This window comes from Mus musculus, chromosome 3, assembly GCF_000001635.26.
Source record: "Mus musculus strain C57BL/6J chromosome 3, GRCm38.p6 C57BL/6J".
NCBI lineage: Eukaryota > Metazoa > Chordata > Mammalia > Rodentia > Muridae > Mus > Mus musculus.
Window position 1 is genome coordinate 107,002,919 of NC_000069.6, and position 144,179 is coordinate 107,147,097.

Sequence of the window (144,179 nt, forward strand, 5' to 3'; positions counted from 1 at the left end):
TCCAGAGACACGAGCAGAATAGAAACTGCTAATGTTAACACGATTCCCCCTTCCCCATCCAGGAATGACTAACACAGGGTGAGATTATTTGTGCTCCAATAGCTTTCTTCAATTAATTAATCAGCAGGTACACATTCAAAAAACAAGCTTTGGAAGATGCTGCAGGCTACTGTCATTCTCAGGAACACCAGAGCAGTAGCTCAAGGGTTCCAAGAAGAGCTGTGAACACCAACAGACCCCAGTGTTGACCTCCATTCACAAGTTCCTGACTTTGGGAAATTCTATTTCACTTTAAAGACAGTAATTTGGTTTGGAATTAGCAGAACAGAGGAGAAAATCTTGCCTGTTTTACTCCTAGTAGTAACAGAAGGGGAACCTACAACAGTCCTAAAGTATGACAAGCAGAACAGGCAGTGGCCACAGAGGCCATTTTGAGTGTCAGAGCAACAGTGGGCCTCATACCAAAGATAGGCTCTGCTAGGTGCATGTGCCGATTGTCAGCCTGAGCCAATCTCTTTGGACCACAGTCGTTTGTTTGTTTGTTTGTTTGTTTGTTTGTTTGTTTGTTTGTTTCGGGACAGGGTTTCTCTGTGTAGCCCTGGCTGTCCTGGAACTCACTCTGTAGACCAGGCTGGCCTCAAACTCAGAAATCCGCCTGCCTCTGCCTCCCAAGTGCTGGGATTAAAGGCGTGCACCACCACTGCCCAGCTTGGACCACAGTCTTTAGTTATCTTTTTTATGAGATAAAATGGCTATGCTAGAGGACCCCAAGACTCGCAGTGCTCCTGAGTGGCCTCTAATCATTTGTGTGTGTTCCCTTCTTTGTGTTTCTCACATCTGCCTCCCACCATCACTTTCTGCCAACACAAAGCATTATCACTGGGGAAACATTTCTTTGAGTTTACTGTCAGATGGAATACTGGGGACAGGGTTATGACCAAGAAATTGGGGATTTGGCTCTCTGACTTGGATTAAGAATTATGATGCAGGCTGGAAGAAAATGGAGCATTGGCTCAGAGAGTCAAACAAAAGAACTAGAGACATCTAGACTTGATGGGATGAAAAAAGAATGGAGAAAAATTTCCCTATCAAGCTTATAAAACTGGAATTTCTAACCAAACTCCTTATTCCTTGACCAAAAAATTTAGAAGAAAATGGGCTAAAAGAAAAAGCAGCATCCATAAGAAGGTAACAACACAAAAGGATGAAAAGTTATCCCTTGTTATAAAAATCAGGTTCTAGAAGACATGCTATAGACTAAGGAAAGGAAAGAGTCTAGTGAGATCCTTGGATAATGTGAGGTTCTTTGTGACTTTGCACAACACATTCAGGGTTGAAGTTCTCCCAACACACATTTATTCTCTCTCTCTCTCTCTCTCTCTCTCTCTCTCTCTCTCTCTCTCTCTCTCTCTCTCTCTCTGTTCCCTCTCCTTCCTCCTTCCCCCTCCCTCCTTCCCTCCCTCTCTCCTTCCCTCTTTCCCTTTCCTGCTGTGGACCAAGTATGTCATGACCCAACTGCATATGCAGTAAGGGAAGAAACAATATGCCCTCATGGACCTTACCCTCCAGCATACCTTTCCCAAATTATCTACTGTAAGTGTCCTGCAAAGAAGAAAATTATAAGGAGAGATGTTTGATGGTAAAAGAAAAACAATATTGCAAGTAGTAGACTTGTCTAGCATGCACAAGGTCTTTTGTCTGGATCCCCAACACACACACACACACACACACACACACACACACTTTTTACTATTAAATCCATATTATAGAAATTTAACAATTGGTTTTGAATAAAGAAGAAAGGAACTCATTAATTAATTTCTAATGAACATCACAAGCCTGTTTTCTCTCTGTTGCTATGGCAAAACCAAAAAGTTTATTTCATCTTACACTTCCCAGTAGCAGTCCACCATTGCTGGGAGTCAGGGCCACAACTCAAGGCAGAAACCTGGAGGCAGGAACAAGGACAGTGTAGAAGTGCTGTTTCTGGCTTTCTTAGCCACTCTCTTAACACAGCCCAGGCCTACCTGCCTGGGGATGGCACTACCCACGATGGTCTGGGCCCTTCCACATAAACTAGCAATTAAGAAAATGTCTCACATTTGAAGACTGGAGAGATGACTCACTGGTTAAGAGCACTTTCAGTTCTTGCAGGGGACCCTAGTTTGGTTCCTAGTACTCACATAACAGTTTACAACCATTTGTAACTCCAGTTCCAGGGAATCCAGTCCCCTCTTCTGGCCTCCACAGGCACTAGGCAACCACTTAGTGCACTTACATACATATAGACAAAATAGGTACAAAATAAGTAAACCACTTTTTGGAAAGAAAATGTCTCATATGCGTGGTTACAAGCCAATCTGATGGGGGCAATTCTCCAACTGAGGTTCCCTCTTCCGAAGGGACAAGAACTAACCAGCAACAGTGACTACATAAATTAGTGAAGGAACGATAAACTCATTCATTTATAGGGGGGTCTGCAGTGTACAATGAAAGCACAAGTGCTCCATTTTCTCATTCTCCGAAAGTATGTTTTAGCATTTCTTCCCTAGGACATCTCTGCAGATTCATTTCTCTGTGGATAAAATAAACAAGTACATCTTGAATGTTTGCACCTTCTTCCAAGAGCCTCCTGAGAAAGGGGGTGGGGCGTCCTGGGAAGGGCTGATATAGAGACCATTTGCTCTGCATTGCCACCAGCCAGCCTGAAACACTCAGAAGCAAATGTCCCCAATCATCTCCCATCATGCAGAAGGCTTATTTTCTCACAGCTGTGTGAGACAAAAACAAGTCATTGATTTCTTTCCTGAGTAAGCCAAATTCCACTTGCAAAGCCTGTCTCAAAATGAGTCCGGTTAAATTCCCATGGTTTTGTTCAGTAGTCTTTGACACATGCAAAAAGACCACACACTTGGTTTTGTTTTGCTTTCTCTCTCAATCATCAAGAGAGAAAGCTGTCCATATGCGTGCAGATGACTACAATACAGCATTGTGACAGTGTGTTGCTGAGTCAGGATCTTTAAGTCAGGAGATACCAATGGCAAACCTCTCCTGAAAACATTAACGCAGGTTCTGCTGTGCCTGCTTCCCACATTTGGGACACTAAACAATAATGGATATCAAAGCACCCCTAAGAAGACAGACAGAGTAAAGAAAACATATTTCCGGAATTGTATTTCATACAGTCAGCTGGGGTTAAGGGAATGAGACAACCCCCTACCCACGCAAATTTTCTACCTGTCTTCTTTTCTTTCATTTCTTATTGGTTATTTTATTTATTTACATTTCAAATGTTATCCTCCTTCCCAGTTTTCGCTCCACAAACCTCCTATTCCCCGACCCCTACCCCTACCCCTGCCTCTATGATGGTGCTTCCCCCCCCCCCACTCCTGCCTCAGTACCCTAGCATTCCCCTACCATGGATCATAGAGTCTCCACAGGACCAAGGGGCTCCCCTGAATGGGTCTAGCTGTGGTCAGTGCAACGGCCATCCTGCATCATCTTAAGTAAATTGTCTCTATCCCACCCTTTTAGATCAAAATGTGGTTAAAGGGGTCCATCCTTCAGAAGGCAGATGGCAGGTTAGGAGCACCACTCTCTCAACCTCAGGGGATTATGTAAAAATATGAATTGGAGATATTTATTATAACACAATATTCTTATAATAATCCTCAGTTTCTCCCCTTCCTCTGTGGCTTTGATGGCCTCCTCTTTAGGATGGCAGAGCTTCAAGGTAAGGCAGATGACAAACAAATCGTGACATGAAAATTACACTTCTACTGTATTAAGTCACCAATGCACTGGGCAGTCAGTGTCTATAACCTCAGCCCTTCCCTAGCTGTAGTTTTGTGTTCCATGAGATTCACACTACTTTTATTAGGTATGTTGTTATCATTGTTATTTCGTGAATTGTGGTTGTTAATCTTTGTCTGGGCTTAATTTATCAATTAAACTTCATCGTAAGTGTGTAGGTAGGTTTAGAAAGCATGTCATATATAGGACTCATAGCTCTCACAGTTTCAGGCCTCTATGGAATATCTTGGACCACATCCAGCATAGGTGAAGAGAGACAACTGTAGTTACCTTGCCAGACACTGAATCTCTGTAGCTTATTTATCTTGAGTGATTGAAACTCTGGGCATCTTGACCACACCCCTGGCCCCTGGCAAGTACCTTTCAGCCATCTGCCTGTCTCTGATTTCAGCTACCTTAGATTTCACAGTAAAGGTGACTGTAATTTGGCCTCTCTGTTCCAGTTACCATGCAGGCTCTCCCATATTATTGAAACTAGCAGTTTCCTTCCTGTTTCAAAAGCTAAGTAAGACTTATACATATTTAATACATGGCTATATGAACTATATTATATGTGTGTATACACAAATATACCCTCTAGTCACCCATATTTAGGCTGTGTAACATATATTGGCTGGTATGAATATAGCTGAAATGGACATAAGAAAACAGCTATCACTTTGATGTACTGAGTTCATTTCTTTTGTATTTTCATGCAGTAATGGAATTTGTGAAGCATAAGGCAGCTCTATTTTTAACTCCTTTAGAAAATATGATACTGTTTCCTATAATGGAAACAATCATTTCCCATTATATTTCATTCACACCAAGAGTGTACAAAGGGTCTCTTTTATCCACATTCTCACTAATACTTGCAATCTTTCATGGTTTTGTTAATAGCTATTCTAGTAGTTGATTAAGTTTGTTTTCTTATGTGTTTGTCCATTGGTTGTTTGTTATGAGGCATTGGAGAAGCTAGGTCCTTGCAAATTAGCATCAACAAACACTTTTCCACTGGATTATAATCCCCAGAACTCTTTGACATTTTATTTTGAGGTAGGGCCCAGACAAACTTTAAACTCACTCTGTAACTCAAGTTGGCTTTGAACTTTCTATAATATAATTCTATACACCATCCCCATCTGTCTTACTTTGGTTTTGCTTTGCTTCCCTTTTAAGACAGAATCTCACTGTGTAGCACAGGCTAGTTGTAACCTTCTATTGCAGCCCAAGCTTTTTTCACACTTGTGGGAGGGGAGGCCCATGGCCTTGTGGAGGTTTGATGCCCCAGCACAGGGGAATGCTGGATGGGTGGGGCAGGAGAGGGTAGATGGGTGGGGGAGCACCCTCATAGAGGCAAAGGGGAGGGAGGAGAGGTTGTGGGATGGGGAGCTTGTGGAGGGGTAGCCAGGAAGTGGGATATTATTTGAGAATTAAACAAATGGAATGATTAACTTTTTAAAAATGAAAAAAAAATAGATCCTAACACTAGCCATTATGGTTTCCATATGCATTTCCTTCATGGGGAGAGATACTGAGCATACTTTATATGCCTGCTGGTTACTTGTATGCCTTTATGTTTTAGAAATGTCTAATTCTTACACCAGTGCCAGGTTATGTGTGCAGTAAATAATGTAATCAGCACAAGGCACATGCTTTAAATCCTAGTGTATTTACTCAGTGTTTGTGCTGCTTGTCCACTAGAGCACAGATGCAAGGCTAGCCTGGCCAGTCGAGCAAGAATTTATATTTTTCTTCTAATAGATTTACAGTTTGTGTATTACTTTCTTGTCTTGAGCACATGTTGCATTTTGTTCATGGCATGAGATAAAGACTCACTTTTATTTTTCCACATATAAATGTCTGGTTTTCCTAATACCATTTCATAAAGGCACTGCCCCAATACAAGTTTGTATTCTTGGTACTTTTCAGGTACCACTCAATGATAGAAGAGTGTTTTTCTTTGGGGGCTTTCTATTCTGTTCTACTGGTCTATGCCTGATTTTAGGACAGTGTTGTACTATCTTGATTACTGTAGCTTTGTGATATATTTTGAAATGATGAAGTATATTTCCAGCCTTTGTTTTTCCTCACTGTCAAAGAATGCTTTGACTATTGTGGCTTTTTGTGGACTCATATATATTTTAGAATTACTTTTTCTGATTCTGTAATGAATTAAGTGGTAAATATAATTCTTTCAATAGGAGAGCACTGTTTTCCTCATAAAAACACCTCCTTCCATTGTGTTATTTTCATATCTTCTTTTTCTAACTTCAGTAGTTTATATGAACCTTTATCGTCTATTGGTCAAGCCTTTGCTGTTTAAAGCAATGTCACTACATCTTGTTTCTACAGGACAGTGACTCGAATCTTGAAAATATAAGACTACATATTTTTATATCAGCTACTGGATTTGTTTATGCATTATATAGTTCCAAAGAAGATTCAAGATAACAAAATAATGAAATATACCATTCCAAAGATAGCTGCAAAAACTGCATCTGTATCAAATACACCTAGGAGTTTGCTAGCAGCCAAGCCTAAGAAGAAAATAGGATGGTTGTATACAACTCTACATATCCTGAAAATGAAGCATCAGAGAGAGAGAGAGAGAGAGAGAGAGAGAGAGAGAGAGAGAGACATAGACACACAGAGAGAGAGGGGGGAGAGAGAGAGAGAGAGACGTGTTCCTGTACTCTTTGCCTCTTCATTTTATTTTTCTAATAGCTTTTGGCTTATCACTGACTTCCCTAGGCTGCCTTAAGCAGGAACAACACAAGCCTTAGCATATGGCTTGCCAAGAACGAATTTTTTCAAGAGTTGGACTAAAAAGCTAATTCTTGAATTTTTGTGCAGCAAGAATGTGCAGTGTTTTACATAAATTATCTGTAGTTCTCACAGTGTCCCTGAGAAATGATATAAATATTTCTACTTCATAAATGAATAAACTAAGAAAACTAACTTTCCTAACATTACATATTTATTCCAAAGCCAGGCCTATCTGCATCTAAATCTTGCATTTTCTCCATTAGTCAATAGCCAAACTCAACCCCCAAAATTATATAATTTCTAACTGTGTCTTGCTGAAAACTGCAGGCATATTGAGTCAGACAGAGAATCTCTCTGAATGTTTTGCATCTGACATTTTCTTAAAAACCAACACTGGGAACTGTTTTCATCTTAGGAGTCGCAGGCACACATGTGAGCCGGGGGTGGGTTTGTTTTGTACACTGTAGCAATTATTCATTTGGGAGGGGGGATGAACTCCATACAAAGTGGATATGGATCCACTAGGTCTTGTCAAATGCAGGTGCAGTACATCAAGTTTGAGTTGGCAAAGTAGAGAGATTTACATCTCCAAAGAAATGTGTGGAAATGCATTAAAAACTAAAAAACATGACAGGAGTTGGGAAGTCTCTCTCCCTCTTGATTAGAGGGTTCTCTCAAATCAAGCCTTTTTACTCTCATCTCCAGGGCTGCTCACTGAGGCCAGACCCTTGTTGCCTCTCCCCTTTAATGGATGATAACTTCCTCACCATCATCTGCGCTGCCTCGAGCTTCGGACCTTGCACCCTAATCTAGCAAGCACAGAAGTGGATGCTCACAGTCAGCTATCAGACGGATCACAGGGCCCCCAATGGAGGAGCTAGAGAAAGTACCCAAGGAGCTAAAGGGGTCAGCAGGGTTGCACCTATAGGTGGAACAACAATATGAACTAACCAGTACCCCCCGGAGCTTGTGTCTCTAGCTGCATATGTAACAGAAGATGGCCTAGTCGGCCATCAGTGGAAAGAGAGGCCCATTGGTTGTGCAAACTTTGTATGCCTCAGTACAGGGGAACGCCAGGGCCAAGAAGTGGGAGAGGATGGGTGGGGGAGTGGGTAGGGGAGGATGTGGGGGACTTTTGGGATAGCATTGGAAATGTAAATGAAATGAATACCTAATTTTTAAAAATCTCTTCCATTCTTACAGCCTCACCCAGTGCTGTCCTTAAAAATGATTCTATCAGGTGCTTCTCTGCCATTCGGTATTCCTCAGGTGAGAATTCTTTGTTCAGTTCTGAGCCCCATTTTTTAAGGGGGTTATTTGATTTTCTGAAGTCCACCTTCTTGAGTTCTTTATATATGTTGGATATTAGTCCCCTATCTGATTTAGGATAGGTAAAAATCCTTTCCCAATCTGTTGGTGGTCTTTTTGTCTTATTGACGGTGTCTTTTGCCTTGCAGAAACTTTGGAGTTTCATTAGGTCCCATTTGTCAATTCTCGATCTTACAGCACAAGCCATTGCTGTTCTGTTCAGGAATTTTTCCCCTGTGCCCATATCTTCAAGGCTTTTCCCCACTTTCTCCTCTATAAGTTTCAGTGTCTCTGGTTTTAAGTGAAGTTCCTTGATTTACTTAGATTTGACCTTAGTACAAGGAGATAAAGGAGTATGGATCGATTCGCATTCTTCTACATGATAGCAACCAGTTGTGCCAGCACCAATTGTTGAAAATGCTGTCTTTCTTCCACTGGATGGTTTTAGCTCCCTTGTCGAAGATCAAGTGACCATAGGTGTGTGGGTTCATTTCTGGGTCTTCAATTCTATTCCATTGGTCTACTTGTCTGTCTCTATACCAGTACCATGCAGTTTTTATCACAATTGCTCTGTAGTAAAGCTTTAGGTCAGGCATGGTGATTCCACCAGAGGTTCTTTTATCCTTGAGAAGAGTTTTTGCTATCCTAGGTTTTTTGTTATTCCAGATGAATTTGCAAATTGCTCCTTCTAATTCGTTGAAGAATTGAGTTGGAATTTTGATGGGGATTGCATTGAACCTGTAGATTGCTTTTGGTAAGATAGCCATTTTTACAATGTTGATCCTGCCAATCCATGAGCATGGGAGATCCTTCCATCTTCTGAGATCTTCTTTAATTTCTTTCTTCAGAGACTTGAAGTTTTTAAACATCCCTAATCATCAGGGAAATGCAAATCAAAACAACCCTGAGATTCCACCTCACACCAGTCAGAATGGCTAAGATCAAAAATTCAGGTGACAGCAGATGCTGGCGTGGATGTGGAGAAAGAGGAACACTCCTCCATTGTTGGTGGGATTGCAGGCTTGTACAACCACTCTGGAAATCAGTCTGGCGGTTCCTCAGAAAATTGGACATAGTACTACCGGAGGATCCAGCAATACCTCTCCTGGGCATATATCCAGAAGATGCCCCAACTGGTAAGAAGGACACATGCTCCACTATGTTCATAGCAGCCTTATTTATAATAGCCAGAAGCTGGAAAGAACCCAGATGCCCCTCAACAGAGGAATGGATACAGAAAATGTGGTACATCTACACAATGGAGTACTACTCAGCTATTAAAAAGAATGAATTTATGAAATTCCTAGCCAAATGGATGGACCTGGAGGGCATCATCCTGAGTGAGGTAACACATTCACAAAGGAACTCACACAATATGTACTCACTGATAAGTGGATATTAGCCCAAAACCTAGGATACCCAAGATATAAGATACAATTTCCTAAACACATGAAACTCAAGAAAAATGAAGACTGAAGTGTGGACACTATGCCCCTCCTTAGAATTGGGAACAAAACACCCTTGGAAGGAGTTACAGAGACAAAGTTTGGAGCTGAGATGAAAGGATGGACCATGTAGAGACTGCCATATCCAGGGATCCACCCCATAATCAGCATCCAAACGCTGACACCATTGCATACACTAGCAAGATTTTATCGAAAGGACCCAGATGTAGCTGTCTCTTGTGAGACTATGCTGGGGCCTAGCAAACACAGAAGTGGATGCTCACAGTCAGCTAATGGATGGATCACAGGGCTCCCAATGGAGGAGCTAGAGAAAGTACCCAAGGCGCTAAAGGGATCTGCAACCCTATAGGTGGAACAACATTATGAACTAACCAGTACCCTGGAGCTCTTGACTCTAGCTGCATAAGTATCAAAAGATGGCCTAGTCGGCCATCACTGGAAAGAGAGGCCCATTGGACACGCAAACTTTATATGCCCCAGTACTGGGGAACGCCAGGGCCAAAAAGGGGGAGTGGGTGGGTAGGGGAGTGGAGGTGGGTGGGTATGGGGGACTTTTGGTATAGCATTGGAAATGTAAATGAGCTAAATACCTAATAAAAAATTTTTAAAAAAGACAGATAAAAAAATGATTCTATCAGTCACTTTCCTTGTCAATTTCCATTGCTCCAAAGATCAACTTAAAATCTTGTAACAGGACACACCAGGCATTTTACTATCTGGCACTAACCTGTCACTCCCTTCCAATCTCTCTTCTCTTTCTGTCTCCATACTATTTCTTGCTCCAGCCACTCTGACCACAACATTCCACACTGTGGCCTTTCATATAGCCTGACCATAGTTGTTCATTCTTCCTGGAAATGCCCTCTTTTCCTTCCTTATCTCACTCTTTAAGATTCCATCTAAAAGTTGCCTCTCTAGCAAGGTATGTCTGGCTTTCTCTATCAAAATTGTTCTCTCTTCAGGGATATCACTGTCTTATAGGTACTAAATCATCCATGGTTTGCTCTCATTGCAACATCCCAAATGACTTCTATAAAACTGTAATCTATTGTCCAAATGTATATTTTTCAAAGTCTGACAAAGAAAGTCCTTATCAAATATTTCTTGGATAAATGTCTTCATTACTGTTACTGACTGACCCATCCGGAGTGGACAGCTACAAACTTCAAAACTAAAATGAAGATGCTCTCCTATGACAAGGCATGATAGCAATCACCAATAACCCCAGCACCGGGAAAGCTGAAACAGAAGGATCAGCACAAGTCTGAGACTAGCCTGAAGTCCACAGTGAGTTTCAAAGGCAGCCTGAGTTACACAGAGAGCTTCTATCTCAAAATAATAAAGGAGGCAAAAAAGAAAAAAACAAAACAGCATACCTAATAAAAAATAAAGATTCCCTAGCTAAGAAATGAGCAGCATCTCTGAGTCAATTAGTCCAAATAATGTAGTAATGAATGGTAGTCATTATTACTAGAAAAACCAAAACCATATCTGAAGATGACCCAAAATATATAGTGGCCCATATATAACAAATCATTGTTGATTAAAGCTTTTATAATAATGTTTTGTTTTTTCTTATGATAAAATTGGCATATAAATTATGATTTCAAACAGACATATAGATAAGTAAAAAGAGTAAATTTAAATCACTCATGCTCCAACCATCCAGGAAAAATTATTCTTGCTGATATTTGATATAAGTTCTTTCCACACACAAGAAAGTGTACTATTTGTTAGTATAACTATGTTTTTATGTGTTTTGTGTGTATTGTTTTAGCCTAAACCATGACTATCATCACTTTGTTGTGTCCATATGAAATAACAAACCAATATATTTCTATTTGGGGATATCAAACTTCCTACTAGTGTATATATATATATATATATATATATATATATATATATATACTAACAACTACTTTGTGCCAAAGGTCCTCCTAAAGGACTGTACTAATTTCTCACTAAGCAGCCATGTTTAAAAGTATCTATTTCTCTGTGAGTCCTACTAACTCTAGACATTTAGATTGTGATTTTTAAATAGAGAAAAATCTAATCTATTGTATTTTATAGCTTTAAAATGATCTAGTTCCAAGGTGCCAGCGAGAGTTACATCATTAGCAATGAATGTAACCAAAGATAAAGCTCTGCTCTTTCATCTGAGCCTATGAACTCTAGTTACTCTCTTTGTCCTGTACATGACTTCTCCTGATGAGGACAGGTGCATCGTACTCATGATATTTAATGGTCCTGACTCTCAGAATCATATCCTCTCCTTCCCGGGTTACAGTTTTCCTAGCTATATTTGATTTCCTTTATGATTTTAATCCTGTATCTCCCCAGAGGTCCCTGGAGCAAAGGCCGAGATTCCAGCTTGGTGTTACTAGAAGGCAATAAGCCCTATGGGAGGTGGGGCAGCTGAGACATCTTCAGGTGAATGAGGCATGCTCCCAAATAGCGTTGTGATCTTCCTATCCCTTTTACTTCTCAAGGGTGAGAGAACAACTGCCCCAGGCCCCAAAATAAACCTCTTTATGGATTAATTTGTTCTAGTATTTTGTTTCAGAAATGGAAAACTGACTTGCATAGGCATTTGAAGAAAGCAAACTTCCAGCTAATGAGGGCCAGATGTTCAATGTACCTCTTACTATTAATTGTCACTCAGATCCATAATCAGTCATTTGGGATAAGTGCTCTAATGAGTTTACCTTCAGGAAACTTACTGCCCCTGGCAAAGATTTCCAAGAGTAAAATTAGAGGTAAGATCCTAGATGATTTCCAAAGTTACTGTCCAACCATTACCTGCCCTAGTGTTCATTTTTCCAGTAAGGTTATTTTAGTGAACTTCTCAAACCCACCTCTAGAAATTTTGTTCTGGAAGCCTGAGACTTTACACTCAAAAACTTAAGAATTTGTACTTTTTGAGATTTTACAAGTGATTCCAGAATAAGGTTAAACCTGAGAACCAGGCCCTTCCCTCCCTCCCAACCTGGGAGGGAAAGTGGACTGGAGGGGGTAGTGGGAGGGGGGGGGGACCTGATCTGGTATTGGGTGAGGGAAAAGAACTGAAGGCCAGCAGAAAGAATGGAAACAGGCAACGTCAGGAAATAGGAGGTTGGGGGACACCCCCCCCCCCAGAATGCACCAGAGACCTGAGAGGTGAGAGACTCCCAGCAATCAAAGGGAGGGACCTTAGATGAAACCGAACAGTAAGGAGAAGGAACTTATAGAGCCCACCTCCAGCAGGAAGACAGGACATCAAGTGAGGGATGGGGTTGCCATCCCACAGTCACATCTCTGACCCATAATTGTTCCTGTCTGAAAGAGTTACAGGGATGGAAATGGAGAGGAGCCTGAGAAAAACAGTGGCAGGCCCAAAGTGGGATTCAGCTCAAGGGGAGGTCCCAAGGCCTCACACTATTACTGAGGCTATGGAGCACTCACAAAAAGGAACCTATCAGGACTGCCCTCTGAAAGACCCAACAAGCAGCTGAAAAAGTCAGATGCAAAAATTTGCACCCAACCAATGGAGCAGCTGACCCCTCTTGTTGAATTAGGGAAGGTTTCAAGAAGCTGAGGAGAAGGGCGATCCTGTAGAAGTACCAGCAGTCTCAATCTGGACCCCTGTGATCTCTCAATCACTAGACCACCAAACAGACAGCATACACCACCTAATATGTGGCCCCCAACACACATACAGTAGAGGACTTCCGGGTCTGTGTTCATTCAGAGATGATACATCTAACCCTCAAGAGACTGGAGGCCCAGGGAGTTTAGAGGTCAGGTGTGGTGGGGGGTGGGGACATCCATATGGAGATGAGGTGAGGTGGGGAGGAGGTGTGGGATGTGGAGCAGGTAGAGGGTGAATGAGGGGCAGGGAATGGAATATGGAGTGTAAAAAATAAATTAAAAATAAAATTAAATTTAAAAATTTTTTTAAAAAAATTTAAAAAGTAAAAAAAAAAAAAAAAAAAAAAACCAACCTGAGAACCAGACCATAATCTTCATTCTCCAAGGCTGTCCTAAAGGATTCACAAGCTTGCTTCAAACAATGTCATTTGTTTATCTGTTTTCTTCCTTAAACAGCAACTGGTAAACCTAAAGCTGACAGAGCTAATGTAGCAGGTCTGTACTATGTTGCAGGCACTTCTGCAGATTATCTCATTCTAGCTTCACATTCTCATGACTCCTAAGTCTCAGTTCCCCACCTGAAAAAAATAAATGAGCTAATAATATCAAGCACTTACAGAACAATTGCTGTTGTGACTGTAGTATTACTTTAGTTGGAACTTTGCGCTTCGTTACAACTCTAGCCCAGCTGTTTTCGGGCACCAATTTAAACAAAATGTGCAGGTCAATGCCCTAGTGAACTTTCCAATGAGCCATATATTGATGTTTACTTTTCAAAACAGTTGCATGATCTAGGGAAACACTGTGTTTGTCTTAAGATCTATTATTGGAAAAAAAGAAAATCCAGAAACTTTTCCTTCTCTGCTTTGTTCTGTAAGCACCCTAAGGATTCTCGCTACTCTCAACTGTATATCTATACTGCTTCTGTAGTACTATATACTAGGTACTATGACATCAATTTGGAGAGTGAGACATGGTTTAAGAATCTCCAGACTTAATCAGAACCAGCTGAACTCTACTGAAAGTGGGAGTCTTGGTCAAAACCTACTACCCAGGCACAGCTCCAATCCCAAGCTAAAATACTTGTAGTTTCAGAAATATATGCAGAGAGAAATTGAGAATAAATCCCTGGATTGTGACTTAATCAGAAAAGTGGTCTCTGGACTCTTGAAAAGAAAGGAATTTCAAAATGAAGATGTTAGACAGCAATTCTCAGAGCAAAGCCCCATGCATTGCTTGAGCCCCACAGAGCAGACTTATCAAAGTAACAGAATGATAAGACGGTGTGCAGATGTGATCTCAGTCAGTAGCCATCACTGGGGTTATAGTGAGTCTCACTTTTTTTTTGCCCATATGAGCACAAGGTCTTTGGTATGTCATGCAATTAGGACTACTTCACCCAACCCAAAGGCAGTGTTTGGGAGCCCTATCCTCTGAGTATAACAATTACCAGCTTAATCAGCAGCTGAGATTCCTTGCAGAGGATCCTGAACAAGACCCAGTCTTTTGATATTCCCAGTGGAAAGAGATGATGAGAACAGTTGTCTAATCCTAACCTGGGATCCTAGCCACTCTCCTGCACCCATCACTTTTGCCACCCCTAACCCCCAGCTGTATGTAATTCTGTCCCAGCTGCCTCATAGTCTAAGTAGAGGCTAGAATATATGGATGGTGGAAGGTCAGTTGAAGATAGCTATAGGGAAATAATTAATCATGCTAAGGTGAAGAGTTTTTTTCTTCAGTAATGTCGCTTTTGGGTGCTCCCCACACCTCTGCAAGTGTGTGAATTCCGATAAATTCATTGGTTCACCAAGCTAGGCATGGGTGAAATAATTACTTGGGGATGTTGTTCATGCCATATCTGGGATGAATAGACAAAGCCTCCTATTGGGCATATGGGAAATCCTAGAAGACTATTCCATCGCACACTCACACACTAAGAAACCGAGCATACAGAGCAGTGCATAGGGCGAATCAACCTACTGTCCTGTGTGATCAATCTTTCATCTCCTGTAACATATCAGAGCAGAGCAGATCTACCACATGGCATCTTTCATACTTTTGATTCTGTTCTCAGTCCTAACAATCTCAGCAAAGGAGCCTATCATGGGAAGGGATGTATGTGTTTGTGTGTGTGTGTGTGTGTGTGTGTGTGTGTGCGTGTACATATATCATATGTACATATACATATATGTGAGATATACGTATACATGAAAGGCAAAGGATGATCAGAGTGAAGCCTCCAGAGGAAGAAAATGATCTGAGCTGCAGAGACATCTAATTTCACAAGGGAAGGGGTAAAAATGAAGGGTCTGCTCTCAGTAAGCAGAAATGGGTGTACCACTGGGCTCTGTCGGAGGCCAATAAACATACTTATAAAACCAAGATCGTTTTGAGTTTGTTTTCCTGTTTGAAAAACAAAGAAAAATATACTTGGACTTTTCTCTCTTTCTCTTTTTGAACATGGCATTAGCTGGCTTCCTCCACAATAAGCCCCCAAATAGAATGAATGCGTGAGAGGTGGGAGCAGGGAGGACAGCCCAATACAAAATTAGAACCAAGTCCTGGGAGGCAGCAGAATCCTGGATTCTTCACAAAATCTGTTCTCCAAATCTGGCTCCCAAAGCACTGCTCTTTTGTTAAACTGGCAGCAGTTGCCACTAGGAACCTCGACTGTGGCTCATGCTTGTCAATCTAGGTCTCCAGCAATGAATTGATCTTTAAAAAGTATTTTTTGCTCTTTCTACCCAGCACTGGACATTCCCCAGTCCTCTCTAGTCTCTCCTATGATTCTCCTTTCCCTATTATCGTGTGTGTGTGTGTGTGTGTGTGTGTGTGTGTGTGTGTGTGTGTGTAAACAGACCATGAGCTAACCAAGGGAGAAACAAGTCCAGGCAAATGTTGCCTTTATTTCACAACTGATAAGAATAGATCAGCTGAGTTCAGCCATTTGGTTCACTGTGATGGGACTCTCATTGTTCAAAACAATCTGTAAGTATCAAATCATGTTCCTTGCTCTTCTTTTGGTGGGACACTTGTCAGCAGCCAGCATCCTGTAGGGAGGTGTGCTCAGGTGGGATGAAGTGCTTGCCCCTGTCCCTGCCCTTTCCATGAACCTTCAAACCAGAGAGAATTCACTGTGATGAGTGTGTCTGGCTCAGCAGATCCAGGATACTCAGCAGATAAGGATGCTGCCAGGGAAGTAGCCCCGGCCGGTATAAAGAGGGGTGAGGAAAGTGCTGGGTAGGCACTTATTCATTGACTTCAATTGAATTAAACGGACTCAGAGCCAAACACTGATACATAACTGCTTCTGTCCTGCGACCAGTTCATCCATTCAAGTGAGAAGAAAGGCTGAACACCAACATTTGACTTCCAACAAAACTAGACAACATGTTTAGAGCATGTCAAATTAAACGTGTGTCAGGTGCTGCGATAGATCCATAATGTCTGATTTAATCCAGTTTGAACTGTTTATTGTCACCCCCTTATCATAAATCAGAAGATTATAGGTTCAGAGAAATTTAAGAATGCAAAGGCCTAGAATTCAAACGTGTGTCTTTGCACGAAAGAGTCCAGAGTTCTTCTTATGTCATCAAATCTCCTCTAGAATTTTTCTGCACATGCTTTGCACAGACTTTATAGCACAACAACTTGGAATTAAAGTCAACGTAAGGAGTAAACAAAACAGAAGCAGGGACATGAGCATTTACTAAAAGAGGCATATTTTTAATCCATTGTGTTAGGTAAATCTATGGATATGAAAACAAATACTTTTTGTTTTAAGCAAGTCATATTACTTAGTGAAATTTAGAAGTGTATTGTGGTAATTAACAATTTTATAGAACTTTTAATAGTTTTAGTTAGTATATTTTGTGATGAAAAGTAATTTAAAATGAAAGTTAGTATGTTAAAAACTTATAAGACAGAGATGAGTTTTAAATTACCTGGTAAATTTGATTTTTAAAAACACAATATATAAGTAGAATGATACTTACTGCCTGGTGCCCTAGAATTTGCATATTTGAGGATGAATTAATAATGTTCTAATAAAAAGATGGCCTGAGAGTTATAGAAATTAACAACAGGAAATTGCTGAGTACCTTCAAACTGAAGTTAAAAATGCATTTTCATACTAAGCTCTCCAGAGCTGAAATGCCACTTAGATGCAGAGAAGCAACTGTGGGATTCTGGCAGAGGGAAGGAAGCCAACATAAAGAGCATCAACGTGATGCTTTGGGATCCATGCTAACAGGTCATTAGGAAAGGTTTTTTACCAAACAAAATACTATAAATATATCTGGACAACAAGTCACAAACATGAGAATGATTTCAGAATCAGAACAATGTAATCCTTACTGATATTACTAGTAATCATCTTTATCAAAGGGTATATGTCAGGTGTATATCATATATACATGATAAATATTGTTATTCATGTGTGCTATGTGTACATATAGCCATTTGTGCATATATAGACAGTTATAAACTAGGATTATATGAAGTGTTTTAGTAGTTGATGTATTATTATATCTCAACTTATACATATTAAATAACTAAGAATTTCACTAAACCAGCCTTCCTCAAAAGTTCAGTTCATAGACTATAACTGTAACCTATAACAAAAAATAAATATTCATGAAAGCCATCATTATAACTTGAGTGTAAAAGTACGTACAATTGCCAATTTGTGTTACTTTTTGCTAGTTGCTCAGTTTTCTGTAGATGTAAGCATTGCATCTTAACTAATCCATACTTTGTTTAATCATTTATTTATAGGCCCTGGGGAAGATTGCTCAGTGGTTAAAACCCTTGTCATGCAAGCAGCAAGTCTGAGGACCAAAGTTAGGATCTCCAGAATGCCCATACGTGCCCAAAGGATGTCGAGGCCCACTTGTAATGCCAGTGTTCTGAGGAACGAGACAGGGTACTCTCAGAACAAAATGGCTAGCTAGTCTAACCATAAGAGTGACCAATAGCTTCAAGGTAAAGACCCTTCTTCAATATATAAGGTGGAAAGCAATCCAAGAAGACTCCTAGAATCCACTTCAAACCTCCATTTGCATGTACACATAAATACATTCACACTTATGCATACATATGCAAACATGCATACATTTAGACATGTCATACACAGCACACACGTGCATAGTAATGTTTTCTTATTTCATCTGTAGTGTTAATTTGCCTTTTGAAATGTATTACCCACACACTCCATATTATTTAAGTATATTATATTTAGCACTTTGTAGATAGATAATAGACATAAAAATTGGCCCTCATCTAGCTAGCCAAAATTATTTTTGATGTCCTTTCTTCAAAACAGAACTCTCTAATAGTCTGTTTTTGGAACAGGAGGCAACATTTGAAAAAACATATTAGATAAACATGGCAATTTTCAGTAGTTAAACATATTTATTGTGAATGTTGCTATTCTTAGCAATCATTATCTTAATACTTTCAAGCTATCCAGATCTATGCTTGTAAGAAATGGCAGTGTTTATTGAGGATTTTTAAATCTCTTATGCATCTTTAAAACAGCATGCAGAACTTTGATGATAGTGAGCTTTAAACCCTGTGTTAGCAATCAGGATTATTATAATATTAATTGGAGTTCCATGTCTGAAGTTTATTGCCATTCTAGAGACAGAGAAAAGAAATGATCTAAGTTAGGCCACAAGAATAAAAGAAATCACCTCTTGGTAATATTACTTCATTGGCCAAATAAAGATAGGCTGGATAAAAGAACATTTTTATCTCTTGCCAGAGGGCAGCCTCCTTGGCCCACTAACATCCTAATCTAAATCATGCTCTTAACTGTGTGAGAGTCTGCATCAAGGGTTGGGCAATAGGCACACAATAGTTAATGCCATAGCTAAGAGCAAAGCATCCCCACTACAGGTTTCTGTGCCATCAGGCTGCCAGAGTGTGAATGAGGTGAAGCAGCCCCCAGGAGTTGCAAAGTCATGCAACACCCGCCTTCGTATTTCTCCTATTTCTCCTTGTTCACTCAAAAGAGTGTTATATGATATTTCCATATCTTGTGTCATGGGCCCACAAACCTCTAAATCTGGCATTTCCTAAGCTGCACATCAGGGACAGTATTGCAAATCAATTAGATACATTTCATCTTTCAAATTAAATTAGCCGGTTTCCAACATGTCTTCTGTCCTTGAAGAATGATACATTCATCTTCTTGGTTACTTGACAGAAATTAGACTGACTGGGACTGAAGATGCTTCTCTGGTTCTAAATAATTGATGCTTAGCAGAAGGGACCTTGCCTGTCTCTGCTGTACATTACACAAGACTTTTGTGGATTTTGCTACCTTAAATAAATATGAAAGTTTCCATTGGTGTATCTAAATTAGCAAATGCCTCCTCAAGCTTTCGGAGGAGAACAGTGGGGAGGTGATAAAATACACCCAGGTTTGTCTTTATGGTACCTTTGTATTGGAACATATGCTAACAGTTCTGTTCAAATATAAAAGAAGCATAATTTTGCATGTTACATGCTGTCTTAGAAATATCAGAGATCTGGGATGTAATAGAGAATGAGTATGTAAAAATAGGAGAAAACATATAAATGGTTGCAGAATATAACCAGATTCTACTGGGACATAAAATAAAAAATAAAAATAAAAGATATGTTCAATTTTACCAGTGAGGTAGCTGCCTTGGTTAATCAAGAAAGTGAATAATTCATTAACTGTGCAATTACTATATAAGGAGAAATTCTTACTATGCAGAAAACTCCAAACAAGTCACCGAGGAAAGCAATCGTGAGAAACACGGCCATGTCCACATACTCTAACTGGAGAGATTACAAATACAAACTAACTCAGGGTTTTTCAAATGTAATGCTTTATTGAATGAGGAGATCATCCACTCACCAAGTGAACAGAAGAAAACAAAAAGCAGGCAAACTAAATGTACTACAGATATTCCATGGCCATGCAAGCAACTTCCTATTGCCATGTTTATTATCCTAGCAAAATAGTATCAGAAGACCCCACTTTATATGGCATGTAGTATATATTTCTATTTACTACCTTAGATTACAAGGATTCAGTAAACTGAGAGAAAGGAGTATCCCAATAATCTAGCCATCCTTGATATTTCCTTTGGCTCAAGCACACATCATTATAAAGAGAGAGCAAGCTGTTTGCTTATTAGTTTCTCAATATCCAATCTTGATAATGTTACTAGACTATCCACAAAACACTGAAGTGCTCAGATGCACTTATAGTACTCTCAGTTTACATATTTTTAATGCAAGGATCTAGAATATACTTTTTAGTTGGCACCTTTGACTCTATTCTTCAGACTAAGGTAGGCCCAGAATGCTTCAGTAGTCAGGGTAATTGAGTTTCAGCCCATTTATTTAGAAATCAACTTCAAAATGGAATGTCAGAAGTACTTACAGATATATTATCTTCCCAGACTATGCAGCCAGTATTATGAGGTCATAAACAGGCACCTACACCCATTAATAACCTGCATTATTTCAGCACATTCGGCTCATTTAGCTCTTACACATTGACATTTAAGGGTCAAATCTCTCTTAGATTTGCCAGTTTTGTTCTACTAGGGTCAAGCAGGCAATGTTCCTATACTGGTTCATAAACCTGAGTACCGCTAGAGTTCAACCAGGGAGCCCTTTCCTCAGCGTGATAGCATAATAAGAAAAGTAGACACATCCACAGTGTGAGAACATCTACTTAAATCCACACTGGGATTAGCATAGCAGTAGAAATCAAGATAGGTCGGCCTCACCAAAGCATTGCAATGTGGTTTGGAGAAGAAAAAGATTTCGACAGCAACTGCTGATGCAGGTAGCAAAGAGTAGCCTGGTTTTCTTTTATGGATTTGCAGGGGTTGTATGTGAATTTGTTTGTTTGTGGGGTTTTGTTTACCTGCTTTTTAAAGAGAGAGAAAGCAAAGGCATGAAGTTGGGTAGGTAGAGATGTGGTAAGGGTATGGGAGAAGTTAGGAGAGATCAGAAAACATTATATAAAAACATTGTATAAAACCAATTTTTTTCAATTAAAAATATTTCATGGCCACAGCTCTCTGTCATCTATAAAAGACACTATCTTATCTCAGACATCCTAGTCTTCTGGCTTTTACACCATCGCCCTAGAAAAATGTTCTCTCTGACTTGGATACTTGTATGTTTGTCAGTTGGTGATGGCACCCCCACAGAATGTTCTCTGTGCTTTGACCACCTGTGACTTTTCTATAACACTCTCCACCTGCTGCATAAAGAAGCTTTCTTGGATGACTTATTTGTGGACATAAGGATGTGTATTTGAAATGCAATTGGAAATCATACTGGTTTAAGAAAGTGGCAGTAGTGGTTCTCTCCTGTAGCCTATAACCTCAGTAGCTATAGGAACTTAGCTAGATTTCCAGTACTGTTCAGGAATTCCCTCCTATTGAGCAGACTCTAAGTCCAATAAGATGGCTGTTGGTTACTCCCAGGACATAAGCAACCCTTTTTCACCCTTGTGTATATGTTCCATGCTGGTCATTGTTATGATTGATAACCATTACAGCTAGGTAAAACTATCAATGGCTTTTTCCCCCTCTGTGGTTTTTCACAGCACATTAGGATATTAATAGAGCTAGTTCTCAGGGAAGAAAGCTTCTTGCTAAGTGTCTGCTTAATACCTCCAAGTCCTGTGTCCAAAGTGTGTAGTGTCTTCAGCAATATGGTCTTACCTTCAAGTCCTGAGGGGCAACAAGAGCGATGGTAATACCCTATACTCTTTTGGGGAATCTCTTGCACCCTTGTGACCAGTGAGTTGATGAAGATTTCCCATGCCTGGAACTAGGATTTTGTTAGATAATCTATAGCTCATAACGCTTACATATTAAGTAAATATTGTCTTCCCCTATAACTTTTTCAATCAATCAGTGTATCCTATCTCTCTCCCTCTGTATTGTCCTCCTCCCCAGATAAACCCTGCCTCTGTTTTTTCCATTTCCACTTCATAACACATTTCCCATTTCCCCTTTATAACACTATCCTCCTCTCTAGAGCTTCCTCTGCTCCCTGCCCTGTGGTCTGTTTTCACTTTGTTGATTTCTACAGTTATTCCTGGTTATATATTCACATCTAAAGACTCAGAACTAGGATCCACAGGTGAAAGAAAATCTGAAGTATTTGTCTTTCTAGTCTGGATTACCTCACTCAACATATATTGTAGTTACATCATTTTACCTGCAAATTTTATGGTTTTATTTTTTTCTATAATGTGTATGTTATTGTGCCACAATCCTTTTTTTGTTTATTTTTTATTTTTATTTATTAGATATTTTCTTTATTTACATTTCAAATGTTATCTCGAAAGTTCCTTGTACCCTCCCCCCACCCAGTTCCCCTACCCACCCACCGGCCAGCTCCCCTATCCACCCACTACCACTTCTTGGCCCTGGCAGTCCCCTGTACTGGGGCATATAAAGTTTGCAAGACCAAGGGGCCTCTCTTCTCTATGATGGCCAACTAGTCCATCTTCTGCTATGTATGCAGCTAGAGACACGAGCTCTCAGGGTACTAGTTAGTTCATATTGGTGTTCCACCTATAGGGTTGCAGACCCTTTGGGTACTTTCTCTAGCTCCTCCATTGGGGGCCCTGTGTTCCATCTTATAGATGACTGTGAGCACCCACTTCTGTATTTGCCAGGCACTGGCATAGCCTCATACAAGACAGCTATAACAGGGTCCTTTCAGCGAAATCTTGCTGGCATATGTAATAGTGTCTGCGTTTGGTGGCTGATTATGGGATGGGTCCCCGGGTGGGGTAGTCTCTGGATGGTCCATCCTTTCGTCTTAGCTCCAAACTTTGTCTCTGTAACTCCTTCTATAGGTATTTTGTTCCTTATTCTAAGGAGGAATGAAGTAGCCACACATTGGTCTTCCTTCTTCTTGGTTGTCTTGTGTTTTGCAAATTACATCTTGGGTATTCTAAGTTTCTGGGCTAATATCCACTTATCAGTGAGTGCATATCAAGTGAGTTATTTTGTGATTAGGTTACCTCACTCAGGATGATATCCTCCAGATCCATCCATTTGCCCAAGAATTTCATAAATTCATTGTTTTTAATAGCTGAGTAGTACTCCATTGTGTAAATGTACCACATTTTCTGTATCCATTCCTCTGTTGAGGGGCATCTGGGTTCTTTCCAGCTTCTGGCTATTATAAATAACGCTGTTATGAACATAGTGGAGCATGTGTCCTTCTTACCAGTTGGGGCATCTTCTGGATATATGCCCAGGAGAGGTATTGCTGGATCTTCCAGTAGTACTATGTCCAATTTTCTGAGGAACCGCCAGACTGACTTCCAGGGTGATTGTACAAGCTTGCAATCCCACCAGCAATGCAGGAGTGTTCCTCTTTCTCCACATCCTAGCCAGCATCTGCTGTCACCTGAATTTTTGATCTTAGCCATTCTGACTGGTGTGAGGTGGAATCTCAGGGTTGTTTTGATTTGCATTTCCCTGATGATTAAGGATGTTGAACATTTTTTCAGGTGCTTCTCAGCCATTCGGTATTCCTCAGGTGAGAATTCTTTGTTTAGCTCTGTACCCCATTTTTAATGGGGTTATTTGAATTTCTGGAGTCCAGCTTCTTGTATACAATATATTTGTATATATTGTGCCACATTTTCACTATCCACTCATCAGCTGAGTACATTTAAGTCATTTCCATATCCTAGCTATTGAGAATAGAGCAGCAATGATCATGACTGTACAAATATCAAGTCCTATGCAGGGATTGCTGTCAAGGATTGGTTTAGCTAGATTGTATGGAAGATCTTTCTCCACAGTAATTTCCATGGTGCCTGTATGAGTTTGCAATCCCACCAACATTACGTGAGGGTTCCCTTTTTTATAACCCCCACAAGCATTGGCTATCAATTGTTTTCATTATCTTAACCATCTCAAGCTGCTTTTAATTTGCATTTCTCTATTTGCTAAGGATACTGACACTTTTAAAGATATCTCTTAACCATTTTTACTTCTTTTTTTGAGAACTCTCTGTTTAGATCTCTAGCCTTTTTTAAAACTGGGTCATTACTTTTTTGACTTTGTTTTTTATATATTCTGGATATTAATCCTCTATCAGATAGATACATATTGGCAAAAAAAAATACCCTCACCTAATCTATGGGCTTCCTCTTCATTGGTTGATTGTTTTACTATATATAAGCTTTTTAATTTTATGAAGACCTATTTGTTAATTGTTGGCCTTAATTCCTGAGTGAGGGAAGTCCTGTGCAGTCCTTTCCTGTACTTATATCTTGAAGAGTATGATTCTGTTTTCATACAGAAGTTCCAGGATTTCAAGCTTTGCACTGAGGCCTGGAATCCATTTGGAGTTGATTTTTGTACAAGCTGTAAATATGAATCTAATTCATCCTACTGCACGTAGGCATCCTGTTTCTCCAGCTCCCATTATTGACCACATTTTTGTCTTCGTTCTCTTCCCAGTCATACCTTAACTATACATTAGCATAGCACAATTAAGATTTTGTTTTGATTGGCTTTGGGGCTTTGTTTTGTTATGTTTTGAAGTACTGGGAATTGAATCAAGGCCCTCACATATGCAATCAAGTGCTCTACCATTAAATTATATCCCAGGCCTTTATTCAAAGTCTCTCTCTGTTTTTTTAGACAGCATCTCCTTAAGTTGCCTAGGCTGGTCTTGAATTTGTGATCTTACCCACCTTCTCAGAGTGCTGGAATTACAAGAGTTTACCACCACATCTTGCTGGGACTTATGACACACTTCATGTACTCTGCCTGCTGATAAAATTCCTTATAGCATTGATCTTGTTAAGTATGGGCCATAATGGTTGAGGAAGGAAAAGCTGGCATGCTCATTCCTGCAGAAGGAGCCTGTAGAACCTCCAGAGGAATAGCATTTCATCCTTTAGAGCTTCTCACAATGCTTAGATACAAGAGGATTTGATAGCAGACCTCAGAGGAAGGGATGCCCAGGAAAGTGTATTACTGTATTAGTGCATTGCTGAGAAACCAGAAATGAAAATGACCTTACATGTGGCCAGGGAAGGTAGGCAGGCATAGTGGGCACAGGTATTATAGCAGAAAAGGGAAATAAAGCTGGGGATCATGGAGGAACACATGAATCTTAAAAAGCAAATTGTGGAGTAAGTCAAGTAACTTATCCAATAATTAGAAACTTCGTGTAATGCCCTGACCCTGCCACTAACTAAATTTAGAACCTTGGATATGAGTTACTTAATATACTGAGACCAAAGTCATTCTGCCTGTAAACTGAATATGTCGGGTAAATATAAACAACAAAAATTTACTGCAACAAACATTTTTGAGTGCCTACTAACTGCCAAGTACCAACTTTTGAAGAGGGAATGATGATTATACAGCATGCTTTTTGGTTCATTTTATAAACTATGTTTTATAGACAATGGGGTTAAATAAAAGCAAGAGAGACCTACTGACACTTTGAGAGCCAGAAAGGACAATGGTTCTGTATTTTTCTACCAGAAATGCGAGTGTCCCAGTGTCTATCACCTTTCTATTGTGTTTATGTTGTACAGAGAATATAAACAAGCGAAGTTACAGAAGATCTGTTCGATGTAAGGTGAACAATTGAGTTTTCATATGTATAATCTCATTTAACGCTCATAGCATGTGGCTTAGATATTTGCTTCATATCTTGGGTGGGAAATTGGAACTGAGAGAGGTAAAAGTGATTTCTCAAGGTTACTTTAATCCCGGGTAACTTGAATCCAAGGCTAGACCTCTTCCTGCCACACTACTACATCAGCTTGAAAATGGCATAGTGATAATTTATACAGCTGGTATGTATGTGTCAGTTAATTCATTATATGGCTTGTTTAAATAACTATGCGAGCAATACATCTTGCTATAAACTGGTTCAGTACTTCCAGCTCTGCCTGCCAACCTCCATGATTCAATCATGAGGCATTCTAGAAATCTGTGGGGCTAATAAGGCTACAGAAGGAAGATGAGAATGACGGAATGTGGTGCAAGGGGGATACACTCAGCTAGAGAACAGGTTCCCAAGGAAGGGCCAGCTTCCCATGTCAGAGATTCTCAAGAGGAAGAAGGAAATTTGGATGTTATCTGGGAAGACTTCCTTTTACTCTACTGGGTGATGGGAGGCCATGGGAATGAGCGTGGCAATAGCAATACTGCTAAGTGGATGGTAGAAGCTGTATAGCTCCAGGAGGGCCATCTAGCATAAATAAAGAAGTCATACATTGAAGGGTTCAACTCCTGGGAAGCCTACTAAATGATAAAAAAAGTGAAGAATGAGAGAAAGAAAGAAAGAAAGAAAGAAAGAAAGAAAGAAAGAAAGAAAGAAAGAAAGAAGAGAAAGAAAGGAGGGAGGGAGGGAGGGAGGGAGGGAGGGAGGGAGGGAGGGAAGGAAGGAAGGAAGGAAGGAAGGAAGGAAGAAAGAAAGAAAGAAAGAAAGAAAGAAAGAAAGAAAGAAAGAAAGAAAGAAAGAAAGAAAGAAAGAAAGAAAGAAATCAAGTAAGGCAGATAGAGTTCAAAATAAGGCTTCAATCTCCATAGAGAAAATAAACTAGTAACAAAACCTAGATAGTAGCTCAGCAATGATGTGGTGCAAAGCACAGTAAGAGTTCAAACCCTCCTGAAGTTTTATAGGTGGTGGGGAGTCCACCTCCGACTCTCCAGGTCTAGAGCAACAAGAAAGATTCAAGACCCACAACCAGGGATGGCAGGAAGGAAAGGGTTTTCTAACAATGTCCTACAAGTTTGCTTAGAATGAGCTTTAGAATTGAATGCCCCTAATCTGGAAATGAAGATGTTCAGTGCATAGGCTGCATCTGAGTCTGGTGGGGAAGGAAACTTCATATCATGCTTCTACTTTATGTCAACCATTTTATAAGCAAACAATATTAATTGCATTGTTATCTTGGGTATGGTGAAGTCCCCAAAGGACTGTATTCATTATTTGTCATTATAATAGTTGATATTAATTCATTATAGACTTTTATACACTTTCATTAATGTTATGTCATTGAAAATGCAATAAAATTGTAATGCTATCTTACTGGTCTATTCTTGAATTGCTTTGTCAACACCATTGCAAAACCAATGAAAAGGTAGTAACGGTGTAAGATTAAGTGTAGTTTAATAAATAGGTTTCAGCTTTACAGACTAACAATACAAAAAAAAAAAACCTCAATCAAATTTGCCCTTGACTTTATAATGTTTCAACAGGTTCTCAGAAATGTTTGTAAAAGCTTTTCAATTTCCTGTTAACTTATATTCAATAGTTCACATTAATGTCAGCTCAATCACATGACTAAAATAATTCCTTTCAGCTCTTGAAATAAAGAGCAAATTGCAGCTCATCCAGGGCCTTACAACAGAGTAGTTCACAGGAGACACATGAGGACACAAATTACAGGAATTCTTTAGAAATCTTTAAAACATCCTTTGTCAAATCCATTTGGAGAAAAACCCTGGTGACAGCATTATAGTACTGTTTTTAGTGTTCCCCTTGCCAGAAAAATGTATGCTCAGTGATGCTCTTGAAACCATTCTATTGTCTCTACTCAGTGTTGAGCGTTGAGAAGATTCACATCTGCAAATGAATAATTGCTACATACCAGGAGCCTTCACGGCCTATCTCATCATTAACTGCATCTCATCTATGATTAGAGGTGACTGTGCCTGCTTTTCAATAAATTAGCCAGAATCAGAAAATGCCATGCAGGTGTCCCTGCGCCTGCTTATTTTCTCTCGTGTGCAGAGGCTCATGAAGAATGCAGTGTGCCTACTTAAAATGCTTGGTCTGATACTGTGACCTGGCTTGGCATATTTGCTGACAGGATTTTCATCTTCCCTGAACAGAAATGTTTTTCTAAAAAATCACTCTGCCGTGTGAGAATATAGACTGCTGGGTCATTCTGCGGGACAGACACTCAAGAGCCCTCTTAGCCTCAGTCAGGACACAGATCTGAATCTATTTTTGTAATAACACACAGAGTCTCTTCTTTGAAAAAAAAATCATACAAATTCAGGTGGATCCATTTATCATCTTTTCATTGAAGTTAAGTCCAGTAACTCCTTCATTATAGTCTATCATGTTTGAATTGGTGCTTCATAGTCATTTTTCTGCTGCTGTGCTATTTCAACAGCATTTCTCCTGTAGCAACATAACATGGAGAGTGGAAATATAAATATGAACACACAGACATCTATGGCTTGAGGATGTGGACTTCTCAGTGTGAATGCTGTTTCTATATCTTCCTACCCATGTCTTATCACTATAATACTTGGTGTTATACATGTGCCTCTCTCACCCTGGGCTCAGATTCTCTACCTGTGAAATGGCATAGTAGGAATACTGCCTGCCTTGTAGGACTGTGGCAGGCTGTTATATCTATCTGGTGCCTGCCCATTGTAACAGCTCTCTTCCTGAGTACTTTCTGAAGGGTCATAATGGCTGACAGACAGAGAGTGTAAAGATCTCAAAAGAAGTAGCATGTAAGCATGGATTAGAATATTTCATTCACCAGTAGGATAAAAGCAGGAGTATCCAGCAAACTAGAGCATACGCAGCTAGCATGAGCAGAGGTCTGTGTGTAAGTGATACCTGCTCAGGTCAGCACAGGGTGCAGGGCTGCTGCTAGCATAGGTCAAGAGCAGACGGCATCACAGCAATGCCCAAAACAATGTGATCCACTCTAGGTTTACAAAAAATAACTCTGATACATCCTAGAGAATGAAATACATGAAGGAAACTGAAAATGGGAAGTCTTCTATGAAACCATTCACATAGCCTAAACAGGGCCGTGGTAGTGAAGGGGGGGAGGTGAGGACAGAGTTGACAGGGACTTGGAGGCAACATGAAAGGCTCTTGCTGACAAACTGGACACAGGAGCATTTGAAGGAAGTGGGGATGACTCCGTATCCAGAACTGAGAAAGAAAAACAGGAAGGGAAGCAAGTTGGGGAGGAACGATAATGAGTTGGGTGCTATAAATACTAAGTCTGGGTTTATCTGCAGGAAGAAAATCAAGTCGGGGGGTTGAAGCACATTTCTGGCATTCAGGATAGGCTCATTCAGGGTGGTAGGGAAATGGAAAAGTAGAGAAATGGGAAGAAAGTAGAATTAAAAAAAGAAGAAGAAAACAAAGAACCCTTGCATATCTGCATGGTCTAGCTATTTCCAGAACTGGATGGATGCCAATCCAAAACAACTCTTCTATACTAACAGGCTTGCCCCTGTACGAGCATGCCTATATACTCACCCCTCACCTTTTCTTTCTTCTATTAAGTATACATTAAGCATTCAATACATGCCGAGAACTGTTCAGGATTTGAAAGACACAAACAGTGAAAACTCCTGCCTTTAGAGTTTCTGTCTTTGTGCAAGAGACACTTGTCAATAGGCAAACAACCAAATAATCACAAAACATATCTGCTCAGGATTGAACTTGTCAACAGCCTATCATGGGTAGGCTCTGAAGGTCTTACCATTCTCCAAGGTCATAGCTAGATCCTTAGCTAAGATAATGGTAGCTAGGGGTAGGAGGCTCATGAGGTCTCACTTCTCTCTCCCTGATAATGGTCACTGGGAAAGAAAACTTATTTTCAGTACTTCCACCACTGATGGAGAATCCATAATCTTGTACATAATCTCCCTTTTAAAAAATCACAGAGAGAGAGAGAGAGAAAGAGAGAAGGAGAGAGAGAGAGAGAGAGAGAGAGAGAGAGAGAGAGAGAGAGAGAGAGGGAGAGAGAGAGAGACCCATGAACCTAGAATGGAGACTAGATGGAGGAAGAAGAGAATCTTTTGGGGGTGGGAAGATAGGTTAAGGGGAGTGAGTATGACTTTTAAAATACAATATGAAGTATATAAAATTATAATTAAATCTATTGTTATATATAACTAATACATGTAAATAAAAACACAAAATATAATTTCAGTAAGTTAATCCAAGGAGGAGAGGGAAGCAGATTAACAGAGCACAGATGGAAGAGAGAGGAAAGAGTATTTATTTAAAATCAGGCAGTAGCGGTGAGGGAAGGCATTACTTACTTTTTACATGAAGAAATACTGTTATGGAGCAAGTCATGTGAAAATCTAGAGAAAGAGCATTTGAGGGACAGGGAAGAGAAAGTATGAAGACTGATATAGAAATTAACTTGATATGATTCAGAATCACCATGACCCTGCCTGGCTTCAATGGGCTGAATGGCTACAGGTTATATCCTATGCTATTTCTTTACTTTCCTGTATTGTTAATTAAAAGCATTGAATTCTTGTATTGTTAACTAAAGGCACAGACTTATAGCCTTTCTTCTGAATTCTGTGTAAGTTGAATTCTTAATAACGGACAGGTCTATATATTTAAAGTTAGGAAAGCACAATGCCTAGTATGTGGGTAATTGTTCTTTCTCCATTCTTGTATCTATAAATGTGAGTTAGGATAGTTCCTAATCCTTTCACATCCTCAGATACCCCAGAGCTATTCCCAGATGTTGCTTCCCATCTGGTGAACAAATGCGAAGCTATTTCTATTCCTGCTACGGCAGGTCAGAAGCCAAACCTATACGTAGAGCAAATAGAAAGGCCAAATGCTAAGACTCACTTGCTGCTTGCAAACCTGATGGTTTTACTTCGACTTGAATACTAGGGACTGAAATGCAAAGCAATCCTGCACAGGCTCTGAGAAGCTGTTTGCTTTGCCACAGTTCTACACTTAAACATTATAATAATAATATTATTATTATCTCACAGGGGTGTCATGAGGATTAATGAGACATTATCAAATCACTTTGAGCTACTCCCCTGGGGGTACTAAATAAATGGTATGTGTCCCCCTGAAGTGCCACTTTTGACATTGATTTGTTGCAACTGGTTCTGCTGTCCAACAGGGCTGGAACGCTCCCACCAGCCCGTTTCCTATAGGCGAACAAGTAGCCATCAAAAGGCACTGGTTTTCAGTTCAAATAAATATGAATTGAAAGAGAACAGTCAGCAATCAGAGGCAAATAGGCTGCTCTTTGAAATCCAGTATTTATCAAGTGCTCACGGTGATCAGCATGAGTGTTTCCCAGTGTAATATAATACTGCAAACACTAGATTTGGGACCGATCCAAGATTTTAGGACCAGCCCTGTCACTAACCAGCTATGTGAGCTAAACTGCTAAACTTCTCTAGATCTCAATTCTAAGATAAGGGCTGTCCTAATAAGGCCATCAAGGTCTTCCAGACAAAGCAAATGGATGAAAGCAGTGAGAATAGGCATTCTGAAAGAGAGATACTTTACAGCAGGGAGAAACGTGTGACCATCCATCACGGGACCATCCTCTGCTCTCATCTCCTTTGCCTTTGATTAATATTAATTTCAGTATTAATTCCTGCAAAAGTAAGAATAAATCATCTCCCCAGTCAGACATAGAAGTGCAAGAAACAGTCTTTAAAAATAGGGTCTTTGCCTCTCAGTGAGCTCTCCTTGTGACACTCCGTCTTTCCCAATCTTAGATTTACAAAAATAAATATGTAAATATTCATCAACTGTTCCCCTAATCACTGGTTAAAATAAGAAGCTGACCATTGCACAACAGATTGCTCTGAAACTGTGTATTTAAGAGGGATTTAAATGGTTTCCCAGTTTCTTCATCTGACAATAGACTCCACTCTCTGCAGTGCCCAGCACTCAGATGGTTGTAAAGCGAAACATGAAGGAATGATAAAACAAAAACAAACAAACAAACAAACAAACAAACGAAAACCTGGTGCTTGTTACACCCCCAAATGCTGCTCTAGAAACTTGTAGGGTGATTGGACTGCTGGCTCAGCTCTCCCTCGCTCCCCAGCCCAGGAATCACAATAGGGTCCTGAACTCAAAAGAAGAAATATCTCCCCAGAGCAGACAGAAATAAATACAAAGCATCACTTGTTGCAGAATTCAGTACAACAAACAAATGCTGAGATCCCAGGATTTCCAAGTTGCTAACAACAGAAGTTGGGCAAGCCCTCTTTATCATAGTTTAGTAGTTGGGAGAGGGGGTAAGAAAAACATGACGACAGATCACTCTTACATCAAACTGAATTTTCAGCTAACTTCATGGAATGAGTGAATGTCTAGACAATAGTTCCTCTTTTGCAAACGATTGCAATGATTCAAGGGGGTAACAGAATTTTGTAACTCTGGTACTTATACTTGGGGTAGCTAAATGTCTGGGAACAGAAATTATGTTTAAAGCAACCAGCACAATTTAGAGAAACAGTTTAAGGGAGATAATATTTTCTGTAGGCCCATATCAAGCAAGAGAGGCACAATCTGCAAAATGAAGGCTTTCCCACATTAACAGCTAAAATACACTTTCTCGAGTTCCCTACTGCAAGGGCAGGTATCATTGTGTTAATTAAACGCTAGGTATTGGGCCTGTTCGTCACACAGTAAGGTGTGGTGAATTTTCTTTACCATTCCCTCTTATTTTTTTCCACTGCCCTCACTAATCCCAACCAGAAACTTGCCCCTGATTCTGCCCGCACTGAGCTAACCATTATAAAAATGAGGTCTCCAGATGCCTTTAAGGACCCTCTTTTTAGACTGCTGGGAAGACTTGAGACCCCATGTTACCCATTAACCCATTGCTTCCTGTCCAAAAATATCGTTTACTGCACCAACACCCAGGTTTTAGCATTATTCTACCCCTCTAAATCCGGATGCTGGCCCCAGACTATCCTATCCTGCACTAGCCCAGACAACCTAGCCTGCAGCCCCTCCTCCCAAGACATTCAGGGTCTGGATGCCTGGATGCCTCCTTTGCTTGGGACTTTTTGTTACCTACTCTAGTGGAACTTGCCCTTCTTGGCAAAGTGTCAAGGGCCAGGAGGCCTCCCTTCGAGGGATGAGGTGTGGTCCTTGCGTGGGTATAACAGCCCTGAGATTAGGTCTCGACCACGCGCGGGAAGGGAACGCGCGCTGACCAGGAGCGAGCAAGCAGAGCCCAGGAACGAGGTCAGGCGGCCGGGTTCCTCCAAGGCCAGCGTGGCTGGGTAGGGGTTCCGCGGAGTCTGGGGAGTGGGGTGCAAGTTGGCGGCGATCCAGTGACAAAGAAGGTCGAGGAACAAGGGTGGCAAGCGGGAAGCGGAGCGCGCGCGCGCGGTGGGCGGGAAACCCGGGGGCGGTGGCAGAGAGGCGGGCGCGCGCCCCGCGGGGAGGGGTGCGGAGGAGGGAGGAGGAGGCGTCTGGACCGTGCAGCCCCGCGGGCCGCGCCAGCCCAGACAGAGCCTCGCGGCAGCCGCAGCAACAGGCGGCGGGGCCGGGCTCGTAGGGCAGAGGCGGCGGTGGGGCGGGGAGCTCCAGGAGGAGCGACTCGGGCCGGCAGCCGCCAGCAGGGAAGGAAAGCACCGCCGCCTCCCGCGCTCGACCGCCGCAGCCCTCCACCCATCACCGCGCCCACCCTGCACCGGACCCCGCAGGAGGCGGCGCGCGCATCCTGCAGAGCCCCGGCCACGCCGAGCTGCCGCCAGACATGACCGTGGTGCCCGGGGACCACCTGCTGGAGCCAGAGGCGGCGGGAGGCGGTGGCGGGGACCCGCCTCAGGGAGGCTGTGGCAGTGGCGGCGGCGGTGGCGGCTGCGACCGCTACGAGCCACTGCCACCCGCGCTGCCCGCCGCGGGCGAGCAAGATTGCTGCGGCGAGCGTGTGGTCATCAACATCTCTGGGCTGCGCTTCGAGACGCAGCTCAAGACCCTCTGCCAGTTCCCCGAGACACTGCTGGGCGACCCCAAGCGGCGCATGCGGTACTTTGACCCACTCCGCAATGAGTACTTCTTCGACCGCAACCGACCCAGCTTCGACGCCATCCTCTACTACTACCAGTCCGGGGGCCGCATTCGCCGGCCGGTCAACGTGCCCATCGACATCTTCTCCGAGGAGATCCGCTTTTACCAGCTGGGTGAGGAGGCCATGGAAAAGTTCCGTGAGGATGAGGGCTTCCTGCGGGAGGAGGAGCGACCCCTGCCCCGCCGTGACTTCCAGCGCCAGGTGTGGCTGCTCTTCGAATATCCGGAGAGCTCCGGGCCGGCCCGGGGCATTGCCATTGTGTCAGTGCTGGTCATTCTCATCTCCATTGTCATCTTCTGCTTGGAGACGCTTCCCGAGTTTCGCGATGAGAAAGACTATCCCGCCTCCCCGTCGCAGGACGTGTTTGAGGCTGCCAACAACAGCACGTCGGGGGCCCCTTCTGGAGCCTCCAGCTTCTCGGACCCCTTCTTCGTGGTGGAGACCTTGTGCATCATCTGGTTCTCCTTTGAGCTTCTGGTGCGGTTCTTTGCTTGCCCCAGTAAAGCCACCTTCTCCAGAAATATCATGAACTTGATAGACATTGTGGCCATCATTCCTTATTTTATCACTCTGGGCACTGAGCTGGCTGAACGACAAGGTAATGGGCAGCAGGCCATGTCGCTGGCCATCCTGAGAGTCATCCGCCTAGTAAGGGTTTTCCGCATCTTCAAGCTCTCCCGCCATTCTAAGGGGCTGCAGATCCTAGGACAGACGCTGAAGGCTTCCATGCGGGAGCTGGGGCTGCTCATATTCTTCCTCTTCATTGGGGTCATCCTTTTCTCCAGTGCAGTCTACTTTGCTGAGGCAGACGACCCTTCTTCGGGTTTTAACAGTATCCCGGATGCCTTCTGGTGGGCAGTAGTAACCATGACAACTGTTGGTTATGGTGATATGCACCCAGTGACCATAGGAGGCAAGATTGTGGGCTCTCTTTGTGCCATCGCAGGTGTCTTGACCATTGCATTGCCAGTTCCTGTGATTGTTTCCAACTTCAACTACTTCTACCACCGGGAGACAGAAGGGGAAGAGCAAGCCCAGTACATGCACGTGGGCAGTTGCCAGCACCTCTCCTCTTCAGCCGAGGAGCTCCGAAAAGCCCGGAGTAACTCCACTCTGAGTAAGTCGGAGTATATGGTGATCGAAGAGGGGGGTATGAACCACAGCGCCTTCCCGCAGACCCCCTTCAAAACGGGCAACTCCACAGCCACTTGCACCACGAACAATAACCCCAACTCCTGTGTCAACATCAAGAAGATATTCACTGATGTCTAATATATGATACGGTTGCCAATTCTGTGCCCAGTATTGTGTGGAACATGCCCCCTTGGTCTGTGTATGCCCTTGATTTATACATTTCCAGACCACTCATCAAGGAAAGTACAAGAAGTGAGGAAGCACACTTCATTCTCCCTATTGCTTCATACTGAAACAGGTGCCTGTTTTTGCAAGTGGGCTGCATTCTCTCAGCTCTTTTTTTCTCTCTCTCCCTGTCTCTTAATTTTGTGACCAACAAACTTACATTAAGCGTGGTTTTTTTGTGTGAGCCCTACAGCCACATCCTGAGAGGAAGTGAAACTATAGAGTCAGAGTAACTGTTTAACCTCAAAATCAAAAGATAGTTGTTTCTTTACTAAGTAAAGGAGGCGGAACCTAAATGAAGCTCCTGACTGGTGGACTTTTCAATATTATTTCCGGACTAGTTATTGTAACTACCTAACCTCTGGATATGTGGGTGGAAAGTCTAACTAGAGCGTTGACGCGTAAGCCCACTATAAATTTATTTTGTTTTTGACTGATCTTTCAGTTTGAATCTCTCCCCTAAGGACTTAAGGTTCACAATAATTTTGAACCAAAAGGGAAATGCCCCGAATGTCCTGATCTGGCTATTAACTCTTCAAAGTTTGCAAAGCATTTTGAAAACATTAGACACAGATTCCAATGAAGTTGTGAGTTCATGCCCCAGCCAATATCTACGAAAGTCTAGAAACTCATTTTCAGTGCTGCCGGGAGAAACAACAGAAATTCCTGATGCATCCGAGAGATAAGCTTCTGCAGTATCACAGGAAGATTAAAGTGTCAGACACCCCTTCCAGCGGAAGTTACTAATTCGGACCTGACTGATGCAGTTCCCATAGCAACCCGTGTTTCCTGGGAAACCCGAAAAAGGTTGTCATGGCATCTTTTGCTCTCTAGCCCCACCCCCACCCCAGGCCCTGCCGTTTCTACAGTAACCTTTCCAGATGGTTCCTACTTACATGATTTCATAAGAAAAAAACACTATTTGAATAAACCACACAAATTAAGTGTAAGACTATATAGAGGTTAAATGAATCACAAAATGCTTTTTTACATTTTATATAAATCATTGCTGTTATCCCATAATGACTGGATCAAAAAGGAAATTATCATCTTTGGAACGTTACACGTAAGGCATGATCTGAATTAAATGTCAGTTGTTTGGTAGCAATTTTTAAAGATGGTTCTGTACAGTTTTCATTAAGAAATGGCAAGCCAACAGATAAAATGAGAACAACAATATAAACATGGTCTGTACATAAGCCAGTGAGAGTCAGTGTACCCAAAGTATTACTACAAGATACCTTCAGAGTTCCTCAATTTAAAAGAAAAAAAAGAAAAAGAAAAACATCCAGATCCCACAACAGGACTGTCACCATCACAGCACTGGAAAAGCAGAATCAACCTCAAACATATGGAGGATGCACAATTTAATGAGTGGATTACAAAAAGGAGGTTCAGGAAATGATCAGACTTGAAAGAACACCTGCAAGTTACAGCCACATGCTGAGAGCTGCCAGCAGACAGACAGAATCAGGTGAGCCCTGTCCTATGTGATCCCTACAAGTAGTCTATTGTGCAGGGAACCAGGGACATTTCTGTTCATAACTAGGTTTATATTTGCAAAGCAGACAGTTTTATATTACATGCCAGTTGCCTTTAGAAAGATTAAGAAATTCTTCCCATTTTCCCCATGTTTCTGGTTATCTTTTGGTTTCCATGTTTATGGCAAAGGGATGCAGAAAATTCCCCTCTGAGCAGCTTTCTCCCAAGCTGAACTGAAAAGTACTCCATTGCTTTAACCAACCCTCTTGGCTTCTGAACAATTTGTTTCCCCCTTTAAACTGAATAAAAGGCAAATGCTACAACTGCTAGGTTAGTAGCCCAGTTTAATTTACATAATTACTTATTATCTGTGGTATCATTCTTGAAACAAATGCTTAAAATTGAAATATGATTAGCATTTTATTTCAACAGTCTTTTTGCCTTATGTGTGTTATGTGAATTGTACACAACTGCTTTTGGGATTTAATGACACATAAGTAGTCTGTCCCTCTAGAGTACATGACATAAAATCATTTCAGGTAAACTTTCATAACCCTACCTAATATATAGTGGGAAGTATTAATGGAAACTATAACAAGAAAGATAAAGGGAATACACAAAAAATAGAGGCATTAATTTATGTTTACCTGGCTTCTGTTTGTTCTTTGTGTCGAAATAGGATTTTTACCTACTTTCCTTTGCTTGTATGACCTTTGAACATTAATCTACATTTTGATGTAACAGTTGATATTCTTGGTAGAAAGACGTTTCTTTCATGGCCCATTTTGATGTTAAACACATAGCAATCTCGTAAAAGACCTTAACATAAAGGTAACAATTTTATTCCCACTTTGAAATGTAGACACCTTGATTAATTCAATAAATAAGTAAAGTTAGACCATTTTTTTATGCTTCTTAAATAAGAGGAGTTTGAAGGAGACCTTTTGTTTTCTTAACCAGAGAAATAGCCCAGGTTCTGAGTCAGAGCTTTCAGGTGATGTAACTGTTTCCAGTCGCCATATTGGAAACTCCTTAAAGGTTATAGGTTCTGTGTTTTGATTTAGGCGTGGTGGATGTTTTAGGTACAGAAAGCGGTACCTTGTGTCAGGTGAATGCTGCCATCTTACATTAGTATTTGCAGGCTTTTACTGAAGTGGCTGAAAGAGGCTGTTCTGCTGTCATACAGCAAGATTTGGCTCTGGTATCTGCTGAATGACCTTGAGAACATTACATAACTTCTCTGTTCCTTAGGGTTTTTTTTTTTTTTGTAGTATAAAATAATAAGTAGTACTCCATGCACTTGTTGTATTAAATAAGTTCATGATATACATCAAATTAAGAGATTACACTATTTTGTAATTAATTATACAAGAAATCAGTAATGTTTTCCTATTTCCTTTCTGTGATAACACAATTACCATTTATTAAGGAGCAACAATGTCCTGAACCCTTGTCAGTTCTGTAAGGTAGGTACCATTAACTTTATTTTAAGGAGGATGAAAGCTAGATGACAGAAGTTAAAATGACTCCCTATGACTTCAAGCTAGCGAAATACCCAGCCACAACTAAAAGTTAGGTCATTATGAATCTAAAACCATGCTACTTTTATTGGGTATCTTGAAAGATAAAATTAATCCCTTATGCTTTTACATTTAACTTCAGTCCATATTACTAACCAAAGTGTAGAAACCTATTCTCTTCAGCACACTGAAAATTAACCCTTTCTTAATAATAAGCTGTGTATAACCAGGAAACTCAAAGCTAAGTTATTTACCAGAGATTGACTTCCCTGATAACCAAAGATTCTTTTCTCACATAATTGATGTGTCTGGATTTAACCTTAGAAAGCATAATCAGTCATATTAGGGATGCCTACCAGGATAAGGGGATTTCTCTGTTTTTATATTAATTTCCCGGTTGTATGTGTTTTAATTGGCCATGTGATAAAAAGCATTATGTAAATTGTTAGGCTTTTCATTTCCTGTACTCTGCTTAGGTTACTAAGGAACCATGCCAGAAATCAATGTAAACATTTTAATTTCTGCACAAAAGTAAGAATTGCTTGCAACAGGATAGAAAGCAGAAAATTCTCAGGTCATTGGAACTTGTGGCACTAGTGGCTCACCTAGTCACTCCATTTGTCATTAGGAGACAGATCAAAAACCATTAGGACATAATTTTGTCATGTGTACTGGCAGTAGCCCCTTCACCAAGATCCTAAATCTTTTATAACATGACAGTGGATAGTGACTTGGGCTTAGAATAAAGTGCTAATGAATCTACATTTGCCAGTAACCATTAGCTTTGCCAGCGACAGGCTGTTGAACATAGCTGAACATCTTGAGTGTTGAAATGAGATTCTTGTGAGTTCTGTGGCTGGATGAACACAGCTCATCAGCACCCTTGAGAGGTTGTCTGTGCCCCACAGCCAGTGATCCAGAGAAAACCATGGAAGTCAATGCTTGCTATTCCTTTTTCTATGTGGTGTTTTAAACTCATATCATGCCAAATTCAAATATGGCAACAAAACCATAGACACCTACATGGAAAAGAAAGTGTTATTTCTTAGCCTCTAAACAGAATTGATGAATACGCACTGAAAAAGAAATTTAAGGTTGTGGTTTATACAAAACTTATTTACATGTTTGTCATATAACACAGCATATAACTACAGCACATATGACATACATGGCATATGTACAGCACATATATGCAAAGAGCTTACTCCTTTAAGAGCCATAGCTATATTTTCTAAACATTTAAATTTTCAACATTCTCTGCAGCAGTTTCAAGCCCTTTCCACCTCTCAGCTGTGAATAGAAGTGATAACCCCTCCAACTAAGAAATGCAGAGAGGCATATCCCCTCCCCCCCCCCACCTGTCTGAAGACTTATGGAAACACTGAGATAGAGGTGAGAAGTTCTAGACCTGGAAGAAGCTATTTAGGGATAGCGTCTCATGGTGGGACTTTTTTTTTTTCCCCTTTCTGTTTGGTAATGCTCCCTTTCAACTAAGGAAGATAGAATTACTGGTTTGTAGGATTTCCTATGTTTTGCTGAGGCAGGTAAGTGTGTGTGTGTGTGTGTGTGTGTGTGTGTGTGTGTGTGTGTTCAGTTCAGTTACATTTGTTTTTATACACCTTCTGTGAGTGTATTTATCTTTGAAGAAAGATAAATCAGAGAGAGTTTTTTTTCTTAAAACAAAAAAAAAAAAGGAAGGGAAAGCTATATACAAAGTCTAAACCCTTTTTAACAGATTTTTCACATCTTGGCCAGGGTTATGTGGCATTTGATAATAGTATTCATCATATCCTCATTCTCAAATTGCAAATACAGTCTCATGATTTCAACTTGTTAGAAGGTTTACAGCTGTTTGTCTTGGTTTTTAATGATACTGTGGTCTAATTTTGTCTTCCAAACTGCTAAGAAAATACATTTACAAAGGAGTGCTTTCATGTTCACCCTCCCTCTTCTTCCTTCTTCTTCTCTTTACCTCTCCATGCATCTCCATCAGATGCATTCTCCTTGCACTTCAGAACTTGTATCATCAGCCATCATTTGCATTTCAAGGGAGACCTGGAAAAGAGGTTCCAGCATTTCCTTGAGTTCCATATTGTTATCATAATGTAAGAGGATAGGAACTGTGCACTGAAAAACACTGAGGGTTCTGCTCATTAGTAATATAGCATTCCAGTAAGCCACAAATGGTGTTTCATCATATCCAGAGAATGTTCGGACACGGCAGACAGTGGGGTCTCGCCTTCATTTATGGAAGATTCACAGAAGTAGAACAAGAATTTCTTTTTCCAAAAAGCCTCTAAGCTGAAACTGTCACAATACAAAGACTCTTGGAATTTCTGTTGAGATCCCCACAAACCTTTTACTAAGAAAGTTCTCGTCAAACCCATCATTGTCCCTCCCCTGGATTTTTATTGACAGTCCTGATTAGCAACCCAGCTTTCTTTTCCTTGACTCTGTTCTTAGCATGGAACCCTCAGTAAACCTTCTTTCTTTTCTTTTCTTTTTTGGTTTTTTGGTTTGTTTGTTTGTTTGTTTTGTTTTGTTTTTTGGTTGGTTGGTTGGTTTTTTTGAGACAGGGTTTCTCTGTGTGGTCCTGACTGTCCTGTAAGTCACTGTAGGCCAGGCTGGCCTTGAATTCAGGATCTGCCTGCCTCCCAAAGGCTAGGATTAAAGGCTTGTGCCACCACTACCCTGCCATTTTATTTATTCTTCTCTCATACAATAAATCCTGACTATAGCCTACCCTCCCTCCACTCCTTCCAAACACCCTCACATCTCATCTCTCCCCAGATCCACTGTTCTTCCATTTCCCTTAAGAAAAAAAGCAGATCTCCCACAGAAACACTGCATGGCAAGATGCACTAAGACTAGGCACCTTCCCTCATATCAAGACTGGACGAGTTAACCCACTAGGAGGAAAAGTGTCTCAAGAGCAGGCAAAAGAGTCAGAGAGAACTCCATTCCCATAGTTATAAGTCCCACAAAACCCCAAGCTAAACGACCACAATATATATGCAGAGGACCAGCACCAACCCATGCAGGGTCCATAACTATTGCTTTGATCTCTGTGAGCACCTGTGAGCCCTGCTTAGTTGATTCCGTGGGCCCTGTTTTCCTGGTTCCTCAACCCCTCTGGCTCCTACATCTACCCTTTTTTCTGAGGTTCCTGCTTTTGTTTTTTGGCTTTGTTGGTTTGGTTTGGTTTTTCACTTTGGTTGGTTGGTTGGTTGGATGGATGGATGGGAAGGCTTCCAGTTAGTATAACATACTTCAGATTCTTATAAGGAACAACACTATGAACTAACCAGTACCCCCAGAGCTCCCTGGGACTAAACCACTAGTCAAAGAAAACACATGGTGGGACTCATGTCTCTAGCTGCATATGTAGCAGGGGATGGCCTAGTCGGTCATCAATGGGGGGACAGGCCCTTGGTCTTGTGAAGATTCTATGCCCCAGTATAGGGGAATGCCAGGGCCAGGAAGCAGAAGTGAGTGAGTTAGGGAGCAGGGGGATGGGAGAGGGGATAGGGGATTTTCGGGGAGGAAACTAGGAAAGGGGATAACATTTGAAATGTAAATGAAGACAATATCTAATAAAAATAATATTTTAAAAAATCCATAAAAAAGAAATAAAGAAATTCTACCCAATTGTAAAGATGGATTCCCTTAATATAAATAACTTAAGTATGGATATCATCAAGGGTGCTTAGAACTTAGAATGCTTCCCAGAGACCATGGTTCCTACATAGTAGCTAATAGAGTACTTGTTATAAATATTACTCCTCATACATGTTTGCATAGACGTAATGGCCCAAGTAGTACAGAAAATCCCAAAGAACAAATGATTCCCCAGAGGACTTCATCTTTTTATTAAGCAAAGATAGTGCCATGATTTCAGATGCATTCTCTTTTGCAGGAAGTGGAATTCTCCTTATTTGAATAGAAATACTTCTCTATACCCCCTTTGAATTTTCTCTGTTCTCTTGGTTTCCCAAGCAAACCAGACCAGTGCATGACCTGGATGTCTCCTCTGCATATCCAGGTAGTGCCATTTTCTCACTAAGTGTGTCAGCAAATTAAAATCAACATATGTGTTTGGATTTACGTATGTAGACCAGCAGAATGTGAAAACTCCTTTTAGCAGCTTGACAAATAAGCCTACATGAGGTAAAATACTCTATTCTGACAATATTGTCAGTCTTCTTAAAGAAATAACAGAAAACAAAAAAAAATAGAAATGAATACTTTTTATTTTTTCATGCTTTTAATTTTTTTAATTGTGTATGTATTTTTAGGTAGGTGGGTGTGTCCCACAATACCAGTGTGAAGGTCACAAGACAGTTAACTTTCAGGAGTTGGTTCTCTTTTTCTGCCATATGAGTTGTAGGAATCAAACTCCTGTCATTGAGCTTGGTGGCAAGTGTCTTCACCCACTGATCTATCTTGCTAGTAGCCATCTGTCAGATTTCTAAATGGCCACGTTGACTGGGTAGATAAATCTAAAGACAAACTATTTCTCCCAGAAAAACTGTATTTTAATTGCTTTATTTCTAGATTATATAGATCTTTTAGCTGCAAGTATTTTTACTGATTTGAACAGAACAGTTTACTGTGCTATGTAAAATTTAGATATTTTACTTACAGGCTTAGATCTGTGAATTTTAGATATGTATTAGTAGTGGACTTAAATATTCCTGATATTTCTCAAAGTCAAGTTAGATTTCACAGGCTCATTTTCCAATGATTTTCCAGGGCTTTTTGACGATGTTCATATCATTCATATTGCTAACTTTAAGAACTGTTTGCTTAAACCTTTGGTTCCTTGTCAAGAGTTCATAACTTCCAAGACCTCAATCAGGTAACTGTAAAAAATAAAGCACTAAAATGTCCTAGTCTTTGGACTTAGTATTATTTAGCTGGTAGAACTTTAGAACTTACTGGAAATGTAGCCAATTTTAAGTCCTTTAATAGATGTTAAAATACAGACACATTGTGAGAACAGAGAAAAATCTACATTTTTTTTAGAATGACGTTGGCCCTCTCATCAGACACACATTGTTCCATAAACTGAGTATATTTCTTTCATTTAGTGAGAGTTATGAGTTGCTTCTTTGCAGATGAATAATTATTAAACTTTGACCATCTTTGTTGCCCTTTTGAGTAGGTGTTTTTAGTTATAGGCCATCATTTTCTACAATATCTCCTGTACCTTTTTATATAAATGATTTTGATATTTAATGATTGTATTTTTCTTTTCAACCCACTTCTTATCCACTAACATAAGCATCCTTATTACTATCCAGATATCACCTGTTGTTGTTGTTGTTCCTATAGAATTACAACTTTTCCACTTTTATAACCTATTAGGTTGTTGTATGGTGTGCGTGTGTGTGTGTGTGTGTGTGTGTGCATATTGGTAGATATGTGCTTGTGTGGGTGCATGTGTGCAGGTGCATGTACACATGTGTGCATATACATATAAAGACCAGAGGTTAATCTTCAGTGTTATTTCTCAGGAGTTATCCACCTTGTTGTGTTAGATAGGATCTCTCAGTGGCCCAAGGCTTACCAAGCGACTAGACTGGCTAGACAATCAACTGCAGGGTCTCCACTTGTCTCTACCTCCCCAGGATGAGTTTACAAGCACACATCATCACATCCAGGCCTTAAGTGGATCCTGGTGATCAACCATAGGTCCTCATGCTTGCACAGCAAATGCTTTACCAACTGAGCCATTCACTCAGCCTCCATGCCATATTATTCTTATTCAGTAATCTCAAAGACCTTGACAGGAAGTTATAAAAGTTAGGTCCTGGTTCTTCCTCCCAGCCCCATGCTCCCAGAAATAAGACTCAGACTCAAAATAGATTTACAAATACCTTGGCCATATAGATAGACTCTACTCTGACTAGATCATAACTTATATAACCCAATACTTTAACCTACATTTTGCCACGTGACTGATTAGCTGTCCATGCATCAGGTACCATGCATCCATCTCATCGCATCTCTCAGGAGACTCTCCCCTGACTGGCTCTATCCCAGAATTCTTTCTGCTTCCCGGATGTGCCACCTATTTCCTGCCTAAGCCATAGGCCATAGGCTTTTTAATTGATAAGTGATGCATCCATACAATACACAAGGTATTCTCTCTGCAAGAAGTTATGGATGCAAGAAGTTATGGATATGTAAGTTCTAAAACACAAAGCCCAGTCACTTTTACTAAAGGTTATAACAGTACCAGAGCAAGTAGAGCTGACTAGAACCATCTGAAGCAAGACAAACAGGCTTCAGGAGCACCAAGAAAAAAGTAGGTACTTAGATTCTAAAATAGAGGCCAGATCATTCCTGTTATTAGTATTTTCTTCCTAATGACAATAATTAGATCATTGGAGATTTCATATTTTCAAAATAAAAACTAAGCATATTTTGAATATACTCCTACTTTTTATTCAAGAAAAATACTGTAAAGAAAGTATGTCTTTGGTCAGTATGACCAAGTGTAATCCATACCAAGAAGAAAAAATGTTTCTGCAGATTACCCAGCTTGCAGTAGGCTTCATTTTGCAGCTTCATGAGTGAACAATTCTCCCTCCAGAAACATGATGAAATTCCAGTTCTTCATCTTTGGATATTTGCTCAAGGTTTAGGGACATCTGCTAAGGCCAGCAGTGGATTTGAGAAACCATCTTCTCTATGAATCTGATAGATAATGTTCACACATTCAACCTAGGTTTAGCAGTCTTTGTTTGTGTCCTTGTGAGTTTCCTTTGTATTTCAGACTAAGCAAATGTTTTGATGACATAACCAATTTTAATGTATCCTTTGTGTATTCACTCAACATACATGTAGTGAATACCCAAAAGTGTGTCAAACACTGCTTAAAAAGCAGTAGGAACTGACCCTTGTAACATATAAAATCTTTACTGTGTACCACACTCCATTCTAGATTCTGGGTAAAACCAAAAACCATACTGTTGCTAAATACTATATTTTTACAAGTTAATCTCTGCATTTCTAAGAATTTTTCTAGTGGGGGAGAGAAGGAAGTCTCCAAACTTGTAGCTTTTATTTCCTGTTCTTCACAACCCCTGATGATGTAGTTTTTGTCTTAATTCTTTAAAGTGATACATAACTGTGCATAGTCATACTTTAAGGATAAGTAGATTTGTAATGAAAAGCTAGGCCCTAACACTCATTCCACAGCTTTCTCCCCACCCCCTCCCCTTTCTCTCCCATCTTTTCTCTGTGTCTCCTTCTCGCTCTCCCATCTCCTCACCCCACTCCTTCCGTGTAGCAAGCACCTCACTAAGGACAGAATTTCTGTTCGGTTCAGAGAGTTCTCATTTTAGCTTACCATGGTAGGAGATAGAATCAGCAAGGAAGCCTTCGGGAACCACTGAGAAGATAATACATTTTTCTGACAATCACTTGAAACTTGTCACATGACCCTGAGGACGAGGGTATTTTTCCCAAAGCACTCTATCTTACTGGCTTAAACTAAATCCTGGGTTGTTATTAATGGAAAAATTATAACTGACATAATCTGAAGCTTTACAATTTGCAGTTTGAAGTCATTCAAAATATAGTCTACAGTATTTTTAAATGGAATTTCTTTAACTTGACAGGTAACAGTAAGAGAACTCGAAGTTTGAATATTAATGAATGGAACTTTTCTCTTTCCATAAATTCTGTAATTTCAAATGCTAAATAGACTGTAAATTATTGAGTCTTCTCTATCCAACAGGTCCCTTAAGAGCCCCACATAAGGAACTGCAGCGTGACCCTGACCAGATGGATGCTCAGTTCCAGGCTGCATGGATGAGAGTGCAGTGGCAGTTACATACTTCTGTCTCAGTTCATATTCGGGGATACATCTCAACCGATGCTTCATATGATGGAAAGAACTCAAAGCTGGAGGGTACTCTTCATATTACGAGTGGTACAAATGAAATTGAGCAGGAGATAAAGAGGAACATTAAAATTAAAAAAATAGTAAATGTTAAGGTATCATGTCAACCTATCGACATTCTGGTAGAGTCAAATTGTCCAAAAGCAATCATCAGTGTCACAGATAAAGATAGCCTAGTGTGTGTTTCTAGCAAGCCAACTACTGTTGTAGTATTTTTTCACTGAGGTACTGGGCTGTATTTAATTGTGGGATATGTTTCTATAGTCTATGTTCTGAATTATATTTAACTTTATCTGTGAGGGTGTGAATATACCAAAGGCTTCCGTTGGTAGATTAGCCCATTCACACAAATAAGTGAAGTCAACACTGTGCCCAGATGAATGGTATTAAAAACAGACTTGCCTAAAAGAAATGTGCCTTGCTTGATGAAACATTCCTTTATTTTTTAAGTCAAAATAATAGATTTACAATTAGATTTTAGGTAGGTTTTAGTTGACCTTAATTTTACAAGAATATATTAGTAATTATTCTATGTTTAAGTTGTCTGTGTTACCTAAATTTTAATATTTAGTTATATCTAGACAGTTCCTATATATTAAATTCTATTTTATTTTCACAAGATGTTTGGTATGGTGAGACAAAGTACATTCTTAAAGATATATATAATATCTCATTTGATGTCTATAACTTTTTCTTCAAAATTATATGTGTAAAAGATTCTTTGACTCATTTTCTATTTTTATATTCTTTTAGAAATTGAACTCTTTTTCAATGTAAAAAAAAGGCAAATTTTTAGTTGGAAAAGAGACTTGGGAAGTCTTGAAGATGGCTTCCCATTTGGGAACATTTAACTTTAGTGCCATTATTGTATTTACTGTGACATCTCAGCAGAATGGTAGCTATTTGTATATTATTTCATAAGCCTTATGGAAAGTCAAACTGTGAACATTTAATATGTACACTACTTTACTAGTTTCCATAGTTTATTATCAAAATATTCCTGAATACGTGAATGAAAAGTAATGACTACTTTTGGAAGCTTAACTACTGTAAAAATATAGCAGTCTCAAGGCCAGGATTATAAGTTTTATAATGACCTACAAAAAATACGCTGATGAATTTCATTATCTATGAGACTCTTAACTAAACACCAATTCATCCAGCAACTCCAAAATAGACATAAATACAATCCAGGTAACTTTCTTTGAGGCAATGTCTAAAATGGATTTTTAATAATTTCCTGGTAATTTCTTCATGCTCAAAATTTGGAGGTCACATCACTATAGTTTTAGTGAAGATAAATGGATAACAACTATCTTTGATTTGAGTGACATGAGCCTCCAATCGAGAGGGATTAAATGATTAATCCCTTAAAATGGGGATATAGCCACCACCTTGTTTTTGTTAGTGTACTCATGAAGTAGAGATACTAGCATGGGGAACAGTCAGCCTTTTGCAATCATCTGACTCCTCATAATGATGGTCCCAGCCTGGTTGGCAGGAAAGCAATCCTGGTAGATAGAAAAAAAAAACAGGGGTTCTTAAACTTTCAGATTTTTTTTTTGTAAGGATCAGTAGGTGTTGCAAAGTTATGCAAGAACTACCTTTATACAATGACACAACTCTAAGCAATGTAATATATGTAATAGTAGATCTGTTTTATGATTATAGGCTACAGTTTCAAATAAAGACAAAACCTGGACTTTTACCCACCCACACCAAAGAAAAGCACAGAACAGTATCAGATGCATAACATACCAAAACATTCACACCACGAGTAGTAAAAAATAGCATAGGCTTAGGTTACAGGATCCTGGCATTCTAACCCACTGCCTACCTCTGGGACCCCAGATAAGTCACTAACATTGCCAGGCTTTAGTTCTTGAATTGCAGAGTGTGTGCACCAGGTTCAGCAAACTTAAAAGCCCTTTCCAGTTACCAAATCCTATTATATACATTTCTTTAAAAATGCTTTGAAGAATACTTACATAGGAAGATTTTTGATACATTTCTAAAGAATAAATTGAAATAAGATTTGAGCCTTGAAAGTGTATGAATATGTTCCATTCTTCAAATTGTAAGAAGAGGGAAATAGGATTCCTTCTCCTCTAAGATCTTTCACTCAGCTATAATAGGATCATGAAAAATAAATAAATAAATAAATAAATGAAGCTGAGGATCCCTCTGCAGAAGGGAAGCAGATTAATTAAATAGCTAACGAGGTGGGCCAGATATTGGTGACATTAATAGGATGTTAAGGTGATTAGCAAAGTGTGCATCAAATGCTGACACGGTTCCAGAACTTTATAGCACATTGTGAGAGTAAAAGTAGGAAAGGGTGGGAAAAGACTGGAGAACGGAAGTGTTTGCCTTATGGTCTCTGTATTTTTACACTTGGGAGCTTAGGCAGGGATCTGCAGTGCAGCGCTGGATCTGCCAATCACTCATCTGTCCCGGGAAAGTCCCTTTAACTTCGCAGAACTCCCGTTTCTTAATTCTTAAAGGGAACAGTTTAATTTAGAATTGGATAGTCTGCATCTTTCTTTTCATCTTTTAGTATTCTGTGGCATTTCAGATTCTTAAAATACAGCCATCCAGACATATATACGTTGATCCCATCAGTCACAAGGATATCACAGAGGTCTCAAGTAACTGAATCGATTACAAACTCAAGCATTTATTTTTCTAACACTGCTATTTGGACTCAACAAGACCTGAAATACTTTGACCTCATTTTCATTGATATGGATGAATTATTAAAATTTGCCATTTTATCTTTTAATATTGAGTTCATCCAACAAACAAATGTCTTCTCAAGTTAGTCTGCATACTTTTTATAATTTAATAATAATATTGTACTTACCAATGAACTATAACTGACTGTTAGGGTACAATTCTGTCACATTTCAAAGTTAATGCCCTTTTGGTCACAGAAGCTATAACTATAATACAAAAGAATATTCGTAAAATTTTATGAATTTTTAAATACAAAGGAGGCCTGATAGAGCCGTACTGTAATTAGTCTTGCTCAGGAGTGAGAAAACCATTCAGGGATAACCCAAACACTTCTGTTTGGCATTAGTGAAACAAATGGAGAAAGAAGGGTTGTATCTTTTGCACAATAAGGATAACAGGTGACAATAACCATGAAAATGGAAGTATTTTTTGGTGGCTGGTTTTAATATAGGAAGACATAGGTTAGAAGAATGCCAGAATTCAGACAATAGAAAAATTATTAAAGTGGTAGCGGTCCATTGATTAACACAGAAATATTTTGTCATACTGAGATTATTTGTCCAGAAAGTTAGTCTCATATCCCTTCCATTCAGAAAAGGGGCCAAGTTTCAAAATGCCTCTGTCATAATAGGAGATGTATATTTTGACTAGTGGAGCAATTAGCTAAAGCATTTAATCTGATATTTAGTTTTGTGGATCTGAATTTTCATCTTAGGTGTAACTTAGTGTCTTGCATATGTGATAGTATCTGTGATCATGAGAACTTGTTTCATCAATTCTTTTGAAGTTGAAAACTGTGCTAAGTGGTGATTCCAGCATACTGTGCTAATACTGTATCTGACAACCATTTGTGAACTGAACACAGTAAACCATCCATAGTGTTTCTCTTATGGTAAATTTTTTCTGTGGTGTGATCATTTTGTGCTGGGGGGTGGGGGTGGGGAAGGTTAAGTATTTAGTTTACTTAAAATGTCAAAGTGTTTTTTAAATGCCATACAATTGTGTGGCAATAAACCAAATAGAAAATGCTCTTTTTTCAACTGTGAGAGAACTGTGTAGACTACTTTGGGGACTACCCCATAAATGCTGTCATTCGTGTTTTTTAAAAGCATATATATTATATATACATATATATACCATACAATATATACCACATACAAAGGAAAGCAAACAGTGCATGTAGTGTTTCTTGGAGTCTACGTGTGTTTTATTTACATAGACTACTTATACATTGCAAAGATCATTAACATATTCTATATAAATTTCTAAAACACTCTTCACATGAATAACTAATATCATCTAAAGTTAAAAGATTGAATAATCAAGGTTTTGAGGAATCAAATAACTTATCTTAACTAATGTGCCCATAGTGGCTCTAAATGTCATTCTTTTTACACTTTTCATCCTGGCATGTACCCTATCGCTGCCAATGTACTTCAAACTGAGACTTTTAAAAATGTGTTGAAATTTTCAGGTTTTACTGGAAAGGAGTCATTGGGGTTATGTTAGACCTTTTTAGATAACTTCCGGACTGTATCTACCTACATGGAGTACCCAAAGGTACATATTAAGTCCCCACACCCGAACTGTACGCCCTCATATTCATTTAATGCCATCATGCCAAACTAAAAAATGTTTCTTCAACTATCTCTTTTACTTGCTTTGCAAAAAGCCCATTGTAACAACTAATTTCTGAGCAGTCTTTTTAAAGCAGCTAGAAAATTTGCAGCCATTCTGATTCAGAGGGGGAAAGCTAGGCTCCCACAGCAATCATTTATTTTAGCCTCTTGTTTTTATGAGTAGGGGAAAGGCAGAAAGGGGGGCTAGCGAGGAAGTGTATTTAAAAAGAAACCTACATTTCCAGCAACTATATGGAAATACTGAATGATTAAGTCATAGCACTATTTTTAACATTAGCCACAGTTCAAATACTGGTAAGCTTTTCAACGTTTAATGATGTACTTAAGGATTTTCCCAGGTTAAATTACAATTCAATGACTTTCTCAGTTTGAATATGAAGAACATTCATGTTTTAATCCATGTCAGATACTACATTGTTTTTTGTTCTCAAACATCAGGTAGACACTAAACTGCTTTCCCTTGTAACTCAGCAAGAGTCTGTGATGTGTTCTGTCTTTCTCTGTGCAATGCAGTGTTACTGTGAATATTTAAAAGGAACATGTGCATATTATACTGGTATTTAATATTTCGTGACTTTGACTTTGGTTTTCCTCATCAAATAGGTAAATTATGCAAGTATTATCTTGTATAAAATGAAATAATATTTATTCCTAATAACAATAGGATTCTAACCATGATGTAAAAACAAATGTGCATTTTATATTTTTATAATAATTTTCTTTTGCCATTGATTTAGATCTACTTACCACATCACAATATAAAGTTACATTCTTATACCATGTTCTCTGCTTAATTTGAGGCCTTTTGTTGAGTTAATACCTATGAGTTTGGATTGTGTGATGTTTTCTTACAGTCAGCACACGTCCATTTGTCATTGGACTTGAAGTGTTTGCAGCAAATGTTATAAACATAATCCAATAAAACACCTGTAAACATCCTGTTGCAGTAATAATTCCAAAAGATGGTTTCCTTTCTTCAGACATCTCATCCCTGTTCCTTGCTCCTTTTCCCTTCTCTCCCTCCATTTTTCCCCCTAACCCGCCCCGCCCCCACACAAAAGAAGAAGCATCAAAAGCTAAGCTCTTGTCAACAGTGCCAGCCTTTTCATCATCTATCATTTGCCCTCCCTGACAGCAAAGGCTTCAAACATTCCCCAGATATTTTTCCATTACCTCCGGATTACACTTCTAAGAGCCCCATAAAGTCTCAAAGAGTAAATGTTTAATAATGATGCTGTGCCATCATTCCTTATCACAATCATAGAGTGAATTATTTAGTAAATTAGAGTAAATAATTTAAATTATTCACTTAAAATAGCAATCACATTCATCTGTGTACCACCTTGTTCAAAACATTATGGGGTTATAATGCTCAATATGTAGATGACCCTATTTTTTAATTGTTCTAAACTTTATTTTTTAACTTTTTATTGATTATTGTGAATTTCACATCACACACCCCATCCCACTCATCTCCCAGTCTCTCCATATCTGCCCTCCGCCCTTGCAACCTCCCCTTCAAAGAAAAAATTAAAAATTAAAATAAAATACGAAAACATCTCGCCATGGAATCTGCAGTGTGTCACATAGTGTACACACTTGCCCAGACACCTTTATTTGCAACTGTTCACTGCAGTGAGTCATTTGTCTGGTTTCAGGCCTCTGGCTTCTGCTACCCCATCAACACTGGATCCTCACCCAGACTCTTCTCAGATAGCCTGTTGTTGCCCTGAGCCATCAAGATCCTATAGCTTTTGTTCTGCAGGGTGGGCCTCTTCACATGCTCTAGTAACTTATAGGTGGGGTACATGTTGGGGTGGGTTCAGCTCAAAACCCTAAATCTGGGCCCCGGGTGGTAGCTGAGTTGTTCGGCCTGCCAGCTCTTTCATGCCCAAGCCACAAGGACCAGTGATGGATTATAGATAGGCAGATATTCCAAAGTTTGTAGATTAGGGGAGTAATTATATCCAGAACAGTGAAGTATTAAGGGTATTTCATTTCTACTATGTAATATCTTTATGAGTCCACTCTAACATCCAGCAAGCACCTAACCATTGCAATCATTCTGTGCCCAGCAATGTTGACCTTCACTCACTTTCTAACAGCAGCTCTCCCCACGTGTTCGTGCTTCTGGATTGCCAGCAAAGGCTACATCATCAAAACAGGCTGTCTCTGGTTTCCATCTGGAATTTTACTTTATCTAAAACACATGAAAACAAGTGAGGATTTAAATAAACATCCTTACATATATGATGATTACTTGCAAAGAAGAAAACAAAATATTTCTAAGCATTCGCTTTCTATAAGAAATAACATTGCTTTAAGCTGTCTGGCCACACAGTTCTACTGACCAACTCCATGAGCCATCATTTGTTTCTTTTTATAGACATTTTCAAGTTATTTCCAAGGGATTACAAACAGTCTCTGAACTAAGGTAATCCATAGACAGATATTTTGAACATCAACATTGAAAAGTTTCAACAGATGAGGAGAGAGAGAAAGAGAGAGAGGTGGAGGGGGAGAGAGAGAGATTTTAATGTCAACATTAAAACGTTTTAATACTATAGTGACTGGGTTTGGTGGCTGCATATGGATGAATCCCCAGGTGGGGCAGTCTCTGGATGGCCTTTCCTTCAGTCTCTGCTCCACTTTTTGCCCCTGTATTTTCTTTAGATATAAGCAATTCTGGGTTAAAATTTTGAGAAGGGTGGGTGGCTCCATCACTCAATTAGGGACCATGCCTAATCTCTGCGTATGGTCTGTACAGGTTCTCTCTCCCATTAGTTGGCTATTTCAGCTGTCATTACTGTTGGGTCCTGGGAGCCTCTTGCTTACCTGATGTCTGGGACTTTCTGTTGGCTACCCCCAGTTCCCCATTGCTACATACCTCTGTTCAATTTCCTGACCCTCTGTACATCTCCCCTGCCATCTCCAACACCTGATCCTGCCCTCCTTTTTTCTTCTCCCCTCCTCTCTTCCTTCCAAGTCCCCATATGTAGCCACCAAACCAAGTCACTATTGCTGATGCCAAGAAGTGCTTGCTGGTTTGATATGGATGTCTCCTGAGAGACTCTGCCAGAGCCTTACAGATATAGATGCATGTAGTCAACCACTGAACTGAGCACAGGGACCACAATGAAGGAGTTAGCAGAAGGACTGAAGGAGCTGAAGGGGTTTGCAACTCCATAAGAAGAACAACAAAATCAACCAACCAGACTCCTCCCCTAGAGCTCCTAGGGACTAAACCACCAACCAAAGAATACACATGGAGGGCCCCATGACTCCAGCTGCATATGTAGCAGAGGATGGCCTTATTTGGCATCAGTGAAAGGGGAGGCTTTTGGTCCTGTGAAGGCTTAATGCCCCAACATAGGAGAATGCTAGGGAAGTAAGGCGCGCGGGGGGGGGGGGGGGGGGCAGTGAGCACCCTGATAAAAACAGGGCATTGGGTAGAGGGGCTTCAGAGGGGAAACTGGGAAGGGGGATAACATTTAAAATGTAAATAAATAAAATAACCAATAAAAATTTAAAATAAAGTTTTAATGCTGCACACCTTCTGTGATTTAGAGCCACTCGAATGTCATCTCATTTTCTGGGCTTAGTTTTATCAGTCTTGTGCCTTTTTCCCCTTTAAGTCGACTATTTCAAGCTTTCACTCATCACAGTCAAAGAGGGCTACTTTATTTCATTTTAAAATTGTCTCTTTTTGTTCACTCTAAATAATATCTGCCTTGAATCACGGAAGAAAACTGTTATGGAAACCAATGAGAAGGACTAAGACCTGATGCAATAATCTCTGCAGCAAGGTCAGCTAAGCTGGGGTGTTTGGGGGTGTTGTCTTCATTTATTTTAAATGAAGCAAACAAAAGAGAAAAGTAAATAACCCAGAAATCTGATTTCAAAACCCATAAGTGACAAGAAAATAAACATATGTGCCAGAGTCTATTCCTGGACCCATTTGGCATACCAAATGCTTTTACATGAAGATGAGGAACACATGGGTTCACAGGCATTACCATCAACCTTCAGTGTCAGGTACTATTTAATGTAACCCTGTTATGCTAATCATGGGAAGAGGTGGTTATTTACACATAATCTGAGTGGTGATTTGAAAGAAACTGGCCCCAATAGGCTCATAGGGAATTGAACTATTGGGAGATGTGGCCATGTCAGAGGAAGTGTGTCACTAGGAAATGGGCTTTGAGGTCCCAGAAACTCAAAACCAGGCCTAGTGGTTCACTAAAACTCTCAGCTTCTTCCCCAGCACTATGTCCATATGCTTCCTGCCATGACAATAGTGGATTAAATCTCTGCAACTGTAGGCCAGTCCTCTTGAATGTGTTATAAGAGTTGCTATGGTCCTGGTGTCACTTCACAGCAATAGAAACCCTAACTAAGACAACCCGAATCTATAATCAGAAACTAACTGGAATATTAGAGATCCTGGCTGGAATCTAGAAACTGGACTACATTGTGTTAATTACACTTTTAAGGATTTAGTTTTCAATATCTCTAAGGGGAAGCTTAGGAACTATGTAGAAGAAAACGACTGTTATCTTTTTATTTGTGGCAGTGGAGATGAGAATAATTAGGGGAGAAAAATAGCACTCATAAATGTGAAAGAAAATTTTTGAGACAGGATTAATGCCTTATAATTTGTAGAGGCAGTTTATAAGACTTTAAGAATGTTATGTGTCCTACTTTCAAGAAAGTAATGAATTTGTGATTTTAATATGCTTGTCCCTCTAGGCATATTAGGCCAGCAAGAACACTACGAACTGTCAGACTAAACCATCAGCATGTGTTATAGCCACGAAAGAACCTATCAATCCCCCAGAAACACACTGTATGAGTTAGTTAGTTACATACATATATACATCTAGGCCAGATTAGAGAACCTGACTGGGCACACACTTCAAAGAGACTCCACATACTCGAAATGACTAAATATATACATTAATAGGAACTTACATCTATACTGTGATTTCCAGTAAGTAGAATTTAAGCACGCACACACACACACACACACACACACACACGTGAAATAGATAGAGATAGTGATATGCTGTAATTATTTCAATCACCATTGCCACAAATCAATGTCATCCTGCTGTGTCTGGCTTCTGTCTCCATCTCTTCACTGAACATTTGCTCCTGACTACTTTCCGCGTCAGACCTCAGCTCTCAACCCCCCAAATCTCTGTAGAACTGATACTACTGACTGACACCTCTCCTTCTAAGTTTTTGACACTCTTTTCATCTCTTTCCATCTCTTCTTGGTCACTTTTATTGGTTTATTGTCCTCCCGTCACCTCTTAAATGCTGCTGCCTCCCAAGGATTTGATCTTTTCAGAATCTAGATTCTGTCTCTGTACTTTACCCACCCACCTTAGTTTTAACCCCTCTCTGTAACTACTGTCTCTGTCCCCAGATCACAGAAGCTGCTACTCTGGACACACTCGAGGTGATAACTGTTTTTGCAGCCAATCATGAGGCCTGCTCACATTCCTTTTATAGAGAACCTGCCGCTCTTTTATCGAGAAGGAACACCCTTAAAATCCATGTTAGCCCAGTTTCTGTCCATGGTGCATGATTTGAGCAAATCAAATCCTTTCTTCTTGGAACTCAGAATAGAGACTTAGAGATAGAAACAAAGACTTGCAAAGTCACCGGGAGTTGTGTTGTACCACTATGCCAAGAGAAAAATGAAGCAAACATCAAAAGCAGTGGCATTGCTGCAGAGAAAGATGGAAAGAACTATAGTTTTCTAGCACAAACCTTCCAGTTTGGAGACACTAAACTCTGCTCACTACCATTGCGGTCTCTGAGATTCATCTAAACCTAATAAACTGTGACTATACTGACCATGGGGTTTTCTGCCCCTCGCTGATATCTTTTGTCTATCAATCTCCTTTGTAGAACTCCATCTGGAATGGTCTCTAGACTTTGAAAACTTCTCAAACCTGGCATGTTCATGTTGAGTGTACCACACTCAAACAATCCATCCTTATTATGTCCTTGGGCAATCAGACTACTGTACTGCTTCATGATGCAACTGCTTAGAACCCTGGGATCAGTTAACCTCAGACCTTTCCCTCACTCTTCACAGGAATTCATCCTGTGCCTTTTGCAACCACCTTCACATCTGGATTACTCCTGCATCTGTGATTTCTTGCCCAAGTTGTAGAAATCAGCTAAAATGTTCATACCATAGACAATGTGAACTCTCTCATTCCTAGCTAAAATATTTCAAAGACTCTCCTTTATCATTTTGGAACAAAGGCCAACCTTTTTCACATCCAGGACCCATTATGATCCTTCATAAAACCTTCTGTCTTTAGTTTCTTCACAGTTCCTGATCCTACAGCCCAGAGTTAATCACATCTTTCCTCTTCCCCTTCCACACTATTAGACTCGGCAAGGTGACAGCAAAATACACTGACACCTTCTCTAGGAAGAGCTGTTAAGTGTCTCTCTGATGTGCCCGCAACAGCCTGTTGTTGAACTTAACACAGAAAATTGTCACCTGTTCTTTTGACTCCTTTACAAAAGTGAGGAACTTGCAAGCTGACTCAGCTAGTCATCTTTGGATTCACAGTGCCTGATATACAAGGGAAGTTCAATAAACATTTGTTGAATGAAGACTGCACTGAGAAGATATACTTCTACCCTCAATACTTTGTAGAATCTGAAGAGACAAGTCCTCTAATCCTGGGATGGTGGCAAGCTTTGTAGCAGGCAAGTCCAGGCACTGTGAGAAATGAGATAAAGAAAATAAGAGAAGGGATAAGGCATAATGGTGAGTAGAAATGATTAAGGGAAGCAAAAGAGTAAGGAAGGGATTTTAGCTTTTTGCAGCCAGGGCCAAAACACTTGTCTTGTGTAGGTGGAAAATGTGCTATGTGTTGATGCTTCCAACACTAGATTAATAAGGCAAATATAGTCTGAAGAAACCAGGTAATTGTCTTAGCAGTAGGAAACTTTTTTGTTTGGTTTTATTAATTTGGAAATTTATTTTATATTTATGTATTAAACACTTGACTGAAATCATAATAAATGTCTATATTGGATACAAATTGACAATACATATTAGTAATAAATATAAAAAATATTAAGTATTCTAATATAATGCATAATATTCATGCATTTAATTTTGATTATCATGGAGCTTGGTAATACATGAAATCTGTTCACAATCCACCATGCCTGGCATGGTGCTACAGTCTAAAGTAATCTTTAGCTCCACATGGTGACACATGCTCTTAATACCAGCACTTGGGCAGTAGAGGCTGAAGAATCAGAGTTCAAGATCATCCTCAACTACAAAGAGAGTTCGAGACCAGCCTGAACTACAAAATCATGTCTCAAAAACAAATGAACAGAAAAGGAAAGGGGAGAGGAGAGGAGAGGAGAGGAGAGGAGAGGAGAGGAGAGGAGAGGAGAGGAGAGGAGAGGAGAGGAGAGGAGAGGAGAAGAGAAGAGAAGAGAAGAGAAGAGAAGAGAAGAGAAGAGAAGAGAAGAGAAGAGAAGAGAAGAGAAGAGAAGAGAAGAGAGAAGAGTCAATAGATTATAATTGTTAAGCAGTAAAAAAAGCTTCTTGAAAATATTTCAAACTATTGCCGTATTTTGAATTCTAACTCTAAATGTTTCTCTCTTGGAAATTTTCTCTCTTAATTTTAAAACATGAACATGGTTGAGGAAATTAATCTGTATTTTCAAGTCAGCCACTCTTACCTCGTGTAGTTGCTGGAGAAGAGGAACTTTATTATTCCAAGAACCTTTGGGTCCTCATTTTAAGCTTTCTGGCTTAGAATCAGGCTATCAGATTTCATCTCAAGTGTAATTTTATCCTCAATATTTAAACATTTCCAGTAGTTTCTAGACTTCATACTTTAATCTCCAATCCTTTGAAGTATTCTGCTCAGATAAGGGCTCTTGTGTTTAAACTATAAAGGATTCAGCCATTGATTTCTCTATAAATTCCAGTCAAAATGACTTTCAGTTAAAAATATACACACATTCTCTCATTCCTGTGAAATCTACTAGAAATTAGCCTACTTGAGGCTCCAAACACCAAACACAAAATGGAAAATTCTGGCAAGGATGTGAAGAAAAATGATACACAGTCAGTGAGAATATAAAATAAGATAGCCGTAATAGAGACCAGTACTGAGGCTCCTCCAAAAACTAAAACTAGATCTACCACATGACCCAGTTACTCCACCTCTAGGTGTCTATCCAAAGGAAATGAAATTAGCATATCAAAGAGATGCCACCTCCTGGTGTTTGTTGCTGTACTAGTCACAATAGCTAAGTTATGCAATCAGCCCAGTGCCCATCAGCAATTAAATAGACAAAATGTGCTAGCTGTGTGTACAGTAGAATGGGCAGCATTAGGGGGGCCTTAGCTGACATAAACCAGACATAAAGGGAAAGTACAGTGCATTCTTTCTCCTATGTGAAAGCTCTACAACACAGTCAACCCAGATGTGGACTAATGATAAATACAGGTTGGGAAGACTGAGGACAGAGTAGATAGAAGAAAACCGGATCAGGGCTTACTGTTACAAGTACTGAAAGTCTCTCACTTAACTCCACTGATGCATGCAATTAATACATACTACCAAAATAAAAGGTGACAGAATAAGACTTTAGTTGCTGGTAATTCTAGGTAAACTCCTCCACAAAACAGAAAATAAGGATGTTTCTATCTGCATGAATGAAGAATATAGATTCTTGGAAAGAAAAACTAACTCTGGGACTCGCAAATGGGTCTCGATACCCTATTCATCTCAAAGCTCTCAGGTCAATGAAACGGGAGTCAGAGAGGCAAGGAGTGGGATGTAATTAGTGTGACTGGTGCTGGGGACTTGTTCAATGACAAATTGTGAGGTGGCTACTTTAAAGGGCTCCCAGAAGCTCTGGAGAGGCAAAGCTCTTCTGTCCTAAGGATAGGTTGCGGTATTCTCAGATAAGTCTCTTCTTGTCTCTTCCTAGTAAGCGTCTGTCAGCTGAGAAGTCTTTCATCCGGAATCCAGTTATGTGGTTTCAGTTCAAACCTTTTTGGTGTCTCTAAGCTCCCTAGCACTACAGCAAACTTTGCATCTGGAAATGTGTCTTCATGCACAACCTATCACACTCTCCTATCCCCAGTCTGAATTGTCACTGGTTGAATGAACTGGCATTCTTCAAAAGCATTACTATCAGAGCAATTAATTACTCCTTAGCTGGCATCAACAGATCTCAAGTTTTGAGTCTTTTGAGACTGAACAGGTTTAAGAATCTGGAGGCAATGACAACTTTTACACACTAAGATAGAAAGCTTCCCTGTGCTAAAGGGAACAGATTACATGGCTAGTTATCTGAACTGAAATAATCATTCTAATAAAATGATCACACACAGATGTCTTACCTCACTTTTTGAGTCACAGTTAACCTAAAATCCAGAGAGGAAGTCTACTTTACGTTTTTTCTAGTTTAACATATTTCTTCACAATTTGCCCATCCCTCTAAGAGAAGCTTGCAACTACCAGGACTTTGAAGTCACATGACTCACAACTATGAGTCACAGGCTGATTCATCCTACCAATAGCTAACCCTCCCATCTTACAATCAGGCCTTTAATTCCACTGGTAATTCAGAAGCAAGCTTGCAGCTGTTGTGTATCACCATTATTGTTAGTTGTTAAAAGCATGTCAAGAGTATGGTCTGCTTCTGTTTTTCTTTTTAACAAAGCTTCTACTGAAATAAGAGCTTGTCAGAGATTTATAGTGGGAAAGCAATACTTTTAAGTGGAAGTTGAAATTCCCAGCTAATATTTTAATAATCGAGCCTTCATTTGGCTCAACATCACTTGTATTTTGATCCAAACATCATGTTTGTTAAATATTCTGACTAAATGAAACACGCCACCCCCAAAAGTCTTAGTAACAATCAGGAAAATAAAAGAGTAGTAAGTGTGTTAGATTCTGAGGGTTAAGGACAAAACAAAGTGAGTAGTGAGGAAAAGCCCTTTCATGATTCAGACACCTCTGAGCTTTGTGCCCCTCCCCCAGATGATTTTTTTATATGCGCTTGTGTGACTTCTGTCAAAACTTCAGGAAAAGAACGGGCTTCTATCTTTTATGCTCTCCTTCTCTCCTAGGTGTCTGAATGTGTCCGTGTTGGGTGATTCCAGCTTCATTTCAGACTGGGAAAGTGAATCCCCTCTCCTAACCCATGCCAGAGTTCCAAGAAGTCTTTGGAAAGAACTGGCCTCAAAAACCCCACAACTGGCCAAAAAGCAGAGAAGAGACTGGCCAATGCTGAGCCCTAAATGAAAGATCTCCCTCTTCTCCTGAGGCTCAGGGGTCACTGTGGAAGGAGTGGAAGGATGGTAAGAGCCAAGACAGTGATAACTACAAGAAAACTGTCTTCTAGACACAGCAGGGCAGTTGTATATATGAACTCACAGTGGCTGTGGCAGCATGCACAAGACATATGCAAGCACAAGCCAGGCCAAATCTCAGGATGGAGAGGGGGTAAGCACTTAATCCCATCTTTAGCCAATGAACTATTGTCAACTGATGACTCCGGGAGAGGAATAATCAGGTTTCCCTAAGAGTGTAGACTCTGAACTTCTGTGCTAATGTCCACTTATCAGTGAGCATGTGCCATGTGTGTTCTTTTCTGATTGCGTTACCTCACTCAGGATAATATTTTCTAGTTCCATCGATTTGCCTAAGAATTTCATGAATTCATTGTTTTTAATAATGTGTAACTATACCATATTTTCTGTATCCATTCCTCTATTGAGGAACATCTGGGTTCTTTCCAGCTTCTGGCTATTATAAATATGGCTGCTATGAACATAGTGGAGCATGTGTCCTTATTACATGTTGGAGCATCTTCTGGGTATATGCCCAGGAGAGGTATTGCTGGATCTTCTGGTACAACTATGTCCAATTTTCTGAGGAACAGCCAAACTGATTTCCAGAGTGGTTGTACCAGCTTGTAATCCCACCAGCAATGGAGGAGTGCTCCTCTTTCTCCACATCCTCGCCAGCATCTGCTGTCACCTGATGAAGCTCAAGAAGAAGGAGAAATGACTCAGCGGTTAAGAGCACTGGCTGCTCTTCCAGAGGTCTTGAGTTCAATTCCCAGCAACCACATGACAGCTTACAACCATCTATAAGGGGATCTGATCCCCTCTTCTGGCTTGAAGATGTCTGTGCAGCAGATCACTTATACATTAAATTTTAAAAAGAAAGAGGGGGAGAAGGAGAAGACAATGACAGTGGGGAGATACCTCAGTGGTTAAGCGACCTGGCTCTTCTTCCAGAAGAGTTGTTTCCAAACCTATATGGCAATACATAACCATCTGTACTGCAGTCCCAGGGTATATGATGACCTCTTCTGGTTTCTATGAACAGCACCAGGCAAGATGGGATACAAAGAATTATAGTCTTTCTGAATTTGCATGAACTACTAAATTAATAGTTCTTATTTATCAGATCCCTATAACCAATAACAGCACCATTGTAAGACCTTACTAGAGCCCCAAAACAACACTAAAACACAGATCCTGCCACCATCACCCCCACTTTAGAGATCTGGAGAAGGTAAATAACCCTCTTCAAGTCAGGAGACAGTAACTGAGCAGGATTGTAGAGGTCATGAAGTCATGTCACCACCAAGTGCTTAAAATACAGCATGTCTGCTTCTCAGAATAATCCAGCAAGGGCCCTGGTGAGATGGATAGGTACATACTGCACAAGCTTGAGAACATAGGTCCTACAGCCAGCCTCCATGTCAAAGCCAGGAAGATAGGCATCAACCTATAGTCCCAGTACTGAGGAATTAGAGACAGGAGGTCCCTGAGACAGCCAGGCCAACCAAATTGGCAAGTTCCAGGCATGGTGAGAGACAATATCTCAAAAAGTATATATAGAATGATTGAGGAAGACATAAATCTCTAGCTTCCACACATATGCAAACATGCAAATGTGTGCACATACACAGACAAAACACAATCCTACAAGGGAGATATTACTGATAGATAAGAGCACTCTTGTAGCCTATAAACAATCATGCCTGTGTTCTGCCCCTGGTTTGTGCTGTCTTCTGTCCATCCTCAATGTTGCAAATCTTCCAGCTATTCCTAGTGATCTGGATATGTCATCTCAACTAAATGCAGTTAGAATTTAGGAGCTTGGTTTCCTCTGTCAGTGTAATAAAGTTAATAACAGCACACTTCACACCTCGCCTTCAACCACATGCAACATGGTTATTCTAGTATAATCAGCCTGCTGTATTTTACAAGATTTGGCTTTCAGCTCTGTCAGTGTACGTATCTTTATACATATAGATTACATTCTGGACATGTGCTTAAAAGTCTGAACAAACATATGTCTACCAAAGTGACTGTCGGGGGCCAGGGTGGGGGGGCTTCCCTATTCCCTAGCTAGAAGTCATGTTTGAGCCATTAGTATTCTGGTCAGAGAAGAAACCTCCTCTTGCAGAGCTGTGATGGAAGGGACTGCAGCTTTGTGCACTATAAATAGTCATTTTTATTAAAACGTTGAGAAATGGAAAAGAGGTAGGGGTAAAGGAGTTGCCATGACAACTCATCCATTACCTCAGCTTTCGAAGACTGGGGAAGACTAAAGAATAGTAAATAGAAAGAAAATAGAAGAAGCCGAAATGGCACATGATCACAAATGGAATGAAACAGCATTGAAAGAATCATTTCTTTCTTTCTTCCTTCCTTTCTTCCTTTTCTTTTTTCTTTTTTCTTTTCTTTTTTTTTTTTTTAGAATAGTCTCAAATTGAGTAATGAGCTGGAGAAACAAAGGATAGGTTTCATGAAGGGATGCCCCTCCTACAGAGCAAGGAGCCCACTAGAGTACATCTTGCTCATTATCTTCATAGCTCAGCCACAACACTGTCCTTAACAAATGGTGTGCGATAAGTGACAATTCCTTCTAAGGGGCCAGCCATGCTCCTAGCATCCTCCTGAAAACTGCTATCCCTCCACTCGGTGTACACGTTCAGATATGAATTACAGAATCAGTATTCTCCATTCCCACTCCTCACTCCAGGACTGGCTCCAGAATGATCAAGAGAGAAGTCTCGACCAGAACGCCAATTTTAAGTATCCAAATGTACTATTCTAAAGACACGTAGTATAAAGGAATAATCTTTATTCATCACTTCACAGATTATCATATTCTTACACATTACCTCATTCACAGTGCAGAGCCATCTCAGCAATCTGGAATTTCTTCACTTTGCCATGAATCTGATGAGCCAGCTTAGACAGAACAACCTAATTGCTATCTCCTGTATGCAAAAAAAAAAAAAAAAAAAAAAAATCCTCATCTTTCCTGAGGAATGGATTCAGTGCTGATAGTTCGCACAATTTTCAGCTGGTCTCAGTCACATATTGTGACAGTTCAAACTGCTCTCTGCTCATTAATTAGCACTTCAGGGAGTCAGGGATGGGGATGGGCAACAGAATCAGTAAATTCACATAAGCAATTCTACATTGTTTCTCTTAGCAGGGAGGTCATAAGCAAAGTTAATCCTAGATCATTTTAAGGATTCTGTAGTACACTTTAAATATGCTAGATTGTGGCAGAGACTATAGCAGATGCTTAGTGTGATTTCCCCCCATTCTCTGAAAGGGATAATGAAGGAAGTTCCAGGGGGAAGGGGCGAGTACCAAAAACAGGTTTCAGATAATCTACACATCACCTTGCTAGAGTAGAGCCATGGTGCATACATCTGGGGTACCACTAGACAAACCTCATGTACTAGGTAGTGGTCAAGAAAGACAAAAACCTTCCTTTGAGCAGGGTTCCTTGAGCTAGAAAACAATGAGGACAAGAGGAAGGAGTCTGCGTGGGATGCATATGTGATTGTGATTGTAAGCTTCCAGAATGCGCTTCCTAAAAGGTTCATTTACTTGGGATAAATCAACTTAGAGTGAATTAAAAAAAAAAAAAAAAAAGTACATCAGCCTGAACAAAGCACATGTTACAATTTAGTTCTCATGTGTGAAAACAGGAAAAAAAAGGAGAAGTTCGGGAAATGATGAAGTACATGTGTGGGTGGGGAGGGGAGCGACGATGATAAAACTAGAGAAAAGGCAGCATTTTTGACTGGTAGAAATGGGGGGGTGGGTTAACCCATTTAACTGCATGATTAGCTTAAACACACGAATTGGAAAGTCCAATTTGTGACTTCATAATTTGCATTTGTGGATTCTGGTGCCCTTTTTAATAAGAGGGTGAAACCTTCATCAGACTTTGGTATTTAGGAATGAGATCTTTGGGGTGTAATTATAATTAAATAAGGTCATGAAGGAGGCCAGAGTACTAGCCTCTTGGGTCTCTGGTTTTATAAAAAGAAGGGCTCTAGCTAGGACATTCTGTCTTGTCCTGTGGTGCCCTATGATGTCTGTGTGCCTCCTTGGGATTGTATAGAGAGCTTCACCAGCAAGAGTGTTCGCAGCCTTGCCTGACAACAACAACAGGAAGGAAGGCCCTTGATCCAGGGATATTTGATGCCCCAGAGTAGGGGGATGCCAGAGTGGTGAGGCAGGAGATTGGGGGAGGGAGTACTTTCATACAGGCAAAAGGGAGGAGGGAGGCAGATGTGTGATGAGGTGGTGGTGGAGGGGTAACCAGGAACTGGGATATCATGGGATGGGGGAATAGGTGGAGGAGATAACCTGGAAGTGGGATATCATTTGAGATGTAAATGAATGAAATGATTAATAATAATAATAAAAGAAAAAATTTTAAAATGTTCTCACCAGAAGCAACTGCTCAATCTTAAACTTCCAAGATTTCAGAACTATGAGTGAAATAAGCCTTTTTTCTTTATAAGTCATCAAAACTTTCATAGTCTATTATAGCAACAAATGAAAGTAATCAATTTATGAAGGACACACATGCATCTACACACATACACACATGAAATAAAATATAAAATGCAGCACATGCCAGGAAAGCTGTTACTATGTTACATGTTATCAGGTGGAACTCTCAACAGAAAGGAGTCAGTCACAGAAAGCTGCATGGTTATTGATGCTCTAGCCAAGCAACTGGAAAACAGTGTGCTGGTTTCACTTCATGACCTTTGTCTATATAACATGTATTGGGTAGACAAGATTTAATCCATTAAATACTGTCTACACTGTTTCTCTTTAGAATAAGGCCAAAAGACAGTGTTGGATCCCCTGGGACTGAAGTTACAGACGGTTGAGAGCTGCCATGTGGTACTGGGAATCAAACCAAGCCCTCTATTTAACTCAAAACCAGTAAATTCTATAGTATGGCATTTTAATGTTTTCCTGGTGGTTTTTATATGTATCCTCTTATCCTCTCCATTTCTACTGCTGACATCTATTTTTTTTTAATTTCCTAGCATCTGGTGATCATCCAACCTCTTTATCTTGTTCAAAACTTAATTTAAGCAAAGAAGATATACAACCCAAGAAATCTCAGTAGTTCATCTCTCTCATTAATTGCTCAAACCTCTCATGGTTCCGCACAGTCCTTTGAACCACCTCTTCCCTCCACTGCCAAACTCTTACTCTATCCTTCCTAAAATGCCATGCAGAGGTCGTGGTTGCTTCCAGAAGCCTTTCCTTCACATTTACCTTCTTGGACTTATTTAGGTTTTGGCTTCCATGGTATTGAAATCCCTTTTCATTGGTAATTATTCCCTTTCATTTTCCTCTGCCTCCTCCTCATCTGGCCTTCCCTTTAATGGCTGTCACTAAGTTTTACCCTTGGCTTCACTCCTGTGATCTCTCCCCATGCCATCATATGTATTCTCAGGCTTTGATTCTCTTTGGGACTAAGTCACACATCTCCATCCTTAGTCTATCTCTTATCTCCCCCTCCATTTTTAATGTTATCCCTTTCACTGTCTCTAGGATGAATTGCTGACACTAACATGCAAACTGTCCAAGCAATGAATTTCTTTCTCTTGGTGCAGCAGCCCCACTCTCTGATGTCCTTTCTTTCTATCAGAAGCCACCATAGCTTTGTCACCCGCGGAAAACAAAATTATACTGTCATCCTTGATTCATCCATTTTCTTCACCCGTCATGTTCTATTACTTTTAAAACATAAAATTATCCTACCTTCAAAATCTCTTATTACTGCCATGTCCGGAAAATAAAATGTCTGCTTTTGTACGCCACTCACCCCATTGGTAGCTCAAACCTATCTACACACAAGTCTATTCCAACCATATTAAACTCCTCTTCAGCCTCAGGTGCATGACAAACTTCCCTGCCTTCCCACTCTGATGCACATACTATTCTGATACTTTCTTGACCAACACAAAAGAGAGCTTTCCTCACAGCCCTGTGCACAATGAAATAGTTTGATCTGAAATATCCATCAGAGATACATATGTTAAAGATGCAGTTGCCATACTATGGCACTACTGAGAAGTGGTGAAGTCCTTTAGGATCTAGTGTGAGGAAGTAAGGTCATCGTGGGGTTCTCTCTCTCTCTCTCTCTCTCTCTCTCTCTCTCTCTCTCTCTCTCTCTCTCCCTCCCTCCCTCCCTCCCCCCTCCCTCCCTCCTTCGCTCCCTCCCTCCCTTCCTCTTTCCTTTATTGTGTGTCTCCTTTGACATCTCTTTCTTCTTTTCTCCCCCTACCAACACTCTCCTCCCAGCTGCCAGGGGGGAAGTAAGCAGTTTTCTTTGCCAAGCTCTCCCACCAGAATATTCTGCTTTGCCAACAGTCTATAGAGCATAATCAACTAGACATGGACCTGAGCATGCAGAGCTGTGAGTCAAAATAAACTCTTCCTGTTGTTAAGTTGCTTGTCTTAGGTATGCTGTCATAGTGATGAAAACTGATTAACACATCTTCCCAAATTTTGTGGCATTCATCATGTGCTATTATTTGTTTTGTGTGTTTATTTAACCTCCAGAATTAGGCTGAGGATTCCATGCTGTGAGTAGCAATTTTCTCACAGCACATAATATTCCTTAAACATAAAAAAGTCTTCATCACACAGCTGAAGAATAGGAGTGAGATGACCCTTCCTGTAGGAAATTCAATGTTTTCAGAATTCCTCTTCTCCTGAGACTGGAAAAGTGTAAGATGGCCCATTAATTATTTTATTTCATTATGTTCACATTGTATATTCTTTCCCCAGGCAGCCTAAACATTGACTGTTAATCTCTGTGCTGAAAGTCAGCCTTAGCATCATTCACAGCTACTAGTTACTGGATTTTGAGATTTGGACCACCAGAGCCAAAACTCCCAGTCTATGCAACTTCCTGTGACCTCTAGACTTGATGAGCCTTTCCTATCTCATCCAAACAAATATTGGTCATGGCCATTAAGCCACATCCTAGTAGTCCTGCCTACTGTCAGGCTCTGTAGTAAGCATAAATACTTTAAATTCTTCAAACCTCTCCACAACCTCTGAAGTGAGTGCTATGCACCTGTGTTACAGATAAGGAAATTGAGGCATGGAGAGGTTCTGTGGCATTACTGAACTCAAACAGCTAGAGGGAGAGAGCTGAATTTACATTCATCTTCAGTGCCCCCACACCACCACTATGCTACAAGGAGATGCAAGTTCAAAAGGAAGAAATTTTACTTATAGGATTTGATGGTCCAAATCTCAAAATCAAGAGCTTGGGTTGGTTTTTATATGTTTGGCCAGACATGTACAGATGAATGCTTTCTTATTGTTGTGCAATGGTTCATAGAGAGGAACATTCTGCATTTACATTCTGCTGTTTAGCTTGTATTTTAAAGGTTTGCCTTTACTTCCTAATGCAAACTCCCTGAGAGAGGACAGGACTCTCCACTTCAGTCTCACACTGACACATAGTCCAGATTCACGCCACAGCTACACATTTTTGACTGAATTATATTTTCATGTTTAAGTCAGTACTCAAGTTATTCCTTTCTTTTAAAGTATCTGTTGTCTGCTTCTGCTCCTCCCAGCCTCCTGACACGCATTTATATCCTCACAGAGCAGCACCTCAGCAGAACTCAAGCAAGTCAGCTCTGAATGTCAAAATGGAATTTTAAATAGTTATCAATTTGGGATAACCAAGAGAACAGCAAATAAATATCTCAATGAGGTCATGTCATGAAATACATGCAACCCTCTGTGACATGATGTTTAATTTGAAGTCGGTGGTCTGTAGAGTTCTTCAGCTACTTAGAACCAAGCCAAGAGCCATCAGACATGGCTGCAGATGTTGATACATTAGCTACAGAGGTAAGATATGAAAGCCATGGGGATGCCCAGAGAGCCGAGCCTGTAAAACTTCTACAAGAAAGGCAATCAGTTCGAGCACACACACAACCCCTGAGCCCTGCCATCCCATAACTATGCTACCTGTAAGGACTTTAGCAAGTGGTTTCCTAGAAAGGTAAACTCTAGACCAGTACTAGCTTCCAGCTCTTCCACTTGCTTCAGGCCCACTACATGGGAGGCACACGGCCTAGGGGTGAGGCAGGGACTACTTACTGACAGATGTTTTCTGTTTGTCATGATATTTAGGTGTCAGGAAAATAGTTACAGAAAGAAAAAGAAAGGATGGGAGTGGATTGTACAAGAATGAAGATGCAGAAAGGGAATGAGCACAACTGCCCCAGCATATGTAACTCACCTCACTTTACCCAGCAGTCCTGAGTACACACATCATTATAGCACCATCCTCGGCTCCCAAGCATCTCCTCAGCTGTCTGCCTCTCTGTGCCCTCCAGACCTGATGATGATCCTGCCCACTCTCGCCCTGACTTGAGCTCTGCACGTCTGATGAAGAAGAGCTTACACTCACAACATAGAGATCTCTGCTTCCTCTCCTCAAATAGCTCGTTGAAAGTAAAGATGGGTCTGTTCTTGGCTTAGCATCCCAAGCACATAAAACATATGAGCCAGAAAGTATATGAAGGCTTAGAACTCAGAACCTATATCAGTTATTCCAAATGACTCCAGTAGAAAACTTCCCTGGTCGCAGCAGAGACCAGCCACCAAAGTCTTTCTTATCAATCTGTGTAAAACCCATAAGAGGGCATCCATGCTACCCAGGCTGTTCCCAGGAGCAGACACAAGGCCCTGGCATCCTGAGAGCAAGGTAGTAATGAAGATTTAACATCCCTCTGGCTGTTCAGTCTAGAAAGAAGGCTGCTGAGCATGTGCTGCAAAGGAAGTGTTGTGGGTAAATAGAAGCAAGTAAATGGAGCAGAGAAACCAGAAACGAAGGAAGGATGCTTGCACACCAACCCACCCCCGTCAGTTAAGTGTTTGGAAGTCCACTACCTCTCTGTGAGCATTCCCAAGTGGAAGCAAACTACTCTAAATAATAAAATTTTTCCCAATAAATCGTCATCCAGGTTAAATATAATTTGATCAAACATCAAAGAACAGTCCTGAGCCACAAACATTGGCTTGCTCATTTAAAAGTATCCAAGGCCTGACTTGCTTTGGGCTGGGACCTCTGGCTGCTGTGCTGAGCTCAGTTACAAGGCGGCCATCACGGTATCCCACAGCTGTGCTGATGGCAGTGGAAGTTAAAAGTAAAGTCAAGAGACATCCAGAGATGTCACACAACATGAAGGGCCATAGACACACAGAGTTCTGACTGCAGCCATACCACGCAGCACAGAAGGAGGAAGACATCCAGAAACCTGCCCAGCACCATGCCATGCTGCACTGGTGGGGAAAGATGCCCAGATTCCTGCCTGCTGCCTCTTCACTCAGGTGGACCATAGACATAGAGGTCTACCTGACGTTACACCATGCAGTGTGAGAAGATGTCCACAGACTACCCTGCTGCTATGCCACATGGGTGGGCTATAGATACCTAGAGATTGTTACCATGCCCAGCTCTGCTGACAGAGGAAGTCACCCAGAGGTCTACCAGCCACATGGCCTGGTTGCAGCAGAAACAACTATAATGTGCAAGTGTGTGGTTGACAGATGAAGAGAAAAAGAAGCCGAAGGGTTTGAGCCCTATTAAGGGAGATTGAACTGGAGACATGAGGGAGGAGAGGAATAGTCTGTTGTGAATAGCGAGTTCCACTGCCTGGGAACATGGTGAAGTCAAGGTCCTGTGCTGTCTCTGAGGGCCATGTCTGGGTCTGTGACTATGCAGCAGCAGTGGTCAGGGGGGTCAGTGTCGATGTCCGTGGTTCATATTATTACTAAAGACCAGAAGGATGTCCCTAGTCTGGGCAGCCGCCTGGGAGCACATGGATGTCCAGGACCTGCGAAGATCTTCCCCCACCTCTCACTGGTTACAGATCTCTGGAGAGCTGAACCCGCCTCTGACAAGCAGCAGCACTTGTAAAAATGGGCCCTGCACTTCACCCTGGCAGCACTGTAGGGCTGACCCAGGCAGCAGGGATGTGAATGAGCCAACCCTGAGGGCTTGAATGTGGAAGAGGTGAACTCACTACTCATCTGACATGAGGTTGAAGGTGATGCCCTCCCCACCTATCCCCATCGCAATCTGCAGCAGTCAGGAGAGCTAACCTCAGGGTCATGAGAGCAGAGAGCTGTCCTGCCTCTCACTGGTGGGAGTGTGGGCCCTACACCTTGGCTAGGCAACACAGTAGATCTGGTTTTGGTGAAGGGGATATGGGTGAGCACCCTCAAGTGCATAAGAGCAGAAGGGCTGACTCTGCCTCCTGCAGATGGCAGCATTGTGTGGCCAGAGAGCTCACCCTGGAGGAAGAGGCTGACCGGCTCAGCTACTACCCAGTCCAAGATCCAGAGCTCTGATCCCCACTCCAAAATCTACATCATCTGTGAAATGTTGGAATGTGTGAAAGAGCCAGTCCTACTGACTCAAAGCTGCAGGGTCTCTCCATGACACAATGCAACAACAGGATAACAGTGAAGAGTCCCAGTGAGGATACAGTATTGATGATGTCACAGAAGCCAGAGACCTCGAACCAGACCCATGCAAGTGACAATGTGTGGATGGAGGGATATACTGTGAGACACAGTAACACACTATAGCTTCTACAGTGAGATGTTTTCTATGCTTTGCTTTGTTTTATATTTTTTGTTCATTTGTGTGTGGTTTTTTTTTTTTTTAATTTGGGAGGGAAGCTTCAAGGGCAAAGGACAGACACAGGGGGGATGGGGAGGTGAGCAGGACTGGGATGCCTGGCGTGATATTCACAAAGAATCAATGAAAAGGTTGGGGGTTTTGTTTGTTTGTTTTAGTATCCAAGGAGAATTTTACATGGCCCGTGTATTTAAGAAATTCTTGGTGGTTGTTTCTCCTTTTCAGTCCTGCTTTTCAGCCAAATTTCTCAGCCAGATTTTTGTCTTCAGTCCTGACATTGATGATAGCGCTATCAAATCTTTTCGAGACCAAGTTCCACCCTGTTGGACAGCTCCCCAGCGGCCAAGAGCCAGTGAGCTCTCCCCAGGTGTGTCTGGCAGAGCTACACCTTTCTATAAGATGTCTTCCTATACAAGAATCACATTATTATCCTATACCTGGGTAAGGAAACTGGCTTCCTTATTGAATAGTTTCAAAGGGGAACTCCAGAATTCATAGTTTTGACTAGAACAGGGGAGCAGATACCTGGGAGCAGCCTTCTGGGCCTCCCTAAAATTGAACAAGTAGAGGCAGTGCCTATGATGAACAGGGCTAGAAGAGGCTGCTACCACCCAGCTCTCATTCGCTAGAACATAGCAAGATGAAGCTAGCTTGTCAGATTTTTATATTCTTCAAGAAAGCCTATAAAATGAATTTGTAATACAGATTTTTCCAATTCATATTAGCAATAAATGCAAATTTTCAAGATGACTCTGGAAGCCTACATTGAAAGACTCCTCTAAGCACATCTGTGAGCAAGGTTGCCAATAGTAACCCATTTTGGCTCACCTCTAGAGCCTAGGATCCTAACTAGTAGACTAGCTAACATGTTGCATGTTAAAACAATCAAAGAGGATCATTGCTGATTGTACTGGCTGGTTTTGTGTGTCAACTTGACACAAGCTGGAGTTATCACAGAGAAAGGAGTCTCCCTCGAGGAAATGTCCCCATGAGATCCATCTGTAAGGCATTTTCTCAATTAGTGTTCAAGGTGGGAGGGCCCATTATGGGTGATGCCATCCCTGGGCTAGTACTCCTGGCTTCTATAAGAAAGCAAGCTGAGCAAGCTAGGTGAAGCAAGCCAGTAAGCAACATCCCTCCATGGCCTCTGCATCAGCTCCTGCTTCCTGACCTGCTTGAGTTCCAATCCTGTCTTCCTTTGGTGATCAACAGCAATGTGGAAAGTGTAAGCTGAATAAACCCTTTCCTCCCCAACTTGCTTCTTGGTCATGATGTTTGTGTGGGAATAGAAACCCTGACTAAGACACTGATGAATCACAATTTTTCCCTCTGAGATTTCCATCTACTGGTTTCAGTTCTACCACTTACGGCTACAAGGATCACACAACACCATCTTCCTGTTCTTATCCTGTAGACTTTGCTACTCTGGCCCCTTTATTGCATGCATGCATGCTCCAACACATTCCAGCCTGATCACAGGATTACCAAGGTCCACTGCTTGGGCCTTACCTTTCACACTTGGTCTGTGCAGATTAAGAGGGACTCCCAGGCTATGAGGACTCATCCAACAGCAGAACCAATGTCACTGAGCTTCCTTAGCAGCAAGGATTTACCTCAGTTTAGGTGAAGGCATTTAGAGTCCCCTAGCCCACCCAGACAGAGGTGTCTCACTCTCATCAGTGTCACTTAATGAGGAATAATATGGCAGCTACCATACCTTCCCACCATGGTCTTGAAAAGCTTTCCTATTCACTAGAATCCCTGCAGGGACTGCCCCGAGGTCATTCTTTAACATCTGTGACTTGCAGACCTCACCTGGCTAAATACTGCCTCAGAGAAGATAACCCGTGGTCAAAGAATCCAAAGTTCTGAGTTATGAAGCAAGTTCCATTCTCTTTCTGGTGCCTCTTTTCTAATATTTAGAGGATATCTTCCATGGGTCCAGTGTAAAGATCCATTTCCTGAGTGTAAAATTTTCAGTGTTCACAAAATAGTATGTGCAGACAATAAACGTGGCTGTAGCTGCCTGTGAGGACCAAAAACAAAGTGAAAACACCATGTGAGGACCATGAGTGTGGTGATAGTCACCAATGGGCCAGCTCCAGAGGGTCTGAGGAGTAACTCTGAGGACTCAGCCCAAAAGCTTTACCCTCCACAGTTATGAGCTCTACTCTTTGCTGAAAGGTTCTAGCTCTTTCTTTCAGCTTCCTTTGTGAAATGGGGAAACTGAAAATATGCCATGCATCTATAGAAACTGAGAAAGCCTAAGTGGCCTATCTTCTCTTTGCAGTTACTTCTGGGCCCTTCTCCGTAGCTACTGCGGCTGAGGCTGCACCCAGTAGCTGGGTTTTCCCCCTGAGTGGTGAATCACAGATGTAGTTTCTCTAGCACAGGTTCTCAGAACGGTCCCAGCTGGGAGGCCTGCTGGTGGCCAAGTGATCCATCCCAGCTGCCATGCCTGAGACAGGGCTCCCAGATGGTGCTAGGTGACAAAAAACAGGTCCTGGCCTGGCTACAGGACTTGCCTGTCCACTCAAACTCAGGATGTGATTCATCACCAAAGGTCCTGGGAAAAGCTGAGCCCATCAAAACCATTTTAGTCCAGCCAAATTTGGTAGAGAGCATTGCCACTACCACCAAAGAACACCCACCAATCACGGCATACAGTACAGAGGTATCCAGAGATGCTGTGTACCCACCAAGTATTTAGGCATCAAAACTGACAGAGCAATTCAGAAGATAAGCTACCCACTAGAGACACCCTACATTCAACATACAAAGATAAGTAAAACCTGATAGACAAGCCAAACTTGCAGGGTCAGGGTAGGCCAGAACACAGACACAAACACTGTGCTAGAAAGCATATTCCTCATCTCATACAAAAGCATAACATCTGTGCACACCCAAGGATAGAGCCTCATATCAGCACCATAGCAGATTCAGGCAACATCTGCAATGTTCCCCTTAACTCCGCACATAGCACTCTTCTAGCAAATTATGGAGGCATAATTTGCAATGGTTAAAATCCAACACTCTGCTTCGACCCCAGTGGAAGATGAGGCTCGTAGAACATGGTAGGGATTCCCCAAGAGCATATGGTGAACATGTTGGGGTTTTTAAAATCAACATAATAAAAAAATAATTTTATAAAGTGCAGTGGTTTGAATATGCTTGACCCATAGGAAGTGGCACTATTAGGAGGTGTGGCTTGTTGGAATAGGTGTGGCCTTGTTTGGGGAAGTGTGTCACTGTGTATGCTGGCTTTGATGGCTCCTAGTGTTCAAGCTCTGCCCAGTGCAGAAGAGAGTCTCCTCCTGGCTGTCATTGGATCAAGATGTAGAACTCCTGACTCTTCCAGTATCATGTCTGTCTGCACACTGTCATGCTACCCACTATGGTCATTATGGGCTAAACCTCTCTGAAATTTTAAGCCAGTCACAATTAAGTTTGCCTTTATATGAGTTTCCTTTATAGCAATGAAACCGTAACTAAAAGAAAAGTTAGCTTTTATGAGCTATAACATCTATGCATGTTATATTGGGCTGTTGTTAAGAGTTGGAAGAGAAAGACTGCGCATATTAGATTCATTCCATTTTGGCACAGTCACTTCCTTAGTCAAACCACTCTAACTCAGTTGGCCAAAGGCCGACCTAGATCAAGCAGCTTCCCAAATCATCTCCTGCTCAATCTTTAGCATCCAGAATATAGCAAAGCCTCCTCTCAGAGCTGCTCACTCATTCCTCAATCTCAGCATAGCAAAACATCAGGGTGGTTAGAGAATGGAAACTCCAGGCTGGAAAGCCTTCTATGATCCACAGTTCTGTCAGGCTGAGTCTAAGCCACTTGACACGTGGGGCTCAGCATTTCCTCTGCAGCTCTGACAACTGTGCTCATCAGCAGGAAGGGCTGGAATGCCATCAGAAGGGACTTTGGGTGGTTGACACTGAGACACAGAAAAGGAGGATGGACTGGAGTAGGAGGGCAGAGGCCTTTAGGAACACTCCAGGGCCTCATGCCTGCAATTAACCAAGTCAAGATGAGGACGTGTTACTCCCTGACAATTATACAACCAGTAACCCACCTTCACCCCTGCCTGTAAGCTTTCCTGCTTCTCATGCCCCACATACTTGATAGCTGGTACCTTGCTGATGCCCTCCCCACATAGAACACTCTCAGTTCCCAGACTACCAGCCTCTGCCTGTTTCCGTTCCTGTAAATAGATAGTTTAGAGCCTTTGGCCATTGCTTGAGATGTTTTCTTGCTAAATGTCTAACTCATATAACCCTTTACTACGGTTACTCCAGCCAAGCACCACCTGAAGGACCACATCTCTCCTTCTGAGGTTTATCCTCTTGCCCATCCTTTCTTTGCCTTTGACATCTTGTTCTCTTCCTGGCCCTGATATGTTCTCATGTCTTTCTCTTCCCTTTTATTAGCTCCTAGGCCTCAATTAATTTCCTGCCACAGAGGCATTGTCTGCACTGACCTCCAGATCTCCTTGCAGATCCAGCCTAGGCCTGTCCTGAGCTGTAGACAGGAATATCAGAATCCCTCTGAATTTTCCAATCATCTAGCCCACCAACTCCTAGGCTCCATCAGTCTGCTTGGATTATAGAGCCTATAGACTGTATAGCTAATACCCTGGTCTCTGCCTGGACCACTGCAATAAGTTCCCCACCTCTGGTGTTAACCTTTTGCCCATCCAAATGTTACAATCTAGGAGTGTTAATCAGGTTTATTTTCTCTGCCAGTTAAAGAATTAAAGTGCATGGAAAAATCTTGAGTGCAACAACTAGCAGCAGGAAAAATCTCAAACACAGCAGATATTATTAACCAGGAAGAAAGACTTCCTAGGGATGGGGAAACACACTCAGCAAGGCACAGAGAGGAAACCCCTTTGCAAAGCAGAAAGGGAGCTCTGGAGCCTGAAATCTGACCCCTCATAGTGACCTGGGGGGTTCAGGATCTTTGAAGAGTCTTCCCCTAATCTATGATTGGTCAGTTTGAACGAAGAGAAGCTGATGAGTGAGCCAACAACTTCAGGTGAATGTTTCCTGGACCCAGTCTTGAAGTTGTCAGACTAGTAAGCCTTCAGGCGTGCCTTTCTGTCAGGAGGATAAGGAGAATAGCAGGCCTCTGTCCCATGCCCAACGAGTAAGGAAGAAGCCAGAAGTTTCCTATCTTTGTTATCTATCTTTGGTCTGCTCTCCCTGTCTGTCTGCCTATCAGGAAATTGTATAACTCCTAGTCCCTAACAACCATAGTCACATGCCCCCAACTGCTGAGGTATCTTTCTTAAGAAAAATCAATCATGATTCTCACCCGTTTAAACTCTTTAAAATGTCCCTACCACCAAAGGAAAGTCCAAACAACCTTAGGAAAACCTTCCTTGCTGATCCGGAAGAGCTAGCTCCCCATACTCTCTCTTCATCCTTCCTCAATTTTTCTCCAACTGTAATAAATTCCCTCACTGATGTCCCTCCATGTTTTCATAGTGATGGTTTTTCTTCCCAACTGTGCATGGCTCACTATCTCCTCCTAGTCCTTCAGTACTCCTAGGCCCACTGCAAAAACCTGTGGACACAGTCCCTCTTCTGCATGTCTTTACTACAGTCTACACTTCTGAGCCATATTGACTATATACTGGCCTGTCTCATCCATTAAGTCCTGAAGACTGGCACTTGGTCTTATCTGTGTTTGAGACTCAGTATCCACAGGCCAGTAGTGCTCAATACACATGTGAATAAATGGAGGAAGGAAGAAAGGAAGGAAGGAAGGAAGGAAGGAAGGAAGGAAGGAAGGAAGGAAGGAAGGAGAGGGGAGGAGAGGAAGGAGAGGGGAGGAGAGGGGAGGAGAGGGGAGGAGAGGGGAGGAGAGGGGAGGAGAGGGGAGGAGAGGGGAGGAGAGGGGAGGAGAGGGGAGGAGAGGGGAGGAGAGGGGAGGAGAGGGGAGGAGAGGAGAGGAGAGGAGAGGAGAGGAGAGGAGAGGAGAGGAGAGGAGAGGAGAGGAGAGGAGAGGAGAGGAGAGGAGAGGAGAGGAGAGGAGAGGAGGTAAAGAGGGAGGAAGAAGAGGAGGGAGGAAGAAGAGGAGGGAGGGTGGGAGGGAGGGAGGGAGGGAGGGAGGGAGGGAGGGAGGGAGGGAGGGAGGGAGGAACTGTGTTTTCCCAGTAAGTCTCAAAAGTTGCTGCATTCCCAAAAAATAAAAAAATAAAGAATTCTCTTGGGTGTTTGGCTTTGTTGGTGCCCTTCTTCATTTCCTGTTCCCCAGGGAGCCTCAGAGGCAGGGAATGTCACATTGTCCCCATTTACACACTTGCTTCTTTCTCCCTTAAGCCCATCAGTAAGAATATAATAAGTGTAGGGTACAGCCATGGAGTTAAAAAGGACAAAAAAATACATATTCTATTTCTCCCCTCCCATGCTTGTGTGACTGGAAACCCCTGAAGATAAAGTATTATGCAGATGCCCTGAACTGAAACTTAGCTGTAAGCACTTATCAAGAAATCTAGCTTTGGGGGCGGAGGGGGAGTTAGACCTCATCCGGAGTCAAACTGTAAACCTTTCTGCTAGGGTTTTTCTTTGTGGTGGTGAGGAAAAGGGGAGAGTGAGTGTGAGCATGGATGTGTATGTGTAAACTTGACATGAGCCAAGTCAGGAGCGAAAGCAAATCCCTCCATTGTTGAGATGAATAAGAATAAGGAAGGATTCAAGTTTAGGTAGGGAGGGCAGCTTCAAGGTTAGACAAGGAATTCTGAGCTGCCACCAAAGCAATGTGGGGCGTCTTTTAAGTGAATAGTCGAGTAAGGAAGAGTAAGGAAGAGCACCCCAGATGCTCTGACAAAGATGCTGAATGAGGGCCCTTTAGTGCTGGAGTGACCCCAGGGTAGGGGTTAACTAGTGGTTGGAAATAGAAATGAAGGTGCCTATCTCAAAGCATTATGTTATCTTCAAACAGAAAAACAAGGCTTGAGTCCATGTGCTAAGAGCCTTTCTTCCCCTTTTGTTTTTTTTTCAGAAACCCTGAAAAAAAAAACCTTGGCTGGTTTTTTGGCCAGTCGGTCAGTGGTGTTTTTGTTGCCATCTGGTGGTTGATTGGAATATGAGCCTTAATGGTTCAGTCTGGCTACCTGGTGCGTGGTCAGATAGTGGTGTGAGTGGATGTTGGAGCTCCTATGATTTGGGAGAAGGGTTTCAAGGAAGTTGATGGCATCTCCAACCCTACTCTTTTCTAAAAGTTACAACATATTGCACATTCGTCTGCCCTCTTTCCCCCCAGCACATAGCAGAAAAATAGAGCAGAACAGATATTTGTGTGTGTTGTTTTCCTCCATCATAGCGCTGGGTTTTACCGTGTTACCTGTCTGTCATGCGCTAGATGCTTACATGTTTCACTGAGTCTTGTCCTCATTGCGATCTTGAAATAAAGATGATGTTTTTAACAGAAGAAACTAAGAACCATTAGAAATCATCAAGTCACTTTTTAAATATTTATCAACTATCTATAATATGTTGGGCTGCATTCCCAAGGAGAGTTTGCTCTACCAGAAACAAAACTTGGATGAAGAAAGAGAGATTCAGGTGATAGTGTGAAAATTGGTCTTATTGTAATAAGTGTCTTAGCAGGAAAAAGTGAAGTATACAGTACTTAAAGAAGTTAACTAACTGTCCCATCTGTAGGAGTATAAAAGCAACATGACTCATTGACCCCTAAACTATGTGAATAGAAATATATACTACTTTTTTTCCTTCAACTTTGACTTTTTCTACTTTTAATCCTATTTTTGTGGTATCTGGTTTTTTTCTTTCTTCCTAAGTCCTTTATGATTATTGTATCTTTCTGTGATTATCATCATCCACTGAGCTAATGCATGAACTAATGAGTGACCTCATGGTATATATAGTAGTTTCCTCTTGGCAGGATCTATAGACATTAAAGGGAAAGTTGTAAGACTTTGGATGTAAAGGAAAAGTAAAACAACAGGATATTTTTGGTACTGGATGTTTTACAAGGAGATGAAATAATGGAATGTTCTGAGGTTGGGGGGGGGCGGCACATTCCATCCTACAGAGAAGCCTGTTAAAACAGGAAGTAAATAGCTCAAAATAGCTTTAGGAAGTCCCTGAAACTGAGCAGATTCACTAGACTCTTCTCTCCCCAAGAGTGTAAAAGCAGTAAAGACCACTGTGAGCTATTCTGAAACAAGCCTGGAAAAAGTAAGGGCCAACCAAGCTGCTTGAAAGATTCAGAGACCAGCTAACCTGCCTAGAAGAAACAAAAGACCAGCTGCCTGGAAGTGTCACCTGGAAAGGACACTCTCCAAGCTCGTACACTGTCTGCAGGCTGTATAGTGTGCTCTAGATTCCCAGCTTTTGTGAGCTGTCTCCTATGCTGGGGTGGGCTTTGATGATGCAACTGTCTTTGCATTATTTCTGCACAGGAAGGTAACCCTACACTCCCGTAACTGACCCTGATAAAACGTATTGGCCCAGCAAGTTAGACTTTGGTGGTATCTATACTTTGGTCTGTCATGGGCTCCCTATCTGGGGTGAATAGATTGTGTGTGTTGCTTCTCCCAGGAAAATCTGTCACACAAATGCATAGACATTTAAATCACAATCATGTCATTCATCTACTGTGGATCAGACATTCACTGTCCTTGTGGTCCAAACCTTTGTGGTGGCAACAAATAACTGCAATACTAATTAAACCCACAGAAGAGAGAGAAAGGTGTTATGCTGAAGAACAGATGCTCAGGAGCATCAACAGACACTGAAGCACCTGAACACATCCCAGCCCTCACACCAGATGCTTCATTTTTACAGATACTTCATAGTTAAATCTCCACTTGCATCATGGTGGAGGCTTAGGTGTCTCTGATAATCTTTTGATTTAAGGAGCCTTATGCTACTTCAATAATAAAAATGTATTTCCCAAAACAATAGTTTCCAAAATTGAGTGTTCGTTGGGGAATCTTGTGTCCAGAAGACCTTGAGACCATTAGAAGCCTCTAGAAATCTCTGGTTGAGGATCACTTATGATCTTGAGGTCACCAGGGATTGCTTGGGATTATGGGGAACTTTGAAACATCACCAATGTCAGGCTCTCCCGCCTAGCTATTTTGGCTTAATTGATATAAAAGTTGTCCTGGGCACCAAGAATTTTTAAATTCCCTTAAGAAAATAAATTGCAGACATATCTGGAAGCTATCTTTGAAGGTCCTCACAGGCATACAGGGAGATGGACCAACTCTAATTCAAGTTTTAAAAGCATACATCAAGTCCTATTGTAAAGGGCTCTCTCTGACTTCAAAGGGGTCCCTCGTGTCCCCCAGGAAAATCAACTCTGTTGAGGTTTGAAGCAGTCCATGGCATGATGGACTTTTATGTCAGATTGTTCAGTAAACAACCACTTAGCACTGACTTTGCTCCTACTTTAAACACCTCTTGAGGGTGTGCCTGGAAGGAAGAGATCTACCATATGCAGGTGAATCCTTGTGGCTAGGATGTAGAATGAAGCATCCTCATGGATAGAATGGAGAAGACCGGGGCATGGTGAAAATTCCACAACAGGACATCCAATAAAACCTCTTCTAAGTCATTGCCTTTTGTCCAGTTCTCTACAGAAAGAGCTTGGCCAACAAATGTTTAAGGACCATATGTTCTGTCAGGCTCCCATCAAGCAGCAGTGAGATGAAGAATTTGGGTTTCTGCTCTCACAAAGTTCATAGTCTGGGGAAAGAAGAGGCAGCCTCTCTCATTTCTCCCATAGAAAACATGTCCTGAATAGAAACTAGTGAACATGAATGTGGAGTAGAAACTTCAAAAGTGTGTGGAATCTCTGAGGTGAACATAGAAGAGGATGGAGAACATTTCCTTCTCCACCCTCTTGACTGTAGACTCCTTCCTGTTGGTCCTTCTTTTTTAAAAGTTCAAATTGGAAGTTAACCCCAAATCCAAAGACGGCCAAAGTAGATCAGCATGGAGGACCGGCTTATGGCTCTTTCATGACTCATGAATAGTACCTTGTTCCTACCAAACTGCCTAAGATACTTGGGAACTATCGGGGTCTTTTAACCTTGTCTCAATCATCTATTCCATAGATGGGTGGATAGGTAGATAGATAGATAGATAGATAGATAGATAGATAGATAGATAGATAGATAGATAGATAGATAGATAGATAGAGATAGACTCAGTATTGCCTCCGAGTGTTTCCTCTAAATATGAATGTTTTCCTAATCACATTACATGACTTTCAATACTCTTTGCCCACATCTCCCTCTTGTCATTTCACTTCCTGTCCACGTCATATGAGCTTCTGCCCCTCTCACTTCCTCAATACAAGCCTGTCATGCTTGGGTTTTATAACTAAATTGGCCTTCAGACATCTCTTGTTTTATTTTAGATTTCTTCTCTGGGTGGATTTTGTTGTTGTTGGTTTGGTTTGGTTGGTTGGATTTTGTTGTCATTTTGTTTGTTTGCTTTTATGTTCCTTTCATACCCGTTTGCTCCAGGACTTAGTTAAACAACATATATTTGTTGAGCATATTGAGAACCAAATTCAATAAAGGGTAAAGAGAGCCCCAGGAGCTGCTCCTTTCTCAGGAAAACTTGTGATCTAGTTGTGAAAATAAAGACAATTGAGATAGATGAGGATGATAAGACCTCATTTGACATGGTGTTAGTGACCCAAGAGCCTTAGGTAGTTGGGCCTTTGCATTTCAAAGGAGGAATGCTTCAGTACAGGCAGTAGGTAGGATTGAGAGACACCAGAACTTTCTGCCCAGATAATCATTGAGCACTTTTCACTTCCTGTGCCTCCTAGATTATGAGCAGCCTTATGTGGGAGGCATTTTTATTGTTACCACACTATTGATGATTAGGTTAAGGGTTCTTAGATGATGAGACTCCTCAGGGCCACAGAGCCAGGAAGGAGCTGAGGTGAAATTCTAGGTCATACATCTGTGACTCTAAATATCAAGATCCCATGCTGCACCATCGGAGTCACCTCTTCTAGCCTCAGCTCCTTGTGTGTGTGACTTTTCTTTCATATAGTGGGTGGGACCATTAGATTCAATGCAAGATGCATTTTATGAAGTAGTAGCACACAGGTAGACTGTAATATTACTATCATCATTATCACCACACTCCTTACTATAAACCTCACAAGAGAAGCAGAAAGAGGGTCTTGAAATTATTGAGTAAGTAGCAAAAAGTGAATGTTCCACTCAGAGAGATAGAAAGGTCAAAGACCAGCATGGTCTTTGGTCGTCAGAAAAGGCCTGGCCCATGTGATGCCTAAACTCCCAACTAACTACCTTTGGGAGTTTGTACTTGATCCCATAAACAATGGGAAGGACATTTCTCTGGGTGGGAGCAGGCATGCACATGCATGTGTATGCATATGTGCTTCTGAACAGATGTTTATGATGGACTGTTTAATTTTGTTTTGAATAGTAATATTTTACACAGATTAAAATAAAAATAACAGTCTTAGAATGTGTTGAGATTTTTCATCACATCCTGCTCTCTCAACTCCAACTCCATAGTCCCTGTAGGAAACCACTGAGATTTAGTCTTATGTATTATTCTAGTATATTTCTTTATGCAGATATAATCAAATATATTTTTTCATTCTTCTGATTTTTATGCCACAAAAGTAACATACTAAATATATTGTCTTTGTGTTCCTTTTATTTGCTTTATCATATATCTAGAACACTTTCCTATATAAAACAGAAATACTCTTAATTTTTAAATATTATTTTTATATTATTATGTGCCTCTTTATTATACATGTGTGCACATGTCGTGGCACAGACATGGAGGTCAGAGGACAACTTTTTGAGAGTTGGTTTTTGTTAACCACCTGATTGAGGCAAGAGACTCTTCTTGTTGAGGCTGCTGTGCTGAATAGCTGAGGCTGGTTGACCTTTGAGCATCCAGACCAGAGCATCTTTGAGTCTCCTGCCACTGCCTTCTATCTTGTCGGAGGGAAGGCTGAGATTACAGAGGCCCAGCACTATACCTGGCTCCTTTATGCCGGGTCTATGACTTGAACTCAGGTCATCTGGCTTGCACGGCTAATACCTTCACCCACTGAGCCATCTGTCCAGCATTTAATGCATTTGTATAAATACAATTCAACTTAACATAGTTTATGAGCTGCTCAGAGATGGACACTGGAGCTATGTTCAGGTTTTTTTTTTCCTATTACAGATCTTAGGCATATTGTCACTTAGATATACTCAACTGAATTCACAGGATAAATTTCTAAAAACAAAACAAAACAGGATTGTCTTAGGATTTCATTGCTGTGAAGAGACACCATAGCCAAGGTAACTCTTATAAAGGACAACATTTTAATTGAGGATGGCTTACACTTTAAGAAGTCCAGTCCATTATCATCAAGGTAGGAAGCACAGCAGCATGCAGACAGACATGGTGCTGGAATTGCCAGAGTTCTACATCTTGATCCAAAGGAAGCCAGGTGGAAACTGTTCTCCACAGTCTCCTCCACTGAAGGAGGGTCTCTTCTGCCCTGGGCAAAGCTTAAGCACTAGGAGTCCTCTGAGTCTGCCTACAGGTGACATGCTTGCTCCAACAAGGCCACACATCCTAAAAGTGCCACTTCCCATGGGCCAAGCATATTCAAACCACCACAAGGCTTATTAGTTAAAAGGTAAATACATGTGTGTTGTGTGTGTGTCTGTCTGTGTGTGTGTGTGTGTGTGTGTGTGTGTGTGTGTGTGTGTGTGTCTGTGTGGTTTTGAAAACTATTGCCAAATTGCCACTCAAGGAAGATAAACCAATTAACCAGTTAAATCCCATTTAACAGTCTAAGAGCTATTGCTTGTTTTCTGTATGGTTTGACTTTTCGCATAATTTGTCTCCACTGAGCCTGAGGTTATGTGTCCCTTCCTTGTACAGCACTGCTGCTACTGCTGAGTCTGTTCAATGTCTTCAGGTTGGTTTTTGGTTTTTTTAACTTTTTTTAAAACGTACCTTGGAGAAAGTGTCCTTATTTCGGCAGAATAGCCAGACAATGACTCAGAAGCTGGGCCTGGCACTGTATTGACTAATTTCCTCATTACTATGCTGTGAAAGAGTATCTCCCAAAAGCAAGTTGGAAAAGGAAGTAGTTCACTGGACTCATCATTTGAAAGGATACAGTCTGCTAAGATGGGGAAGTCATTGAGATGAGTGTGAAGCAGCTGGCTCCATCACCCCCAAGATCAGGAACCAAAAGAGATGACTCCTGGTGCTCATCTCTGGAAGGTGGGATGGTGCAGGGCACATTCTGGGTGTGTACTCCTTCTTGGTTAAACCTCTCTGGAAGCACTCTTACTGTCACGCCCAAAGGCGTAACCCATAAGTAACTTCTCTTCCAGTCAAGGTGATGATGACTTTCAGCCTTTGAAACCTTGAGTCAGATTTCCACTAACAGTGGATCAGGATTGGGACAGAATGTCCAAAGTACATGAGGGTTTCAAGTCTTCAGCTTTCGCTTTCCACCAGGCCCTCAAGGGATGTAGGAACACAGCCTCCTGATCAGCCACGTATGTGTGGAAGGAATATTTACTCCTTCTGAGGCTCTCTTTATTTCCAGATTCCTGTCAGTCTGCTGAATAATCCATTGGTTCAGCTCCCCACCAACAGCCTCACAACAACAGGCTGGCAGGGCTGAGGTCCATCTATTTTGTATCAAGTTTGCTCCGTGGACTGAAAACTGTACTGGAGTGAGATGTTTGTCCTCGTCTCCAAACCAAGGCAATGTCCTCTGAGGGAACCCATAGCCCTACTGACTCACCTGAGCTTGGAGGGGAGGAAAAAGTCCTGAGCAAGGGAATACCACAAACTCCCACATTCTTACCAGACGTGCAAAAGTTTTTCATGAACAGTCTCAATGGACTATTTGTATCTGATCAATTTCAAGAGGCCTTACATGACCGATTGGTTGTTTTGTTGTATTTTGTTTTTTATTTGGTTGGTGTTTGTTTCTACAATGTGATCTAACCTCACAGTTTTTAGAGGGCTCTTCAAACCACTGTTCTCTGAGCTTGCTAGGAGTCCTAGCCACTGTTGCTTTCGATGGAGTTGTAATCAGGCTGCCCACACGATCTTTACGCCACAGCCCCCCACATTTTATGGAGGCAATGCTGGAGGACTGAAGTTAAATTTAACCCTAAGACCCATGCCTTAGGAAAACATTTAAAATATTAGTTAATAAGCCATTGTTTGTACAGCCAAGGAGCAGACCTAACAAGATTGAGCAAGTCAGACACCCAAGCCAGTATCTGAACCCGAGTCCCTCAAGACTGAACGCCCAAAGGGACAGTAATGAATGCTTTCATGATTTTTTAGAATGTTAAAAGCCTGAGAGGAAAAGTTACACCTTTACTTTTGATAAGGCTTCCCAGACAAAATAGAATGTTGAGTGGCTTTACCGTGGGCTGAATTCTCACACATTAGTGAGGCATATACAGCCTTTCACACTGGCCAGAAGCTATGTTGGCTGTTTTAGATGTTCACATGGCTAGCAGTACATGGCCACACTCTTCATTGCATAACAAAAAAAACAGTTTGGCAGGCAAAAAGATTTGTCACATAGAATACCCTGGGTACTCGGTAGGAGGCTATTTTAAAATGAGCTTCGAGACTGAGAATGAAAAGGCATGAGCTGTATGTGGGACTGAGGATCTCCAAGACTGACTCTTTCCACTTGGTTCAGTACCTTGAGTTAACCCTGCTCATTTGCCACCCCAATCATTCCAAGACCTGCAGCTCAGATCCACATCTCACAATTGATGCTCTGCCCCAATGTCCCATCCCATCCTCACCTCTTACCATCCTTTCTGTCCAATGAAGGACTTTCCATGGCTGGCTGCCCCTGAGAAAGGGTGAAAAAGTCAGGCCTCAGTGGGACAAAGTACAGGTAGAGACTGGGGGAGGGGGCGTTCATGCAGGGGAGGGGCAGGAGGTAATGAGGTCTGAGCTTTTTGCATCTGTAATAATTAGACAAACTCAGGACCTCTGAGCTGATCCTTAATACATTGCTCAGTGCTGAGAGCCTGCAAGGCTGGTCTGCATGCACAGGGACCACAGGGAAGGGAAAGATGAGGAGGGTCTAGGAGAGACATGGATGTGTGAGGTCAGGAGCAGAGGAGCCAGACGTGTCAAGTTTGCTTGGAGGCTAAGGCTGATAGGTGCTCCCATCCCTGGTTACACCTCAAGTTAGTGCCTGGTCTCCTCCCCCCACCCCCCTCCGTCTTGCTCTCTTCCTCCCTCTCTGAAGCTCACATAGCTGACAGCAGTTCACATAGCTGACAGCAGTTTTTGCTATGTACAAGGGACAGCAACTCCTTGGTTAGGTCCAAGTAATCTTAGGAAGGCTGAGGATGTTGTTCCGGGAAAGCCCAGAGCTTCACTAAAACTTCAGTTTCTAGATTCTGTATTTTTAGAATAGAGAAGGGGGAGAGTGTCATAAGAGATGTGACCTCAGGTGACTGGAGGTGCTGGGGTTTGGGGCTCGATAGATAGGTGGGAAAACTCTTTTTAAACTCTCAAAATCTCACCTTCTCCTTTAAATAAAACTAAATCCCCCCAAGATATTGCTTGAGGAGTGTGTGTGTGTGTGTGTGTGTGTGTGTGTGTGTGTGTGTGTGTGTGTGTGTGTGTGCAGGGGGGAGGGGCAGTGCAGCTGGCTCAGAAACTCAGGCCTGCAGCTAGCAGTTGCCTCTCTCCAGGTGCGTGGGTGTTAGGAAGGCTTCAGGGACCGCAGGTTGCCACAGCCTCATCTGCAGCAGTCTTCAGCGCTATGGAGTGTGGCTTCCTCTGGTGCCTGGTGGTCGCACATCCTGGCGCCTTGGTATGCCTGAGGTGCTGTGCATTTCTCGGAGGAAGGGGTGCATGCTTTTGCAGATGAACTGTTAAGGGCAGTAGGAGCAAGATTTCATACCCGAAGGTAGAAGCACTGGCCGGGTTCCTACTGCATGAAGATTAACACATGCTTCCTCCGTGCCAACCACAGGGCTAATGGGTAATATGGAAGCAATGTGATGTGCAAGCGAAGAACCCTTAAAAAGGTGGAGTCTTAAAACTGAGGTCAAGGCCCTCTGGGCGCTGGGGACAGCCAGTGCTGCCATCTCTGTGCTTTCTGAGTTTGAGGACCAACACGGAGGCAGCTGGCCCGAGCAGAATGAGCACAGGGAGGGTGGTTGCAAATGAGGTCAGAAAGGTATACAGGGACAGATGGTAGAGAGCCTTTTAGGCCACAGAGGACGTTGGCTGTTTCTGAGGGTGAGAACAACCACTGAGTTTTGAACAAAGTCATAACAACACCTGACTTGTTTTTTCATCTCCTTTGCTTCTGCAAGGGGTCGGGGTGGGGGTGGGGGAGGGAGGTGGCGCACATAAAAGATTACAGTGTGTGATCATGGACTTGATTCTTTGAAGGGGATTAGACATCCAGCTCAGGTGGATTAGTCAAAGGCTACATCCTGGGGTTTGGGCCTGAGCAATTAAGAAATGATGCTACCAAGAGAGATGGGGGAGGTTGGAGGTGTAAAAAGCAAATGAGAATTTGCCAAGCCTGGACTGTCTGTGAGTACTGATGCTAAGTCGCCCAAAGAGGGTTCTCCACCCGCTTGGCCTAGCCTGTGGGCTTGCTGGTTGCTTGCTTGTTTGCTTGCTTTGGTTTTGGTTTACTCTAGACAAATATCTTTCTTTGTAGCCTTAGCTAACCTGGAACTCGCTGTGTAAATCAGACTATCCTCAAACTTGTGGTGATCTTCCTGCCTCTGTCTCCTCACTGCTGGGATTACAGGAATGGGTCATCAAGCCTGGGCCCTGTATTGATTTATTGTATTATTCTCTTATAAATCTCCCTGCCTTTTCTCATCTGAGGGTGTGGCCTTCCTTGCCTCCCCACCCCCACCCCCACGTCAACAAAGCAGCAGATCCAGATTAAAAGAACAGACAGAGTCAGTAAGTTTTTCAGGCCACACCAAGCTAAAAGGCAAAGGCGAAGAAAGTTGGGCTTCTAGACTCCTCAAATTAGAAGAAAGTCTTTTTCCACACTATAATGGCCAGCCTCCATGTAGCACGGGAAGGATCCAGCAACAACAGTATGTGGTCCAGTGAGCCCTGCCTGTAAGCAGTCAAGACCCTACCTTGCAGTGCAGGTATCCTCACAGGTGAGCAAGCCCCTTTAGGAGGGTCAGCATCCTATCTTTTCTTCCCATCCGCATCTTCCAGCTCCAGTGTCTTTCCATATCCCAGACCTATCCACAAGCACGCACCTGGAACTCACTTCTGGATAGCGGCTCTCATCTTCAGAGCACAGTCACCTCTGCCACACAGAAAGGACAGGAAGGCGGGTGCTTTGAATGAAAATCGTACAAAACCTTTGTCAGATTTATTTAAAGTACTGGTTTTAACTCTGCAGATGCTGCTGATAAATTATTTATTCTTTCTGAGGTAAAAGCCCTGACCCCAGTGCAGGACAAGCACTGACCCCGAGCAGGGACACAGTGGTGGTCCAACCTTCCATATTCTTTACTGGGATGGCAGGAAGGACAGCCCTTTTCTCCCTTCCCTCCCCCCATGATGTGAGCATTCTGAAGAATTCTAGTGGCACCTTCAAACCTCCTTACTCTGTCTACACCATCATCCAGGGGGTCTTATTCTCCCCTTGATTTCAAATGTCCATAGATCTGAAGCCTCCATCCCGAGGGTCTCAGCTTCCCTCTGAGCATCGAGACAGATGCTCAGACGGGCAATTTATGGGAGCTATTACTATGACCTCACAAACTCCTGCCTACCACAGCTTCCCTCTGTGGGGACTCTGCCTTTCCCAGTAGCTTCTAATTGGCATTCTCTACCTTTGTGTCTCTGCTCTCTTCCCTTCTAATCTTCCTTTACTTGAACAAGTGGCTTGAGTCCACACACTTATCTCTCATCGGGAAGCAACTTCCTTCCAACTAATTTTCAGATCCACTCATTATACTACATTTCCATTACAAATATAGCATGTATCTTTCTGAAGTTATCTTCAGTTGCAGTTGTCTTTCTGAAACAAGGGTTAGATTCAGTCTGTCATCTCCCATCCCAAACTCTTGATAGTTCACTATTCCCCTAGATACAATAAATCCAGACTGCACATGACTTTCCTTTCATCAGTCTTCCTCTGGTATCCCCTCTTGGAACACTATGATCTTCATGGTGTAGTCTCCATTCTTGCAGCAGAATGCACAACTCCTGAGAACAAAGAGGCCTGTTTCTGTGCTCTGTCTGGTTTCCCTTACTCTGGAATCCACTCATCCATGTAAGTGCTTACTCTGAAGATATGAACTGAGCCCCCAGAGTGCTTCATCCCATGGAATGGATTTCCAATAAAAGGAGAATAAGACAATTAAAAGTACATACCCAGCAAATTGATAGACAAAGATGCAACATATGAAGAGGCATATAGTATAATAGGGGGCAGAATAATGAGAGATGCTTGATATAGATTATTCTAGAGAACCTTTCTTCTGGTTGGACAGGAAGGAAGGAAGGAAGGAAGAAAGGGAGGGAGGGAGGGAGGGAGGGAGGGAGGGAGGGAGGGAGGGAGGGAGGGAGGGAGGGAGAAAGATGCAGATATACCTCCAAATGCCCAAACCCCACCCAGACACAGTAGGAGCATCTGCAGTTCTCATCTACTCAGAGGCTTAAACCCAGGAGGGGAGGCATTACTTTGAGCCTACATTTTTTTGAGGCCATCTTAGGCAACTTAGTAGATCTCGACTTTAAAAAAAAATAAACAATCAAACTTGCCCAAACCTCCCAAGTGCCCGTCCTCTGTGAAGGCTTTCTTTCTCAAATGCACTTTTCTATTTGGCTGATGAGCTTAAGCCAACTCTCAGCCTTGGGTCAGAGCAGGGTCTGGACACTTTGCTTCTTCATCCATCCCTTAGGATCTACAAATTCAACTAATATGCATGTGCCAGGCTCTGTGTCTCTCACAGAGGTGGGCCCAGTGCCCTGGGGAGTCAACCAGATCAAGGCTCATCCCTTCCTTCAACCCCTTGGTCCCCCATCTATATGGCCATTGGCAAGTCACCTTAGCTCACTAAGCTTTGGTGTCAGTGAGTCTAATGAGAATAAAAACAGTACCAAGCTCTGTGAGGTCACTGTCCTTCTCACACATGCCTGGAAAGAAGAGCTACACTTTGACCCTTATTCCATGCCACCTCTCTTCTTTCTGCTCCAGCTTTGGGTCCTACTTTTATTAGAGAAAGAACCTGTGCTTATGTCTAGAAAGCTTACCGATCTTGAAGAGGGTATGGCTGAGAGAGAAGTGATTGTCCATCTCTATCCAGTGCTGTGGCTCTACTCTCTCATCTTCATCTGACTGCACTGACCTGGGAGCCGTGAGTGTGTTCCAGCTGCACTAGGACAAGTCCACCTGTCAGGTTCATACTCAGTCCTGACATAGAAACCCAGGGAGATTTGCAAATCTGTGAGCTAGAGTTCAGAGAAGAGAGGAAACCTTTCAGAGTATGAACAACCTTTACAACTTAGCTCTGACTAGGTTCAGAGACTCCTGGGAACTCCTACACCATATCCCCAATTGAGGTTGTTTTCAGTTTTGTTGATTTGTGTTGTTTGTTTGTTTGTTTGTTGTTTGTTTGTTTGTTTGTCTGTTTTTCTGGACCTTTCTTTTCCTCTTCGGCCAACCTAGCTGCACCTCTTCTACATGGCCACTAGGTGGTGCTGTAGGATGACCCTTGAATAACAGACGACCAGTAGGCAGTCCAATTCTCTTGGTTGGAAACGTGCAGAAATGGGAAACTACAGGCTCTCTACTAGGTGCCTTCCCACCTCTGCCTCTCTTCCTACCTGATCACTGTGCCTCCAGACCCTCTCCCTCTCTCTCATCATCTTCCCTTCACTTTTCACTCGCATCTCTGCTCTCCACCACAAGAAAATTGGCCAAGATAGCTCAGGCACTTCCTTAATCCTCTAATTTTCCCACTCCCTGCTTCAAAGACTGGGTCAGAGAGGCTGAGTCTCTCTGAGCTCTTGATCTGAGCTCCCTGAATAAGCTCTGCTCTCTCTCCACTCCATACAAGGTTTCCTCCCATTATCTGATACTTCTGTCCTCAGTCTTCACCCAGAAATCGACAAATTTAAAATAGCAATCGGGCTCCTGCTCTGACCTGAAAGATTCCATTCGATGTCTCTGTCTACCCAGTGAGAAGTGTGAGCCCACTCTCTCCCACGAGGTCTCAGGACTGTAGACTCCTTGTGTTCTGCTGGTGTTGGCACTGCTTGGACTCAGAACATCATTGTAATGCACCAAGCATCAGATTGGCACTGTTTGAAATTCTTGAAGTACTTGTGTTTGAAGTGACCTGGCATCTCCTGACTCCTCCTTGCATTCTAAACAGGCAAAGAGAGAGATGTTGTCCTGGAGCTCAGAGAGACCTGAGCCAAGCCACACTCTGTCACTTACTAGAATCAAGTGACCTTGACCTCTCTGAAAATCAATGTCTCTTGACTCTCTGCATAAAGAATAGTTGAACTAAGGATGCTAAGGATGAAGGGAAGGCTGTTCGTTACTTACTTGAGGCTCCCATTCCATAACTAAATGAAGCCAATGCAATTGTCTTAGAACAAAAAGAGATCATACGTGCATCCAACATCCACATCCTACAAATATGTAAAGTGGGGCCTAAAAAGGGAAAAATAACTTTGTCCATGCCTCATGGTCCTTGGTTACCTAGGGAGTAGGCAGATCAGGGTCATCACATGATTTTAAGTGGTTTCTTCTGTACCTGCTATGTTCTCCATCTCCACCATCAGAGAGGAAAAGAGAAAGACCCAAGGTCAGAGTTGCAGCCAGGCACAGATCAGCCAAGGTAGAACCTGGACACTAAGGGCCAGTATGTGCTGGGTCGAACTAATGGAAGTGTGCCTACCTCTGAGCCAGTTGGATCACATCTGAGTCAAGGTGTTTCCATCTGGGACAATTGTGTGGGTGCGCTTGGAAGCTAGAGATATCTCTGAGAATGGCCAGGTTGGTGCAGGACAAGAGAAGATGACGAAGCCAGGATATGCTACAGAGTCCATCGGTCTGCTGGAATGCACCAGGTCACAATGCAGAGAAGCCACTCTTAAGTTAGACCAGACAGCAGAATATAAGGAAGAGACATAGCCTTGCCTGTCTAGGAGAGGATAGTATGAAATGTAAACGGGACATCTCAAAACCTGATATAATAGGTTCATGTCCCAGACATAGAGTCAGTGGATAGAGAATCAGAGAGAGGGCCTGAGAGACACAGCACTAAGTGAGTATTAGAAGTCGCTGAGTGGCAGAGAGGGTGTTATGGTCTGGCTGGGGAACTGCTAAAGCCAAAGCAGGAAGACTTACAAGTTCTAGATGCTCCCATTGCCCATCACTGAAATGGACGTTCATACATATATAGCAAGCGGCAGAGGTAGAAAGGAATGGACCCCAAGCCTATCTCATCTCAGACCTTAGCCTTATACATCTAAATTAAGCCACTGGAACCTTCAAGCCAGTTTAGTCATGCCCATACAGACTTCTACAGAGAGGGACATGGAGGACAGAGGGCCTTGTTTGCCTTTTAGGAAATGCTGGTTGAGCACAGCAATAGGGAGTCAAAGAGGATATAAAGACTTGCACAGGAGGAAGGTGACTACTGACACTTTAAAGAGAGGAGGGCAGAAGGGCCCTAGTATGAAGGCAGAGGACCAAAATATGTTTGGGAAGGTGTAACCATGCCCACTGGTGGCTGAATTGGGCCACACGGGGAGAAGTGGGGGAAAGCATGCACAGATGCCAAGGCCACGTGATTGGCTGAATGTAGAGGATGTCTCCATGAAAGAGAAAGTGTGGATCGCATCATGACTCCCAGATGTCCAGATTAGACAGCTGGGGAAGTGGCAGTCTTTCTCAGCACAGGGAACAGGACATCAAAGTAGGCCTGGAAAGTGAAGCCCATGCAAGTCCTGAACAGATGGCAGATGTCCCAGGGAGCTTGTCATGAGTGTGGCAACAAAAAATGGCTTGGCTGCTTGGAGCCTAGGCTCGCAGGGCAGTCAAGTGACCTGTGGTCCACAGTTTATCCTGCTCCACCTGGCCTCCCCATCAGTGAAGCCCTTATAGGTGTGAACAGCTGGAAAACCATCCTGGCCACACTGAGAACTATCAAGGAGCCACTAGATGGCATGAACTGTCTAAGGGACACAGGGTGCCAACCTCAGAAAGAGCCTTGAGTGAGAAAAAACAAGGGACAGTAGTGAATTTATCTGGGGCATTGTGCTTGCAGGCAGCTCCCAGAGGTGGTCTGAGAGTCCTCAAAGTATCCCATAACCACTTGGCGTAGCCCTTTGACTCCCATTTCCCATAGAGGATGGTAATACTATGTCTATGTTACACTTGTGTCTCCATGGGACAGACTCTACTCAGTGGTTTATCCCCCAGCCTCACCATGACAGCACATGACTGAGGAAACTGAGTCTCAGCTAAATCACAGCAGGCTAAGATAAGGCCCTAGACCTGCTGCGCTGTTGTGCTTCAACCACTGTGCTGTTTGGTTCACAGGTACATGAGGGAGCCCAGCCCAGAGCAGCCCAGCCTTAGGCAGAAACACATGCTCACACTCTGCAGCCAGTCTTGGATTGGATTAACATTTGAAGTTCAGAGGAACAGGGGACACAGAAGACAACTTGGACTAGGATCCAAGACTCCACCCAGGACCCCCTTAGAAGCAGCTGCAGTTAATCTAGAGGATTGCTACTTCCTACAGAAACCTACCCTGACTTCTCCAGTAAGCAACAGACTTCTGATGTCAGTAGGGGCAGCACTCTACTCTCAAAGATATTCTCCAGTGTCTGATACACACCCACAAAGCATCAAAGCAGCAGCAGCAGCAACCATAATGAAGCTCACAGTAGACTCATTCCACTTCTAAGTCCATTCACCAATGGACTTTACCAACTCCATTCATAAGCTCCTTGATCCTTTGGAAGTCTACGCACTGACTGCGGATGTTAGCTTCAGTCCTTCTGCCCTCTCTTCTCTCTCTACAGCCAGTTAGCAAGGAGGCGGGGCTTCAGAGAATGCAGTACTTATTTCACAAATGAACTCCTGAGAAGGAAGGTCATGTGAATATCCCATGGTCCACAGAGCTCTTCAAACTGAGACTGGAAACATGTTGTCTGTGCCTCTCTTTTCACATGGCTGAGCAGTGCACAGCCCAAAGCTGTGCAAATATGAGCGGCATTCACCGAACTGTTCTGTGAGCAGAGGACTGGAGTCTGGAAGCTCAGACCATAGTTTCTAGTCCCCAAGTCAACATATGGCAAGTTAACTATTAACCTAAAAGCAATCTTCCTGTCAAGTCTGAGTCTCTCCTCTGGGTAGGAGGATTCGCACTCAGGGTTTTTAAGTTCTGACAGCCTGAATCCACATTCTGAACCCAGAGCCTGGTATCCCATTGGCAGGCTGACATGGCAACTTATGGATTCACACAACCTTGAGACTGGCCCCAACCATACCGTTTACCAGCTAACTTAGCCTACTCAGTGTATGATCCTCTCTGAGCTTAAGCATCTTTCTCCGTGAGTGAAATAGTCACATCTTTCCCTAAGCCTGACGGTAGGCATCAAATACCCACAGTGCACCTCTGCCCTGCCTGCCAGTGGCCTAGAAGAGCTGGACCAACACACGGCAAGCACGGGAGCACCAAAAAGAGGTACTGGTCATACCAGGAAGATGATACAAGCAAAACAAATTATGGGGTATTTCTGGGTCCCTAAATAATGGTGAGAGGAACTGAGAACTTCTCCCTCGGGAGGGGATGCACAGAGGATTACAAATCTTTTTTTCTTTGGGGAAGTTTTAGGACTTTATTGTTGTATGTTCTGTATAATAAATTGAATCTCTTAGAATGTAGAATTTGATAAGCATGAGTGTGCACCTGCAAAACCAACAACACACTCAACATAATAAACATAACCATTGCCCCGCCCCCAAAGAAATCCCCTGGCAATCCATCTCCCATGCCCTCCCAGGACTTCCAGCCATGCAGCTGCTGACTGGCTTCCTGTCTTTGAAGATTACGGTGCTTTGAATCTTCCAGCATGGTAGATAAATGTAGCTGCATGGTGACTCTGACACTCGGTGTGATTACTCAATAATTGCCTACATAAACTCTTCTTTTAATGAGTATAATTACTTGCCACTCCTAACAGTGGTCACCACAACGTTTCCCTAAAGTCAAGGCCTGGGTCCCATGCAGGAAACCAGACAAACGGGAAAGGAAAGGTCTGGGTGGGCCTGGGGTGTTTCACCAAGGAAAAGGAACACAGGTCGCTCTGGGTTTTCTTTTGGAACCAAAACTAAGAACTGCAGACCCAAAAGAGGAACTATCAAATCAAAGCCTTTCTGGCTTAACTTACCGGTGGAACTAGTTAGCTCTCCACTCCCTTAGGTTAGCCCGTCCCACAGTGAGGGGGCTTTGCTTTCCTTTTTGACAGATCAGGAGATTAAAGCTCAAGGATTTGGGAGTTCAGGTTCTCACAGCTAACAATTGTCTATGCTGGGAACTGGATCCATGTTCTCTTTCCTACTATTCTGTTCCCAGCCCTGATACTATCAAATGTGTCCAGAGAGTGACCGTTCAGGACAAGAGCTGTTGCCATAGCCTTTTCTTCTTCTTTGCCTTCATTAGTTATTTTTTTCCATTGTCATTCACACTTAGGTCAGACTTTAAAGGAAAGAGGGAAAGTGGATGTCATATGAGAAGACAAAAGAAAAGTGGAGCCCAGAGGAAAATCCCAAAGAGAAGTGAAATTCAAAGATACTTGTCATTAACACACACACACACAGGCACACGGACTTATACACACACACACACACACACACTCACACAGCCATACACACTCACAGGGGCATACAGACACTCACAAATACATGAGAACATACACACACCCACAAGGGGACACGCATGCACATGGGCACACATATGCACATGGACACACACTCACAAAGATACATATACTCACACAGGCACACATACACTCACAGGGACATACACACACTCACAAACACACAAGAACATATAGACATACACATAGGCGCACACACACACTCACATGGGCACACACATATAGGGGGGAATCCGGATCCCAGGACCCCTGGAGTCACAGGTATCTGATTCAAGACCTAGAGCCACCACGTCTTGTCCTTGTGCAGGTCACTTCTTTCCCTCTGCCTCTGTGGCCCATCCAATGACTAGTACTGACAGGCAAGTCACAAGACTATGAGGACTGAAGGTTGGGCTGGGTCACAGGAGCTCAGCACAGCATCTGACACATGGTAAGCACAAGCCACCAATTACGATGATTACTAATTCTCCCACAAGGGTTTCCTGCTCTCCATACCTTTTGTTCTATAAATAAGACAATGAAACTATAGGCATACTCTTTAGTGGACATAAGCATGACAAATGGGAGAAACAGAGACCCTCAGGGGAACCATCCAGAAGGAGTACATAGCTGAGCACTGTAGGTTGTTTCTGCTGAATAGCTGAGACTACGGTAGAAAGCAGGATGAATAAGAAACACAGCCCAGTGGTTAGGTACAAAGAGAAACACAAACGGAAGCCTAAGAGATCTGAGAGCAGACAGGGCACCAGAAACCATTGTTTTTTAGGTGATTGTTAGAGATAAACTCTTCATGCACAGTTTACCACTGACAGGTTGCTTCTTCTGCAGCAAATTTACTTATCCAATAACTTGACAGAAATTGAAGTTTGAATTTGGCAAGTGAAACACCCAGGCTAGACTCTGGATCCTGCATTGACAACCGATCTTCATAGCCAATCTTCCAGGAGCCAGAAGCCAAACGAGTCTGGTCTTACAAGACATTGATTTCCCTCTAAGCCCACCAAAGCCTTCTAGCTTTGTAGCTCTAGGTAGGGTCCAATCTTTCACCCACCTTATAGGCTCCCACTGGGAAATGGCCGAATCTCTTAGAACCTTCCCTTGCAGGGAAGCAGGCTTTCAGAGTTTCTGATACTTGCATAAAGAGAACTGTCTTAGCAGAAAGGGCCAGGGAAGAGTCTTTCACACACCAGAGCCCCTCTGAACATCAGAGCTCAGAAGTTCATTTCAATGAGTCCCTCTGTGGAGTATCCGTGTAGGCGGTTCTGACAGGGGGCCTGCAGAACTGTACTAGTGAAGGCTTGGAGCTTTTGCAAGGTTTGCAAGCCAATCTGGACCCCCTAAAACACTCCTATCCCCAACCTAAGCCAAGAACTTCCTATACAAATTATTTCCGAGGCAAAGGGCATATCCTGCTCTACCATGCACCCCCACGGTGAGATCGTGGGCCAGCTGGTGGTGTTAAGATCTGTGAAAGGGCTTTTGTAAGGAGCCTGCTCTCCCAAGGGCAACTGTGTGTCCCTCCGCCCTCTCTGTCCAGAGCCCTGGGGAAAGGAAGTCAGAAAGGCTAGAAGCCAGTCCTGCAGTTCTGTTGTTCTGCAGTTCCCCCCAACCCCCACCCCGTGGGGGGCAAAGACAGCAGTGAGTTTCTGCTACACTGAGGCCAGGCCCTCACCTGCTGTATTGTCCTGGGAAACCGAGTCTGTGCTGGGTAAGAGAGAGGTGGGGCTCAGGAGTACTGAAGGAAACGGGGATGCAGAAGCAGAAGGCAGGAGTGGGGGGACTGGGGTCTGCAGATTCTGTCTGGCAGCATCTTAATAATAGCAACACATCTCCCTCGGGGCTGGCTCGCGCTCGGGCCTGGGATGGTATTGATCAGTTCATCCTGCCTACTTCATTATGTTGGCAAGAACCTCTCAAGCGCTCCTCAACTTCTACCCTCTCCCCTGTCTCCCGACCCAGGCAGTACCCAGCTGAGCTCTGCGCGGAGTTTTGTTTGGTAAGCTAGGTTTTGTCAAAGAATGGGGTGTTTTCTTTGCGGTGGGGGTCCGGGACACAGGGATCTAACCCAGTGGCCAGCTTGGCGGCGGCGGCGAGCGACACACCTCGCTAGCTCTGCCCCAGCCGGCCCCTTTAATTCGAGTTCGCTGCGGGGCCAGGTGCGGCGCTGCGTGGCGCGGTGCGGCGCGGTGCGGCTGCGGGCGGCGGCCGGGCGCTCCGTACGCGCCGCCCGCGGGACTGCAGAGTCGGCTCCCGGCTGGCCGCCCGCACCCCGCCGCCACCACCGCCACCGCCCGCTGTCCGGGTTCTGCCTGTGCTGGCTGCCACCCAGGAACATGGAGGCTCTGGTACCCATCTGCAAGGGTAAATCAGTGTCCGGCATTCTGCTGCGCATGCTGCCATCCCTGACCGGCTGCAGCGCCCATAGGGGCTGCAGGGTACCACGGTAGTCTGGGTGGGCGAGGTGGTGCCGACCCTTGATGTCGGCCTGAAGGGCTGTGGATCCGCACCGGCTGCGTGGGACTTAAGGGGGAGACTTGTTCCTGCAGAAGAGTGCATGGAATGGGCTCGGGGACCCTGTGGTCTGTGCGTGACATAGGGCGGAGGGCGCAGATTGGAGCTGGCGGGTGATGGGAAGTGCAGCTGACTGCATAGCCACCGCTGGTAAATAGTGGGTGGGTAGGACCCGAGTCACTTGGGTCCTCCTGGTTGCATTTGCCTCTCGGCAACGGAGTAAAATGGGCTTCTCTGCAGTCTCTTGTTTTTTCCACTTGGCCGGGGTGGTGGGCTGCCGTGAAGCTCTCCAGCCTAAAAGGAAGCTAGATCTGGAGCAGCTGCCTGGCGACGCCTGCTCTGCACCCTCAGAGTTCGGGCTCCTGTGTTTCAGGTGGAGATGGAGTCTTGGTGGTCCCTCGGCTGGACCTCGCAGGCACCAGCTAGGCTGCCCTCCGGCCCGCAGCGGGAGCCCACCGCACTGCGCAGGAAGGGGTTAAGGTGGCACACTCTAGCGGTCCGGCGGCTGTGGGCTCCGGTCAGCCCAGCGGATTCCGGCGGGAGCGCGCCCGGCGGAATCCCGGCTGGAACCCCGGGCGATGGGAGAGGGCCCAGACCCCTCCCCGGCTCTGGGGCCAGCGGGATTGGGTCGGCGGGGGGCCAGCCCGGAAGCCAGCTTTCTCTAGGCTCCCCCTCTATGTGAAGCCAATCCGCCCCGCAGTCAGGCAGCTTGAGCGTTTGTTCTGTGCTTCCCTGCCGAGATGTGAGGGATTTTCTCTTGGGAAGAAATCGGTGGTCGAGTGCTTGCCCAGCTCAAATGCCACCCAACCCAGAGCAAGGCCTGAGGCCCAGGGATCCTGGAGGGAGAGTAAGTTCAAGCGACCCCTTCTATTAGGCATTCTACAGAGGCAATCTTGCTGCTTGTGGGACCTCTCTAGCTGGGAAGGAGTGTGTGTTGTGGAGGAAGGATTGCTTCTTTACCAGGACATGGCTAAGGTCAGAGAGGAAAACCCTCCCTCTTGGGAGATATGTCTTCTGACACCAAGAAAGCTGGGTCGCTTCTGTTGGCAACTGAGGTCTAGGGAGAAAGTGCTTCAAGCTGATGGGAAGGGAAAGCTTATGGTTATCCAGGAGAGGTTAGGAAAAGGCTCCTGTGGTGGATCTCATTCACAAGTGTCATGGAAAGTAGATGTGGGGGCTTGTCACTTGCCCTGAGGGGATCTGCCAGAGCCCTTAAAAGTCTTGGTCTCAGCTGCCTGGAAGCCTTGGTCCCACCTTGCTGCTGTGTTTTCCAGGCAACGTCACACCTCCGGAGGACAGCCAGGAGGACTCAGGCTTTTGCTGAGCTGTGCATCTTGCCTCCTTCCTTCCAAAGGCTTCAGACCCAAGCTCCACTCTCCTCCTCAAGTCGTGGTGCGCGCCCCTGGCCAAGCATCTCACTGTCCCTCGAGCCCCATCCAGTCCTAGAGCACACCTCCAGGACCTGCCCTCCTGCTCAGAATGACTCACCATTATTTCCAGCTCAAGTGAGAAGATGTGACGGGGACTGAGCTGCCTATTTGTGTATCTGTGCCATCAGATCTGCTCTTCGAAGAAGAGTACCTCAGGCTCCTGCCTGGCCAGGTAAATCAAACAATCACTTAGTAGCAGTCATATAGAGGCAATGGGGGTGGCATCAGTGACCAAGGCCCAGGTCCCAAACACCCTACCATGAATACCTCCTTTGGTGCAGGTATTGCCAAAACATTAGCACAGTGCCTGGCAGAGGGCTCCCTTCTCCACTCCTCCTGTGCAGCTATGTCCCCAGCATGTGTGTGGTACCCAAGATCCTGTCTCAGCCGCCTGCCCCTAGCGCAGGCCATTCTATAGCTTCCTTGAAAGATTGTTTGTTCCCTGAACCCTACTGACCCCTAGACAAGTGACAAGGTGATAATAGTTTTAGTGGCAGAAGTGATGGTACAGTCATGTTTCTGAACTCTTGGGGACATCAAGTGCACCTCCTGTCAGGTTGCCAATGACTGGTGATCTCATGTCCTTACCTGCCTCTGTCTTTCAGCCGAGTGGGGCTGTGTCTCCAACTCACAAAGGGCTCTGGGGCTTTCCTGCAGAAGCTCAGACTTATGCTTCTGTGTTTCCTGGGGCCGTTATCAGCACCGAGTTCCCTGCTGCAGGCAGCTGGAAGGCATTAAAGTAAAGCACACTTCTCAGCCCCAATTATGACAGTGGCTACCGGAGACCCAGTGGACGAGGCTGCTGCCCTCCCTGGGCACCCACAAGACACCTATGACCCAGAGGCAGACCATGAATGCTGTGAGAGAGTGGTCATCAACATCTCAGGCCTGCGGTTCGAAACTCAGCTAAAGACCTTAGCCCAGTTCCCAGAGACCCTCTTAGGGGACCCCAAGAAACGGATGAGGTACTTCGATCCCCTCCGAAATGAGTACTTTTTTGATCGCAACCGCCCTAGCTTTGATGCCATTTTGTACTACTATCAGTCTGGGGGCAGGTTGAGGCGACCTGTGAACGTGCCCTTAGATATCTTCTCGGAAGAAATCCGGTTTTATGAGCTAGGAGAAGAAGCAATGGAGATGTTTCGGGAGGATGAAGGCTACATCAAGGAAGAAGAGCGTCCTCTGCCTGAAAATGAGTTTCAGAGACAGGTGTGGCTTCTCTTTGAATACCCTGAGAGCTCAGGGCCTGCCAGGATTATAGCCATTGTATCTGTGATGGTCATTCTGATCTCCATCGTCAGCTTCTGTCTGGAAACCTTGCCCATCTTCCGGGATGAGAATGAGGACATGCATGGTGGCGGGGTGACCTTCCACACCTATTCCAACAGCACCATCGGGTACCAGCAGTCCACCTCCTTCACCGACCCTTTCTTCATTGTAGAGACTCTCTGCATCATCTGGTTCTCCTTTGAGTTTCTGGTTAGATTCTTTGCCTGTCCCAGCAAAGCTGGCTTCTTCACCAACATCATGAACATCATTGACATTGTGGCTATCATCCCTTACTTTATCACCCTGGGGACAGAGTTAGCTGAGAAGCCAGAGGACGCCCAGCAAGGCCAGCAGGCCATGTCACTGGCCATTCTCCGTGTCATCCGGTTGGTAAGAGTCTTTAGGATTTTCAAGTTGTCCAGACACTCCAAAGGTCTACAGATTCTAGGTCAGACCCTCAAAGCTAGCATGAGGGAATTGGGCCTCCTGATATTCTTCCTCTTCATTGGGGTCATCCTCTTCTCTAGTGCTGTCTATTTTGCAGAAGCTGATGAGAGAGATTCCCAGTTCCCCAGCATCCCGGATGCTTTCTGGTGGGCAGTCGTCTCCATGACAACTGTAGGCTATGGAGACATGGTTCCAACTACCATTGGGGGGAAGATAGTGGGTTCTCTGTGTGCAATTGCAGGTGTGTTAACCATTGCCTTACCAGTCCCTGTCATAGTGTCTAATTTCAACTACTTCTACCACCGGGAGACAGAGGGAGAGGAGCAGGCCCAGTACTTGCAAGTGACAAGCTGTCCAAAGATCCCGTCCTCCCCTGACCTAAAGAAAAGTAGAAGTGCCTCTACCATAAGTAAGTCTGATTACATGGAGATACAGGAGGGAGTTAACAACAGCAATGAGGACTTTAGAGAGGAGAACTTAAAAACAGCCAACTGTACCTTGGCTAACACAAACTATGTGAATATTACCAAAATGTTAACTGATGTCTGATTGAAGCCTACTAATGTACTCACAGCTCAACAGGACTGATGCAGATGTTGCATAATAGCCTGCATTGTAGTCAGTGTTCTACAGTGTTCTACAGCATCTGGTTCTGCATGGAAAGCAATAGTTCGTGCAAGTGACTTTTGATCTTTTGATTTTTGATTTAGAACACAGAATATTTATCATGGCTTTCATGAAATCTTCATCACCGACTTACAGGTTTCCAAAGAGGAGAGTCACCCATGGAGCCAGCATCTCAGAAAGGCACAATGCAGCCCCCTCACACCCACACACAACCTACCATAGCAACACTATCCTATCTTCCTACCTAAACATGAGCACACCTGGGAGGTGCATTCCCTCCACCCCACCCCTACCACCCTATTTCAGCCCATCTGCCCCTTCACAGAGGAACATACCATTGTGGCTTAGTTCTAAAGTCTGGTGACTACTCAAAGGTCATTCTCGGTTTTGTGTTGAGAAGAACACACAGTCCTGTGTGTTGGAACTACTTTCTGTGTCACAGGCTGGGGTTTGTGAATTGCAGTTGCCAACTAGATGCTCCGGAGGCTTATGTTTCGTAACGGAAAAATGCTGCATTCTGCTTTTTCTCTGCAGTGTCGATGTGAGGGAAGCCCAGGGGGGTGGGGGAGGGACAGTTAATATGACCAAATATGAATTGCCAAGTTTCACATTTGTTCCCTTAGGCCTATGGGGAGAAGCTACCTAATTCAGGGACTTCTCAGCTTCAGATACCATTTTGCAAGCTTCAGGGTCACCGAATGTGTTTGATTTCTTCTTTTACTCTGGAGTTTGCAAGACATCTGCTTTCCTGGTGGTGTGGCCCAGCTCCACTGACACTGCAGTGGAGTATACCAGTCATGCAATAGAACTGCATGGGTGTTCACTGCATGAATCTCAATATTTAAAACACAGGAGATAACCTATTTTCCTAGTAGCCGATACAGTATTCCTACTTAGAGTATTAATAGCCTTGGGATGGTATTGAACAGGGGTTTTTCACATCAAAAGGCAAAAGCCCTTCATCAGGGTAAAACAAATAGACTATTTGGAATGGGGAACCAAAACTTCTGGCTGGCCCTCTCAGCCCACCTCTGGTCTTTCACTGGGAACACAGACCCTGCCACACCAGGAGAATAAACAGAAAAGTCAGAGTGTAAACACTCACATGACTGAACTTTGGGGATTAATCTAGTCGTGGGCATGACTACACAGCTTACCAGGGTCCTGAAGACAGGCAGGTCTGTGGGTTCAATGTATATAAATATATATCAGCTCTCTCTCTCTCTCTCTCTCTCTCTCTCTCTCTCTCTCTCTTTCTCTCTCTCTCTCGTGTTCCTCTAGCAAGCTATAGAAAAAATTGCATTTGAACATTGTATATGCTTATGCAATATCTTGACACAGGGCAATTTATGCATGTGTTTGACTATGTGCACTAGAATATATATATATATATATATATATATATATATATATATATATATACATACACAAGTGTGTGTATATACATTATACATACACATATATATATATTCATTCTCTGGAGTTCAGATTCAGGAGCAGATCTATTACTCGGTGGGTTGGTGGTGTAAGAAACCCAATGGGTACAGTAAACCCACTGGGCCTGGGTTTGCTGTCATTGCCTCAGACATGCTCCAGTGTTCATGGATTCCTAGATATTAGAATTGTCTTTCTGCCCTCCATGTGCTGCAGCTTCAGTTTCCCACGGCTGAAGCTTGTCTTACTGAGTGCACAAGGGTCCTATAGCCCTCACAGCTCCAGCTATCCTGGGCCAGGCCCACCCAGGCCTCCTCCCTAGAATCCATCCCATTAATCATCTCCATTATTATCCTCTGCCCCATTTGATTCTCTATCATTTGGTTCTACATCCATCATTTTCATGAACCTGTCCATAGGCGGATCCTCTGCTTTGAAACCAAGGAGTAAAACTCCTTGGGACCGGATTCTGCTAATCTACACTTAAAGGAAGCCTCCTATTGGTGGAAATTTCCTAATTCCAGAACCAAGGGATGGATTCCCTAAATGACCCAAAGCATCATTTTGATTACTAAACTCAGACTCTCTCTCCCTAGCATACTGATAATAAGAGCTGCCCTTTAAAAAAAGAAAGAAAGGAAGGAAGGAAGGAAGGAAGGAAGGAAGGAAGGAAGGAAGGAAGGAAGGAAGGAAGAAAGAAAGAAGAAAGAAAGAAAGAAAGAAAGAAAGAAAGAAAGAAAGAAAGAAAGAGAAAAGAAAAGAAAAGAAAAGAAAAGAAAAGAAAAGAAAAAGAAGGATGGGTAAAGAATTAATCCTCACCCCAAGAACAAATAAAGAATGGATGAGCACTGTGCAGCCTTGAAGTAGAGAGTGTGATGTGTTGTCCCTAGGAAGAGAGTGGGGAAGGCCTTTGCTTCCCCATACTGGGTGTCTTTGCCTTTTAACACAGTGGCTTAAATTCTCACAAACACAATGAACTGTGGTCAGGCTGTTCAGTATTGATTCCAGTCTAGGTCTTGCTGTTCACTAGATGGTACCTACAGTTGTCTTTGGGGAGGGGGCACCAGCTCAGGGTGCTAGCCCAGGGTGCTCATTAGTTCCTGGTCACCCATATCCCCAGGTGACTGCAGGGCATCCCATGCCAGGCACAAAGCCTCTGTGCTTCTCTTCTTCTCCTTTGTGGGAGGTGGTGCTGAATTTCATGACATGGGGTGGAAGGGACAAACTTGGGATAGTAGAAGGTTAAGGCAAACCATACATAAGGTCTAGACCAAGGGAAGTTAGTTATTCACAAAAGCCTTGGCCTGGGAACCATAAAATGTCCACACCCATGCATGCACATGCATCATAAAATAAATGATAGATTATTGTCACATACAAATATAAAATACACAGCACACATGCAAAATGCACACCAGCCAAAATAATATGAGGCATAGGCAGAAAAGATAGACAAAGCATGTATATGCCGCATAAGCATGCAATGTGCATACCAACATAGAATAGCTGCAAGAGATATATTTGCCCCGTGTGCAAATGCACAGCATGCAACTCAGATGCAAAATATACAAATCCAACTGGGGGTCGGGGACAATGGATATACATGCAAGTTACATAAGTGATGCTTTGTTATTGTTTCTGCACACAAGCTCAGCTTATATACACAGTGCACCAAACTATGCTAGGTACACCAAAACAAAAAACAAAAACAAAAAAAATAAATAAACAAACAGTACCCATGCCCATGAATCCACACAAAATGTAGGCATTGAATCATCATTGACTGCCTCTGCTTCCACATCTAAAAATTGATAAATGAAGGCAAGGGATCAGATTTAATTGCTTTTCCTTGCCCATATCAATATCCCTCAATATTCTCCAAGGAGCCTCTTCTTTGGCATCCAACCTCATTCCTGAGACATAACTCCTGAGGTTTCAAGTGGAAAGATGTGGCACCATATCGAGCACTGGAACCTCTGGGTTTTCTACCTTTCGCCTTCCTGCAAGAATCCCTCAGGGTGAAAGCTGTGGGAACTGCAAGAGCTGGCAACCTCTTGTGGGCTCCCTTGCTATCCCTTTTCTTTCAAAGAAAATCTACACTGAGGACCCGAACTCCTCTCCAAGTGTCTGGGATCTCCAGATTTCTCCCTATTGTCTTGAAGCAGTGATGGTCCAAGAAACTATAGGATTCTGAACCCTGAATCAGGTTGAAATGCCCCGATTTTCTTTGAGCCAAAAGATCTTATTAACACTCTTTCCAAAGTAGTGTTGTCTGGATCCAGGTCAGAAAGTTGGATCTATAGACTTAGCTCTTAAAATGCTTTCCTTGCTCGTGGCATTTCACTTACTCTTAGGCATGAGTCCAATGACGACAACTCTTGATTCATTCAATCTAGACTTGTTCTCCCCTTACTTCCCAACCCAGGCTCCCAGGGAACTCAGGCTTCCCATTCAAGTGTTGTGCCTTGACAAAATCGCAGACCAGTTTAGCTGAAGTAAAATGTGGTGGGGGACATTAATCTACGGCTAGAGGAGCAGTTAGCAATTTTTAGAGAGCCTGGTATTTGTCTTCTATTCTAACACTAAATTTAAATACTTGGCAATATTACCCACCATTACAGAGCCCAGGGGCTTCATCCTGCTAGTATTACCAGCTGGGGCCTCTGCATTTTGGCAAAGGCTTTATACAAAATAGAAGTTAAAAGTTGCATCCAGTCTTGGATCAAGTTTTGTGGGCTCTGCTTCTATATCCCTGAGTATCTTAACCCTCTGTTCAGGCCTCTATAGAGGAGGCAATGAGCAGATAATGGACATGTGGTTCAAAACTTGTACACTTAACACACTGAGACTTGAGTTTCCAAAGCAAGATATCAATTTCCACCATAGCTTCATGAGGCCTCTGTGGCCTCAGACATTTGTAAAAGTTGTAGTTTCTGGGAGGTTGGACAGGAAAGAGTCCAGGAAAAGTAGAGAAATTATCAGGAAGAAAAGGCAACAGAGCTGTTGAATTTCAGAGTAAATTTATCAGGAGCCAAGTTTTCATTGATTAATTAAAATTAATTCAGGAACCCAAATTTAATTTAGTTATGGCTCTGTGCCTTTCTAGAACTTCAGTGGTGTGTTAGAGTCAAGTCTTAGTGAGAAAAGTCAGAGCTTCTGAAGATCCTCAGGCAGGGAATTCAATGCTACCCATAGTCGTGGGAAGGAGTTAGAAACACATCTTCCCCAGAGAAAAACTATGGGAAGTACAAACAACATGTGGAGGCCATGAGGGGAGTGCAGTCCTCTGACGTGTTAGCCTAGGATAGAGGGTGACCTCAGAGCTCTTCCTCTTCCAGTCTGCATGGGGGGAATGGGATGGCTAAGGCCTGTGAGGGTTCTGATGTGTAGGGTACTCCAGGTTACACAATAGAGGTTCCTTTTGATAAAGTGTTCATCATCCAGGTTCGAACTCATGCCCTTCACTCATTCACATCATTAGCTACCTGAGTCAACCAGGTGTATATGCTGGGAGCTGTCTTGGTAGTTATAGTGACCATTATTTATACCCTCAGACTTGGCCCTTATTGAGACCAGCACACACACACACACACACACACACACACACACACAGAGAGAGCAGAAAGCAGGGAAGGAGAGGTAAGGGATCCCTTGCACACTCCTCAGCTAACCTAGTCTACTTTTCCCTCCTTTCTGCTCCCCTTTTCCCTAAAACTCAGCTCCATCTCTCATAGTTTGTGTCTAACGTTCTTAAAGAGGAAATGTGCAATAAAAGCAATAGTGACTGTTTTCTTTAGCAATAGCTCTTTCAAAAATCTTGCTCTCAGGACTGAAAAGTGATAGATGATACATACATCATCAGATACGCCCTTGACCTCTGGACATCTGTTCACGGTTTCTGTACTTCTTCTTCCTACATGGTCATATGAATGATTCCTGTCTGCTGAGGTCCGACCTCCCTCTGGAATGAACATATACACAGAGGTGCAGTGTGCACTCAAGGAAGGCCCACAAGAAGGCTTTCTTTTGACATTCTGTCTTCTTTTTTCATATACTTTTTTCATGTACCTCTGTGTGTGTGTCTGAACCCCTCTCCCACTGCCTTGCCTTTCTACCTTTTCTTCAGCAGTACCCTAGAAACCTTTAGGGACTGAAACCTCACATCTGAGTGACCTTATGCCAGCCTGTCTTGTTGAATTTGTGTCTGTCTGTCAGGTGTAATGGAAGTCTGTAGGAGAGTGCTTACCAATAGATAAGAATAAAGCATCCTGAGCCATTACAGAAGATCTTTTCCATGCACTAGAAACCATTACTTGATTCTTTCACAGCCCTCTCCAGGGAAATGAATACCAAGGAATGTAGCCATGGGGTGTACGGATGGGATCAGTTACTCAGGCAGAGTTGGGAATCGCCCTCTGACTCTCATTCACAATAGGCTGACTTGAGCAACTAGAGAGACTCCATCAGAGCTTCAGAGCTTTGGGTAGAGGTGAACAGGCACAGAGGCATGGGTCGTCAAGGGATATCATTAGTGAAATAAGCCCCACCTCCCACTACAGGATGCACCTGTGCAAAAATAGTTTTTATATTTCCCAGGGTTTTGGAAAGGACCCCTTTCTTGAAACATCTGTGAGGTGAGCTATTAACATTCAGACTGGACAGGAAAGGCTGGCAACCCCAGGAGCCCATTCCATTCCTTCTCAATCTACTTTGCTCCACACACCTTTGCATAGCCTAACGTTGGAAAATCTCAAGGAGGAGGGTGTCCTGGATGCTTTGCGATCCTGGTTATTTGAGGAGAAATGGGAAAATGTGTGGTTCAGCCTTTGTGATTGGAAAGTAGGATTCCCTCTTGCCTTAGTTAAGTAAAGCATTGGGAGGTGACAGAAGACCTTGCATGGCTCAGAGTCAGCCTTCTAAATCTCAGTGCTTGGTGCCTGGAAACAGAGGTGAAGCAGACAAAAAGGACAGGCTGAATGATGCTAGCTAAAGTAGATCTGGAAGAGGGCTAAAGGGCACGGCGTGGCATATCAGATGCTGCTGCTCCTACCACTTGCCACTTCCTACTAAATGTATAGAAAGACAGTATAATTCTTGTCAATCAAGGTTTTAGTCCATTGGTCCTGAGTTATTAGAGGTTTTCCATATATACATATACCTGTGTATATATGTATAGTATATGTATATATGTATGCCATTATTTCAAAAATCATCCACAAATAGGCGGTGACAAATCTCCTCAGTTTCACTAATGTGGAATACATTTGACATTCTAAGGAATACGCTGCATTTACTTGAATTTTAACATGACCTTCTTTGCATTCTTTTCACCTCCCCAGTTCTGCTCTTTTCCGCTTAAAAACTTGTCTAGCAGGCATTTATTCAAACAAAAGAACAGGCTCAGGGTCACCTCTTTCCCTTCCCTGCCAGAGGGAAAGGTCGATTCTTTTCCCTTCCTGCCTCAAGGATCAAAGGGAATCGAGATCCCAGGGCCAGGTGCTTTCTTAGCCTTTATTCTGTCCGCCTTGGTTGGCTGTAACCTAATCTCTAAAGACTAGAAGAGTTATGCCCAACTCTGTAGCTCTAGGGGAGTGGGACACTCAGAGACTTGGCTCAGCACTGGTCTATTTAGCTTCCTCTTGGTCAGTGTTAGAGTCCTAGGGTTGGCTTTCATGAATTCTGAAATATCCTCCATGAAAGGGAGGTGGGGCGGGGATGGGCTTTGTGGCCTTTGGTAGAACTAAATCACATGTAGCTGAGTCTGATCAAATGAAAGAACAGAGGGCTGGGCCTAGAGCAACTAAAACCCACTTGTGTCTTTGGAGATGAGCTGTAGACTGCTGGGTGGGATCCTAAATATGCCCTCCATTCTGTCTTGCCTAGCAGTGTTAAAGTCATGGGGAAACACTTTTCTAGGCCTCATCATCTCCTTTATTCTGTGTGCACTTTACTTAGAAGTGGGTGGGAGGGATTCCTCACTAGTATCTGAAGCAGTTGAGGTGATACAGGGGTGGCTGTCATTTCCCCCACATTCCCAGAAGCTCGACAATCTGGTCAAGTGAGCCATCATCCAGTAGGAGAAGCCTTTAACCTTGACTGAGCGTGACCAGCCACTAAGTGCTGCGGTTGAAGCAGCCTGTCTCTATGGCCATTTCTCGTCCTGCATGAGCCCTAGCATGGAAACTAATCTAACTTCCCGTGCTCCTCCTCACTCCTAAAATAGTCAGATATGTTCCAGCTGAGTGTGCCGCTGAGAAGCCCTTGCATCATTCTCCTGACGGATGCATAGGGCAGGTGTGATTACATAATACTGTGGACAGCTGCTGCAGCAGCTACATAATTAAGGGGAGTAGAGAAGTGGCTGGGTGATAGGACCTTAGGTAGTTACCCAGAGGACTATATGCTGTGTCTCTGGGTCCTTGGGAGAGGCCTCCAGGCCCTGCTTCTCCTTGAAAATGACTCCCTAGACGCGGCTGCCTTGTTTGTCAGACTGCATAAACACTCGGGGATGCAGAGAAAGAAAAGGAGGAGCTTAGGGGAGATGCTATTCAGGGGCATGCTTGGCTAGCAGACAACTACCGTATTAGCCATTAATGTGACTGAGTTCTGGACTTACAAAGTGTAGAGACTCTGACCTGCCAAGTGAGGCTAAAAGGAGCACACGAGTTCAAGGCTAAGACCTGGAATAGAAAAGCAAGAGGAGAGGCCTGGATGGCTTTGGCAAGGGTGAGCCTCAGCTCCTGAGAGTTTGAACATGCTCCGTGCTTGCCCCAGTTCTGCCTTCACGTGGGAGCCGGCGACCCAGTTTCCTTTTGTTGTCGTGCTTGGATGGTTTCTTCATTTGAAGGGCTCCGGGAAGCTGGAAAGGCCCATGATTGAGCTCCAGCCTGCTGAGCAAACAATGCCCCAGCCAAATTGGCCTCTTCCTGGGTTTCTGCAGTCATGCACCCCTCTCTCCACTGAGGGTAATCTTGGAACAGCCAGGACGAATGGTGCCAGAAAGCAAGGAGGATTCTCTTGTTTCCATTACAGACAGAGCTGTAAAGCTCATAAGTGAGGGCTGTTGTGTGCTTATGTGCTTATTATATAGGCTGGAGAACATATCTATATATAATATATTGTATATATTATATATGTGTGTATAAATATATATGTTTATATTTATACACACACTGTGGAAATGGCCGCTCACTTAGGCTCATGCAGCACAGACTAATTAGGATTTCACCGGCTTCTTTGCTGTTCATGCATGACTCTGCATGACTCTGCAGCTGCCTTCCCGTGTCCTGTCTCTAAAAAAAAATCACTGAAAACTCAAAGAGGAGCGGAAGATCCATAAGCCTCTTTGAGATCAATAGGGAAAAAGGAACTCCAAGGCTTATAGCAAAGCTTCCTAAGGATGATGCTGAAAGGGAACGTGGGTCTCCATGGTGATAAGAGACAGAGAACCAATGAGAGCTGAAGGCGGAGCAGGACTTGTGTGGAGGACTCATGGGAACTGGGAGTCATTTAACTATTTGTTTGCTTCATGAAAATTTAGACACCAGCTGTAACTGCATTGCACAGGGTGTATAGATGTTATCATTCTTGCTGACATATTCTGGAAGCTTTCAGCCCCACCAACACTGCCCCACCCAGGACTTCTGCAGCTGAGAGTTCCTGTGTCAGTAGGGTCTGATATATGTACATAGATTATACATATATGTGTACATATGTGCCTCAATGAACATTGCCTGTTCACCTTATCATGGGTGTACATAGACTTCATAGAGCTCCACAGTCTTTTGTAAATATTGACACAAGTAAATAAGTATATAAATATATATTACTGAGGATTTATTTTAACATCATTCTGTGTGAAATGACAAAAATAAAATTTTTGACAGACACTTGTGCTTTCTACCCTCTTCTTTGTTGGATTATTGTCTTTACAAAATAAAAATGTGCTTGCCTTACTCTCCGCTCTCTGACACCATGAAAGCTGGTCAGACTAGAGCTGCCCATTTTCAATGCACCAGGGACTCCCTTGGCTGGATGCCCATCTGCCAATGCCTACAAGCCTTGTGTAGACACTGGGACATGGGGATAGCAGAAATGGGCTTGGGGTCTTCTCCATTACATCAGCATCTTCGATATAGCTGGAGAATGTATGGGAAAGGGGAATCTAACACAAAATCCAAAACCAGCCTAGGGTTAATTTAATTCCTAACTTCATCCACCTTTGCTAACCTTCATACCCAAAGTCACTTCTCATTGCTGCAGATAGTGTGGAGTCTGGACCAACTAGATTCTCGGCTCTCAAATGATTCTGCCTATCTTGGCCTCTCAAGAAATAGCCATGGCTATTAGTTCAGATGATAGTGCTAACACTCACATGACTCTGACTTTAGTCCCTAACACTGCATAAACCAAGTATGGTGGTACAACCTATAATCTCGGCATTCTGAAAGTGGGAGCAGAAATGCAAGGCCATCTTTAACTACATATCAAGTTTGAGAATAGCCTAGAATACATGGCACCCTGTCCCCAAAATAAAATTAAAAAAAAACTGTAGGAGCCTGATTCTCTAGCTATCTAGGCACCTCTTAGAGAGGTGAGGCACATGTGGCTTCTTGCCTCTCAGGGTTAAGTGCATCCATAACTGGACCTCCCAGCTTCCAAAGGGCTCAAAAGCTGTCCTAGCATAGTGTAGGATCACAACAAAGTCCTCACCTCTAGCCACCAGCAAATACAATCTGCCTCACACAGTACCCATCCATTATCTTGCCCAAGCATCCCATTCCAGATTCCCAGTTTCTCTTCTTAACAGTCTACCGTGTTCTGTCGCTAGGAAACTGACCAAGCCTTTCCTCTATTCTACCCCACCCTCCCTCACATCTTAATCTTACCTTTAGAAGGCTGTGTTCCTGGCCACCAGGCACTGAGGTGACAAGGAAGAAGATAAAAAAATATGTGAAGCAATTTGCTGCTGGCCTTTCCACAGTGAGTATTTCTTGTGGCAATCAAGACTTGCAAGATCTCTAGACCACTGCAGAGCAAACCACTCTGACTAACAGGACGAGGCTCCTTTTCTCAAAGTGGGAAATGGAGTCAGGCTCCCATTATTAGTCTATCCTACCAGACATGAAATTCCTGACTACAAGGGGCTAAGGAGTGACACCTGTGTAGACTTTTGTCTGTCCCCAAACAAATTTGCTTGGATCTTGTTAGGGGAAACGTGGGGAGGGAAGAAAATGAAAGATTTTATGGGTGGGAATGGAAACAGCAAGGTCCCCAGTTGTCTCTACTTAGAGAGAGTGCTCAGATATCCAGTGTAGACCTCCCAAGCCAACTGAGCATGCTGGACCTTCTCTGCCTGGCCTGAAGCTCCTGCCCTGTTCTTTCACCACCACAAAGGCCAGAGCCCTGGACTGTGCCCACCAGTAACTCCCAGTTCAGGGAGGCTTGGATGGTGATGGGTTAGAATACTTACTAGGGAAAGAGTCCATCTAGTTCAGGGCCAGGTGTGAGTAGGGGGAAGCAGCATTGTATTGGTCCAACTTCAAAACAAAATGGCCTCTCCTGCTCTTGTAAAAGAAGAGCACCTGCCAAAGGCTACACCTTGAGTCTGTTCTGTGCCTCGCAGCTGTGAGACCTTGGAACATACTCTTATATCCTCTTTGAGCCTCAGTTTACACACATCTACAAAAGGACTCATGAAACCTGCCTTGTCTTGTGAAGATTAAATGAGTACCCCAGAAACTAAATAGTAAAAAATATGTAAATGTATCTTTTCTCAGATTTCTGTGCTGAAAAGAGACTCACAGAGCAGGATACTGAGCAACCTGAGACATAAGTTGAAGGAGTTAGGGCTGGGAAAATGGTTCACTGGGTAAAGTACCTGCTGAAGTCTTGAATACTCAATTCAGGTCCCCAAAATGCACATAAAATCTGGGTGCAGAGGTCTGCACAAGTGTAATACCAGTTCTGGGGAAACAGACATGTGGATGCCTGGAGCTCATTGCTAGGCAGTCCAGCCAAACTGAGCTCCAGGTTTAGTAAGAGACACTATTCAAAAGCTGAAGTGGGAAGTGATGAAGGAAAATACATCAACTAATGTCCTACACACAACTTGTGTGTGTATGTGTGTGTGTGTGTGCACGAGCGCTGAAGCATTTACCAACTTCTCCCACTCTAAGGATTCCTAGTCTAACTCAAGATGTACACAGATTAACCCCAGAAGGTTTGAAACCTCTAGAAATCATATGTGACATGTCATATTTCAGCCATTATTCTGTAGAAAGTATCCATAGCTGTCTTCAGGACCCAAGAATTAAAACTACTGCTTCAGCATAGACTTAGATGGCTTCATCATGTTTCTAATGTCCAGAGTAGAAAAAAGATTGTCCAGGAATTATTTCATTTATTTAGAAAATGCACTTGGTGATCAGAATATTCTTTCCCTTTGCATTTTCCTACCGAGAGAGGAGAGACGTTCACCGGGAAGTGTGGTTGTGGCTGACACAGAGCCAGGCCAGGCTTTGCCCACCATCCTCTAACCAACCCCACCAATTGCCTCTTTTTATTAATCTGTCCTTCTGCAGTAGCTGTGCCAGGATTTGAGCCCCAGAATCTAGACCTGAAGTGTTTCCAGGCTGGTTTAGCATAACTGCGAAGGAGCACATGTTTTATGTGAAATTCATGCTACTTAAATGATGTAAATGATGCTATGTGAATGCCAAGTCTGCACCTCTTTGATCTACTCTCACCCTGACTTTCTCACCATGCTTATTACTCTCTTTTATTCCCTCAGGCTACCTCCTCCTAACACTCCTCTTTAGGTCAGTGACCAGCTACTTCTACAAATCCCTGCCTTATCAGGAAAAGGTAAAGGTTCTTTGGCCTTGTACCTGTTCCATCCTGAAAGCTAGCCAGGTCTCTGATGCTTAATGGTTTTTAGTGGAGTTAGGAGGAAGATCTTCCATCTGTATGGCTGCCAGTACTGAAGAAAATCTGGCTCTCTCCAGGTCTGGTATGATGGAAGATTTACACTCTCTGTTTTGCTGATCCTTTGAGGAGCCAATAGTAGTATGAGAAGGGAAACCGCTGTGACTTACGGCTCCTTCTTTCCTCACCAAACCTTGGCATCTTACGTATCTCCTTAATCTCTCAACGCCTACTATCTGATGCTGGTCCAGACACAATAAATATCCATTGAATGAGTATCTATACCACCCAGGCACAGTGGCGACCAAGCTATCCATGTTGTTGGTCCTGCAGAGATAGGCTGATAATCTAGAATCCTTCTATGCAGATGTTCTAAGTCACTGGACTTAAATGCTCCCTATTTCCTCACCCCCTGCCCCATATGTCCCAGACCATCTAGTGTCTAGAGCCAAATCTACAGAAGCCCCTGTAGGATGGCCAACCCTAGCCCAAGGAATTAGAGCTCTGAAGGATTCCCACAGGATTCTCAGATTCTAAGTCTTGGGAAATCTTGTTGCTTGGGAGTCAGGATTGGGTTCCATTCTCTGCTCTACTGTACAGTACATAAAGGGTACAAAAACAAGGTATATGGAGGTACTTGAGGATAGCACACTGGTATTGAGAGTATGTGGTGCCCTGCAAGTGCCAAGGACTTACTTTGTGCATCATATACTCCAAAAAGTGTTTCCCAAGTGGTATGTCATTCATCTATCTGCAAGCCCTGTGAGAAGGGTGCTATTGTTTACAGTTTACATGTTGGGAAACTGAGAGTCAGGTTGCATTTGTAGACCAAGGTCACATAGCCAAAGATCTGGCAGAGTCTCCGTGTGCCTGAAGCCCTTTCTTAATGAGCCTTGCAATCAAAAGAATCCTTCTGTTACCATTGCCTTCTTTTCTGTGTAACTGAGGGCATTCAAAATCTTAGAGGAAGAAAAATAGAGAACATCATCTGTGCTAAGTAACGTTGATAACATCAAACTAACCCACATAGCCTGGCAGAGCTAGGTTGGGAAAGGCCTTGATTTTGGCTTTAAGCCCACTATGCAGATCCTTGTAAGACAGCATCAGGATCAGCGAAAGGCTCCAGCCTACAGAATAAGCAGTTCCTCCCCTTATAGTAGAAGCCAAACCAGGCAGGAAGCTGAGCTAAAGCATCACACACCAAGAGTATTAGGTGAATGATCTGCCTGGCACTGCTCACAGAAACAAAGCTAGGGCCCCAGCTAAGTACCACCCTATTTCAGAAGGCAAAACCCCAATTCAGATCCCAGGCAAGTAAGTAAAGTACAAGGCAGCAGGTGACAGGTACCTTGCCTACACATCCCCACACACAGCCTTGCCATCCGGACTTGGCATGTCTAGCATTCCTGCACTAGGTGGAACCAGAACTCTTGGGTGAGTCTAGGGTTACACTCTCTGGAAGGCAGACAGATAGAGAAAGGAACCATGACTAAGTAATAAATGTGATGAGTTTCCAATATAGCTTCTTCCTCTCCCTCCTGCCTTGAGACAAAAGCCTAACAGCTTAAAGCAAGGGCTTTGTAGGTTTTTGTCTCCCACTGGCAGGGCTCCTGCTGATGGATGGGTTCAACAAGTTAAAGAGATGCTTTAAAGCAGATCAGGAGCTTCACACAACAGTTCTGGGCCACTTGCCTCTCCTAACTTTTGTCAAACCTAACTCTAAATTAGGGGAAGAAGACTCTTTAGAGACTTTAAAAGCCCCAGCCCTTAAGAAGAGACTGGCTTTCTGAGCCCTCTTGCCCACCCCATGTCTGTTGGGTGCTTCTGTTTCCTCACTCCCAATAAACTCCTTTCTTCAACTGATGATTCTGTCCGGTGCCATCTGAGGTGTTTGCGATCTCTCCACTTCCACCTGTAGCACTGGAGAGTTTTCCTGCCTTTTAATTCTGTAACTGGCAAAGAAAACAAACCCAATCAAGACCCCTGTACTATATCATTAGCAACACACTTCCTCATATGCAACAGCTGCCCTACCAGTTTCTAATACTACTTCCCCTCCAGCTATGGATCTCTCTTCTGTGTCTGTCAAAGGTGAAGAAAGAACAAAACTACTTTGAGACACACATGTGTTGAGAGAGAGAGAGAGAGAGAGAGAGAGAGAGAGAGAGAGAGAGAGAGAGAGAGAGAGAGAGAGAGAGAGAGAGAGAGAGAGAGAGAGCTGATAAGAGCAAGGAGGCCTTATGTACACTAGATACACTGGCTGAAAGCATGACTCAAATCCAACCATGGTTAAAAGAACACCAGCCACATAACCACATGCAGGCCTTGTGCTTGGCACTTTGCCTGTGCAATCTCTTTTAATTCTCACAATGCTGTGAGGTCACTGTCACTATTTGAATTTTTAGATGAGGAATTAAAAATGCAGAAAGGCACATTAATACCCACACATTCACAGCTAATGAGAAGCATATTCAGTACTCAAATCTGGAAGTCAATGGAACCCAGGACATGAAACCACCTTGGTGGGGCCAACATCCAGGTGACAGTAATACTGCAGTAACACCAGCCAAGGACACTGACTCTATTCCCCTGAGCCCTGCAATATATGGAAGTCTCCGGGAAAATGCAGTAATGTGACCATCTCGATGCCTTGGGGAAAGAGTCAGAAAGTCTAGGGATTACAATGTGCAGCAGAATTGGATCACCTTCCTTGGATATTTTTGTCAATGGCACTCATGAGGCTGCAAGGTGTGAATGAGCAATTGCTATATTAAAAGTTCCTGAAAAAGCTTTCTTCCCTTGGGCCCCAGCTCCTGAGAAAGAGAAAAGAAGAATGGGGCTGCTCAGCCTCTTCCCTAGGTCCCCTCTTCACTCTGCATTGTCAAGGTCCAGGAAGCAGTTAAAGGGATTGTCTACAGCACCCTTCCCTTTAGATCTGATAGAGTCAGATCTTATAAGCAGTGGTAAGAGCAGGAAGAATGCCTTCATGGGGTAACCATGAAGCAAAAATGAGAAAGTCACTTAACACAATGTCTGCCATACAATAAATGACACCTTCTGCTCAGAGGAGGAAGCGCCCTGTAAACCATTGTACCCAGCCCTGCGCCCATGGGGTTGCAGTGGCCATCTCTGGTTTTCTGTCTGTGTATTTGGGCTTACTGAGTCCCAACTTCCTCATCTACAAAATGAGGTGACATCACTTACCTTCCTAACTGTTGAAATGATAAGGACCTCATATAACATACCTCTTAGGGAGCTGACCGATCATCAGTAGTTAAAAATTACTGTAAGTCATGGGGCCTAGTCACAAAGTCAATGTGCGTGAATGAAACCTACCATAGCCCAGTGCTTCCATCGACTTTGTAAGGAATGATAGTCCAGGAGATAACACCATCAGAGGTACTACTCATGTGAACTCGACTTGGCCTTCTGGTGGGTAATGAGTGAGAAATTCAGAAAAAGAAAGGAACTAGAATATGGTGGGGGTAGGGAGGAGACACTCTTGTGTGTAGGGCAGGTGGGAAACGCTTCATAAAGCAACATCTGAAAAGAAACTGTAAAAAGATCAGGGATAACCACCTAGACTTACAGAGAGGGTTTTGCTGGTCCAGAAAATGGTCCCATGGGAACAGAAGATGTGTGTTTGAGGCCAGGGTTGTAGAGACAAACTAATTAAAGAAAGTGAAAAAAAATCATGAAGATTGGAAAGGGACCTGGTGACACCTTGCAAGCTGAAAATACGACTCTGGGTTATGTCTTGGTGAGGCAGGAAGTCTTAGCATCAATTCATCCTCTCTGGCTTGGTTGAGCTTGACCCCAAACCTCTATGTCTAGATGAGACAGCTGGGTGAAAGTGGAGATCCAGTGGCATAAAGAACAACTCAATGATATGAGCAAGTATGTCAGCTTAGATGGGGACCATTCAGAAGGTGATAAGAAATACTTAGATTCTGGACATTTACAGAAGGTGAAGTTAACTGGTCTTTTGCTAGACCAGTTCAGTGTAAGTGAATCAAAGACATCCAGGTGGACTCAGGGGTTTGATCCTGAAAACCTGGCATATTGGAACCATATTTTCTAGTGATAAATTCATTGACAAAACCAAGGACGGCTTTAATTTCCCAAGACACACTTCTAAGTTCTTAACACCTATATTTCAACAGTCTTGGGTGTGGACAACTGAGCTTTAGGGGACTTCCCTCAAATACAGACAGAATCAAGATTACCCCTTGCATGAGATCCTACCACGACCTTTTGCTCTACCATAATTCCTTTGCCTGCTCAGAGGTCAGGCTGGTCCATCTTGGAAGCCAAGAGTGAAAGCCCAAATGGGGATAGAGCCCAGATGGTCAGCCAGGCATAGTCCTGATTTAATTATAAGATCAATCTGACCAGCTTCCCTGCCAGCAGGAGTGTCCCTGGGCCTCAACTTGGCCAGCCCTTGGGGTGCAGTTCCTGGACTTGTCAGAGGGAGTTAGGCTCACACATTGCTCCCTGGGCCCCATCCAGCAGGCTTGACTGGTCTTGTCACTGGCCACTCAAAGCCTGACAAGGTTCCATTCTAACTGAAAACTGACCTGGGACAGTGCATTCATTTCTTTTCTTGTTACTATGACAAAATGCCTGATGAAAAGAAGAGTTTCTTTTGGCTCATGGATTGAGAGCACAGTCAATCATAGTAGGGTGGTTAGGGTGGCAGAAGCCTAAGACAGCTGCTCCCTTTGGATTCCAGGTCAGGAAGCAAAGACAGTCAAATACGGGTGCTCAACTCCCTTTCTCCATTCCCCCTCCCCAACCCAGCAGGATCCTAACCCTTGCGATGGTGCCACCCACCTCCAGGGTGGGTCTTTCCTCTTCAACTAAACCTCTCTACAAACATCCTGACAGACACACCTAGAGATGTGTTTCTGTGGTGATTCTAAATCTAGTTATATTAACAACGAATGACATGTCATGTAACATATGGCCTGAGTTGACTGAAACTAGAATGTCTAAGGTTCCTGGGAAAGGAAAAGGACCATGAGTCGTGGACCTGACTTATCTGGAACTGACTGAGATGCAGGGTTAGGGGGAGGAACTCCAAGCACTCAACAAGATACCTATTATTAGACCAGGGAAACAGGGCAGAGAGTCCAGAGAAGGCCATACTCCTGGGTACCTTGGACTCCTAGAAGGATTAAGCATAATCAAAGTGTGTTGAAGGACCTAGCTAGAAAGGAAGCTGCAGACTGTAGAAGCCCAGATCAGGATCAGGTAAGAAGAGGAAGACAGAAGATTCCAGTCTGTATAATAGGACACCTCTCTGGAGTTCCCCCCACTCCGAGCTCCCATCACTGTTCCCAAGGTGAGTGAGCATATTGAAACATTGCATCTTTTTCCAACTCCAAAACAGATGGCCCTTAGATCCTCTTCTAGGATAAGTACCATGCCTTTCTTTTCTAGCCACAGTTCCTTTACCAGGCTCATGGCCACCTTCCTCTGGTACTCCCTAAAGACAACTCATATCTCTTGTTTCTATCCAGTTGTAAAACTATTCTTGTGCCTTAGGTGAGCTAGCAGGGATATGAAAAAATGGAACATCATGTGGAGGAAGAGTCCTTTAAAATTACCCGACTCATATGTACAAGAGGCCTGAGGCCAGCAGCACAGATTGAAGTGGATAATGAGGGTAAGGATGCAGAATGCTGGGCCCCTGGTTCAGAGCTACCGCTACTTCCCATCATTTATACACAACCCCCCCCCCCAGCCCCATTCCCAGAACCTTTTTCCTGGTCTCAGCGTTTGCTTTTCCAGTAGGAGAACCTGACCAGCACTTCTCCCCATCTTCCTCGATCTCTCCTTCTGCTTTCTGCACTAGGTTTCTGCACATGTGATAAAACATCTAGAAAACCAACCTTCTTGGAGGAGTGGGGAGCTTGGGCTCATGGTTTCAGTATAAGATCACTTTGCACTTGGAGCAGCATAGTACATCATGACAGAAATGTGCCGCTGAGGAAATTGCTCAACTCAGAGCAGCAAGAAAGCAAAGAGGGAGGGAAAAGATCTTGATTTGATCTTCAGGAGCACTCTCTTCAATGATATACTTCCCCTCCAATAGGCCCCACTTTCTAAAAGTTTCTTCTGAAAGAGCCATAGGCTCAGGATCCCAACTTTCATATTTGAGCCAAATCCTATGACAACATGTAGCATCCCCCTTAACTTGCCGGATGATAGAATAAGTTAGATGTGTCAACCCCTCCCAGACAAGCACTTGTAATGCTTCTTACTCCTGGAGGCCCTATAATGTACTCTGCTCTTTCAAACACACTCAGTATATGCCCAATTCATACAGTGGGTATTCCATCCTCTTAAATAGCGAGAGAAAATGAGCTTCAAACAAGGCTTTGCCCACCTATAAAATGGTGTGTGGAACTGTGGATTTAGGTGTGTCAGCTCTTTTCTCCCTAACAATCTGTACTTGCTAGTTTTATGTCAACTTCATACAATCCAGGGTCCTTTTGGAAGAGGGAACATCAACTGAGAAAATGTGTCAACCAGATTAGCCTATAAGCAAGCCTAGGGGGCCTTTCCTTGATGACTGATGTGGTAGGGTTCAGCTCACTTTAGGCAATGCCACCTCTGGGCTGATGGTCCTGGCTATAAGAAAGCAGGCTGAGCAACCCATGAGGAGCAAACCAGTAAGCAGCATTCCTCCATGACTTCTGTTTCAGTTCCTGCCTCCAGGTTCCAACTCTGATCTCCTACCCTCACTTCTCTTAGTGATGGACTCACAGTCATATATGAGGTGAAAGACACCCTTTCCTCCCTAAGTTGTTTGTGGTTATTGTGTTTTGCCACAGCAATAGAAACTCTAACTAAGACAGAAATTGGTACCAGGAATAGGGTACTGCTGAGACAGACACAGCCATGTATTGGGAGGATGATTGTGGAGGCATTTGGTCTTGGAGGAATACTGCTTATTGTCTTGCTCCCTACTGGCTGTTCAGAGCTTAATGAGCTTTGTGGAAACTTGGAGAATAATGTTGAGGATTGCACAGATGACAGAGGTCTGGCTTATGAAGTTGCAGAGGGAAGTTGTCTGAGTCCCTTAAAGACTCTATTGGAGCTATTTAATATTTTGAATTAAGAGAATTTTGGCCCGCTGGGCCTGAAGAATCAGCCATAATTAACAAGAGAACAGCACCACTTAAGTGAATCCTTTGCTTTACTGGGACAGTTGGATGCTGGTTAGCTGGAACTAAGAAATTAACAGTGATTAAAGGGAGACCAGCATCACTTAGAATTATAAATCTTGGCTCTTGGTTCATAAATCTATTTCCTCAGGATCAGCATACATTATATGTGATCCAGAGGCCAAGGCTGTACCTTGTACTGTTGAAGTAGAAACCCCAGAATTGAAGAGGTCATGAAGAGAAGTTGAGACTTGACACCATGTAACAGGGTCAGAGTCCCTGAGGAGAGCCCAGAATAAGATACTGGTGAAGATGCAGCCCAGTTACCATAGAGATTTCAATATTTTAGAGATGCTGGTACCATGGGATGACTACCAGGGACAGCATCACATGTAGAGTGGAGCCAGCCTGAACCAAGTGGCATGTGTTGTGAACGGCAGAGCCAGAGAAATGTGACTGTCCAATTCTTTTGGCACCCAGAGTATTATGTGTGAACCCTGGACATTAGACACTAAGCTATTCATACAGAGTATTATGTGTGAACCCTAGACACTAAGCTATTCATACAGAGTATTACATGTGAACCCTGGACATTAGACACTAAGCTATTCATACAGAGTATTGTGAGTGAACCCTAGACATTAGACACTAAGCTATTGATACTGCTGGAATTTTGTTTTGCTTTATTCAGATTGTGATTTTCCCTGTTTTTTTCCTTCTTGGAGTATGAAAGTATTTAACTTGTTTTTGATTTTACAGGAGTTCAGTTAAGAGACTCTGATATTTTATAAAGACTTTGAATGTTTTAAAGAGTTTGAATTTTTAAGCCTATGGGACTTTGAAAAGTTGGAATGTTTTATGTTATGATACTAATATTAATGTGAGATCAAGTTGACACAAACTAGAGCCATCTTGAAAAAAAATTTCCAACTGGGAAAACGTCCCTACCTGTAGGCAATTCTATGGTGCATTTTCTCCATTGATGACTGATGTTGTAAGACCCAACTCACTTTTGACAGGACCATCCCTGATCTTGGAGTCCTGAGTTCTATAGGGAAAACAAAAAAGACTAAGCAAGCTGTAAGGAGCAAGCTAGTAAGTAGTTTTCCTCCATGGCTTGTGTTTCAGTTCCTGCCTCCAGATTCCTGCTCTGAGTTCATGCCCTCAGTAATGGACTTTACTCTGTGAAGCCATTTCTTCACATGGTAGTTTTATTTGTTTTTTTTTTCATTCTTTATTATGTGTGTGGTGTTTTGCCTGTATGCATGTCTTTGTACCACATGTATGCAGTGCCTGAATAGAACTAACAGAAACCTTAACATACTCCTGTAACTGGAATTACACACAGTTGTGAGTCATAACATGGATACTAGAATCAAGCCCAAATCCTCTTAATCCCTAAGCCATCTCCCCAGTTCCCTAGTCATGACGTTTTATCATAACACTAGAAACCCTAACTAAAACCCCATCACATTCCTGTGATAGGGCTGAAGTGTCATTTCTACCTCAGTTTCTCCTTTAAAGAATAAAGAGATTGAGCTGTGCTGATCCAGAGACTTCTCTGAAAAGCCAGTAGGGCTCCAATATCTCCACATCAGAGGTAGATTTAGATTTATTTTCAAGCTAGCTGAGTGAGGCTGAGCCAGCTCCTTCCCTCTGTGAAACTGGGCCATCCTACCTGTGAAGTGCTAGTGTGAAGATTCACTGACAGGAACATGCGTTGCTAGTCTTCCTCCATTCCTTCCAATTCTACAGAAAACGGAAACAGTTCAAACCCAAGTCCAGTTTTTTCTGGATTAATGTTCCAGAACACTGACTCCAGCAAGCATCATTTGACTCCACTCAGTGTCTTGTGAGACTGGATCCCTTCTTTACCTTAGGAGACCCAGCAATAGTTCACAGATAATATACCTATCCTCTGGTCCCCAAAGGTCCCTACTGACTGTCAGAGCAGTCCCAGCCAGTCCTACCTCTGCCAGCTAGAAGGTGGTTAGAATGAAAACCAAAAAGAACCTTGCAGTCTTGTTTCCCACCCTCAACAGGAGCTCTCACACTCTCAATATAGTCTGAGCCTTGCAGGAACAGAGAGGTCTGTTCTGCAAATGATGGAAGGTGGGGCTCAAAGACACAAAGAACCTTGTCAATGTAACATGTACGTATATGGATGGAGAACCTAATTCAAGCAGAGGGAACCAACACATCATCATGTCCTAATGTGTCACAGCCATCCTGGCAGATATAGTTGACCTATTGATATGAGGTCCTGAGACCGTGTATGTTTCTTGGACTTCAAAATGCAGAGCTAACATGGGGACTTAGACTCTGATTTCTAGCCTGGCACCTATGCCCTACCAGGCTTGGGAATCTTTGGAGCTAACCATAGATGGAATAATCAATCAAGCAGCTGCATTGCCATAAAGAACACAAGTGCCAGAGCTAGGTCAGGTCAGAAAGCACAATGACAATAGCGAATAGTGGACAGTTTTAACATATCAGTCACTGTGTGAGAGACTGTGTGTACAAAGCTGGAGGGACTGCAACACAGAGTGAGTCACTGAAGGCAGCACAGCTACAAGGTACTGATGTCACCTTCATCACTGACAACCTTCTGCCCTTGGCTTAGATGCCACCATTGCAGGCAGGTCTTTCCTAAACAGCTTTTCCATATAAGAACTCCATGTTCTTGGCAACTGTTCTCTGTTTATTTTCTTCTGAACATTCATCACAACCCACAATCTGCTCCATGTATTTATTCTCCTGTTTATTTTCTGACTCTCCCACCAGAATATAAGCTCTGAGAGGACCTTGTCTTGATTCCTGTAGAGTCCCTAGTATAGAGCCTAGCACATAAGAGACACTTGTTGAGTGTTTGTTGAAGACATAAAGACTTCCACTGGCCAACAAGAGTCTAGGAGGAGAGCCTCATGCCTGGCTAAGCTTGGGTATGTGAAAAAGAAATGACTGATGGGAAGAACTGAGGTTTTGGAATAAGCCAGACCTGCATTCCAAATTCTAGGTGGACCAGCAATGTAGCCCTGGGCAAGCTATAACCTTGGAATTTCTCACTGGCAAAGTGGATCAATTTGACTTGCTAGCTAGGGCTGTACTGAAGCTTAAATAAGATAATAGATTTGGAATGCCAAGACATGATTCCAGGGTGTCCTCCTGTCCTCCTTCTCCCTGCTAGCAGCAAGTATCCAAACTCCAGATTGGGAAAGGTGGAGAACCTCCCTTGGGTTTAGGTAGTTGCTGCTGGCCCAGCCTGGAGCCTCTTACTGCTCCCCCACCCCGTGCATGCAGCAGCCAATTTCAAACTATGTAAATATGCCAGGCTGCCTCCTCAGCAAGGGAACAGCTATACTTAGTGCAATTTGCATGTATTTTAAGCTGACTTGTTCCAGGCAAAGAAGCCGATTCATGAATTTAATAACATTCACAGATTCCCAGAATGTCAGCAGTGGAAGAGACGTCAGAAACCATCTAGCCTAACCCCTCCTTTAGCAAAGGGGATGCCAAGGGCAGTGGTGTGTCCAAAGTCATGCAGCTGTGAGGGATATGAGCCAGCAGAGACCCTTGGCTTCCAATCTCAAGTCCAGAGATCTTTTCAGGGCTTTCCATATGCCATTCTATCCACCCCCAGGACTCACTTAAGCAGGGTATGGTTTTCAGTCTTGGACCATCAAGTTCCCCGAACTTGAGCCTTTAAGGTAGCCTTGAAGGCAGGAGTGAGGCTGCAAGGGTGAAGGTAGACAGAGGAGCCATTAAGGGGCAGGCCACACACAAAACACAAAGCAATACAATGGAGACCAAGTCCATAAATTCTGCCAAGACATGAAGTGAACATACAATGAAGTCTTCTAAGCATTCCCCACTCCCCTGAATAGCCCATTAAGATGATGCATTAGATCATCCAGGGATTTACCTAGAGCATATTTTTAACTCTAGCCCGACAGCAATTGCATTTGCCTGCCCAGCAAACATGCTCCCTTCTGGTAACTGCACATGGTTGTTGCTTTATGGGAATAGTCCCTCACTACAGAGTACACTGGGGTTGTCGATCAAAGGGCCTTAAGGGTCCTGCCATAGTGCTGGGCTTGGGACCTAGATCCAATCTATTCCTTGGCTTAGAGGTGGTCACATGACCCAAACAATTGTTTGCAGAGAGTGAGATGTGTGAGCTAGTCTCCTGGGAGAGAAAGTGTTGTTCTTTGCTCTGTAGCAAGCTGTGGGAGCTGTGGGATGTTGCACACCCAGTGCCAACAGCAGCTGCCTTTGCAGCCACAGGAAAAGAGTCTGTCTGTGAGAGACATCAACATAATAGAAGACAGACAGAGAGAGAGAGAGAGAGAGAGAGAGAGAGAGAGAGAGAGAGAGAGAGAAATGCAGAGACAGTACACAGATAACAACAAGAACCGTCTGTGTCCAGCTGCACCAGCTCTGCTGCCCTGAAGCTCCCCGGTCTCCTCAAGCTGGCTTGGGTTGGGTTTCTTTACTAGATTCTGAAATTCTCCTAACTGAGGCGCTAAGCCACATCATCTCCTGAGGTGATAAATCCCATGAATTGACCTCCAGCCATGTAAGAAAGCACTGCTCTGTATGAGGAATCTTTAACTGATCTTAATCATGGAGAGAGTTTTCTCATTGTGATTAAATATTCGTACCTGGAACTGTGCTTGAGTGGTAAGGACTTAGTCACTTAGATATTCTAAAAATTTTCAAAATTATTATCATTAGTATTAGTATTACTATTATTATTAACCTGGTTTCATGATAAATTAGGCTATGATGGTCAAGTACATTTACCATGGTCACCAAATACTTAGATGTGAGAAGTGGCATGTGAGAAGTGGCCTCAAATCTAGGTATTGTCACTTCCAATGCACTAGTAGAAGTATCAAATGATGACAATAAAGATGATTGCATCTGTAATTATGAAGCACTTTCTGTATGCCAGGCACTGTGCTGTGCATATCACATATATTGATGACTCTTCCCAGTAACCTTGAAATTTGACAGCAGATAAAACTGAAGCTCAGAGTATTTTGTTGATTCGCTTACTGGTTAAGAGGAGCTGAGGCTGGCTCTCACCACAGCACTGCTGACCCTCACTTCAGGATGCTAGTTTTGGATGTGACATTTGCATCTGTCCAGACTCTAACTGAACTTATGGATGCACATAACAGGATTGGTCTCTCCTCTCCTGCCCAAAGTACCCACCAGCCTTAGAGCTATCTCCAGTGTCTAAATTGAAGGTTAGATATTGGGTTATTCACAAAGATTGGGTTATTTCAGTTATACTGATCTACAGAGGCACAAACTCTATCACCTGGATACTGCCCACCCCAGAAATGAAGGGCAGGTGACAGGGCTGCCTCGGAGACTCCTTTGTTCAGTGCTTGCAGCAAGGAGTTAACAAAGTACTACCCAGAGGTTGACCATGGTGCCCAATCAAACTCCATGCCTCTAGTTCTTGTGGGAGCTCCGGGAGCCCTACCTGGAGGTATGCTGGGCTGTGGGTCTCAGGGGTGTGGGCCATGGCTCTGCTACACTTATTTACAGAGAAAGAATGGTGCCTGCCTGGAACACTGGCACACTGCCCACCTTCCAAGAATAGCTCAGTGACCTAGGCCAGAGAGGCCCCATATTTGGCAGAGGGAAGCAAATCTTTACGCAGAGAGCAGCAGAATGGTCAAGAACTGCTGTCCTTTGTCAAAAATCCTTCTCCTCAGGCTCCAGACTCCAGGCCCAGTCTCTGGGGATGCCTCCTGTCCCCTGCCAAGGCCCTGGATATCCCTCAGTGTAGCAAACAGTTAACAAAGGACTGTTTTTCTGTTGGCTGTGGCCTGTCTGAGATGCCAAGAGGACATGTAGGTAACCACCTGGCAGGCACAAACTTGGTCTTTGGTCACCTAGCTGGCCAGACGGTCTCTCAGGCTGGGATTGTCCTAATAATGCCAAGTGTGCCCTGGAAGGAAACATCCAGAACAGCAGACGCAAATGGCCCTATCAGGGCTGAGCCAATGAGATGCTTCATACTGGCCACCAGGGTCATTTTGTCCAAACTGTAGTCTCTACTTTGGCCATGTGTTAGAAGTTACAGATGCTGTTTCATGAATACATTCTTCTAGCCTGAGAGTCTACCCTTCTTGCTCCTTGCCCTTTGCATGTCTCCATGCCTTAGCACCAGATCCTCGGGTGATGGAAGACAGCTTGGAGGAATGGACAGAGCACTTGCTCTCTCATCTATATGAGAAGGATGATACTATCTGCCTCCCCTTAACAGACCGCTACAAAAAATTTAAAAGTATCTATATACAAACTGTCTGGTACAGGTCACTGCTCAATAAAAGCCATCTATTATCACTTTTGTTATTATTCTCAAACTTTCACCCTGTTAACATCCAGCTTTTCTCACACCAGACCTCACATCTTCCACAGCTGTTTTCCTGGATAAGTGTTTCTCTGTGCCCTCTGCTTATACCCTGTACAAGTCCTCTCCTTGCTGAGGCTTTCTAGAGACACTGATTGCCACATTCCCACCTACGGAGTCCAACACCTGCTCCTATCCCTAGGCTGTTTGATCAGGGGTATCTGACTTTTCTTCTAGTCTGACTTTAGAAAGACTTCTGCACCACCCCCACCCCTCACAGCAAGCTATCAGAATGTTCACGAACACTTACACCATATGTGAAAACGGACTCAAAGTTAATCATAACCCCAAAGGTCAAACAGAACCCTAAAACCTCTCAGAGAAGACCAAGGAGAAAAGTCACAAGGCGTCTGTCACAAAGCACTCAATGCTCGGAGCTGCCAAAACCATGCTCCATATCGTGAAGTTGTTGAGTTGAACTCTGCTGAAATGAAAACCATTTGGCTAAGACTGAAAACACAGACCACGTGCCAGGAGAAACACTTTCAAACTGTGTGTCTGTCAAAGGATTATGTCTTGTTTGCATTTTTTTATTAGATATTTACTTTATTTACATTTCAACTGTTATCCCCTTTCCTGGTTTCCCCTCCAAAAACCCCCTATCCCTTCCCCCTCCCCCTGCTCACCAACCCACCCACTCCTGCTTCCTGGCCCTGGCATTCCCCTATACTGGGGAATAGAACCTTCACAGGACCAAGGGCCTCCCCTCCCATTGATGACTAGGCCATCCTCTGCTACATATGCAGCTGGAGCCATGAGTTCTACCATGTGGACTCTTTGGTTGGTGATAACTCTCAGGACTTGATAATAAGAACAAACAACATAGTCCTCTGTGTGTGTGTGTGTGTGTGTGTGTGTGTAAAAGAAGCCCATGAAAAGGTGATCAATTACCTTAGGAAAGATGCACATTAAAACTACATATTAAATACCACCACACACCTATCAGGATGGTAGAAAAGATCCTGACAATCCCAAGTGCTGCAGCTGTGGAATAACTGGCCCCTATGCTGCTGGCAAACCATGCAGCCACTTGGAAAATAATCATTTTCTATAAAAGCCAGGCATACAGATAACCTAGTAATCCCACCTTTGGCTATTTCCCCAAGAGAAATAAAAATGTAAATGCTCACACAGACCACCATGTGAATAATTAGGTGCTTTATTTGCAATCATTGTGATCTGGGAACAGCTCACGTGTCCTTCAGCCAATTACTGAATAAGCAAGTCGGTGCGATCAGCAATAAAACAAAATGAACTCTGTACACACACAGCAGTGACGTCGATGAATCTCAAGTGCATTTTGCTAAGCAAAAGCAGACAGGACCCAAAACCTTTATAACCTATCTCTTCACTTACTTTTCTAGAAAACAGCAAACTACAGGACAGGGAACGGTCACTTCCAGAGGGTAGAGTTGAGAGCCTTAGGTGGAACTGGCTACAGAGGGTGGACCAAAGGGAGTGATTTAGGGTGATAAACCCACTTTGCATTGGTCAGAATTCACCACAAAAAGTGAAAAGAGAAGCGAACTAAAACAGAGAGAAGTGGAGGCAGCCTGGTAAGTGAAGTGAGTCAGGCTCCAAAAGACAAATGCTGCATATTTTCTTATATTCAAAATCTAGACTGGGGAAGGGCCATGAAATCAAAGGGGGCCTACTGGAAGAAGAAGAGATAGAGAGTGAAGGATGAATAAATATGACCAAAGTATGTTGGCTGTGCATGCCACAACATTTTGTTTTATAAAAGTAACATATACTAGCAATCTATTTTAATTTTTAACTATTGAAAATATAAATTAACTAAAGATAAATGACTAAATACCAAGTGAGTTGTTTAAATGCTTCCAAGAAGATGTCAGACAGGACAGTGGGAATTATGAAGTAAGAGAGAAAAATAAATATTAATTTATAATTAACAAAAATACCCGAAGACAAAATAAATATTATCGACATTTGCAGAGAGAATAGGAGTAAAACCGATAAAGAAATTTTAAAGACAGTAAAATAAAACTTTCCTGAAAAGACTGCATATCAAAAAGCAATAGCAGCAAAAGTGTATAGTGTTCTAGGAAGTAAGAATATATGAAGAGCAGTCTATAACTAAACATTCTACTGAAAGTAATGAACTTCAAGGATAAAGAATCATAGACTATTAGGAAAGAAAGACGCTACATATGGTGTGGAAAATGTTAATTTTTTTTTAGTTAAGTTGTTAACTGCTTGCCCATGCTAGATGAGAGTTGCTTCAGATAAAGTAATGAACAGACCAAAGGTTTTTGTTGTTGCTGTGGTGGTGGTGGTGGTGGTGGTGGTGGTGGTGGTGGTGGTGGTGGTGGTGGTGGTGGTTATATTGTCTATTCATTCGTTTTTGTTTTGCAGAGAGATAGGGTTTGTTTGTGTAGCACTAGCTGTCCTGGAACTCACTCTGTAGACCAGGCTGGCTTCAAACTCAGAGATCCATCTGCCTCTGCCTCTGCCTCTGCCTCTGCCTCTGCCTCTGCCTCTGCCTCTGCCTCTGCCCTCTGCCCTCTGCCCTCTGCCCTCTGGCCCTGCCCCTGCCTCTGTCTCGAGGACTTTCTTAAAGGCGTGTGCCACCACCACCCAGCTCAGAGCAAAGTTTGTAATCCAGAGAGCATCCTTCCAGTGAGAGGAATGGAGTAAAGAGGCAACAGGAAGCATCAGTCTCCACAGCCTAAGTAATGAGGAGCACTAATCCACCATGTTCAGAGAAAGTATGCTAACAGGGATTTACTTCCTACTGTAAAGGTGGTTAGAAAAAGTCTCCTGGATGGGACCCTTTGCAACCCATGTCTGAAAGAAATGAGAGGGAACCAACTGATAGGTGAAATGAGCCTATTCAAAGCAGATTCGATTATATTAAAAGGTTTTTTTGGAAGCTGCTCTCTGGTGGGCAAGTTCACTGGCCCCGAGGACCAAGGCCAGGGAAGTCACCATGGGGAAAGGGGATGGGGGAGGGAAAGAGAAAGAGAAACAGAAAGAGAAACAGAAAGAGAAAGAGCACTCACACAGAGAGAAGTGGAGAAGAGAGGGAAAGTCCAAAATGTCTGGATTATATAAGGAGGAGCCTCTGTGAGAAGGGCAGCCCAGCCCCTGGGCTGGGGCGAGGTATACCAGGTAGACACTGAGGGATTCTAGGAGAACCTGGAGGCCAGGTCTGCTTTGGTATGTAAAATATGCACCTCAACCCCTTGTCCCTGGGTGCAAAACCAAACAGCAATGAGAATATCCGCATGAAAGAATACTCTGAAAATTAAGTAAGAAAAGAAAAATCCTGAGCTGGGATGCTGCAGGCTGTTTCGAGGATCAACAAACCATGGTTAAGACACAGTGAGCAAGTGGCTGGTAGTTGGCAGAAATGATGTCAGAGATGTCACCTGGGTAGGATAATCTATCATCTTAGGGAATATATGTATTCTAAATGGGATGGGAACTATGAGAGGCTTCAGGCCAGATATAGTTGGATTTTTAAGAAAAATGGTATTTGTTGTAGGATGGGCTAAAACAGGGCAAACCAGAAGTAAGAAATTAGCTAGAAGGCTTCAACTGCAACGGCATGAGATATTATTGGGATTCTTTGTTATTATTTTCAGTCCTTTACATATTCTAGACATTTAATCTTTATCAAATGAATGGTTGCTAAATTTTTGTCTTCCATTCTATAAGTTGTTTCTTCATACAGTTGTCTTCCTTTTAGTTTCATAAAACCCCATAAGTGTTCACAAAGATGAAAATGCTGATTACCCTGGTGTGTGCTCATGTGAAATCATCACACATTGCCCCCAAAATATGTACAACTAAAATAACAATAGTTAGTAAAAATAAGTACAGAAAAAAGGGTACAGAAGACAAGGGTAGTAATGACTTGGACTGAGATGGACAGTGGAGGAGATGTGGAGAGACCTGGATTTGCTGTATTTTGAAGGTAGGGTAATTGACTTTGCTTAAGGACTAAAAATGAGGTGTGAAAAGGCACTGGGGGCACAGAGATAGTGGGAGGTGGGAGGTCAGTTTGGGGTCATGGTAACTTTGCATATTCAGACTATCAAAAGAGAAAAACCGCAGGCTTCTCCTTGCCTACACAGTCCCACAGACAAAGCAGGGATGGCCATCCACTTCCAAAGAGATGAAAAGCATCATTAGGATAACCAGGTATCTCAGCACCTGGGAGGCAGAGGTAGGGAGCTCCAAGACAAGTAGCATGGGCTACATAAAGAAACTCTATCTCAAACAAACAAAAATATACCCAGATATGCCCCACCTACAAGTGATATCATCATGTATATAAAATTAGGGGCTTTTCTCAAATAAGAAACAACCAACCTGTGACAACAATTCTTACCAACCAATAATAAATCAAAATCATTCAAAGAGCAGAGTTGTGGTTAAACAACCACAGTCAGTGAGCATCTCACAGCAGTCCACAGCCCATAGATTAAACAATTAGAAATTGTAACCAGAGAACAGAAAAAGCATGGAATTAAGTTCAGCAGCATCAAACTACTATATTGAATAAATGCTTGTAATGTGGAAGGGAAAAGAACAGCATGCTAATTTCTTCATATTTCTTAACAAGTGTCAAAATTAAAATCTTGCTTGAAACTATATTCTGTCTTCTTAATAGTTGTACTTTCTCTTAATTTTGTGGTTATCTTAGGAACTAATATTTCTCTCTACATATTAATGGAATTTATTGTAATGAAACACAATCTGTAGTCCAACTAACCCAACAATGGACAACTGTGAATGGGAAGTCCAAGAATCTAGTAGTTACTCAGTCCCATGAAGCTAGTATTTTAAGCTGGTCTTCTGTAGATGTAGCTTCCAACAGACATGCTGGCAAGTAAGTGCAAGCAGTCACAGCAGAGAGGGTCTTCCTTGTCCCAGTGTTCTTTTTTAGGTCTCCAGCAGAAGGTATGGCCCAGAATAAAGGTATGTACTACCAGGCCTGGATCTAAAACTTGCTTTGCCCCAGGTTGACCTTGAACTCAGAGATCTGATTGCTCAGTGTCCTGGAATTAACAGCATGAACTACCTTTCCTGGGCCTCAGATTTTTATGGCCACTAAGCACTAAGATCTCCACGTCAAGATCCAGGTCAGAAACTGGTCTTCCAGTCTCAAGATCTGGATCACAGTTGTGTCATCGTTTTCTGGACTGTGGTTCATTCCAGATGAAATCATGTTGACAACCAGGCAGAGCTATCACAATCCACCCCTTGTCAACTTGACACATATCATATCTCATGTCCAAATAAATCAATGACCAGGTTATAAATATATATAACATGATATAACTATGCTTTGTACAATCACAAATGCATTGTTGGTTTAGAACTGGTCAGTGTCCCAATTCTAGAACCATTCTTTTAGTATCTCAATTTAAATATCAATTGATATTCTCTCAATTAATGTCAAAGAAATGGGAAATAAGTACAAATATCCTTACAATCATGTTCTTAACAAAATAAAACAGAAGCATTCATACCACTTATAATTCTCATTTCTGCAACTGATCACATGGCCTTAGACTATATCTATAACTACCTTTCTTTGCTAACCATTCTGTATTTCCTCCACCCTCAGCAAGCACCCCAGCTGGTCTTGGTTCTTTTCCTGGAGTAGTGACCCATACCTTCGTTCCTGGTGGATCTGTGTCCTTTGTCATCCTATTTGGATTGGGCTGTTGTAGTTTCCCATTGACTTTAATCACAGGACGTGGTAGAACTAAGAGACAAGCTGAGGGATCTCCCGCACTCCAGACATAAACCTTCTTACCTCCACTGTGGAGAGGCAATCCAATTTCCCCACGGCAATTTGAATCTATCACCCCTCCTAACACTGTTATTCCTTTCTTAGTCTGTTGGTTTAATGGCACTAGAAACCCAAAAGGGCCAGGGAGAGGTCTGAGCTTCCAGTTCAATGGAATATTTGTTGAGGCTCCTAGAAGGAGCACACCCCCTCTGGAGCGAGAACTTCCAGGCCAGCAGAATGTAGGTTGTAGAGACAGAAAGCAAGAACTTTCCTGCTGGGTCAGTCAGATAATGAGTGAAACTCTTTCCTTTTCCACCTCTTGATTCCTGGACCTGTGGATCCTGGATATGGGAGAAACTATACCATATATTAAATTCTGATTCAAAGCATATACTGCCTTATGAAGAACTCTGCCCCAGTTCTTATTCTGCTGCCACTCAATTGGCACTGTAACTGTGTCTTTCAAAGGGCTATTCCATCTTTCTTTCAGACCAGCTGCTTCGGGATGGTGGGGAACATGGTAAGACCAGTAGATCCCATAATCATGGACCCACCGCTGAAATTTTCTGGCTGTGAGACGAGTTCCTTGGTCAGAAGCAATCCTCTATGGAATACCATGATGGTGGATAAGGGATTCTGTACGTCCACAGGAACCAACATTTCTACCTGATGTTCAGAAGTTCTTTGTCATATCCTGAGTTTCTTAATATATTATTTAAATTATTTAAAATTCTAGTTAATTTAAATTTAATACATCTTAGTGAAATGCTAATTATTGCAGGATAGATTTTTTTTGATAAAAGCATTTTTCTCCATCTCAGTATGCCCATCCATGTACCTCCTATCTATGAATAGATACATAGATAGAAACTTACTTTAGATGGTAAACTCAGACTTTTAATAATGATTCTTTAGGGGTTAGTATGAATTGGATAATTTACTTCAATTATTTTTTGAAATATTTTATAGTATTTCAAAATTGTAATTTGAATTTTCTTTTTAATCTTTTTATTTATAAACATTTTCTAATATTTACAATATTCAAATATTTTCTTTTATAATTGCTTTTATTTAAGCAAGGGAGAAAATTCTACTAATATTTAAGCTAAGTAGCAAACATAGTCTCAGAACAACATGCAAAAGACTCGAGAGAATAAACCAGTTCCATAGTCATCAATCATCCAGTCCCTAGCCACCATCCAATTCCAGCTTCAACTGCCACCATGAAGTTCCAGCTCTCCATAGCCACCATCCACTCCCAGCTCTCCATAGCCACCATGTGGTCCCAGCTTTCCTGGAGATTTACATGACTTCCATAAGGAGAAGTCATTGGCCAAAGTCATGGGTCATTGACCAAGGTCATGAGGGAGTCCTAGGGAACCTGGGGCTTTCCATGCTGAGGAAATTTTGTGCTACAGAGGTTCAGAGTTGTGTTTGTTATGTGGCCAGGACCGAGTATGTATTATAGAAGGTGTGGAGAAGGGCATTCCATTGGCTGAATCTTACTATGTACAATCCCCACTTTCTCTCACCTGCCATGGTGTGTGTGAGCTTTTTAAACTCTAAGAACCTAGGAACTAAATGGAACCAGTGAAACTCTACCACACAGCCAACAAGGTTCTTAAGTGATAAACCTGGATGTATGGTGTCAGACAGATACTCAGCAGAGCCTTGCACAATGTCCTGTGGACAACTTCAAGAAGCCTCCAGGAAACGGGCTGCATGGTGTGCATGTTGGTCCTGTCCTGATCAGCATTTTCGATGGCCATTTGGATGAGGAAATAGATGGTGTGCTGATCAAACCTGAGATGGCATGAAGCCACAAGAGATGTGAGTGTCCATCTTCTTAAAGTCCTTAGGCTGAAACAATGTGCTGAAGAATAACAAGATCAGCTGAATATATGGAAAATGGGAAATGCCTAGCTTGGGAACATTTCCCCAGACTCCAGAGCTTTAGTTGACTCATACCCTTATAACCTACTCAGATCCAAAAAGCCATTACTTGCAGATCCACACAGTGTCCTCACTTGAGCTTTCCAAAATATGCATTCTTCTGCCTTCATTGCCCTTCATCTTCATCAAGGTGTATACTCCTCAGTATACAAGTACCAGTCAGCAACTTCAAGAAGCCTTCTATCCACCTCTACTATGCTTCTACAGTGTTTATAGTTATTATCCTAAAGCTGTTACAGTTGTTTGTCTAATTGCTATAAGTTCTTTTGCCATCTCTTCCTATCACTGAATACAACCCCTAGTACACAATACCTAGTGAATAAGTACCTGATAAATGAATGGCTAGAAAGGATGAGGTGCAGTGGGAGATGCAAGCAAGGTCTAGAGACACATGGCCCACATTTTGTTTCCACGCCCTTCCAACATCACAGTCTCCCAGTATTAGTGACCTTATGACTAATCCAAGCTCGGAGATAGAACCTCAGCATTGATGGTGCTTTTGAGGTTTCTGAGCAGAGCCAAAAGTCGTGAGCTTGATGTTTTCACAAATGATGAGCAAATAGGGTTGGCTGCTCCAGTCAAGGTTGCCTTCATGGGATTCCAGAATTATCACATAGGTTCCTACTTGCCTTAAAAGTCTGCCATTGGTATCTGAAATTGTCCAATTTTGAACAAGTTTCTTGGAATTTTCATTTTGCACTGAGCCCTATAATAAAGTAGTGAATTTTACTTATTTACTATAATCATTGAATGACTGACTATGAGCCTTTGATGAATATTGAAATCATCATTTGCATCTCATCATTGTCAATTCATTGCACAAATACAAGCTTATGTTTTATGCAATTGACATCATAAATGCATAAGACCTAGCCCCTTTCCACTTATTATTTTGTACATACACACTTGTCTATACCTTCACAGGGTTTCCATATCTGTCATTTTTAATAGCAATATCATATCCTAAAATTTAAATACACTATGAGCATTAAGCCAAACTCCAATATCTTGGCATTTGGGTTGCTTCCAGTTTTTATAAATAGCATTTGTAAGGGCAGCTAAGTACAAATTCTTTTCTTTTGAGCTTTTACCCTTTGAGTATATTCTCAGAAGTGAAATTATCAGGTCAAGGGTTAGAAATAATTTCATAGTGCTTAAATATTACAAGATTATTCTCTTGAAAAACTGGATCAATTTATGGAGTACTCAACAATATGCACATGTAACTGCTTCTAAAGTAATGAAATAATTATTTTACTAGTTTAATAGGCGCATAATGATTTTTAAAATTGAAAATAGCTTAAATGTTCAGTGGTAAGAAAGCAGAGTTTTCATAGCATGATAAATCTTTAGATTTTTTTTTAATACGGTCAGTAGAATCAAGTCTTAAAGCACCCACATACCCTGGCCTAACTCATGGTCAGTCCTTCTTTTCTGGAATCAACTAATTTGTTCATTTAGTGGCCTTAAGCATGGGACTCCCAATGGGTGGAATGTCTGTGCCCCATGTCTGCACTACAGCAGCAGACAAGACAAGGTGAACTCCTTGTCAATGGACATGTCCAAGACAATGGCACCATATCTCCAACTCTGTTCCTCTCTGTGACATCCCCTCACCCCCACCTTTTCCTGTGAGTGAGGGGTAATAATATCAGTCAGCCTCACAGTGTTGAGAGGAGAGGACATAGAGTTTTAGTTGCTACCTGTAGTTGGAATGAAACACTGACCAAAAGTAACTTGGGAAGGAAAGCGTTCAATTGCCTTACACTTCTCTATCATTGAAGGGACCCAAGGTAGGAACTCACAATTGGAACCTGGAGATAGAAACTGAAGCAGAAATCTTGAAGGAATGCTGCTTACTGTAGCTTGCTTGGTCTGCTTTCTTATACACCTGTCCAGAGATAGTTCCACACCTAGTGGGCTAGGATCTCCCATATCTACCATCAGCAAAGAAAATGTTCCCACAGCTATGTTCACAGGTCAATCAGACAGAGGCAATTCCTTCTTCCCAAGTGACTCTAGTTTGTGTCAAATTGACAAAAACTAACCAGCACAAAAACATCAAGTAGCAAGCAGGCTCTCTGAAAGCCACCAGGGTAGTTGCATGATTGACTGTACAATCACTGTTCAACATTGATTTTCCTGGTGTAATTTCAATCTTCCTCAGAAGGTCCACAATTGTGATCCCAACCTGTGGTCCATTAGGAGAGAAAGGCCGATTTGATGGCCACTCCCATCTCCCTATACTTAATAGTGATATGTATTTATCCAGCAAAAAGTTGATAAAGCACAAGAAGAATTAACCATTTAATCACCCTGGTCATGTGGTAAGGAAGGAAATATTTCTATAATATAGATAAGGAAATAGAACTTGCAGAAGTGGCTTGTTCACCTAGATGTCTAGAGGCCTAACCAAGATTCAAGCCCAGGCTGTGTATTCTAGCTCAGAGTCTACACACAAGCCCATCATACTATGCTATCTCCAGATGAGTAGAGGAACTTTAGAACTAAAACAGACCCTAGATATCGCATACTCCAAACCCTTCTCTTTGAGATAAGTTAGCTAAGAGCTCAATAGAGAAGGCATCCCAACCTAAAGTGTGCAGTGATTGAGACAGATGAAACCCAGTCCCCTAACTCCGAGTACAGCTCCATATGACATCTCACTATGACACTACCAATGCCTTTGGGTATATGACAGGGCTAAGAAATTTTGTCCTGCAATTTCTATGGGATGACCCTCAAGGCTTCCAGTCCTGAAGACCCAAGTACAAGAACTGAGCAGTCTCCATGCTGATGGAAAATCAGACTAGACAGGTCAGCAGAAGACAAACCAAGCTGAGACAAGTGCTTTCTGGAGAAACACCAAAACCATATTTTGCTCTGACAATGAAGCAATTTCGTTGAGGTTATTTCTGTCCAGGGGAGTCAAGGTCTGGGCAGAGCGAAAACTAAATCATAATTGTTTCAAATAACCTAATGCAGAGTGACAGAGGAGGAAGGATTCTCCAAGACCCCACTTCATTGACCCAGGAGGGGCTCTTTTTATCAGGATCAGTGCCAGGCTAAGTCCTTCTGTGCCCCTTCCCCCAGTTACACTCACTCCTCAGTTCTACTCATCTATCAATCCCAGCTTCCCTACAGCCAACCCTTTCATCAGAAGCCCACCCTACTCCCTGGAGAGCAGCTGTATTGCCTCCTCCCCCTCTACTGTTGTGTACCTTCTCTGAGTTCCTGTAGTTATAAATAAATGATGTCTAGATTGATTAGAGGATTGGCTTTCCCTCTAGCAACAATTCTGACCTCCCATTTCTGAAATCTTGCTGCCCACTAGCGCCACTCAAGTTCCACTTGGCCCTGGGATATTAGTGGAAAGAATCCTCACCTGGGAATGCAAGATCACTAAAACCCGGAGTCAGAAAATGTGGTTTGAGTCTTGGATTTGCCAAAGGCTCTGCATCCTTGACTAAGGTAGTCAATTCTCTAAGCCTTGGTTTACTCCAGGACATGTGAGCTGCTGGCCACTATCTTTTTATAGAATGTTGGGAGATGTAAATAAGATGAACTTTAATACCCAGTGCTGACCTTAGGGCTGTTCAATGCTGCAAGAGGCACCACAGTGCCCTGAGAATATCCTGGTAACTTTGCTGGCTTGTGCTTTTCACTTCCAGGTTAGGGGGCAGTCACACTTGTTTCTCTTCCTCATCTCCTAATGTTGTTTGGGTCGAGAGAAAAAAATGTCATATGCATAAGGATAATGTTAAAGAGTATAATCTCTCTATATTTTACATTTTTAAAATGATGCTTATGGAGAAACCTAATTTATGAAGAAAAAACTCAGGGAAGCAATCAAAGGAAAAACAGTTCTAATAGCAGATGCTTGGACTATATATATATATATATATATATATATATATATATATACACATGAACTCTTTTTTTCTTTCTATAATGACAATGTATGATAATTAACATGCTGAGGAAGAAAATACAATGTGTTTTATTAAGTTTTTTAAGTTGTTGAGAATTATTGTTCTCAAGTTACTCAGATGAGGACATATCATGACAGCCAAATGAATTTTGTAAAGGCTGTTTGCTGCATGAGGGAGTAGGGACAGTAGACCATTAAAAAAAGCCAGTCCAAAAATACAGAGGCATCTGGGTGTGACCCACATATAGAGTGGTGTCTATTTGTGGTGTTGTGGGACAGCAAAGCTAGAGGGGGCTCAGAAACTCTCACTCATCTCCATTCCGCCCCGACCCCCCCCCAGCCATGTTTTTGGACAAAATATCTGAAATCAAAATAGAAAAAAAAAAGACTTATCTGAGATGCCAGGTGTTTTAGCACCTGCTAACATAACAGCCCTTCTGTGTCCTCTCTGGGACCTGGGGTCTGTTTGACCCAACCACCACCACCCTCACCACCAAAGTTGATGCTTTCCTGCTCATTGACTCGTATCCAACCGAATTCCCAGTTCTCCATTCATTACATCCACGGAGGAAATCAGAGTCACTAATAGCATGTAAATCTGCCATACTCCTGACCAGAAAATCAGGCCAAAGTAGATACAGTGACTGAGTAATGAAACCCATAGAACTGGCTTTAGGCAATAGCTTCATCTTGCAAGGAGGAAGACTGAGCACAGGGGCCTTGTGTAGCTTACATGTTACAATGCTAGCTTGTGGGTGCGCCACACCAGAAAATCAGTTCTTTTCACTTCTGGTCAGTGTTCTTTCCAATTCTATTGTACAGCTCACCAAAGCAAATTAATGAGCCAAAGGCAAAGAAAAATAATGACAGTGCCATAATTTGATAATTCTTATAGACTAGAATTTCTAAAGCATTTAGAACATAAAAAATAGTCAATGCTCTATGTCTTTCGGTACAAACAATGGGTAAGGAGTACAAAGATATAATTCACAGGAGAAATAAAAGTAGCCAATAAACATATCTTACTTTTCTAAGGCATGCTTCATGTTAAAAAAAAAAAGCAAGCTTAATCCCCAAGGTATGATTGAAGAGAAAAATGTGAGATGCCCTCATGTCTTAACATTATATGTTTCTAGAGTTCTAAATTTATTATCATAAATACATTTAAGCTTTCAAACAAAACTCCACAAGATAAATAAATAATAAAGTAAAAAATAAAATAAATGAGATTTCAAAAATAAACCTTGCTTTAATTGTTTGGACTTATCTTTAGTAAGTTTGTCTATGTCCATGTGTCAACATGTTTCTCTAAAAAATAAGAATCAGTTCATTACTCTCATCAAAATTAATTAGAGGTATGTCAAAAATCTAGGACTGAAAAACAACTTTAAAAATTACATTAAGGGGTCAAAAGGGTGCCTCAACAATTAGGAGCATTTGCTGGTCTTCCTGAGGACTCAAGTTTGGCTACCAGCACCCAGGTCTAGCAGCCCTCAGCCCTCTGTAACTCTAGCTCTAGAGAATCCAATGCCTTTTTCTAGCCTCTGCTAGCTCCTGCACACACATGACATACACACAGAGAAGCACATACACATATTTTTTTAATATAACACTAGAGAAGGGCTGGGGAGATTACTCAGTTGGTAAAGTCCCACTCAAGCATAAGGACCTGAGGCCCATCCCACAGAACACAGGGTAGAAGCTGAGTGTGTCGGTGCTGAGTGTGTCGGTGCTGAGTGTGTCGAAGCTGAGTGTGTCGGTGCATGGCTGTAATATCTGTGATGGGAAAACAAAGACAAAGAGATTCTCTAGGCCATCCAGTCTAGCCTATTAGTGAGTCCCATGTCCTGAGGAGAGACAGTCTAGCCTATTAGTGAGTCCCATGTCCTGAGGAGAGATTTTAACTTTAAAAGAAGCTGAAAGCCACCCAGATGTCCCTCAACAGAAGAATGGATACAGAAAATGTGATACATTTACACAATGGAATACTACTCAGCTATTAAAAACAATGACTTCATGAAATTTGCAGGCAAATGGATGGAACTAGAAAATATCATCCTGAGGGAGGAAACCCAGACACAAAAGGACATACACAGCAGGCACTCACTGATAAGTGGATATCAGCCAAAAAGCTAAGTATACCCATGATATAACTCACAGACTGTTCCCCCTTTTCCCTTCCCCTCTTCTCTCCCTCCCAGGTCTCCCCCTTCCTCTGCATTCCATGATTATTTTATTCCCCCTTCTAAGTAAGATTGAAGCATCCACACTTCGGTCTTTCTTCTTGTTAAGTTTTATATGGTATGTGAGAGGCTTCAAGGACCCAACAAAGATGACATTCGCAGAAAAGGGGAGATAGAACTGTAGAGGCCACCTCCAGTACATAGGCATGGCCCCCAGACGAGGGATTGAGCCACCCAGCCGTCTCAAAATTTTTAATCCAGAATTGTTCCTGTCTAAAGGAAATGCAAGGACAAAGAGTGGAGCAGAGACTGGAATAAAGGCCATCTAGAGACCACCCCATCTTAGGATCCATTCCATCTGCAGACATCAAACCCTAACACTATTGCTGATGCCAAGAAGTGCTTGCTGACTGAAACCTGGTATAGCTGTCCTCAGAGAGGCTTTGCCATTATCTGACTAATACTCACAGATACTCACAGCCAACCATTGGCTTGAACCTGGGGACCCCAATGGAAGAGTTAGGGAAAGGACTGAAGGAGCTGAAGGGAATTACAACCCTATAGGAAGAACAACAATATCAATTAACTGGACCTCTCAGAGATCCCAGGGTCTAAACCACCAAAAGAGTACACATGGCTCCAGCTTCATATGTAGCAGAAGACTGCCTTATCTGGCATCAATGGAGGAGGGGGGGTTGGCCCTGTGGAGGCTTGATGTTCCAGCGTAGGGGGATGCTAGAGCGGTGAGGCAGGAGTGAGTGGGTGGAAGAAGAGCACCCTCTTAGCAAATGGGAGGGGGCTTAGATGAGGGGTTTGCATAGGGAAGACTGGAAAGGGGGACAACATTTTTTTAAATATTTTTATTAGGTATTTTCCTCATTTACATTTCCAATGCTATCCCAAAAGTCCCCCATACCCTCCCCCCCACTCCCCTACCCACCCACTCCCACTTTTTGGCCCTGGCATTCCCCTGTACTGGGGCATATAAAGTTTGCAAGTCCAATGGGCCTCTCTTTCCAGTGATGGCCGACTAGGCCATCTTTTGATACATATGCAGCTAGAGTCAAGAGCTCCGGGGTACTGGTTAGTTCATAATGTTGTTTCACCTATTGGGTTGCAGATCCCTTTAGCTCCTTGGGTACTTTCTCTAGCTCCTCCATTGGGAGCCCTGTGATCCATCCAATAGCTGACTGTGAGCATCCACTTCTGTGTTTGCTAGGCCCCGGCATAGTCTCACAAGAGAGAGCTATATCTGGGTCCTTTCAGCAAAATCTTGCTAGTGTGTGCAATGGTGTCAGCGTTTGGAAGCTGATTATGGGATGGATCCCCGGATATGGCAGTCTCTACATGGTCCATCCTTTCGTCACAGCTCCAAACTTTGGGGGACAACATTTGAATTGTAAATAAATAAAATAAGCAATAACAAATTTCAACATGTATGGCTTCTGAGAAATGAGTGACATTTGACCTCCACACATACATGCATATGCCTGTACACACATTTGAATACATCACACACACACACAGTTAAAGAAAGAAAGAAGAAGACACACGAGAATTGTTTGCAATCTTAGACTAGGAAGGAACATTTCCATATGAAGCATACTCTAAGCCATAAA

At 42.7% G+C, this 144,179-nt stretch overlaps 2 protein-coding genes and 2 long non-coding RNA genes across 13 annotated transcripts; 3 read left to right on the forward strand and 1 right to left on the reverse strand.

The window, feature by feature from the left end:
* Nucleotides 1-33,243: 33,243 nt before the first annotated feature.
* Nucleotides 33,244-35,211, forward strand: Kcna3 (potassium voltage-gated channel, shaker-related subfamily, member 3). The gene has a single exon (NM_008418.2). It carries the CDS (start codon nucleotides 33,505-33,507, stop codon nucleotides 35,089-35,091), a length of 1,587 nt encoding a protein of 528 aa, NP_032444.2. The 5' UTR covers nucleotides 33,244-33,504; the 3' UTR covers nucleotides 35,092-35,211.
* Nucleotides 35,212-36,585: 1,374 nt separating this feature from the next.
* On the forward strand, nucleotides 36,586-51,404 carry AI504432 (expressed sequence AI504432). The gene is made up of 2 exons (NR_033498.1): nucleotides 36,586-36,652; nucleotides 45,928-51,404. It is a non-coding gene; the product is annotated as an expressed sequence AI504432 (long non-coding RNA).
* Gm38712 lies at nucleotides 36,648-89,981 on the reverse strand. 2 transcript variants are annotated; one of them, XR_003954542.1, is made up of 4 exons: nucleotides 89,947-89,981; nucleotides 88,692-88,901; nucleotides 52,564-52,668; nucleotides 36,648-40,235 (listed from the first exon to the last, which is right to left on the reverse strand). It is a non-coding gene; the product is annotated as a predicted gene, 38712 (long non-coding RNA). The 2 variants fall into 2 exon arrangements; XR_867554.3 differs by lacking the exons at nucleotides 88,692-88,901; nucleotides 89,947-89,981 and adding an exon at nucleotides 63,690-63,764.
* Nucleotides 87,965-112,087, forward strand: Kcna2 (potassium voltage-gated channel, shaker-related subfamily, member 2). Of its 9 annotated transcripts, none has more exons than XM_030252437.1 (4): nucleotides 87,965-88,122; nucleotides 94,133-95,285; nucleotides 100,266-100,593; nucleotides 101,027-112,087. In XM_030252437.1, the coding sequence occupies exon 4, from the start codon at nucleotides 101,187-101,189 to the stop codon at nucleotides 102,684-102,686; it is 1,500 nt and encodes a 499-aa protein (XP_030108297.1). In that variant the 5' UTR covers nucleotides 87,965-88,122; nucleotides 94,133-95,285; nucleotides 100,266-100,593; nucleotides 101,027-101,186; the 3' UTR covers nucleotides 102,687-112,087. The 9 variants fall into 9 exon arrangements, with proteins under 9 accessions (XP_030108297.1, XP_006501118.1, XP_006501112.1 ...); XM_006501049.4 differs by lacking the exons at nucleotides 87,965-88,122; nucleotides 94,133-95,285 and adding exons at nucleotides 97,991-98,188; nucleotides 98,440-98,476; XM_006501052.4 differs by lacking the exons at nucleotides 87,965-88,122; nucleotides 94,133-95,285 and adding exons at nucleotides 97,991-98,188; nucleotides 98,444-98,476.
* The last annotated feature ends 32,092 nt before the right edge of the window (nucleotides 112,088-144,179 follow it).

Excerpts from the sequence above, each read along its gene's own strand:
- Kcna2 (XM_030252437.1), top strand. The coding sequence starts at position 101,187 with ATGACAGTGGCTACCGGAGACCCAGTGGACGAGGCTGCTGCCCTCCCT.
- Kcna3 (NM_008418.2), top strand. The coding sequence starts at position 33,505 with ATGACCGTGGTGCCCGGGGACCACCTGCTGGAGCCAGAGGCGGCGGGA.